General features: G+C 43.1%; 4 protein-coding genes across 5 annotated transcripts in view; 3 read left to right on the top strand and 1 right to left on the bottom strand.

Moving 5' to 3' along the window:
* Nucleotides 1-37,947: 37,947 nt before the first annotated feature.
* On the bottom strand, nt 37,948-69,059 carry sema4ab (sema domain, immunoglobulin domain (Ig), transmembrane domain (TM) and short cytoplasmic domain, (semaphorin) 4Ab; the record flags this gene model as incomplete). Its single annotated transcript, XM_083646099.1, has 16 exons — nt 37,948-38,562; nt 38,747-38,988; nt 42,445-42,524; nt 45,073-45,236; nt 45,811-45,926; nt 48,776-48,965; nt 50,657-50,801; nt 52,082-52,263; nt 53,936-54,063; nt 57,511-57,633; nt 58,142-58,238; nt 60,102-60,200; nt 60,971-61,030; nt 62,706-62,866; nt 68,032-68,139; nt 69,032-69,059. 16 exons carry the CDS (start codon nt 69,057-69,059, stop codon nt 37,948-37,950), a joined length of 2,538 nt encoding a protein of 845 aa, XP_083502225.1.
* Nucleotides 69,060-79,487: 10,428 nt separating this feature from the next.
* On the top strand, nt 79,488-91,536 carry LOC310784715 (uncharacterized protein). Its single transcript, XM_083645745.1, has 5 exons — nt 79,488-79,534; nt 84,473-84,754; nt 86,553-86,713; nt 89,702-90,015; nt 91,094-91,536. Exons 2-5 carry the CDS (start codon nt 84,535-84,537, stop codon nt 91,371-91,373), a joined length of 975 nt encoding a protein of 324 aa, XP_083501871.1. The 5' UTR covers nt 79,488-79,534; nt 84,473-84,534; the 3' UTR covers nt 91,374-91,536.
* A 6,494-nt stretch (nt 91,537-98,030) lies between these two features.
* ssr2 (signal sequence receptor, beta) lies at nt 98,031-107,824 on the top strand. Of its 2 annotated transcripts, none has more exons than XM_083646761.1 (6): nt 98,031-98,107; nt 100,547-100,704; nt 101,391-101,489; nt 103,516-103,624; nt 105,806-105,883; nt 107,259-107,824. In XM_083646761.1, the coding sequence occupies exons 2-6, from the start codon at nt 100,547-100,549 to the stop codon at nt 107,367-107,369; spliced, it is 555 nt and encodes a 184-aa protein (XP_083502887.1). In that variant the 5' UTR covers nt 98,031-98,107; the 3' UTR covers nt 107,370-107,824. The 2 variants fall into 2 exon arrangements, with proteins under 2 accessions (XP_083502887.1, XP_083502886.1); XM_083646760.1 differs by having other exon boundaries at nt 98,038-98,107; nt 100,510-100,704.
* Nucleotides 107,825-112,071: 4,247 nt separating this feature from the next.
* thap7 (THAP domain containing 7) overlaps nt 112,072-117,500 on the top strand; it is a gene marked incomplete at its 5' end in the record, with an annotated part of 22,030 nt that continues 16,601 nt past the window's right edge. The window contains 2 exons of the mRNA XM_083646100.1: nt 112,072-112,095; nt 113,730-113,809. Of these exons, the coding sequence (XP_083502226.1) occupies nt 112,072-112,095; nt 113,730-113,809 (104 nt within the window). The remainder of the gene's footprint in view (nt 112,096-113,729; nt 113,810-117,500) is intronic.

Raw genomic sequence — 117,500 nt, forward strand, 5'->3', positions numbered from 1 at the left:
GGATCAATGTAAGTGGATTGGATTGCAGAGTCCTGAACAGGAAGGACACCTTGTGGCCAGTCTGGGAACTTGAACCCCTGTGTGCCCTCAAGACTGCCTGTTTGGACATACAGTAATTTGCACTTTGAAACTCAGAACTCAGAACACCATTTAAACCATATGATTTAAACAATGTCAGGCGTTCGTCTTATAGTGGCACAGAAGAAAGTTTATTTTAGTTCAGTTGCCACTACAGTTCTGTTCTATTAAACCTGAAGTTAATTTCCCAGAACTTGTATTTTTCACTTTGTTAAACCTCAAATATGCCAAAATAATCTGAAAGTAACTCAAAGTAATCAGAATACATTAGTTACACAATTCTGCATTAGGATACAGATTACAGTTTTAATGAGGTAGAACTGTAATGGAATGCATTTTTAAAGTAACCTACCAAACCAGACACATACTGATAACTTACAGAGTAGCACACTACAGAAAGATATGCATTATTCAGTACAGCTTCCATTATAATTTTTTAACGTTTGCAATAAAATAAATATTGAAATACTACCATTCATCATTACAATAACTATGGAGTGAAACTCTAGCTGTTAAACTTAAAGGAGAATTCCGGTTTCTACAACCTGGACCTTATTTTTAGCTTAGTTTATGTTATCCTATACTCATCCAGAACATAACTTTCTGAAAGGACTCTGTATACAGATATTTATGTGCCGCAAAACGGCCTGGAACAGAGGAAATAGGGCCATGTGTAATGCGTGTATTTACGTCCTGTAAAAGGCGTATTTTCTGGCACGCACCGGCTCATATCCTTATATCATAGAGACAATGAGAAAATAAACACTATTGACCTTGTTGCAGCCAGCATGCTTGTTTACCCGGTCTCTCTGCTATCCTGCTTTCCCTGCTCCTCAGTTTGTAATCCATATAACTTTATTCTAGTTCAAAATAAATACGGGCGGCCATCGAATTAAAATGCATCATCCATATTCTGGAAATCAGATAGATATCAGCAGTGTTTATCAGCCATGCTGGCTTGATCAACTGCTGAGACACATCGGGAGACTTACAGGGTGATTTGGGAGCTCAGAGCAGTCGATCAAGGAAAATGGGAGCTTCTGTGATGGATAGCAGAGAGACAGGGTGAACAAACACACTGGCTGCAGCAAGCTAAATAGTGTTTATTTTCTCACTGTCTCTATGATATAAGGATAGGATCCGGTGCGTGTCAGAAAATATGCTTTTTACAACTAGACACAAATACACTCATTACACATGTTCCAGGCCGTTTTGCGGTGCGTAAATATCCTTATACAGAGTCCTTTCAGAAAGTTATGTTCTGTGTGAGTAGGTGTGTGAGTAGGTTCTGTGTGAGTGGGTGAGTAGGATAACATAAACTAAGTTATGTTCTGGGTGAGTAGGATAACACAAACTAAGTTATGTTCTGTGTGAGTAGGATAACATAAACTAAGTTATGTTCTGTGTGAGTAGGATAACATAAACTAAGTTATGTTGTGGGTGAGTAGGATAACATAAACTAAGTTATGTTGTGGGTGAGTAGGATAACATAAACTAAGTTATGTTCTGGGTGAGTAGGATAACATAAACTAAGTTGAAAATAAAGTTAGTTAGTAAGTTAATAATAAAAATAGAATTCTCCTAGAATGAAAAATGCCCCTTTCACAGCCAATGAAATTATATATACAATCAATGTAATATACAGTTAGTTCGTTAACAGTTGTAAGGTACAGTACACACAATTTGGAAGGTCTACTATCTTATAAAAGTCCATTATATTGTATTTCCATGGCACAAGTTTTTGCCTAAAATTCACCACTCTGACAGCAGATACAGTCCTTTTGTCCGAAGCACGTAAGTTGACGGTCCCTTAGGAAGAGCTTTTGGATCAACCTCAGCTGGGTCACCTGGTATGGGGGGTTGGAGGACATCACCAGAAGACACGTCTAATTTCAGTATGTGGGCTCCCCTTCTATATAGCCGCAACAATAGCATACAAGTAGCCTTCTGTAGGAGCAGTTGTGACCAAGTACATCTGCTTCCTGGTCATGACCAAGAAAACTGTAAAAGATAGAAAAACCCACATGTCAACTCAAAGTAAGTTTTTCACATGAAACAAATATTGACAAATCTAATGGGATGTGAACATGTGTGTGTGTGTGTATGGGGGGGGGGGTCAAGGGAAAAATACACTTCAGCAAGAGAAACTGTCACATGATTTTAGATTCGATTTATTTCGAACATGGTGCTAAAAACAAAGATAAAGAATAAAAGAAATATAGGTAACCCTAACTGATTCAGCTTACTTGCCACTTGCCAGTCATCATTCCTTGCTGTGATATGTTTTGGAGGGTTCAGCACCCATAGAAACCTTTGAGGGTTGAGCGTGTTTTTTGGTACTTAGTTTAGTATACTATATAAATATACTTACACACACACAGTATACTATATAAATATACTTACACACACGCACACACTCCCACTTAGAATACTGTAAAACTTCAAATAAATGCCCGCGCGTTTACCAAAAATAGTTTCCAGTCCCGCAATTTATACGAGACCGGCATCTATTTGGGACTCCGTCTGTGCTCCCTTCGTACAGTCCGTAGCATCAAACAATGCAGTATGCATACTTGAAACATATCGGTTATGTATAAACAAAGCGTAAAACTGACTGACGGGGGAAGAAAATCTCTCGTCTTACCAAACAAGATGACTGACTTCCGCCAAAAACACAGATGTCATTACCGTAAGTGACTGTGAATTCAGTCTGAGCGCAACACAAAAACATACCGTAATGAAAAAGTACCTGGCGTCTATTTGGGACCGGTGTTTATTTGAAGTTTTCTGGAATGTTAGAAGAATAGTACACATGATAACCCACATGCTTTGAATTTAGATGTGGGTTTCATATGTGAACATCTGAAATTTCCCACTGACATTTTCACCTGTGACTTGTTTCTTTGCATTTGAAATGATTACAACTTTTCACAGGTGAAACTAATATTAACATATCTAATGGCAGATGAAAATGGGGGGGGGGTCACCCTTCATCTAGAGAAACTGTCACATATTTTAGAATATGAGAGGCAAATTGTTAACATATGAAAACCAACATGAGTCCAGAAAGCAAGTCACTTTTTTCAGGCATGTCTCAGATAAATAAATAAATAAATAAATAAATAAATAAATAAATAAATAAATAAATAAATAAATAAATAAATGAATGAATAAATAAATAAATAAATAAATAAATAAATAAATAAATAAATAAATAAATACAACTACAAGCACAAAATGTATTAGTATTTAACCTCTCAGCTAATCCTCTGTATCTCTCCTGTGCTCTCTCCATGCCCTGCTGCCAGCTGCACCTGATCACCAGCATGGACTTTCCAGGACTTTACAACCTGCCCATGACCTTCCACCTCCATGCAAATGTTCAGCCCAATCCCACCTGCGGTGTGGGCGTGCATCATTAATCCCACCTGCGGTGTGGGCGTGCATCATTAGGTAATTAGGGGAATCACCTAATTAAAAAATCTGGCTCCGTCAGGTCACGTGCAGGCATGCTCTTCACATTTCCTGCAAGTTTCTGCCCGATCGCACATACAAAATTCTGCTCACTCACACACACACAGACACACACAGACACACTTCTCATTCTTATTATAGCGATTCCTAGTCGCCTCGCCCGCCCTGCAGTTGCCCTTGCTTGGCACCAGGAAGGATGACATCACTGATGACATCATCACTGATGACATCACTGATGACATCACATCATTAGGCCTTGGCCACACTGATCCGTCAGAAAATGGACAGAACGGATAGACGGATAGATTTATGTCCGTTGCATGTACAAGTAACCTACTTGTACAGCAGGTGGCGGTAAGCACCTTGAAGGTGTCAGCGACCCGCCTATAAACCGAGAGAAGAAGAAAGCTGGCGTCAGCTAGCTGTTAGCTCTGTGCGCTACGTTACTTATGTGGCAATAAAATGCCACCGAATGACCAGATTAGATGGTGAAATCAGACGGTGACACTGACTATCACGTTGTACAACAGCGGGATGGTGTACACAGCATTAATTATAGCCTCCTTCACCGCCTCGGCCGCCATCTTTGAAAAGTTGAAACAAATCTCGGAACGCCTCCTCTCGAGACCTCGACTCTGATTGGCTAAACGGACAGTGACTATCCGACCATCCGATACGTCCATCCAGAAAAAGTTCATCCCTCTTCAACTTTCTCTCCATCAAAACGTATGCAAATTTTCTGGATACGTACGCTTCTGAGTGCTCCACGGACAGTCGGACAGCTGGCATTGAAAATGAATGGAAGTGAACAGAGAAATGAACGTACACGGACAGACACCACGGATCAGTGTGGCCAAGGCCTTAGGGGCTCGCACGCATACGCAGCGGCCTCGCCTGCCCTACTTGCATGCACAAGCACAATTGCTCAACTTTGCATCACTGATGACATCACAATTTGCACAAGTTGACATCACTGATGACATCATCACTGACTACATCACTGATGACATCTTCACTGATGACGTCATACTCGGACACTCATAGTAGACAGCCAAGAAGGATGACATCACTGATGACATTGCAAGGTAGGTGACATTGCAGGTAATTAGGGCAATCACCTACGGTGATTAAAAAATCCGGCTCTGTCAGGTCACCCGCATGGGTGCTCTTTATACCCCTGAAAGTTTCGCCCAATCACACTGGCTGGACACAGTTCTGCTCAGTCACACACGCACGCACACGAACAGTCAGACACTTATCATTCTTATTACTAGCGGACCCGTGGGGACCCCCCTGTGAGTTAGGCCCCCCTGGTCTGGAACATGACATCAAGTCATGACAAGTGTCCGTGTGCGTGTGTGCGAGCAGAATTTTGTCCGTGCTGTTTTACGTGTGATCGGGCTGAAAGTTTCAGGGATTGTAAAGAGCACCCGTGCGGGTGACCTGACGGGGCCGGATTTTTTAATTAGGTGATTGCCGTGATTCTGATGATGTCACAATGCCTCTGACATCACTGATGAATGATGTCACATTTTATGACATCACTGATGAAATCATCACTGGGACTTTGTGTGTGCGCATGCGTGCGTGTGTCTGTCTCTTGTGTGTGTGTGTGTGTGTGTGTGTGTGTGTGTGTGTGTGTGAGAGTGAATGTATGACATCACTGATGATGTCATCAGTAGCACAGACAGACAAACAAACAGACAGAGCCAAAGGTCCCTTTTATAAACTCCTCAAAAAAGGTTTGGAAATGTTATTTCGGTCGATTATTTCTCCCCTTTAATAATGCTAATTGGTAATGTATTTTATATTGTTGGAAAGCCTGATTAGTCACCTTTACAACGATCCTTGTAAGGATCGTGCATTCGTGGAATGAGCAACACAGCTAACTGTGTGGGTAGCTCCTCCAAAAAATGTGCCAAAATCCCCTGCAATATTCTTCTGTTGGTATTCACTCTTGTTTTGAGCTTCAAGTGCTGGCAGGTGTGTGCCAGTCACAGGTGTGTGCCAGGCACCTGATTGGCACCTAATTAACAGCAATGGATCCTGCAACTTTGTTGAGTTTGTGTTGCTTCAAGTATCAACATGCCATGTTTGTCCCTTCAGGATAAGGCCCGTGCAGGAGCCAGGAGGAGGTGCCAAGCTGTTGTGGCTGCGTATGGATCTTCCACACGCTACTGAGGTCCCTGACAGTGTCAAATTAACTCATTGAGTGCCAATGACGACAGTTGTCGTCAATTCGAATACTAACGTAGAGTGCCAAAGACGACGATTGTCGTCAATTGCGTTTTTTGACGGTGGGACGTGGATCAATGCCCGATACATCTCCTGTACAAATATTGTAGCTATTGGAGGTCTATAACCTATTTTACCGACCCCAGGGTTCGAGTTATAGTCAGATAGCTATGGGGTCCCCCTAAATCGGTGGCCCCCGGAGGGGGCCGCCGAAAAAAAATTGGGCCGTTTTTTCCTCAAATTGTGGCCGTTTGAAGCCAGATTTAGAGGAATATCTAATTTTAAATTAACATTCGGTTTAGACTGTTGTATGATGTTATTATTCAGTCTTACACTTGCATCTGATAAAATACAACAATTTAATTTTACAAATTAGACAAAATTGCTGAACTTAAATTAACATTTATTTAACTCTGTCTCTGCACTTATAAATCAAAAACTACAAAAATAAATACATAATGCTCATACATACATATACATAATGCAAATACAATTTGCTTTCCGAGCAGTTCTCTGCACTCAGCAAGAAACGCTATCTAAAAACAACAACAAGAAGAAAACAGATGAATGGGGCAGCCATCCCCTAGCTACCGTTGCATAGCAACAACAGACCGGAAGTTACCAGAGTAGGCTAACCTTACGAACAAACCCCTTGTGCACAGGTAATCAAGAACTTGTGAATGAAAAACAAATTGCAACAAACAGCAGCATATTTCAGCAGATACAGTAGCAGCATCTTGTTAGAACAAAAACAACTGTAGGCGTAATACTTACGAAATGAAACATCTCAGTCTTCTCTCCTCTCAGCTGTGTCCATAACGTTAGCTTACCTACTAGCTAGTAGCAACCTAGCTGTAACAGGTCGTTGTCCCTTGTCTGAAGCCGTTCTTTGTTTCTTTCTGAAACCGAAGCTATCCAGGCTTGTACACCCCGTTGGCAGCTTCAGCCTTTTCTTCAGTGGCATGATAACGCTATACTAAAGATTAATAAGATCTTGTTGGCTCAGGCGGCTGTTTACATCACGTGATGGTTGCATGTTGTGGCTTCTTCTCCCTGCAACTCGGTTGTAGTAGTAGAACACGCGCTCATGGGCGGCACATGGTGGCTTGGAGGTGAAATGCAGCCTATTTCACACAACAATTCAAACGGTTGTTTTGGGAAAACTGAAAACATGTTTCTTATTTAGCCTATTTATCTAGTTAACATAAATAATAATAATTATTCCATCGAAAAATGTGTTATTTGGAACACAAAAAAGGAAAAAATAAATAAAAATAAAAAAGTTATATTTGTGGGGGTCCCACAGGTGTTCTGGACTATGGGGTCCCAGACTCTAGCTATGGGGTCCAAGACCCCATAGGTCCCCCCATAACTCGAACCCTGACCGACCCAGTAGGTGGCGACAGTGCTCTCCAGATTACAGAAAGGTCCGGAAAACAGGAGGAAAAAGCCGTGATCAAAGAGAAACCGATGCATGCTGCAGCCAGAGCCATATAGATTGCTCTGTCTGCAGCTGAGGTTGTCTGCGAACCGCAGTCAATCCGCGCACACAACTGAGCTCCTCTGCCTCTGTCTGTCTGTCTGCATAGTTTCTTCACACGATTAGCCGCCAGAAAGGCAGCACCCGACGCCGAAGGGCCAAACCTTTCCCTGCAGTCCGGGTTGGCATTTCCTTGTTGCGCTGGCAGCCGCCCCGCGCACACAAACGGAGCGCTCCGAAAATAGACTGGGTGCGTGAGGCTGTGCAGTGTGGGGAGGAGTTTGCAGCTGAGGGGGGGAGAGGGGGGTGGGGCACGCAGGCACCACACAACGACACCACGTCACTACATCATAAAATATTATCTTCAGACTCAGTGAATGTGCTTGAAATGCTGCATTTCACAAAAGGCGGAATAACTCAGCTTCTAATTTGAAAAGTGTCTTTTTGCTCAAAACAGCCTATCTTCTCTGGCTCATAACTAAAGAACGGAAAATGGGATCAATAAATTTTTTTTTGCAGATGATAGAAGAGAGTCTTATCGTTCTTTGTACGTGTTCGGTGTTTACATAGTAATATCACACAATATTCTGTGGGCCTTGAGAAATCACTGAAAACGCTCTGAAACTCTGGCACTGGGAGCGTCCGTTCTCCAAAAGTGGCTGGCACTCAATGAGTTAATAAAGTGTAAAAATGGCCAATATGTGTTGTTTTTTCCTTATTACTGTGGGAGAGTGCAATCATCCAATCCACCAAGCAATTCAAACAAGAGTGAATACCAACAGAAGAATATTGCAGGGGATTTTGGCACATCTTTTTGGGGGCACTACCCACACGTTTAGCTGTGTTGCTCATTCCACGAATGCATGATCGTTACTTTGTTGTAAAGGTGACTAATCAAGCTTTCCAACAATATAAAATACAATACCAATTGGTATTATTAAAGGGGAGAAATAATCGACCGAAATAACGTTTCCAAACTTTTTTTGAGGAGTTTATATAATACTAGGGATCTCGATTCCTACTGCAGCTCGCCAAGCTGGCCCTGCAGCTCAAATTCGCAGCTCGGGCGCTGCGTGGCCTTGCCCGCAGCTCGGCTGCTGTGTGGCCAATGAGACCAGCATCACTGATGATGTCAGATTTATGACATCACTGATGTATGTCACAGTGGGATTTATGACATCACTGATGATGTCAGTGGGATTTATGACATCACAGTGGGACAATCACAGTGGGACAGAGAAACAGACAGAGCCCAAGCTCCCATTTATATACTGATGATGATGATGATGATGATGATGATGATGATATAGATAGAATGTTAGTGAAACCAACAACACAACTCTTCGGCATATCGATATTAATTGCACTTTATGCACTCTTGAATTGATTTATAATCGTGCAATAAAAATCTTGGACAGAAAGCCAAGCAGGTTTCACCACTGCCGGGTTATCAAGAAACTAGATATCTTGAATTTTGAAAATTTCATCAAATGTGCTAACTTAAAATTGATCCATAAATGTATCAATAATCAGGCGCCACGTGTTCTCGGCGATATGGTGGTACCGCTTGGGGTTTCTGGCACAGCCACTAGGGGTGCTGTGGCAGGGAACTGCAAAGTCCCTTTCCGAAAATCCTCCTTAGGACAAACAGCTTTTTCTGTACAGGGGGTTAAGGACTGGAACTCATTACCTACATATCTTAAACAAGACCACAACTGGGATCATTTTAAACTCAATGTGAAACAGTATTTGAAGAGCCAGCAGTCATGCTCTCACTTGTAACTGATCTGCTGTGCATGTGTGGGGTGGGTGTGTGAGTGTGTGTGCGTGTGTCTTGTTTTAGATGTGTGTGTGTGTGTGTGTGTGTGTGTGTGTGTGTGTGTGTGTGGGTGTGTGTGTGTGTGTGTGTGGGGGGGTGTGTGTGTGTGTGTGTGTGTGTGTGTGTGTGTGTGTGTTTGTGCGTGCGTGCGCCGTGTTTGTGTATGTAGGATAGATGGATGTTGCCAGTGTAATTGACTAATGTATATTTACTACATATCTTGTATACTGTACATAACAGATGTATATTTGTTTTATGTTTTATATTTTGTGTAACCTAACAGCTGTATTCTATAGTCTGTATTCTGTACCCTGTTTTTATATTTGCCTTATAACATCTAGGGACAAAAATTGCAAACTAGCTTAGGCTATAAATGTCAGGATATATAACAAAGACTGTTTCCTGTGAATGCTCTATGTTTATGTATCTGTCCCTATAGAAATAAACTTTTCAATCAATCAATCAATTTCAACCTTTTTAAATAGTTTGTTTTGAAGTATTTTTGGCTACTTGTAAAAGGGGCAGTGGCCTATGAGCCGACTATAAAATGATGTGTTGCCCTTCTGATCTATATGGCTGCCATATCAAACCAGATCACAGATGGCTGCCATATCAAAGGACTGAACTTTGTAACACCATAAGGGACATTTGTTTAGAGAAACTACGGACATCTACAGTATATGGTTCATTAAGAGGTTGAATTGATTTAAGTTAAGTTTCTGTTATCTTTCTTTAATCTTCCAAGGATCTGGATGGGCCCTGTCAGGGATCAGCCGGCATTCCAAGGTGGCTGCTTCTGTACGTACACACACACACACACACACACACACACACACACACACACACACACACACACACACACACACACACACACCTATACACACACACACACACACACACACACACACACGCAGGCGCGCACACACACACACACACACACACACACACACACACACACACACACACACAAACGCATTCAAAGCCCAGCCTACTTTTATTGCTGCCTGTCAAAAGCAAAAGAAAACACCTTGGTTTGATTGTCAGAACTTTTGAGTAAGTCATGATTAAAATGTCCTGTTCTGAAAGTGGGAGAGGCCAGAAGACCTCCCAGAGCAATTAAGTATTCAATACTATTCTCCACATGACTGTTTCACATCTCACTTGGGTTTATCAATGTCAGACTCGCATTTAAATGGTGTATTAATCAAAACCCAACTCAGTCAGAGCAAATTAAAATTCCATTGCCAAAAACGTCATCTTAACATCTCTCCAAGGCTCTAGTGGGCTGGTACTAAGGGGAATACCAAAGAATAAGTACACGTTTCAGAACATCACCCTCTCATCACAGATCAGCACATGGACTTTTGAGGTACACTCTCAAAGCGCAATCATACTGGATCCATACGTCACAAGTACCAATGGCCCTGCAAATTATTGTTGGACATAAGAAATGCACAACATACCCCAGATTGTCAGAATTAAAAAAAATCTTAATCTTTAAAAGGTTAAGGACTATAACAAATGGATTGAGTACCTGTTGCCAAGTTCCTCCCATTTATCCAGATAATCTCAGGGGTTCACTGCATAGAAGCCTGTTCTGTTCTTCTTAGGTGTGTCCCCCTGTTAAAACAGTTGTTACATAATCACATTTAAGTTCATTTGGCCATCCAGAAGCATGATAGACAGATTATTGCCAAAGACCAAAAGGCAACCTTTGAGAGACCATTGGATAATTTGGATTGATTTTCTATAATTTGTGGAGGGGAAAAAGGTTAACACATTCACTGCCAGCAGTTTTTTTTTTTACTGTAGGTAGCTTCTGCCAAGGTTTTTTTTTGAGGATTCTGGCTCATCTTTCAAGAGCCGAGGATTATTTTCTGCTAAGATTTTGTGAACACAAAATATCTCAAAAGAACTAATAGAATGTGTGCTTTCTCTGTCTAAAAGAGTTAGTTTGTAGAGTTAGTAGTTATGTAGTCATTAGCAGTTGAATACAGCATGGTTTCAGCGTCTGAAAATTTAAGCTGAGATAAATGGCTTTTTGTGAAATTCGATAGAACAGTCACTTTAACCATTTATTTTTGGCATCAGTAAGACGTCAGACATCTAAACAATAGTTTTGAACGGTAATTTCCTCCATAGCAGCAGGAAACCCCCCTCTCCTTCAAACTCCTCCCTCCGTGTGTGTTCTCCTCCCTCCGTGGCTGCAGCGGTACAAGCGAGGCTCTGCCTGTCTGTGCTGCCTGGCTGCTGGCGGCCGCTCTTTGGGCGAGTCTGCATGGGGCTCGTTCGTTTCGGTTGTGAGCTCAGCTGGAATGAAGCTGCGTGCGATTGTGGGCTTTCTGCCGGTGTTTCAAAGTGTGTTGCACCCATAATCTATTATGCAAATTTGCAATCCCCCACCGCCAGCTCCCAGCGCGAAAGCGAAAGCGTTTTCGCCAATCCATTTTACAGTATGAGAATGGCTTCCTCGCGCTTTTCCCTGCAGGTTTGGCTCGGCTTTCAATAGTCTGGAGAGCACTGTCGCCACTTAGTGGGTCGGTGGAATGGGTTGTACACGTTCGGTGGCTCCCATATTTATATAGGAGATGTAGGGGGCTTTGATCAACGTCCCACCGTCAAATTTTTTTTTTTTTTTTTTTTTGACGAGATATCTCGTCCACGGCAGTCAACCGCTGGTTTCTGCTTGACGAGATATCTCGTCCACGGCAGTGAACGTGTTAAGCAACTTGCATTTGCTCGTTTTAAACATGCATTTTATGCTTGGCATGCTGAAATACACACTCTTACAGTTGTGTTTGAACCTGTGGTGGTAAAGTCTAGTGATCTACAGATGATGATTATTGGTTGCATGATAACATGTAGCATGTTCCTTCCTACTCAAAGCCCTTTACCTCAATACAAGTTGTTGCTAAAAAGAAGTTGGTGCTGTCTGTATCCACAACAGTTTTTTTCTAACTGAAAGTAAGGATGCGGTAGTGATAGCAGGTCTCCACAGTGGTAAAAATGTGGTTGTTGACTGTTCACAAAGTCCTACTGGTGCAGTTGTGCTAATGTTCTCCTGAAGTAAAATAGCACCTGTGCTTTGATGTGTGATTTAACAAAGTCATATGAACGTAGAGACAAAGTATTAAACGATAGCCTGGGATCCAGCCCCAATAAATCACTGGGTCTGGATGCAAGGCTATTCGCTACTGATTTGGTTTGATTGATTGATTGATTGACTTTATTTGGTGATAAAAACAGGACATAAGACAACATATCACCGAGGATAAAAACACAATAAAGCCCGAAGGCTTATTTCCATTGTGGTCCCCAATGACACATTTTTCAGCCCAACTCATTGGCTGCTGTCGTCAGCCAATCATTGAACTCTTTGACCATCACAGAAGCAAAGCAGGATGACTGACGATTCTGCACAAAAGAACTTACATTGATGAGTGGACGCCTTACGTCCAGACCCATATATATAGAGCGCTGACAAGTGCGATTATTATGGGCTGGATTTACAAGGCTAATTAAACAATGTATCACTCTACAAAAACTTGTGGAGCAAATCCAAGTTTGCCACACTTACAACGACCATTGGGGTTGGGGGTGATTTCTGTGTCACGGGGGGTCTGGGAGAGTAGACTGGCAGAGCCTCCTGTGGAGGTTGTTTCTGCTCAGTATAATATGGAGAGGTAGCAGGATCCCTGTAGTCCTTCTCTGTTCTTCCACAGCACCAGCGAACGACCTGAAATACAAGAACAGTATAGAAAATACAAGGCACAGCATACAACTATATTTTATTATTTTGTTACTTGTGAACAATCTGTAACACCTCTAAGATTTTTTTTTAATTTTATTTCAGTGTTATGTATAGATCCAACTGTCATCACAATGAGCAGTCTGACACATCATATAGAGATGGACGCTGTGGAATAAAAAAAAAAGTGAACAATCATTTTCAGTGAACTTGTTGATAACTCACCATCATGATGAAGATGACTATGAGCAGCAACAAGATGGCGGCAGCTAATACTAAAAGAGCAATGCCCCAACCAGGTACCCAGTCACTGTTGCCACTGCTGCCACCACCGGATGGATCGGTGTGACGGTCTGTTGGTTTTTCAGTTGGATTTCTGCTTGTAGTTTGTTTTGCTGCTGTTGGCTCATGTGTGGGAATTCCTGTTCCATTTGTTGTGTGAATATCACTACCATTATGTCTGTTTGCATTCCCCTTGGTGGTTGAAACCCATGTGGTATCAATAGATGAGGTCTTTGTTGTGCTTGAGGATGAGGAAGACATTGTTTCTACAGAGGCTGTAGTTGTAGGATCATTACTTGTGGTAATAGTAATGCTATCCATTGTGACAGCAGTGGTAGGCATTGTGGTTGTAGTCGTTGTAGGCATTGGGGTTGTAGTAGTTGTAGGCATTGTGGTTGTAGTAGTTGTAGGCATTGGGGTTGTAGTCGTTGTAGGCATTGTGGTTATCGTAGTTGTAGGCATTGTGGTTGTAGTCGTTGTAGGCATTGGGGTTGTAGTCGTTGTAGGCATTGTGGTTGTAGTAGTTGTAGGCATTGTGGTTGTAGTAGTTGTAGGCATTGGGGTTGTAGTAGTTGTAGGCATTGGGGTTGTAGTCGTAGGCATTGGGGTTATAGTAGTTGTAGGCATTGTGGTTATCGTAGTTGTAGGCATTGTGGTTCTAGTAGTTCTAGGCATTGGGGTTGTAGTCGTAGGCATTGTGGTTGTAGTTGTGGGTCTAATGGTTGTTGTAGTTGTGGCTGCTGTGGTAGTGGTGGGTGCTGTTGGTGTTGTAGTTGTATGAGTGGTAGTTGTGGGTGTTGTGGTATTTGCAGTGGTTGTAGTAGCTGGTGTTTTTGTGGTTATAGTAGGTAGCATAGTTGTAGTTGGTTCATGTGTGGGATTTCCTGTTCCATTTGTTGTGTGAATATCACTATCATTTCTGTTTGCACTCCCCTTCGTGGTTGAAACCAATGTGGTATGAATAGATGAGGATGAGGAAGAATTTTTTTCTACTGAGGCTGTACTTGTAGGATCATTACTTGTGGTAATAGTGGTATCTGTTGTGACAGTAGTTGTGGGCATTGTGGCTGTAGTAGTTGTGGGCATTATGAATGTGGTAATTGTGGTATCAGTAGAATAGGTTTTTGTGGCTGTGGTAGTAGGTGGCATAGTTGTGGTTGTAGTAGGTGGCATAGTTGTAGTAGGTGGCATCGTTGTAGTAGGTGGCATACTTGTAGTACGTGGCGTAGGTGGCATAGTTGTAGTTGTGAGCATTGTAGTTGTCGCTGTAGTAGGTGGCATAGTTGTAGTACGTGGCATAGTTGTAGTAGGTGGCATAGTTGTAGTTGTGGGCATTGTAGTTGTGGTTGTAGTAGGTGGAATATTTGTGGTTGTAGTCTGTGGTGTAGTTGTTGTAGGTGGCATAGTTGTAGTAGGTGGCATAGTTGTAGTTGTGGTAGTTGTGAGCATTGTAGTTGTCGCTGTAGTAGGTGGCATAGTTGTAGTACGTGGCATAGTTGTAGTAGGTGGCATAGTTGTAGTGGTGGGCATTGTAGTTGTCGCTGTAGTAGGTGGCATAGTTGTAGTAGGTGGCATAGTTGTGGTTGTAGTAGGTGCCATAGTTGTAGTAGGTGGCATAGTTGTGGTTGTAGTTGGTGGCATAGTTGTAGTAGGTGGTGTAGTTGTAGTCGGTGACATAGTTGTAGTTGTGGTTGTAGTAGGTGGCATAGTTGTGGTTGTAGTCGGTGGTGTAGTTGTAGTCGGTGACATAGTAGTAGTTGTGGTTGTAGTAGGTGGCATAGTTGTGGTTGTAGTCGGTGGTGTAGTTGTAGTAGGTGGCATAGTTGTAGTTGTGGGCATTAAAGTTGTGGTTGTAGTAGGTGGCGTAGTTGTAGTAGTTGTCGGCGTTGTAGTAGGTGGTGTAGTTGTGGGCGTTGTAGTTGTGGTTGTAGTAGGTGGCATTGTAGTGGTGGGTAGAGGCCATGTAACTGGTTCTGGTAGTGAATCTACAGGGAGGGAGAAATAAAATGGAAAAAAGTTAAATGTTGAGTATAAAGGTAGGACAACTGTAACTTAATGGAGAAAAAATGGAATTGTGGGTCCAAAATTAGATCTTACTTTTTGTGAAATCCATGTTAAGTTGAAGAATTTGGGGTGTTTGCTTGTTCACATTTTCAACAAAGATACTTTGGACGACATATCGATTAATTGGGATGTTGTGGAAGACTACAATCGCAGTTGCGATTACCGATCCAGAGCTGTGAAGGAAATAATGTTTTATGAGCAGGTTAAAGCCCTAGTAATACACAACTCTATTTGTTATTTAAGCAATAGTTCATGACAGGCCGTGGTTTATGCTTATTATTCAACACCGCTTCGAAAACACCCTTAGGTGTGGTATAATAAGCATATCACAGCCTGAAGTGAACTATTGCTTTTATAAAATGGTTACCATGTAGGTATGGCAATATGAAAGAAATAAACAACTCCAATTTAAATGGCTGTTATTCATAAATCATACTATTCCATGTAATAAAATAGTCCCTCCTGGCTCCCTGAACCAACGCAGTTGCTGAACGTGCTGACGGACAGCTAACGTTAGCTAGTGGCTAATGCTTGTGCTAACGTTAGGTTAACGTTAGGTCCGAGCATAGACATAAATAATATGGACGTATCCCATTAAATTTCTTCTCCCTGGTGGAGTTCAAACGTTGGCCGTCACCATATTGATTTTTCGTCAGCAGAGTGGGAGAGAGGGAATTGGTTGAGTCCTTCCGCACCTCACGTGAGATGGAGTTTCCCAGAGCCGCAGTTCCGCCTGCTATTGGTCCGTGATTGGTAAGCTGCGCGATCACTGGACAGGCGATCTGTCAATCACCCCCTTTTCTATCATCTATTTTACTCCAAACGGGCGAGTTATAAAATATTTGAGCCCCCCCACAGTTATGAAAAGGTTAAATTAGCTATATAGACCAAAACTGTGTTTCGGTCCAGGCTATAAAGATGTTTAATTACTCTTACAAGTGGGGCATTTTAACAGGAACGACGGGACTTCTGAGTCCTGCCACAAGTGGTCATTCGAGGAATTACAGCTTAAACAAAGACTTCCGTGTCATCAGGGGAAAGGGGGTGGGGTTCTGTCTGGTAGGCACTGCTCAATCCAGTCCATAGAAAACCCACCCCGGAGGTCGAAGACAATGTTTCCATTTCGGTAGGCAGCTAGCGAACGTTAGCTAGCTAGCTCAGCTGTAGCATACTGATGACGTTACTAGCAGGAGATGACAGTAAACACTACCACAAGGCACTCTGGGTATTATGGTGACACGGGTTGCTTAGGAGCATGATATTTGGCGGCAGGCGGCAGGTCATGCTTTTGCCATCCCGGGGGAAAAATATTGCCTACAGTTTGTTCCGGGGATGCAGCTCTAGCTGTGGTATACGCTAAATATACCACAGCTGTGAACCAATCAGATTGCTTGATTTGAGAGAGCCATTTTATAATTATGATTATTGTAACATGGATCATAAATCCTCTGAAGGCATATATCACCGCTCTGTAACTAGGGGTGCAACGGATCACAAAACTCACGGATCGGATCGTGTCACGGTTTTGATGTCACAGATAATTTTTCGGAGCAGCAAATATATATATTTTTTATTAATTAAAAAATTGATGAAGGGTGATCCATATGAAGGGAATGGATGAAGGGTGATCCGTACGGATCACAGATAATCCGTGATCCGTTGCAGCCCTATCTGTCACACACCTTGTGTATTGGATGTAACCCGCCGTCTACCCTTGTCCGTATCATGGAATGCGCATGGACGCAAATGGTCAGGTGGTAGGCAAAGGTCAGGTTACGCCGAGGGGTTGGAGGCTGGTGCTGGAGCTATGGGGAATGTGGGGTATTAGGACAAAGTGTCTCCATGGGGTCTCGGAGTCTCCAAGGGTCTTCCTACCCAGGGTCTTGCTCGGGTCTTGGTTGGAAGCTTACCACCTTACCGACCCTTCTGACCCCTTGGAGTCCCTAACCCTAACTGGCCGAACACACCATACGCCAAAGCCATGCCGAACTGAAGCTTGAAGCAGACATCAAGCTGATCTGACGCCAAAGCGGTCACGCCAGAAACAGTCTCTTTTCCTCAGCGGCCGGCTTGGAGCTGCTGCTCCAGCCCCTCCCACCTCTCACAGGCCCCTCCTACCCCTCACAAATTGCATTGACTGCCTGCCTGGCAGCTCGGGATCAACGCGTGGCACACTTGGAAAATACAACAGAAGCTGAAACTATCGGATCAGCGTGGCTTTGGCGTGGGTCAGCGTGGCGTGCGGCCGGTGTGAACGGACTCGCCTGTTAATAAGGAAGCTGAATTGAAACTGCGTGCCTTTGGCGTGGCTTTGGCATTGCTTTGGCGTATGGTGTGAACGTGCACTAAGCCTTCCCCTTAGAGACCCTAACTCTTCGCCTGGAGACCCTAACTCTTCGCCTGGAGACCCTAACTCTTCGCCTGGAGACCCTAACCCTAAAGCGCCCGGCATGGTTTTGCGCAGCCACGACTTGGAGCCTTGCCGCCGCCGAGCGGCGACAGCGGGACTGTGTATACTCGAACGTACCTCGTCCAAAACACGCCCAAAACGTTATCGTGTTGTTTACCAAGAACTTGCAATGTCGGTGGGGGGACATTTTATTGTCCCTCCATTTCAAAACTCATTCCGGTGAGCCTGCAGAAGGCTTTGCTAGATGAGGGACAAGCACGTTAAATGAGGAAATGCTCATTTCCTCATTCCTCACAACAATGAGTTGACGGCGCTAGATGGCGCAGAGTGACATTTTCGAGGTGCTGCACGCCCCTACGCCGAGCTGCGCCGAAAGGACGCCCAGCTGCGGCGACCCCCTCGGTGCAGTCTGGGCCGCCGATTTCGCTCGAGCATAATTTGCACTTAAGCCTTCCCTTGGAGACCCCAACATTAACCCTTCCCCTGGAGAACCCAACCATAAACTCCCCACCATATCCAAACCCTAACCCCAACCAAGTGGCTACCAGTGCCCAACCCCCCTCCCCCGTGTGCCTAACCCTAAGAGACCCTTCCCCAGTGCCTAAACCCAAGCCCCCTCACCCCGCTGTGCCTCACCCCAACAGGGGTGCAGTACTTCTTGCGTCCCTGGTCATATCATATTTGAGCGCGTTCCATTCAATGCACAAGGTGTGTGACAGGTCAGTGATATATTTCGCCATCGGAATGAAAACTGGTTGAAATTTTCTACTCACCTGAAAGTCATTCTTGCAACACCTCTATAGTGGTTATATGTTGGACATACCCTGATGCCATTTACATTTATGTCAGAGCAATTGTAGACTCTGGTAAGCTGGAAAACAAAAGACAGATCAATAGATAAACGTATGAAACAAAATAGAAGTTATAGTATGCTGAGCCATGTAAGGTGTATCATGTGTTTACTGTTATGAATGTTTACGGTCATTATTGCAGCATCATGTGCCGTATGCTTTGCCAATATTGTATTTACTATGTGCCCACCACGCAGCAGTACAAGGCATATCCCGGATACAAAGTTTACATGACACCATATCCAGATTAGAATATTGTATATCTGGATCAGAATGATCTGCAATAGGCCTACTTGAATATTCTGAATATTAGCAGAATATTAATGTGCATCGAAACACATTCAATGCAATCCGGACAATCCCATATTTCCATCTAAAACATAACTTTACTCATTGTGCTTCTCATAACCACTGATACCATCTTGCCAGGGTAATGATTGATCTGTTGATGATGACTGTGCTCTGACTCAGTGGTGATTGATCTGTTGATGATGACTGTGCTCACCTCAAAGGCTGCACTTCCATATTCACCACTGAGTCAGTGGTGAATATGGAAGTGCAGCCTTTGAGGTGACGGCTTTTCAAAGTGTGGGAGACTGAGCCTCCCCTCATATAGACAAGTCTATAGACATATAGACTGTCTATATGAGGGGAGACTGAGCCTCCCCTCATATAGACAAGTCTATAGACATATAGACTGTCTATATGAGGGGAGACTGAGCCTCCCCTCATATAGACAGCTGCCCCCCTCAATTATTGCCATTATTACTGTTCTTGTTGTACAAGGGCGTAACTTTGGTTTGAGAAGTGGGGGGGACACAATAACCCCAACCTGTAAAGAGGAGACTTGTGGGTACCCATAGAACCCATTCTTATTCAGATATCTTGAGGTGAGAGGTCAAGGGCCCCCTTTGTAAATGGCCATCCCTGTTTTCCCCTCGCCAAAATTTAGCCAAAATTTAGAGCATTATTTAGCCCCTTTCCCGACAAGTTAGCATGCCTAGCTATGCCTTAAAGTCCCTGGAAACCAGAAATATTTCTTTATTATTTAGCATTTTGAGTTCATCACATCACAGTACCCTATGTTAATAAGCCACCAGCCAAATTTGAACGATGATGAACGTCGCAAAGTATATAAATTTAGGTTTGACAGTCTGGCAAAACTCATGAGAAAATCATTATTTTTTAGAGTGTATTTCTCCCGCGGACTGTGTGGGCGTGTCCCATCTGCAGCAGGTTTTCCGAGAGAGAGAGAGCGCGAGACAGAGGGGGGAGGGAAACGGAGAAAGAGATCAAGTTACACAGCACTTGCGAGTGTGTGTGTGTGTGTGTGTGTGTGTGTGTGTGTGTGTGAGAGAGCCACCAGCCTGTGTGTCTCTCGCTCTCTCTCACTAGTCCAGAGAGAGAGAGAGAGAGAGAGAGAGAGAGAGAGAGAGAGAGAGAGAGAGAGAGAGAGAGAGAGAGAGAGAGAGAGAGAGAAGCACATGGCCTGAAACCCGACACCTTGCTAATCTCACAAGCATAGCGCTTGGCAGACGGCACACAGAGTGAGAGGGAGACGGACAGCGAGGGAGCGCTGTCACTGGGGGCAAAGAACGGACTTGCCATAGGTGGGTGCGGATTGCGCGCGTGTACAAAGGTTATATAGAGCTTATGACGTCATAAGCTCCTGCGTTTTAGCACCTCGCACACTGCTGTCTTCAATGAGGAAGTACTTTGTAGAATCTTGTAGAAAAGTGGCGATTTTAAGGCTTTGGGTTGAAAGTAATGTATAATAATTTCGGAGGCACAAAATTACTAACATAAGACCCTAAATAACATAGAACGTTTTTGTGGATTTTGGTTTCCAGGGACTTTAAGTCTTCTAATTTCATATGATACTAGTCTCTTATCTCTCGGTTTAAAAATGAGCTTGCTACAGCCTCTGAAAGATAGTAATGTCGGCCCACGTCCACGATTTTTGCAGTGAAAAAGTGTGTGTGTGGGGGGGGGGAGGGACAAAATCTGAATTTTGAATTGGGACATGACCCCCCCTGTCTCTATGGAAATTTCACCCTTGTTGTTGTATGTTCCACTCAGGCATAAGAACGAGTTCCAAAAATGTAAACATCTTTATCCTATATTCTTTAAGATTTTAAAACACTTCATCCTTTTTTCAAATATCTTCTTTTAAATATTTTAAATCTTTATCCACTCTGAAGGACTTTTAATCTTTTTTTTAACACATCTTTATTATAACTAGCATGATGCCTGTCCTGTGCAGTGTATTGATTGTAAATGTTGCGTTCTCTGCACGTTCAACCCCTATGGACTGTGTGCTGCAGCCAGGCTGGCCACAGTGGCCACTGGCCAGTGCAGACAGACAGTTCTCCAGCCCAGCGGCATAAATATAGTCAAACTTGCCAGAAATAGCTCCCCAACAGATACAAAACATAAGCATATATGTGTTTGATGTACATCACAAAGAACTACCGCGATCGGATTTGTGAAACACGCTTAAAAAAAAATCCAGATTTCCTTCTCCCTGGAGCTGAAGTTCTCTCCCCTGACAGCTTCTCACCCTCGCCTCAACAGGCAGCCAGACTGCGGGAGCTCCGCCCCCGGCTGGCCTCAACAGGCAGCCAGACTGCGGGAGCTCCGCCCCCGGCTGGCCTCAACAGGCAGCCAGACTGCGGGAGCCCCGCCCCCGGCTGGCCTCAACAAGGCAGCCAGACTGCGGGAGCTCCGCCCCCGGCTGGCTTCAACAGGCAGCCAGACTGCGGGAGCTCCGCCCCCGGCTGGCCTCAACAGGCAGCCAGACTGCGGGAGCTCCGCCCCCGGCTGCTTCACAGTGGAGGCTGCGCAGCCATTGTGCACAATGTGCAGCATGGCCAAGTTACGCATTTACTTCTCTGTGATTTTTGCGTGAGGGGGAAGCACGACGTCGCCGCGCGCTGCCTCCCCTCAAGTTGTCTTGCGACCCCAAGGGGAGGTGCACCGCACAGTTTGAAAGCCACTGCTCTAAAGCAACCGGTTTGAATGAAATGCCTACCAGATTTCTAAAAGATGCTGCCGAACAGCACCGTATCTCAGCCATGTTTTTAATCTCTCCACAAGGTCTGACTGGTGTAGTTCCAATAGATTTAAAACCTGTATAAGAAAGGGAGCAAGAAGAGGGAAACTACCCACTTTGAAAAGCACTGTTAGGGAATAGAATAAGGAACAGGGATAGAAGAAGGAATTGGAACTGCCCTGGGCTGCTTCTCATCTTAAAAAAAACTATATTCCATCCTCTTGGCTCTTTCATTGAAATGCAAATGATTGTAATAGTCATAAAGGTTTTAGAAAACTGTACAAGCCTTACTGGAGCCTTGATCTTTCTGCAATCCCCGTGGGTTAATGTGAGAGGTGTCAAGAAAAGATTCTGAGGGAGGGACTGAGAATGGAGCTAAAACTTTAGAGCTAAAACACAGCCTGTGTCATTTTGGGTTTAAACTGCTCCACAGCACCAGATGTACTGGTTCAGTGCTCAGTGGTTGTGAGGGTGTACTGCAGTTTACAAATTTTGAGCATCGGCTCCGGCAGGGCAGGGTTTTTTTCAGTCTTTTTTTCTTATTCCCTATAGTTTGTAAATCTGTGTTGTTTGTGATAAAGTCAAAGACAATTTTCCACACTGTGGACAATAAGGTTTCTAACTATCATCATTATGCTTATTAATCTTACCAAGTTGTCGACTTCTTTATACATGCTGTTATATACTTCAGAGGTGTGGTCATGCAGTGCGGTGGTGAAGGCTCTGTTGGTGATCTCCATGGTCAGATAGTAAGCATGGATGTCTGAAAACATCAGTTCTTCTGAAATCAGAGAGCCAGGGGGGGGGAGCTGTCCAGCCAGAAGACCTGTAGGTTTCAGGTCAACATAATGAGCTATTAGAGAAACAGCCACCACAACAAGACTGATGATGCTTTGACATTATTTTTTAGAAAGCTCTGAGTGCCAGAACCCATGGGTGCCCTCAAGACTGGTTGTTTAGACATAAAGGACCCTGAATGTGGAAACAGACAGGTGACAGAGGATAACCATAAGCTCATTACACAATGAAGATCCCTCTCTGGACCGCTCAAAGTTCTAAACCTTCACTGAAATTAAAACACCACTGAGGATGTGAAAGTCAAGGAAAATCTGTGTTGAGAGTGGCAAGAATGTTTCCAGATACATTATACTTTAACGATGATTGAATGAGGACTCCACCAGGCTATTTACATTTATTAAGTCAGTACAGTATCAACATTGTTGCTATCCTGTTTGTCTGTACTGTGTCTGAACTGTGCAGTAAAGAATTTCCTCTCTGTGGCCAATAATCTATCTATCTATCTATCTATCTATCTATCTATCTATCTATCTATCTATCTATCTATCTATCTATCATCAATATATGTATCGGTAGTTGGGTAGTTGTGGCTCTTTTGAGTACTACTTAAAATAAATATATAAATAAACATCTAAACAAATAAAGGGAGGAAAATGCCCTTTTTTTTTAGATGATGGCTCTTGTAAAGATTCCCCCCCAATGTGGCTCCTGAGCAGGGCAAGGTAGTGGAGCACTTATCTACAGTATCAATCAATCAATCTATCATAGTAGTCTTAAACCAAACATGACCACTTTGAATGACTCACCAATCATATATATATATATATATATATAAATAAATAAATAAAGATGCATAATATATATTATGTTATGCATAATATATTATGCACATATACACACACACACACACACACACACACACACACACACACACACACACACACACACACACATATATATATATATATATATATATATATATATATATATATATATATATATATATATATATATACAGTATATATATCTCCAGGTATGAAACTCCATTTGATGAGTTATAAATGTTTATAATCTATTTTAATATAAATATTTATATGGGTATTTGATTATTTCCAACCAGTCATTAATATATTTCTTACCTGAAATACCAAACATCACTAAGCACAGTGTGTTGGTCCCCAGCCATCTCAGTGGTTGCGCCATCTTGATTTTAAGCCAGTGAAATTTACTCCGTTAGTTAAAATAATAATAAATCAGCACTTTGATATTGCTCTCCTGGTCTCTGTTATATCCTTCTTAGTTTACATGAAAGGTGTTGTAGTCTTCATCTCAATATCTTTATTTATTCAGCTTAAGTGTGGGCAGGGATCAGAGGCTGGCCCAGAAATGAATCACGCCTCTTCAACATTCCCTTCTTATTCATATATTATAAAGGTAGCCTGATTCTTCATCTACACACCCTCTACTCACTATTGACTTTGGTTAGTGATGCAAGCTTAATTTAGTTCATGTAAATGGCCTCATGCTGAATAAACTTTGTTTTACGATTATTATCTAATCTGAAGTTTACGTGCAAAAATTAGCTGCGTGCGAGCCCCATTGTCAGGCTTAGCAACAGTGTTGAGGAAAGTTAGTTTTGAAACTAATTGGTTGAAATGCCTTGCCCTAAATATTAACTTATTAGCAAATTATTCTTTATTAAAAGTAACTAAATACTTTCAAGTTACCCACTTAAAAACAGGCCTTTAAGATGTGTATTCTGGTGATGGCCTCACTCTTATTGTATAGAAAGCATCACTGATGATTACACAATCTCCTGTTATCTAAATAAAACATTAATTTAACCTCTGAAAAGCAACGTAGCTTTCATTTATTTGGGTACCACTGATTTACGGTGCGGTACATCCATAGTGTAGCCTCAAATTAACTGGTGTCAAAATCAACAGCAGATAAGTGCTCTCAATATTGTTGTTTCTTGTTTATTAGTTGCTACACATGGTAGCAGCTACTCTTCCTGAGGCCTGTACTACGAAGCTAGTTTAATGCCTTATCCGAGTAAGTTTGAGTTTAAACCTGGTTTAGCCGTACTACAAAGCAAGTTAACTTTCAATCACCATGGCAACTGACGCTGCAAAGCTAACCTGGTCGCGACCAGGTTAGCTTCAGAGGATAAGATCAAAATCCATGAGAGACCCATATAATCGGCTCTCTGGAGTCACTCACCATTCATAAGATCGCCATATGAAAAATAGATTGCAGTCAACTGAGAATAGAACAAGCAAAACATTCGTGGCTCTGTAGGCTACATAATTAAATTAAGCCTACTTACCACTTTATGTCTTAACAGCTCAACGATGCGTGGAGAAATATGATCACTATTAATCACTGCGGCGCATATCATGAACGGACCCTCAAATGGAGTGAGGGTGATATTCTCCTACATGCCAGAAAAGCCTATACATATAATATAGATATGGGATAAATATGGGATAGCCCCAATACTAAATATGCAGGCTATTCTTGCATCTTTCAGCTGGAACTGTGTCCTGTAGGCTGTATGCCAATATATGAGCAAAAATAGGCTAGTTTTTATCAATGATAACTATGCCCGCATCGTCTCAATTCAGTTCAGCAGTTTTCTCTTTTATAGTAGGCTATTAGGCTTTATACTAGGCTATTTTATATATGAATTATTCGATCAGTGCAACCACACACATGAGTGATAGAGATCATTATTCATTGGGCATGCGTTTCTAAATCTATGGTCTAAATAGGCTTACAGATTGTGGAAATGTATAGACTGAGATTACACATTTACATTTGTTGCTGCTGTCAATGCAGCTGTATCAGACAGAAATCGCTGATCAAAGTAAATCAAATGACTGATGTGAATACAAGCTGCTGCTTTAGACAGCCCTTCAGCAGACTATCCAACGCGGATTTTCATTCTGACATTAAATCGCGGATACATTAAATATCCGCTAAAACTCTGATCATGCACTGCGCTTTCATTGAACGAGGAAATGGGTGTGGGCGTGGATCAACTCAGCTGTTAATGTGATTGGCTAGCGCACCTCTTTCGCGTGGACGCGCGCCTGTGCACGAGCGAAAAACGTGCGCGTGCACAGGCAGATCCCAGCTTCAGTTATCGAGTAAAAAACCAGCGTCGTAGTATCCTTAAACTAGATAGCTTTGATCCTGTTCAGTCAAACCAGATCAAAGGGACTTATCGCGGATCTGTTAAACTAGCTTCGTAGTACAGGCCCCTGGAGTCCACAAAACATTGACAAGTCTTCAAATCTTCCAAATGATAGTGAAAGATAATAGTGTTCTTATGACCTACTTTTCTTTGATCATCTGTAAACTATGCACACAAGGTACGGAAATCCCTTAATTACTTGTCTCTCTGAATCAACCCATGAATAAATCCCTTATAAACCCATGATACTCAATTTTTGGTTTAGAACTATTGTTTTTTTTTTATTCTGAATTAATGTGTATGCAATGGATAAATTAATGACATTTCAGGTATAAAATCCATGGGTTTGGTTTTGTAAGTGTTGAAAATCCCAAGCTGGTTTCTCGGACTCAGTTTACCATAATGCTTCACTCCCTCACCTGTTCCTCTTGCACCTGACCCAGCTGCCCACAATCACTCATAATGACCTAATGACCTGCACCCTCCTAAAAGCCCAGTCAGTACACACTGTGTTAAGAGCTGCCTGCATTGTAATCTGTGTGCGTTAAGTCAAGTAGTGCTTTAACCTTTGCTGTAGTCATTTACCTATTTGTTTGTATTTGAGTCCATATTTATTTTCCTGTTTAAATGGTTGATGTTTAGTTGGCAGCTAAAGCTAAACTGCTAGCAGTTATTTGTTGTGGGCAGCATAATTTTGAGTATTTCCTTCTGTTTGTTTCAGAAACACACACACACACACACACACACACACACACACACACACACACACACACACTAGGGGTGTCACGATACACTCAGTTCACGATACGATACGTATCACGATACTGGGTTCACGATAACGATACGATACGATACGATTTTAACAATATTTTTTTAAACTTGAATAATGACAATATATGACTGGAAAAGTAGTATTTTATTTGAAATGCACAAATACAAAACATGCTGTTGTGGGAAATTGTTATTACAATAACAACTAGAAAAAACATGAGATTGGAGATAAGGCTTATCTTGAAATAGAATGAGTTACACCGTCACTTAGATTTACTTTGAACTAAAAGGTTTCTCAGCAGTATAAATTCTCATTATGCATCTTCAGTTTTTCTTCAAACTCAAACAACAAGACTTTTCTTAGTCTATTTTTTATGCATCTTCAGTTTTTCCTGTCAAGTAAACAGTTTTGCCAGAAACTCAATTGAATGGTTTCTCTCCTGTATAACTTCTCATGTGTCTCTTCAGAGACTTGTTCAACTGAACTACTTTCCACACATTGAACTTCAACAAACAAAGACGTTTCTTTGTCTATTTTTGAAAAAAAAAAAAAAAAAAAAAAAAGTTTTTTTTTTTTTTTTTTTTTTTTTTCACGATATGAGATTTCATCTCAACGATACATATCGTGACGTTTTACTATCGCGAAATTTCGTGGGACGATATATTGTGACACCCCTAACACACACACACCCTCTTTTGGATTTCCCCTAACATGTTGGCTTTGCCCATGTCCATCCATCCATCTGTCTCTCATCATTGTAAACCATCCAACATTCTGCTTGCTTAAATATGGTTAAACGGCCCTTGGATCCTCATTGTGTCAAAAGCTGCACACCAGTCAGAGGCTCTGATCCACACATTTTCCATAAACACTGAAACAGTCAATTATTCCAATCAAGTCTTTTACAGTAAGGGAGCCTAATACTACTACCACTATTACTGCTGCTGATATTACTACTGTGAACTTCTAGGGCCTACTATACTGTTTTGATTGGTAGTGAAGACATGAAATGAAACCTTTAAAAAAGTGATAAAAACACAGGAATAAAAGGTACAGATTGCTAATTTGTGCAATTGAGTTTGCAGAATCCAAGTTACCAACATCTTGTTTCACAATCTTTGAAAAACACACTTGGTATTTTTATTTACACAAGGTCCACTTTTTAAATGTTTTAAATGAAAAGTTCTGATTCACTGCATGGCCCAGGGTGAAGCGAGGCTGGACTCAGGTGTTTAACCCTTTGTGTCAATGACAGGATCTTTAAAATGGGAAAGTGCAGAAGCCATATTGTTTCTACCTGTACATAACGATCTGGGGCCAGATGAATATCTTAGAAGCTGATAAGATCTTTGGAAAGAACATTGATGTTCTTCTTGAACCCACATGGATTTTGTGTGGTGTGAGGGGAGGGGGTGCACTACCCAAAAGCTCAAAAAGCACACTGATTTTATTTTTTATTTTTGGGGGGGTCATGAAAATAACAATTTGAACCTTTTTAATCTTACATGTTTAACCGCTGAAACCTCGAGCAGTTGGATCAATGTATGTGGACCGGAGCTTAAGAATCCTGAACAGGAAGGACACCTTGTGGCCAGTCTGGGTACTTGAACCTCTGGGTGCCCTCAAGACTGGTTGTTTGGACATAATTTGCTCCAGATGTGGTTCCTGACCTTTTGCAGGATGGAGCACTTGTCAAGAGAAAGATTTTGGCCAATCTCACCAACCCCATTCCTGATGTGTTTTGGGCGTGCGGCGGTAACAAATTGCTCCTGACTGAAGCAACTGTGTTCCATTTTGTTAACTAAAGAAAATACGTAATAAAAATAATGCAAACTCAAAAGGCCGTTGAAATCATAGAGATCTAAACAATGTCAGGTGTTCATCTTTGTGGTTAGGGACATAAAACCACTCAAAGATCCTTCTATTTTGGGAGGAATAAGATGACTGTCACATAAAGGTGACTAGTTGACTTTTCTGTAACTGGCTAAATATTTGGAATGTGAATAAAACCCAACATGTGATCTTGTGCAACATGCTTAATGTTAAGCTTTAAGCCTCTTCCTCAATCACTTATCTGATTTTAATTCCATCAATGTAAAGTGCAGACAATGTTAAATGCACAATAAATGCGCTGTCCACCTTAAGCTTGACAAAAGTTCCTACAAGTAGTGGTTGCTCAAACAATAATGAGAAAAATGTATTTTCAACCGGTCAACTACAGAGCAAGATTGTATAAAAAAGGCATTCAAAAGTAAAATAAAAGTGTTTGGAAATCTCACATCGTCAGGAAAAAAATCAGGTCATCCTCTCACAAAGAGCAGCTTTTTCCACAGCTTTGTTTCAACTCTTTCTGAAGTGTCAGCAGCCACCAGTTATTTTATTTTGACAGTTGTCTTCAGTTTCCTATTGTGTAACTGGGAAATGCAGTTTTGGCAAGTTCACAGCTTTAAGAGAATCCAGATTGTGGGATTTCTGTTAAGTCATAAAAATCTACAATGTGTAACATTATAAGGCTATTTCAGTAAAAGAAGACCCCTTGCTGCCATTCAAAACCCTGAGACAATGTCCTAAAGGATGCAACAGTACAGATTTATTCATATTACAGATTTCATCAGTACAGATTATTCCATATGTTACTCATATCATCAACCTGTCCATTGAGCTTGGCACTGGGTACCAAAATAATGGAAACATGCCACTATTCAAGAAGGGCAGTAAGGTGGAGCATGGTAACTATAAACCAGTTTCCATTCTAAGTGTGATATATCAAAAGTCAAAAATACTCCATAAGCAAATTAATACCTAAAATATATTCATGAGGTAAACCTCCTTTTTGCCTTCCAATCTGGTTTTACAAAATCACATTCTACTGATACATGCCTGCTCTACCTTACTGATTTTATTAGAAAGGCAGTAGAAGCAGGGAAAATGGTGTGGTATGGTGCTTTTGGACCTTCAAAAAGCGTTTGATACAGTTGACCATACAATTTTGCTGTCTAAACTAAAGGCCATGAGTTTTAATAGCCTGAGTCTAGATTGGATGAGATCCTATCTCACTAATCGGGATCAGTTTGTTGATGTAAATGGGACTCTTATCAGATCCCTTGGAGGTACATTGTGGAGTGCCCAGGGGAGTGTCCTGGGGCCTCTTTTATTTATTTTGTATGTCAGCGATATGAGTGATGCTTGTTCCTGCCAGTTATTTTTAGATGCAGATGATTCTGCCCTGCTTGTTTCTCACCTGGATAAGACAGTTGTTGAAAACACTGAGCTCAGAACTTAGCGGACAACAAACTGTCCTTCCACCCTTCCACCTAACCCTAACCCTAACACCCTTACACCTAACCCTAACCCTAACACCCTTACACCTAACCCTAACCCAAAACACAAACTATTTACTCTTTAACGTCAGAGCACATGGGTCTGTTACACTGCAGCAGTAGCATGGAATAGCCTACCAGCATCACTTCACTACACTGCAGCAGTAGCATGGAATAGCCTACCAGCATCACTTCACTACACTGCAGCAGTAGCATGGAATAGCCTACCAGCATCACTTCACTACACTGCAGCAGTAGCATGGAATAGCCTACCAGCATCACTTCACTACACTGCAGCAGTAGCATGGAATAGCCTACCAGCATCACTTCCATCACCTCAAAAAGTCTGTTTAATTTAGGTGCACTCAATAAGTGGCTCATGGCCAACCTGGTAAGATAGTCCTTCCAGTGGAGGGTCTGTTGTTTTCTACGTATTCATTATGCATATTTGATATTCTTTTGATATTGGAGTTGTTGCTATTGTAGCTGTTGTTGCCTTGTCTGTCTTGTTGCCACCAAGAGGACCGCAGTGGAAATAAGTCTATGACTTTTCTGTGTTTTTATCCTGGTTAGTTATGGAATGCCATACTGTGGTTCTTTCCTGTCTGTGGGAAGGGGGGACTATTTGTATGTTTCTTCTTGCAAATAAACCAAACCAAATAATTTGCAGCACATTTAAAAGAGTCAACAAAATAAATGATAACCTGCAATAACAGCGGTTAATCTTGTGGTGTTGACAGATTATAGTGGAACCCAGAGAGCATTCTTGGATTTTGAATGATAGAAATTGAGCAACATGTTACAATAATATTTAATCCCTTCTAGATCATGTAGGAATGTAAACATAATAAAGCAGCATTACATAGTAGTGATTTCATTAAACACCCTGCCTTAAAGAACTGCTAATCCTAAATCCTACCCTGAAAAAAGAATAGAATTTTGAACACCTTTCAAACTTTTTGGCATTAAAATGTTCACATTTAATGGGCCTCACTCTAGAAATATTGGTATCTGCCTTCAAATGCTGTTAATGAAATTTATTTATTTATTTGGCATATTTCCAAATGGCCACTGTGGCCATTGACGTTTCAATCTGCTGGCTCACTGCACGCGATACCCGCCAAACGGAATCCCTGCTGCCATCGCAGTGCAGCTGTACTACAGAAAAAGGGCCAAACAAATTGAGTAACTGTATGCTTCACAACACTATCCTATAAAATTATTGAATGAACCGAATAGGCTTGGGCGGTATTAAGGTATTACCGGGGTATTTAGATATACTGGCGGTATGATTTTAAATACATCAAAAATGCCCATAACAGTGTCCATTCTGTTTAATTGTAATTCTCCATTGAGAACATTAGGTGAACATTGTTCATGTAAATTAAGTTTTCTGAAACATAGAAGTAGAATAGAATAATAATTAATATTCACCTTATGTTCATACGGTGGGCGGTGGGCCAAATTCTTCCGGGTTGTGTTAACACTTCCGGTGGTCACGGCACGAAATACAAAAGGTCAGAAGAAGAAAGTTGCTTTTAGAGCAGGAATGCGTTGAACATCGCCCGCAGCTGCGGTCTGAGTGATACAAATCAAGTCGAAGAGGAAAAAGATGAGATCAACAAAAAGAAAACAAGGAAATGGGCAGTTAACAGCAACACACTGAGAGACGTCCTTGTGCAAAACATACCTGGACTCCAACATAGAAAGCTTCAGATGGCGCGAGCCACTTACGTCTATAAGACCCGCAGACGTTAACGTAGTTCCCTTGAATGCGAGAATTAACGAGCCAGTTACATGGCGTTGCATTCTTAGACATTGCCGTTTGCTTTTATTTGGTATGTTACATACAACTGGCTAAATTATTAGTTAATTCAGAGTTAGATGATATTGGAGCTTCCGGCCTTTTTCTTTTTTTATGGACATGAATTTACACAACAGGAACTTAGCCAACAGAAGAATTATTTTGAGGTAGAAAAGAAACAGTTAACACTCCCCCTCCCCTACGAAACTGATACCATCGTATACCGTATACCTGTCTAATGTCAGGAAGGTATAAAGGTATGAAAAAATAGATACCGCCCAAGCCTAGAACCCAATATGGAGGATCAAACTAAAGCCTTCTCTATCTCAAATGTTGTCTAGTAAGAGACATTTTGTCTTGAAAAAATTATATATACAGCACATACTGTACATTCGGAACAATCTATCCCAAATGTTAGTCTAGTAAGAGACATTTTCTCTTGAAAATCTATATACAGCACATACATTCAGAACAATGTAGCCCATGTGTTTCAGCTTATGGGAATAGAGTACCGCAGGGATGATGTATTTTTGTAGTCGGAACGCAGAGATCCCGGACTTCCTGGTTCTTCACTGTTTCTGCCTATGGGATTTTTGAATGGGTTTTTGCCGCGATGCTTCAAATAAGGTCTGTAGGCAACGCAAACTTATTCAAACGTGAACCAGAGTTCAGCCGGATAATCTTCACACATGAGGACCACTTTCATGAGTTTTGAAGCGTAAATGCGAGCCCTAGAAGTCAAAAACTCATGCTAAGCTATTCCAGAACTACACACAGTGTCGCATAGGCTTCCACGTCACGTCACCACAGCAAAATTCAACCTGTAGTGTTGTTGATGTGTGCGCTGCTATGCACTGATTACCCCGGGCTGAACCAGGTGAGGGAAAGAGAATTTCTGTGTTCATCCTTCATTAAGGTGACCAGATTTCTGAAATGAAAATCGGGGACATTTTCTGGTCCACTAGGGGGGCCCAGGGGGGGCTGTGCCCCCCCGACTTTTAGAAAATTGTGTACATTTTACAGTAAAATGCATAAATCTGGTGCAATTTGAGAGCAAAAGTAAGAGGCTAGATCTATGAAGAACTTTGTGATTTTGAAACAATTGAAAAAGAAGCAGTTTACAATGTAGTTATCTGGCACATTTTACCACAAATTAGACAGCCTAGGTAATTCATGGGAAATAGGCTACTGGTGTATTGTGTAGAGTGGCAGGAACATAGAGAGGGACAACTTCTCTCTTTGACCTCACCAACTGGTGGATAATTTATTTCCACAAAACAAAAACATTACAGTAGTGATTTATTACCTCAGTAAACACTTTCCTTGAGTTTAGGGTGTCGCTCACCAGTTTCAAGTAGCCTATTCAATGGCCACATGACCATATTAACTGCTAATTTAATATGAAATGCTGACAAAATAATTAAAAAAATCATGTTAATACTAAAAGGCAATTTTAATGATTAAAATTGTAATCTAGAGATAAATATGACCTATTGTGTTAATTTAAACCAGGGGTTATCAAAGTTTTGATGGCTGAAGGCCAATTTAGGGAACAGTAGGCTAAATGACTAGATAACAATGATCCATCGCCAATCATGTTAAAAATTGACATTTTTTTCAATGGAGTTTGGTGTACATAAAAACGTTACTGACTTCTCTGCAAAAACGTTTTGAGTTAGTTACTGCACTTACTTACCAGATAGTTTTACTGTACTTTTAACTATTAAAAACAACTGGGATGGATAACCCGCTGAATGGGGTCCGGTAAACAAGGACGGTAGCAAAAGCAGCAAGCAGACGCCGCCTCTCGTTCGCCACCTCTGGGGCTTCAGTTGCGGGCGGCTGGGTCCTGGGAAAACCATGGCACGGGCAGAGGCGCGTGATTTCTAACCCCACATAGGATAAGCAATAACCACGCCCTGTGGCGCCGGGATTGGCCAGGAGCAACACTGGAGAGCACGCAGCCCAGCGATTTCATGAACCAACTGAATAGCTCTTGAGAACGGACAGCGATTTCGAGAGCGGACATTGAAATTAATTATGGTCACCTTAGCCATAGTAATAATAATAATAAGCATAATAATTGTAATCTAGGGAGAACATCTACTCTGTGATCTACTCTGTCACACACAGGCAGCACTTTGCACAACGTGCGCACGACAGGCTTTTGTGGTGCCGCAAATGCTCTGTTATCAAGTTTCTTGCCAGTATTATTATTTGACTTTGTGGCCAAAATCGGGGACATTTTCGGGGACAGCTCCAGCCGGGGACAGAGCACCGAAATCGGGGACTGTCCCTGAAAATCGGGGACGTCTGGTCACCCTATCCTTCATCCAAGTGATGACGTTATTGACGTATAATATCCCTGTCGACTCAACAGTGTAGTCTAATTTAGCCGTTTGCTAGCTAGCCGCCCTTTTAACTCATTGAGTGCCAGCCACTTTTGGAGAACGGACGCTCCCAGTGCCAGAGTTTCAGAGCGTTTTCAGTGATTTCTCGAGGCCCACAGAATATTGTGTGATATTACTCTGTAAACACTGAACACACACAAAGAACGATGAGACTCTATTCTATCATCTGCAAAAAAAAGTTTATTGATCCCATTTTCCGTTCTTTAGTTATGAGCCGGAGAAGATAGCTTGATTCATCGAAAAACAGTAATTTTTTCCTAGAAGCTGAGATAATTGGCCTTTTGTGAAATTAAACATTTCAAGCACATCACTGACTCTGAAGCTAATCTTTTCTAATGTAGTCACACCTCAAAAATAATTTCCTTCAATAAAACAGTTTAGGCCAGGGAATTTTGTTTGTCAGAATAATAGTTTTAGCTGCAACCATATATATATGGTTATTTTAGCTGGCCCCTGCGTGCGTTGCTGGTTGCAGCTTCTTGCTGCTGGTGGGCATCGGATATTCTGGCTTGCGTTTGCCAACCCTGTCCTGCTGCCTGGGTCTGTCTGGGTGTTGTGTGGCTGTGTGCTGCTCTCCCCCCCCCCCCCCCCGCCCCGCCTCGCCTCGCCTCGCCTCGCCTCAACTGCACACTCCTCCCTGTATGGGAGGTGGCTCTCTGCTGAGTTTGCTCTGACTGCACTGTGAAGGGTGCGCGGCGACATCCAGCTTTTTCCGCGTGTGTTTGTCACCGGCTACTACTGTATGCTTCCAGTTGAGAATAATAACGATGATCATGCGAATGGGCTGTCGCAGCAGTGGAGGACCTCAATTGTGGGAGCAGATTGGCTGCTGCCTGTTGCAGGCACATCTAACGTTAAAACGCTTCATGCATATCGATGCATACGGATGCAATGCGATTTCCGTTTCCTCAATGACTTATTCTCTGTTTTTCTCTGCCTTTCTGTTAACCTGGAGAGCACTGTCGCCACCTAAGGGTTCTGTAAAATAGGTTATAGACCTCCAATAGCTATAATATTTGTACAGGAGAGGCAGAAGGCTTTGATCCACGTCCCACCGTCAAAAAACGCAATTGACGACAACCGTCGTCATTGGCACTCTACGTCAGTATTTGAATTGACGACAGCTGTCGTCATTGGCATTCAATGAGTTAACGGCACGTAAAAGCTTAAAAACTCCTAAAAGTGGTCCTCATGTGTGAAGATTATCCTGCTGAATACTGGTTCACTTTTGAATAAGCTTGCGTTAACCACAGACCTCATTTGAAGCATCGCGCCAAAAACCTTTACCCATTCAAAAATCCCATAGGCAGAAACAGTGAAGAACCCGGAAGTGTTAGCATCCATGTTTTCCGGACTCATTCCTGCAGCTCTCTATAACAGAGACTAGTACCATCTCCAAAGCAGCGTCTCTTCATCTCATGACCACAGTTTGTCTCTCCTCATTATATCACCAGTCAAAGTCCACAGAGCGAGTCTCTGGTCCCTTTAGGGTGGCTGAGTCCAAGCCCCCCATGGTTCAACACATTTTGGAGAGGGAGAGGTTGTATTTATAGGGGTGCACCGATCACGTTTTTTGCCGCCGATCGCCTATGAGAAATATCTGTCCGACCGATCACCGATTGATCACCGATCTTTTTTTAGCAGCTATAGTAGTCTATTATAGAACAGTTTCCATTTTACATATAGGCCTACATTTCATGCATCAAATTGAAAGTGTAGCACATTTTCTTTTTTTTTCTACATCAATATTTTATATTGTGTAGGCTAAAGGAAACCGCCAACATGATTTTTTGTGTGAGATAATTGGAGCACAAGACTTCGGGATTTCCATGTTACCAGTTCAATGCAGTTCAGTTGACTCAACAAAAATACCCCTTTCCGGGATTTCCCTGTTATCCAAGAAAAATAAGACCCAAGGGCACTATTTGATGCTATAGGTTTGTAGGATATGTATCGTGTTACCTGGCAACCCAACCCAGCCAGAGGCAGTGACGAGTGACACACTGCGCTGAGTGCGCTCCTCACTCAAGCAGCTCTTGGTGAGGCGCTCTGCCATATGTATCATATGTATCATATGTATCATATGTATACAGTCAAAGGGCTCCGCTCACTTTGCCACTGGAAATGGATTAAACGGGTCCCAAGAAGGAGAGATGAGCTACCAAATGTCAGTCCACTTGGTGCGAGACCATCCCGTTTCTAACCACTACCCACATCAGCAAATACCATGCGTTTTACAAGCTATGTCGGGACGACTTTAGCGTAGAACACGGTGGGGAAGATGATGGTAGCAAACGAACATGCTAACGTTAAACATGCCAAACACAAACGAGCCTTGAGATGAATGAGGAGTTGATAATGTCGGTGATGAGTGGGGAGATGGCTGGTGATGAGTGGGGAGATGGCTGGTGATGAGTGGGGAGATGGCTGGGAGACAGTCCTTGATGAGTTTGGATGGGATCCAGAGTGCAGGTGGAGCAGCTCCATAGGGGACACGGGGGAGAACTGAGCCAGGGGCTGAGTAGTGAGAGGGGGTGGGGAGCTGGACAGGGAGGGGGTGGTGGAGGGGGAGGGGAGCAGGTGGGGAGCTGGACAGGGAGGGGGTGGTGAAGGGGGAGGGGAGGCAGGTGGGGAGCTGGACAGGGAGGGGGTGGTGGAGGGGGAGGGGAGGCAGGTGGGGAGCTGGACAGGGAGGGGGTGGTGGAGGGGGAGGGGAGGCTGGTGGGGAGCTGGACAGGGAGGGGGTGGTGGGCAGGTGGCTGTAGATGGTGTTGATCTTTGCTCGAAAAAATAAGAAAAGCGTTACACTTGTTGACTGTGTTTTCACTGGGTTTGAGAAGTTTGTTTACAGTGGAGATTCTGGAGAAAAGAGCCTTGAGGTTGGTGGAGCCGGAGTGTATGAGGTGGGAGTTAGGGTTAGGGTTATGAGGTGGGAGTAGTAGGTGGTAGTGATGCGCAGGTCAGGGTTTTTTAAGGCCCGCACCAACCCAACCCGTCATTGGAGCCAGCCCGCCCCGCCCGGCCCGTTAAAATATCTGAAAATGCCAACCCAACGCACCCAGCAGCCCGCAACGGCCAATTTAATGTACCGGTAATATGTCTCCGGACTCAGGAGGAGCGCAGCAGAGCTCTCCAAGGTGTGCAAAGTAACTCTGTCTCTCTCCCCCCCTCTCTCTTTCTCTCTCTCTCACACACAGACACTCACATGCGTGCGCGACAACAGTTGTACTGCTCTGGATGAGTTGCGCGGCTACAAACTCAGCTGTTATCGGTCTTTCTTCAAGTAATCCAAGGTATTCAAATGGAGGTAGCAGGTAGAGGCTACAGAAACAGTTCTTATTCTTCCCCATTTCTTTTAATTACCTCATGCGCTCTCAATTGGTCACGTTGCAGTAAAGTTGACAAATAGATCACAGTCGAGTCCACAACAGAAAATCTGCGGTGGCATTAGATGGACACTTCAAATAATAATTACAGCGAATAATCCTTCCAAAATGTTTGTTTTGAGAGCACATAGGCTACCTCATTGAAGCGTTTCTTTACTCCATGTAGGCTATAGAGAGTGCAGCAGGTGCAGACGGCTTCAGAGTCTGTCTGATTGTGTGTAGGCCTACGTGTGTGATCTGATTGTGTGTAGGCCTACGTGTGTGTGAGAGAGTTCACCTGCTAATAAAGGGTCACTCTGGGTGTTTCACTGCTCTAACTTATTTCATAATGTTGCTTTGTCACGTTCTGAGCCTGCCCCGCCCGCACCCACCATATTTTCATAATTTGCCAACCCAGACCACCTGCGGGGCGGGCCAGGCCGGGGGACCCGGCGGGTTCTGGGTGACCCGCGCATCACTAGTAGGTGGACCTGACAAAACCGTATAGTTACGGCTATGTTATTTGCTGGAAAATTACAATTACAATTTGGTGAGGTAATGGGGTAGGCTAGCTATTCTGCAGACTACCAGTCATTGTGCTAAGCTAACTAGCAGGAGGGGTGCATTGCTACTTTCTACTGCACGCACAGAGAAGACAAGGGCGTCTATCTTCTCACCTTACTATCGGGAATATGGCAAATAGGCGAATCTCCCAAAATGTTGGTGTGTTCCTTTCATGTGTGTTGGGTTGTTTAGGTATTAGATAGATAGATACAGTAGATAGATTAGATAGGGGTGTTGGGCAAATGTCCATTGGAGCCCTTGGGTGACCCATTGCATACCACCCCATTGGCTTGGCTGCTGTGTGTGGCTTGCCCGTTGCGCTTGCTGTTGCTGCGTAGCGATTGGCCGCCCCGGAGGGCCTCTCGCTCCGTAGGGGGCCCCCTATCCGAGTCCCTGGTGGGAGTGCAGGGCTGGGGCGCCGTCGGGCTCCGGCAGCGCTGCCTGATGGCATACATCAGTATGGTGATGAGCAGGCTGAGGCAGAGAGCCAGCAGAACCGAAACCACCACCAACTCCTTCAGGTAGCATGGGCCCCCAAGGGCACCCTGCTGAGGGCCCCGGGGGGCCAACGGGAGGGGGCCCCCACCCCCAGGCTGCACCTCTGGCTGCCCCCATGTCTCTGCCCACACACTGGAGGTCCTGCCCGCTGGCCTGGTGGGGGGCTCACCTCGCAAGGTGCGAGGCTCACCGCTGGCTAATGTTGACTCCACCTCTCGTCTGGTTTCTGTGCCCACAGAGGTAGGCAGTCCAGGCCTTGGCGATACCCGCGAGGTGGGAGGCTGAGGCCGGGTGGAGGCGGCTTGGGTTGGGCGCATGGGGCTGCTCTTCTGTTTGACCTGTGTTGTGAGATTTTCTATTTAACTCAAATCAAACTATTAGCAAAAGTTGAAATATGATTTATTGCAGAAAACATCCAGGGGAAAAAAGCCCTGCTCGAGGCTCGACTATGTCTATATGAATAGCTTACAGTAAGACAGGAAGTCATGCCTTGGAGGACTAAAGAATATTATTTTACCACACCTGGTACACGGCCAAGGTCTCCTGGTAGCCGTTTTCGGTGGCCAGGCAGAGGTAGTGGCCCAGGGTAGCCGGGGTGGCCACGAAGCGCAGGCTGCCGTCTTCCAGCTGGAGGTAGAGCTCTGAGGAGAGGCGGCTGTTGGGACGCTCCCAGAGGCGGCGGGCCAGTCGCGACGCAGCCGGACACGACAGCCAAACCACCTCATTCAGAGACACTGACACCAGCTCACCTGCAGGACACAAGGCTGACATACAGATTACAGCTCACAAAACCCTCTATACAGACTACAGCTCACAAAACCCTCTATACAGACTACAGCTCACAAAACCCTCTATACAGACTACAGCTCACAAAACCCTCTATACAGACTACAGCTCACAAAACCCTCTATACAGATTACAGCTCACAAAACCCTCTATACAGATTACAGCTCACAAAACCCTCTATACAGACTACAGCTCACAAAACTCTCTATACAGATTACAGCTCACAAAACCCTCTATACAGATTACAGCTCACAAAACCCTCTATACAGACTACATCTCACAAAACCCTCTATACAGACTACAGCTCACAAAACCCTCTATACAGACTACAGCTCACAAAACCCTCTATACAGATTACAGCTCACAAAACCCTCTATACAGATTACAGCTCACAAAACCCTCTATACAGACTACAGCTCACAAAACCCTCTATACAGACTACAGCTCACAAAACCCTCTATACAGACTACAGCTCACAAAACCCTCTATACAGATTACAGCTCACAAAACCCTCTATACAGACTACAGCTCACAAAACCCTCTACACAGATTACAGCTCACAAAACCCTCTATACAGATTACAGCTCACAAAACCCTCTATACAGACTACAGCTCACAAAACCCTCTATACAGACTACAGCTCACAAAACCCTCTTTACAGACTACAGCTCACAAAACCCTCTATACAGACTACAGCTCACAAAACCCTCTATACAGACTACAGCTCACAAAACCCTCTATACAGACTACAGCTCACAAAACCCTCTATACAGATTACAGCTCACAAAACCCTCTATACAGATTACAGCTCACAAAACCCTCTTTACAGACTACAGCTCACAAAACTCTCTATACAGACTACAGCTCACAAAACCCTCTATACAGACTACAGCTCACAAAACCCTCTATACAGACTACAGCTCACAAAACCCTCTATACAGATTACAGCTCACAAAACCCTCTTTACAGACTACAGCTCACAAAACCCTCTATACAGACTACAGCTCACAAAACCCTCTATACAGACTACAGCTCACAAAACCCTCTATACAGACTACAGCTCACAAAACCCTCTATACAGACTACAGCTCACAAAACCCTCTATACAGATTACAGCTCACAAAACCCTCTATACAGATTACAGCTCACAAAACCCTCTATACAGATTACAGCTCACAAAACCCTCTATACAGACTAGAGGTCTTCACGGGTCCAAAATCACGGACCCGGACCCTAATGGACCCGGGACATTTGTGCCCGGACCCGGAGTGGAGCCGTCTATTATTAGAAATCTGAGACCCGGCCCCGTTCAGAACCGATAAATGTCGGACCCGTGTGGACCCGTATATTATTAGAAATCTGAGACGCATGCAGATGCATGACTGAAAAGTCCCCTGGCTAACGTTAAATGCGAAGGGACACGCCGCCAACATCTTCACTGTGCGTGGCGTGCATTAGAAAGTGCGTTTCACAGTGATACATGGGGGCTGCTAGTACTGTTAACGCTAGTTAGATAGTACAGTAGTGGCAGTCTCTAATATGCTACCGCCGTTCATTCCCCCAAAAACACACACAACAGCGCTAGAAACAATCACATACATGTTGTGACTTGTGTACTCACCATGCGATCATCAAATAATAATCCAAAGTACGCGAAACTGTCATTTTCAAAGTAAATCCATAGCGAGAGGAACCAGCAAGAGTGGTTCCAAGAGGGTTACCTCTCTGCAACGAAAATCACTTCCTTGTTTGCCTGAGACGCATGTGTACCCATGCGCTCACAATACATGCGCTTTATGTAAACGAGGAAGTAATGTAATTTTCGTTGCAGATGGGAACGCTCTTTGCTACTTATTTTCTCTATGGATTTACTTGCAGTTTGTGACAACAAGCCTCACGTGCGCTGTTTTGATGCGTTTCTCTCAGATCAGCGCTGATCACGGGTCTTCTCGGATCCACTCTTATTACACATAACGATAAATAGACCCGGACCCGTGGGGACCTTAATTGACCATAAGAAATATGGACCCGGACCCGTACGGGTCTCGGAACGGGTCCCGGGTCCTAGGGTCCGAGTAGACCCGTGAAGACCTCTAATACAGACTACAGCTCACAAAACCCTCTTTACAGACTACAGCTCACAAAACCCTCTTTACAGACTACAGCTCACAAAACCCTCTATACAGACTACAGCTCACAAAACCCTCTTTACAGACTACAGCTCACAAAACCCTCTTTACAGACTACAGCTCACAAAACCTTCAAAACTATACTTGGACAGAAAGTAGTATTTGGGGTGAATATACCTTCAAAACTATAATACTTGGTCTCCGGCTCTACAGTTCCTATGGCTCTACCGAGCCATCCAATGCATGGTTAGCTCAGTTGGTAGAGAACCGGACTTACACCCTATTGGCATGCGCACATGTCTCTCCCTCTCCCCAGTTTCTCTCTCGTGTGTGTGTGTGTGTCACTGATGACATCATCAGTGATGTCACAATGATGTTACAGTGCCTATGTATGACATCACTGATGACATTATCACTGATGACATCATCACTGATAGCCTCAGAGGGCAATCAGTCTTAGGCCAATTAATCTGCCCTAATTAAAAAATCTGGCTCCGTCAGGTCACCCGCACAGGTGCTCTTTACACCCCCTGAGTTTCAGCCCATTCGCATGTAAAATGGCACAGCTGTGGCCACAGAGAAACAGACAGAGTCCACATTGATATATAGATAGATGTGGAGAGTTTCAGTGCTTTATTAGTCTGCTCTGTCATTGGTGCATCCATTTCCACTATCGCTGTGTTTTCAAAGTACGTGTTGCTACATGAAACAACAACAAGCTGCGAGCTAACAACCTAACAACAACCTAACCCTAACCCTACAACCTACACACTGAACATGACAAGACAAGTTTTAACAACCTGCGAGCTAACAACCTACACACTGAACATGACAAGACAAGTTTTAACAACCTGCGAGCTAACAACCTACACACTGAACATGACAAGACAAGTTTTACATGCGCAACATAGTCTTGAATGTTTTATGTGGTGTTTTCTTTTGCAGGGATTTAGACATTTGGTTCCACCAAAACAAGATCCTCCCTGACGCTATTTTTCAAGGACACCGTCACATTTTGCTTAGAAAACGGCAAGATAAACTATAGCATATGATGCAAAGTATTTAGAACACGTTCCTTAATTTGAGTAATCTAATGGAATATGTCACAGATTACATTTTAGGGTATGTATTCAGTAATATGTAGTGCAATACATTTGAAAAGTAACCCTCCCCAACACTGAGTGTGCATGACAGACACCTTTTTGTGCACCGTTGATACAGTGACAAATGCTATGATGTGCACATTCCAGATGAAGGTGACATGTACAAAGTGCATTATGAAGCATTATGAAGCATGGTACTGACCTGTGGGCAATCTGGCCCTGGGGCTTAGTGGAGCAGTGTTGCAGGCCTCTAAAACATTTCCTCTGTCCACATCCTGGCCTCTGTGGAGGAAGGGGGGGGGGGGGGGGGGGGGGGGTGGTAAGTACCGTCAGTATACTGAACACAGATATAAAGTTGGGAAAAGTACACACATTCTTTACTCAAAGGGATAGTTGTGTTTTTTTATGTGGGATTGTATCTGGTAGTTGTATGGTGTACTTGCCATACTTATACTTACACTAAGACAAATTCCTAATATGTAATATTGCATATTGTGGCAATAAAAGTTATTCTTTTTTCACAATTTGTTTTAATTGGTCAATTACCGTAAATTCCGCACTATAAGCCGCACCGGAGTATAAGCCGCACCTGCAAAATTGCCTGTTTGTTACATATATAAGCCGCACCGGACTATAAGCCGCGGGTGTTTTAATGGTATTTTTTTTTTTTTTTTTTTGTGTTTTAATGTTTAATTACCATATGTAAGGGTTCATGCACAGAGGGGATTGTCGGGAAAGAGATGGCTGTTTGAGGAAGCTCCCATTTATTAACATTTCAACAAAACAACATAACACAACACCACCTGTGTTTTTTTTTACAGTGCACACAGTGTCCGCGGTGTGGTGAAAAGAGGGCAAGAGAGGAAATTAAAACAGAAGTGGATTTATAGTTAGAAAGAGTGCTAAAAAAGAGAGATTTTTTTTTTTTTTTTTTTGGAAAAAATCCATAGATAAGCCGCACCGGACTATAAGCCGCAGGGGCCAAAAAAGGCCAAAAAACGGGGAAAAAGTTATAGTCCGGAATTTACGGTACATGCCGAATAACAATAAACGGTAGAAAATTATTTTTCCTTTTGTTTTTTGTTAAATCTTTGAAGTACCTTCAGATCTCATCCTATGTTTATTACTTTTCAGAATTTCAACTTTTATAATTTTCTAGTAATTATATTTTAAATACAATGGCCCATCTATAAAAAAATCACTTCCAAGGGAGAACTCAAATACAAAATTATAGCTGCTGCGCAGCAATGGGTCAAGGCTGGGCACTGACAGAGATGCTCACGTCATTTTTTGCAAGTCCAAGTCAAGTCTCAAGTCTTTTAGCTATAGTCCAAATCAAGTCTCAAGTCTTTAGTCACAAGTCCAAGTCAAGTCTCAAGTATTTTAGCTATAGTCCAAATCAAGTCTCGTCTTTAACACATTGAGTGCCAGCCATTTTTTCAATCCTGTAGGTAAGTTGTGCCAGGTTTTTTTTTTAGGATTCTGGCTCATTTTACAAGAGCCGAGGATTATTTTCTGTTAAGAATTCGTGAACACCAATCATCTAAAAATAACTAATAGAATGTGTGCTTTCTCTGTCTAAAAGAGTTAGTTTGCAGAGTTAGTAGTTATGTAGATATTAGCCGTTGAGTACAGCATGGTTTCAGAGATTTTCAGAGAGTTTGGAGATAAATGGATTTTTAGAACCACCTCACGTGCCTGTGATTATGGGTGCCCTTGTCTCCCACTCTGTGCGCTCTCTCTCTCTCTCTCTCTCTCTCTCTCTCTCTCTCCTCTCTCTCTCTCTCTCTCTCTCTCTCTCTCTCTCTCTCTCTCTCTCTCTCTCTCTCTCTCTCTCTCTCTCTCTGGTCTGAGGTCTCACTGTCTCTTGGGTTTGATAGCCCCGATGAAGCCCCGTGCGACTCTAGGCTTTATGCTGCTCACCCAGTCCATTTCTGGAACCCCCCACCGCAGCAGCGCGAAGCGTCCCCGCCTACAGTATGAGAATGAGGCTCGTTCGTTTCTGACTGTAAAATCGCCAAGCCATTTCCGCGGGAGGCGGCTGCTTTTGGTCCACGGGTCCCGTGGCTGTGGCTTTCTCTCTGTCTCTGTCTGGAGAGAACTGTCGCCACTTAGTGGTCGGTAAAATAGATTATACACATTCTCTTCCTCCGATAGTGATATAGAAGACGTAAAAGGGGTTGATTGATGTCCCACCGTCAAAAAAAAAAAATGTTTATGTAAGACGAGATAGCTCGTCTATGGCACTTAACCGTTGGATTATGTAAGACGAGATATCTCGGCTATGGCACTCAACGTGTTAAGACTTTAGTCACAAGTCCAAGTCAAGTCTCAAGTCTTTTAGCTAGAGTCCAAATCAAGTCTCATGTCTTTAGTCACAAGTCCAAGTCAAGTCTCAAGTCTCTTATGGATGAGCGTTCTACAGGACTACAGGAGAGAGATAGAGGACAGGAGATACGTCCACCCTGAGATAGAGGACAAGAGATACGTCCGCCCAGCCTGCAGGACTACAGGAGAGAGATAGAGGACAAGAGATACATCCGCCCAGCCTGCAGGACTACAGGAGAGAGATAGAGGACAAGAGATACATCCGCCCAGCCTGCAGGACTACAGGAGAGAGATAGAGGACAGTGGGGTGTTGAGGGTTTCAAGTTACTGACCAAACGCTCTATTTGAGTGATTGCTGTCAGAACATAGAGCCATTTAACACTTATTTGAACACAAAAAACATGGCTGAATGCAGCTTTAAGTACAGTAACAGTAATTATTTATAGTTCATTCTGTATGCTGCTGGGTAAATGAGAGTAAGATGACATGCTATGAGTCTCACAGGCCGTCCTGGAGGTTGGCGGCTGGCACACAGGCCTTGCCAGCGGGGTCCCAGCCACAGAAGGGGTCCCGGGCCAAAACGCACTGGGCACAGCTCCAGTAGAAAGAGCAGTTGGCTGTGGCAACCCTCACCACACCCTCCGACGTGCCCACAAACACCATGCCCTGTAGGGGGAGCAAGCCAACACCATGTCAACATCACTGCAAGGTGGCATTCATTAAAAAGATGCATTGACAACAGAGTACTGCAGGAATGAGTCCAGAAGACCTGGATATTATCATATATATCATATATATATATATGATATATATATATATATATATATATACGGTATATATATATATATATATATATATATCATATATATATAGGGTTAGGGTTACCCTAACCCTAGTGCTTGCTTTTTGTGAATGTTAAAAAAAATTGAAGGTGTGTGTGTGTGTGTGTGTGTGTGTGTGTGTGTGTGTGTGTGTGTGTGTGTGTGTGTGTGTGTGTGTTGGACAGTGGAAAACGAAAGCTCTACCATAGGTTGGCCCAGGTTGAAAATAACCAGACTTCTCTTAAAAATCTTTAGAAAATATTTTGTCTTTCATTATTTAAACCACTTCCACTGGTAATGTTGGCTTAGGTCTACAATATTTACGGGCCCAATGAAGGCAAGTCAGACTGTGATTTTAGGGTGTAGCACAAAAGTATGTCATGTGTCAAACATTTAAAATAGAGTTATTGAGAGCATACCTTGGATATGGAAATCTGCAGGTTCTTAACAGGCTGAGGTTGTTCAAAGACCTGCACCTCCTCGATGATGTGCGCCCCGTTCTCCAGCAGCACCACTTTGTGGAGGTATCCTGATTCTGAAAGCAAGAAAACAAAAAGCGTGTTTGCAATGTCGAGAGAAAAGTGACAGAATCCTGTCCAAACAGACATCGATTTAGTCAAAAGTTGTGTTCAAACAATGTGTCCAACCTAAACTCACCCCGATCCCTTTTCTTTTCGTTTGTGTAGTCTGACCCTGTCCCCCTCTCTGCTGTGTGTTGGGTAGGGGTGTCACGATACACTCAGTTCACGATATGATACGATACACGATATTGGGTTCACGATAACGATACGATACTTTAACAATATTTTTTTGCGATCGATTTGTAAGTTGAGGGGGCATCCTCCACACTAATTTGAGTAATTTTTTTTTATATGTGCATTGCTTTGCTGCTTGTTTTTTCGATTATTTTTTGTAAAGCACCTTGAATTGCCTTTGTGTATGAAAGGTGCTATATAAATAAAATTTGACTTGACTTGACTTAATTTCACCATTTTCATCCTCCGTGTCTGTAACGTCCCTCGTCTGTTCAAACAAAGCAATGAAAAGGAGAGCGAGCATGCAATCAGATGCAGATCAGTGCCACCACGTTCAGCTTCTTTTTCTTGCGATAAGAGATTTCATCTCAAGATGAAACGATACAACGATACATATTGTATCGTTGTATTGTATCGTCGATACATATTGTCACATTTTGATATCGCGATATATTGTGGGACGTTTGTGACATCCCTAGTGTTGGGTCATCAAGACAAAGTGAACTTGAGCAGTGTGGCTCGCATCGGCTATCATGCTAGATTTAATCTGTCCACAAGAGGGAGCCATAGGCTAGAGTATGGGCAACATTCACATCTTTAGCAGTAGTGTGTGTGTGTGTGTGTGTGTGTGTGTGTGTGTGTTGTAGAGATTTGTGATGTTGGGATTACTATAGCAGGCCCTTGGTACTGCTTTTACATGCTAACTCGTTAAAACGCGTGTGTGTGTGTGTGTGTGTGTGTGTGTGTGTGTGTGTGTGTGTGTGTGTGTGTGTGTGTGTGTGTGTTTGTGTGTGTGGACACTACAGGGCTTGCAGGTGACATAACATAACCTCTGGCAGCCATGTTGGAGGTCCTCAGCTGTTTGTGGTTCTAAATGGACAGCTTGGCTGGTGTGTGTGTGTGTGTGTGTGTGTGTGTGTGTGTGTGTGTGTGTGTGTGTGTGTGCGTGCGTGCGCGTGCGTGCATGTGCATGTGTGTCTCAACACAATTCAACAGACTGTGTTTTTGCCTGAGAGCATGTGAGCAGAATCTTTTTGAAACGGTGCAGACACACTTCTCTCTCTTTTACAACAACAATCTGAGCCTGTGTCTCTAACCCTAACCTGCTTATGTAGGGTTAGGGTTAACCTGCTCAGACTCTTCTCCTGAAGCCTCTGTAGGCTTATGTAGGGTTAGGGTTAACCTGCTCAGACTCTTCTGCTGAAGCCTCTGTATGCTTATGTAGGGTTAGGGTTAACCTGCTCAGACTCTTCTCCTGAAGCCTCTGTAGGCTTATGTAGGGTTAGGGTTAACCTGCTCAGACTCTTCTCCTGAAGCCTCTGTAGGCTTATGTAGGGTTAGGGTTAACCTGCTCAGACTCTTCTCCTGAAGCCTGCTTATGTAGGGTTAGGGTTAACCTGCTCAGACTCTTCTCCTGAAGCCTCTGTAGGCTTATGTAGGGTTAGGGTTAACCATAGGTCCTATGTTCTCCTGAAGCCTCTGTAGGCTTATGTAGGGTTAGGGTTAACCTGCTCAGACTCTTCTCCTGAAGTCTCTGTAGGCCTACAGAGTAGCCTACTGTCTATATTGTCAGTTGGACTCTGTGATCATGATAGTCTACTTCCACAGTTGTTGTTATTACTTTATTGTCATTATTAACACTGTTCTTCTCCATTTCATTGTTTCTTGCTTGTGTTTTAGGTTTGTCCCATTGAGATCAAAGATCTCTTTTACAAAGGAGATCTGGCCAAGAACAGCAGCAACACAAAGTGTCAACATAAATCAGATAAACACATACATTTGAATGCCATTAAAATGATCAGATAAAACATTTGCACACAGACAGTCTGTTTTCAATAGATTTCACCATAGCTTTAAAAGCGTTCAGCGTTACTAAGCTGTGAAGTTTCAGATCAGACTGTAGATTGTTCGATGCAGTGGGTGCAGAAAAGCTCAAAGTGTTCTTCTCTAGTTCAGTTCAGGCTTTGGGAACAGAAAATCGCAGTGTCATGAGAACAGAGATTGTAATTCCCACATTTCATGCTTAAAAGAGACGACAAGTAGGTAGGAATTTTGCCTATGGCTTTGTAAGTTAAAACATACCAATGACTAAGGCGGTGTGTACATTTAAATATAATAAAATGGTAAATGGACTGCATTTATATAGCGCTATTATCTAAAGTGTGGAAACACACGCTTAACCCAAGTTTGGCTATGTTAAGCAGTTAATTTCGAATATCTATTACTATGGTAATGACGGAGCAGGGGTAATCTGCTGTGTATGGGGCTGTTCACACATAACGTTTGCATTTTTGCATAGAGAAAGCGCTACCTGCAGCACTTTTTGTGAGGAGAGGGACCATTAGGTGACGTTAGCTACAGCTGTCCTACCTCAGATCTCTGGTGGTTGGATGGCTGCGTAACCACTAGCCAGCCACAGTGCTGCTCGCCTGCTATAGGCTAGCGCGATGCAAACTGTGGAATGGAATTTCTGGAACGGAGGCCTCATGTTACTTGGGCTCATTGTTCAGCGCGAGCCATGTAAATTGGATCGGCACTCACGGCATGTGGATTGGCAAAATCTGATCCGTGAATTACGTCAGTATCGGCACTCGATACCGATATTGGATCGGATGGGTACCATCCCTACCTGTGAGCAGGAACAGCACGGTGTAGTCTCTGTTGTTAGCGGCTCGGATGCGCTGAGCGGTCAGACGGCTGTAAGACTGGTCTGGAGACACCAGCGTTAGGCTTCTGCCCACCGTCCGCACGTTGTCGTCTGCCAAGAAGCTCTCTTTCACAAAGCGGAGAGCGTTGTCCGAGGCATTGTGGAGGCCACACTGGACAGAGATGGGAAAATTACACACATTCTTTACTTCAAGTGATACTCTCAAAGATTTCCATTTCATTCTCTCTGGTGACACCTACGGTGATCAGCGGTAATTGCAGGTGAGATCCAAATGGTGTTGCATAATATGACATTAGTCAGTTTGTTCGACCATAGTAACCACCCGCAATGCTGGCAGAGACCAGAATTCTTAGGGCCCGAGTGGTGCGAAGGCCCTATTGTTTTTATACGGATTATTATTATTATTACTATTACTATTATTATTATTATTCTACCCAAACACATTTTTGAGGGCCTTAACGTGCTCGGAAAGTTGCGAAACTTTGCACATGCCTCAGAAGCTGTGAAAATTTAACGTAGGACCTTCTTGCTGTGCAAGGTGAGAATGCTACCACTGTGGCCCCCCTTTTTTAAGGTTTAGGTTTAGGCAACTAAAACAATTTGGTTGAAGATAGCGTAAGGTTTTGGTCATGTGTCAATAAGAATAAATAAAAACGTCAAACTAGTCGTGTCTCCTACATGTAATAATACACATCTGTCAGTCTTCATGCCAGTTGGAGGAAGTCATTAGCATTTTCAGACATCATGCTCATTTCAGAAACAGACCAACTCAGAGGTCCACTCTCCAACCTATAATTATATTATAATATATAATATAATATATATATAGCACTATAATCACTCTCATTTAGACATGCAGAAATATCTGCCTGACTGCCCGTCCCTGAATTGCAATTTTGATTCCCCCATGCAAAAGGTTTCATTTCAGGTACAATCTCCTGCTGTGAAACCAGTTGGTAATGGGGCATGCAACCAAACCCAACACTGCGCTCTTCCTCAGCTGGACTCCCACCTCCCGCCTCAGTACCATGGGTGCATGCTAGGGCCTTCAGCTGCACCGCACCCAGACTCTGGAACTCCCTGCCCCCACACATCTGACAGTCTGACACCATAATCACAATCATCTCACACCTCAAAACCCACCTGTTCAAACTGGCCTACTCACTTTAATCATAATATATACAGCACTCAATCTATGTTGTATGCCTGCCTTGTATCTCCTGTCTTTTATCTACGCTCGTCTTATTTGATCTATGCTGGTGTTTGCCATGCTTGTTGTTTTTATCTGAGGATGATATTTTAGGATGTTATGTCTCTCGTATGCACTGTACGGCAAACAAAATGTATTATTATTATTATTATTATTATTTATTATTATTGTTGCGAAGGCTTAATTACAGGCTGGCTTCTCTTATTTATAATCGCAAAGTGTGCACCTGTCAGAATGCACTTCTGAGTTCCCCCAAGACTTGATGGAAATAATAATTCTTGACACAGTGGATCAATTTACTGCTCTTTATTGCAGTATGAATTTGTTTGTTTGTGGTACGTGTATGTGTTTGTGTGGTTATTTCTCTGGACCCCCGAACAGACAAAACGGCAAGACTGCACCATGCCCCGATCACACTTCTATCATGCATCCTCCGATTGGCTATCACGAAACTGGCAATCAACTGTTCCGCTGAGTCCGCGGCAGTGCCCCCAAGTGGTTGAGGCCCCAAACTACATCCACCATAATCTTCATAACAATTATTATTATTATTAACTTTGCCTCGCTTTTCGAAGGACCCAAATGAGCAAAAGAAGCCCACATTTTCAAATGAGTTCGGGCAGACCATTTACCTCTCCTGGATTGGCCACCTTCTCTTGAACCCGAGTGCTCCAGCGTAACGTGTCCCGGTTCAGGACCTTGTAGTTTCCGGAGAAAACGGATTTGATGTTGCTCAGGTGGAACGAACAAACGGCTGAACGGCCGGAGTTCACCGACCTGGTGGAAAACAAACAACAAAGATATTAAAGGCCATAGAGCCCTGGTCCAGGTTAGGCGTCCAGGTTAGGCGTATGAACAAAGAGATTTCATCTGCCATTCTTTTTTCCATAGACATTTAGTAAAATGCTTAAAAAAATGTACTTGGTCAAACCAAGTGATTCAGCTATATTTACAATCAGGAGAGACCATAGAACATTTCACTAAGACCAAAACTTAAAAACAAAATATTTATTTTTTTATCCGCATTTTTTTTAAAGTTTTGGTCCAAGTGAAATGTTCTATAGTCTCTCCTAATTCTAAATATAACATAAAGTCAACATCATGTTTAGAATGAATATTTTCGTTATGCATCTTAAATTATTTAAATTAATGTTTAAATGCACAAAATAGACTAATCATTTTAAAAAGTGTCCTCTCACTTTCACAAGCCTATTTTAGCTGCACTGTGAAGGCAGTAACTCTATTGTCTGTCTGTAACTCAAGTGAGCTCCTATCACCTAGCTACCTAACTAGATACTCGATTAATTAGGTATCTAATTTTAATATAGGTGACTTAAAAATAACTCGTTTCATACATCCTCATGATTGAAGGTAGCATTGCACGCGACAGGTCGCACTGGTGCTGTTTCCATTGAATAGACAGATTTTTTCTGACCAAGCTTGATCAAATTGAATCCCACCCAAAGCATTTGGCAATAAATTAGTATAAAATGGCATGGCTGATGGCTGTTTTCTCTAACGTTAGTTATATTAGCAACCTAACTAGCGGCTGCTGTCCAGAACACCGTCAGGTAAGATGCTTCCTACTAATGTTCAAAAGTGACTTTCCTGACACTGTACAAACATCTGACTGCACTAAAGGTTGACGTTATTGACTATTCTAGAATAAAAACGAAAAAAATGTGACAGATGTTTGTTATTTAGCCAATGTTTCACTTTTTTCTGATGCGGTCTGCTTTGTGGGCGTCGCCATTTGGGGCTCGCTCGGGCTCGCTTCGTTCTTCTTCATTGATTGGAAGGGTCGCAAGGTATATCATGGGATATCCTAACAAAACAAAGGTACCATGGTATGGTTCCTCGAAAATTGGCCAAAAACAGGTACCTAGAAAGGTTGCAAATTCAGTAAACTTATGTATCAAACTAGTTTCAGACAGTCTAATTACAACTTCCTACCTAGAAATGCCACCGATATAGCTTGTTCACTTGAGAATCAGACACAACCTACAACTATCAATAGATAGTCATAAACGACTTTAGTGCCCTTTTAAGGTACTGACCACTGAGAGGTGAAGATGCCATAAAAGAGGGTGTCATGGGCAGGGGCTCCCTCTGGTGGTGGGAGGGTGACAATGTCCTGGAGGACGTTATATGGCAGCTCATTGTCAGCCTGGCACAACAGCTGAGCTTTGGCAAACGTGGTCCACCGCCGCTGCAGCGTCCGCTGGCCTCCAACATCACTCTGAGAAAATAAGACAAACAAGCCAAGTCAACAACACAACACTTCAAATGGCCAGTAGGGCTTGGTTAAAAAAAGATGATATATCGATATTGAATCGATATTCATTTGAAGGAACTGATATTGATTCATGAATCCCAATATTGATCTTTTATGTGCAACAATAACTGTAGAGCAAGGAATGCTGGAGGAAGTAAAGAAGAGGAAGCTGAGAAAACATGACCACTGGAAAAGACGAGGCGACAGCCTAGTGCTGGCAACACTAGAGGGAGAGGTGTGCGCGAAAGGACGACGGGGGAGAAGGAAGACAGAAGACAACATCAGAGACTGGAGAGGAGATCTGGAATCTGCAAGAAAGGCTGCCATCGAAAGGAATGCCCACGGCCCATCACAGGGCTAAGGCAAACTGAGCTGAGCTGATGTGCAACAATCTCTGACACTGGGGACAACTGTCGCCAAAAGACTCATTCTGAAGGAATGGAAGTCGTCCTCTTCACCTTCTTTTCAGATGTGGCTGATGGACATGATCTCTGTTGTGCAGATGGAGAGACTCAGGTCCCTGAGAACCAACTCGCTTGGAAGGTTCTCGGCTATCTGGGACCCTCGACTTCAACGAGGTTAAGAATGACCAGTGACTGAGGTTAGGGGAGACGGATGGCTCGCCCAGCTGGTATCTCATGGACCATCTTGCGTGGGATCTCATGCATATTGTCTTTTACAAACACATAAGCACCTCATGCGGCCGATAGCACCACATTGCAATAGGTTGAGGTGATGTCTCATCATAGACGCTGGGTTAGCTGGCTCAGCCTGGCTGGGGGCGTGGTCAGGGTGGGGTAAATCTCCTGTTCTATCCATTCAGCAAAGTTAGAATTTAGCTGCTAGCCCAGCCCAGGCAGACACGATCAGGGATTTAACCCCCGCAGTAAACGCACATCTGAACAGACGTCTTGTGTTCTGCTCTAGAATCCCCAAACCTGTAGTGTAGAGCCGCAGCACCTTCCTTTGGTCAGTCAGCCCATTGAGATATATGGGCGGTTTTACCCCACTCGCACGCCAGCCGTATAACATTTTGTGGGCGTTCCCACACATGCCAACTGTCTCTATGTCAAATGTTGATTTATGTCCCCCCCCTTTTCTTTCTTTTCCTATGTCTGAGCCTGTTTGTCTTGTTCGTATATTGTTCTATAAAAATTGAAAATAAAAAATATATATATTGATCTTTAAATATAATGCCTTTTCCTGTGGATGCTTAAAGTTTTAACCCTGTTAGACTTGCATGGTTTGGTTCTTAGCGCAAAGAGATCTTGTAAACATTAATATTTTTAATAATGCACCAGGTTAGAGGGTTCATTGTACAATTTAAAGCAATAGATCTTTGATAATCTCTTTCATATCCAAGCAAAATTGGTATTATAACTGAAATATCGATATCGAATCGGAAATTGAATTGGGACCTTGTGGACCTCGGAATTGTATCGAATCAGGAAATCAGTGGCAATACCCAGCCCTAATTGCCAGTTTCACGTAGCCCATACAGGCATTTTGCTAGCCAAAGGCTGATCAAAACCTATAGCTCATACAGTAATTTTGCTAGGCCAGGGCTGATCAAGAGAGATACCGCTGTATAAAACAAAAACATATAAAACCTATAAAGTTATACATTCACTCTTACCGTGCAGATCTGAGCAATGCGAGACACAATAAATTTGTCAATGAAGTCATATTCTCTGCCCACTTCGCTGAAGAAGAAATAGATTTTCTCGTCATTGGGGATGAAACTGGAGCTGATGAAAGTCGGATCTAAAGAAGAAAGATGTGTCAAAGATTTGATTTGATGAGAATACGACCAAATGATTTTGAAATAATGCAACAGTATAATTAAAGCTGTAATATGCAACTTCCAATTACAATGACAAGAAATAGAGTACCGCAGGAATGAGTCCTAAGCCCTGGATGTTAGCACTTCCGGTTCCCTCATCTCAAAGTCAATGGGATTTTTGTTTGGGGATTTTAGTTTAAATGTTCAGCAAAATAATTTTCAGAAATCGAGACTACTTTTATGATTTTTGAAGTGTAAATGTGATTTTTTTAAATTGCTGTTACAGTAATGGGGGGTAAAGTCCTTATTTGTGGGGGGCTTTCGGGTCTGGTTGAAGAGGCGGATGGCAGTTGGGTATCAGGATCATGATGTGTTCAAATGTAATCTTTTAAAAACTAGTTTTTGGCAAGAAACTTGAATAAAGTTGTTTGAACGGGAAATGTGTTGTTTACACAGCAATATAAAATAGATATTAGAGATTGTAGTACTCATACCAGTAGTCAGTATCGAGAAGTAGGCTACCGTGATAATAATAATAATTGATGGGATTTATATAGCGCCTTTCTAGACACTGAAAGCGCTTCACATATCAGGGGAGGGAGGGGGAGGGAACTCAACTCATCCACCAGCGATGTGTAGCAGCACCCACCTGGGTGATGCACGGCAGCCAGTTTGTGCCAGAACGCTCGCCACACATCAGCACACAAGTGCTCTAGAAACAGCTTTGTTTATTCAGAGGAACAAGTCATGGTGACATTACACGTCAATTGTATTGATTCCTGTTGTTGGATGTGTCTCTGTCCTGTAGGAAGGATGTGAGGGTAAAGTACCTGGCAGGTCCCTCTGGGCCTCCATGTTGACTTATTTTTTATCTTTTTGTTGCCTTTTCTAATGTGGTGATTGTAACTATGAGCACTTGGCACTTTTATGTCTGTTTATTGTCTGTCTACTGTCTTATGTCTTTTAAAATGTGTGACTCTCCCTGCAACCAAATCAACCTACGGGTACAAATAAAGTAAGCTTGACCTTTTTCCATCGATAAAACAATAAAAATAATATATATATTTTTCCGACGTGTGGGGGCCATCTTGTTTCAATAGTTAGTCGGTTACGTTACTTCCGGTAATGTGTGTGTGGTTGTGGGGGAAAACGGGAGGATTTCCCCCACGCTGACCCTATGACGTCGACACAGCACCAGTGGCTCCTGCATTACATTACTGGCTTTCCTTGGTAAGCTAAGCAGGATACTCCTTGGATGGGAGACTGGTGCTGGAAGTGGTGTTGGAGGACCATATATGAGGAACCAAGATTGTCTCTATTTCAGTTAATGCAAAATAAGAAACCGGAACTATTTTGGTCAGGAGATGATGCGAAGTTGGAATGGTTGTTCAGAGATGAAGTCTTCAGTTTGGCCAGGTTTATTGGGAAGGCTTGGAAACTCAGAATGGAGAAGCTGTTCATCTGAATATATAACTCTGTCTTGTTTATGTTTGAGCGTTTTGTAGCTTGTTTGTTGATTTGTTTGTATTGTTGAACTTGAATGATTTTGTCTTGTAAGCCCAGACGGGCTGGGCACCTTGAATATGGTGCATGACACAGAAATAAAAATCTATCTATCTATCTATCTACCAGTAGGAGGTGCTCTTCCCCTCTGGTCCCAATGGTCTGATGAATAATCTGATCTGATGAATAATCTCTGTGAGTGAGCACCATCCTTCGGATGAGACGTTAAACCGAGGTCCTGACTCTCTGTGGTCATTAAAGATCCTATCGGTGTACCCCCGGTGTACCCCCGGTGCCCTGAGGGGTGTAACCCCGGTGCCCTGGGTGCCGTGAGGGGTGTAACCTCGGTGCCCTGGCTAAATTCCCACACAGGCCTTCCTTCAATCATGGCCACCTAATCATCCCTCATGACTTAATTGGCACATTCAGTCCTCAACTCTCCACCGTGATGCTGATGTGTGGTGAGCGTTCTGGTGCAAACTGGCTGCCGTGCATCGTGGGTGCTGCTACACATCGGTGGTGGATGAGTTGAGTTCCCTCCCCCTCCCTCCCCTGATATGTGAAGCGCTTTGAGTGTCTAGAAAGGCACTATATAAATCCAATCAATGAATGAATGAATGACATTGCCTGAATGTATACTTGAAGAACTCGCCCAGCCACGCCCCTTGTGATCATTTTAACACATTCAGTGCCAGCGACGCCATATGGCGTCATTAGAAATTTACCGTACAGTGCCAGCGACGCCAAATGGCGTCATAACTCGATTTTTTTTTTTTGACGGGGGGGTGTCGATCTATGCCTCTTACATCGCCTCTTACAATATTCAGAGGTATTGAATGTGTCTAACCTATTTTACAGAACCCTTAGGTGGCGACAGCGCTCTCCAGATGAGAGAACGTGGAGTGAAACACACAGAAGAAGTCATTGGGGGGAAGGAAATCGCATCGCATCCGTCCGTATGCAGCGGCTTCATTGAAGCAACGTTTAGCTGTGCCCCTGCAGCAGCCAATCTGCTATCACAATTGAGCACCTCGATGTCCGCTGCAACAGCCTCCGTGTCCGCTGCAACACATGATCAGCCGTGGATTTGTTATTATTCTCAACTCGAAGCATGGGAGCTGGTACACGCGGCTGTAAAAAAGCAGGATCTAGCAGACTTTTTCAGTGCTGAGCACAGGCAGAGAAAACGAGAAAACAGCAGAGCAGAGAGACACTCCCACAACGGGGGGGGGGGGGGGGGGAGGAGGAGGGGGGGAGGTGGGCACGCAGAGCCAAGTACACAACACAGACCCAGACAGCAGGACAGGGTTGGCAAACGCAAGCCAGAATATCCGATGCCCACCAGCAGCAAAAGATCAGCAAGAAGCTGCAACCAGCAGCGCATGCAGGCGCCAGCGCTGCTGGTTTCAGCTAAAAATATTATTCTTCCAAACAAAATTCCCTTGCCTTCACTGTTTTATTGAAGGAAATTATTTTTGAGGTGTGACTACATCAGAAAATTAGCTTCAGAGTCAGTGATGTGCTTGAAATGTTTAATTTCACAAAAGGCTCATTATCTCAGCTCGTAGAAAAAAAGCTCTTTTTTTCGTTCAATCAAGCTATCTTCTCCGGCTCATAACTAAAGAACGGAAAATGGGATCAATAAACTTTTTTTTGCAGGTGATAGAAGAGAGTCTCATCGTTATTTGTGCGTGTTCAGTGTTTACATAGTAATTATTAAAGAAATTATATGACTGTTTTAAAATGCATTGCGGCCTATGTGGCACAGCAAGCAACCTTTTGCCCAAGGGCCGTGGCACTGAAAGTGTTAATGCTCACGCTATTATTAGGAGCGATATTATCCCCGATTTTCTTGGACCGTGTCAACAGATTTTCATGCAGATGGAACATCTGTCTTGAGAGATGAGTTGAGACATGATGCTCACCCTCAAGCCACCCTAAGGTGTCATCCAGCTTCAGGTCAACATGGGAGCCCTCACTGAGGTGACGCGAAATCACCGGCCGGTTCCCCCGGTAGTCTGCTACTGTCCCCGTATACAGCTCTCCATCTGAAAACACACATACACACACACATGTAGTCTCCTACTGTCCCTGTATACAACTCTGCATCTGAAAACACACACACACACACACATGTAGTCTACTACTGTCCCTGTATACAACTCTGCATCTGAAAACACACACACACACACACACACACACACACACACATGTAGTCTGCTACTGTCCCCGTATACAGCTCTGCATCTGAAAACACACACACACACACACACACACACATGTAGTCTGCTACTGTCCCCGTATACAGCTCTGCATCTGAAAACACACACACACACACACACACACACACACACACACACACACATGTAGTCTGCTACTGTCCCCGTATACAGCTCTGCATCTGAAAACACACGCACGCACGTGCGCACACACACACACACACACACACACACGTGGTGTGATTGGTTGTGGTTTGAGTGGCTGTGGTGTGATTGGCTGTGGTTTGAGTGCTGTGGTTTGATTGGATGTGCTGTGATTGGCTAGGCCTGGCCTTACCCACAGTGATGGCGGTGTTGCGTTGGTAAGGGTCATACGGGCAGCGACCTCTTCCTTCCTCTGGCTTCAGGCTCGTCATCATCAACGTCTCTGAGTTCTGGAGGGACAAGAGAAGAACCAAACTGATGTCCAACTGAAGACTGAAAGACAAACCTCAGCTCGGCATACCAGGACTGTGGAAAGTTTTGTGAATGAGGCCATTTGAAATGCAGAATTCTATCTCAAAAGGTATCAACTGCTGCAGTATTCAACTTGTATTTAGAGTAGATATATTGGGAGGCTTCTACTGAAGCAGTGGAGCTGTTGGACCTCTGACTGATAATACAGCTCAACAGTCATGTGACATCGTGATAATACAGCTCAACAGTCATGTGACATCTCAACAGTCATGTGACATCGTGATGTAGCTATCAATATTCCTCCAAATGTACATGTGATGCAGTGAAATATGAATAGTTAGAAGGCTTTTATTCTGAAATGCTACATCAGATTGTTATGAAATTTTCTGGGTGACCCCCCGGGGTGGAGTACTATGAGTCTGAAGTGGAATGGTTCAATAATAACAGGTAGTTTTCTATCAATATTCCTCCAAATGTACATGTGATGCAGTGAAATATGAATAGTTAGAAGGCTTTTATTCTGAAATGCTACATCAGATTGTTATGAAATTTTCTGGGTGACCCCCCGGGGTGGAGTACTATGAGTCTGAAGTGGAATGGTTCAATAATAACAGGTAGTTTTCTATCAATATTCCTCCAAATGTACATGTGATGCAGTGAAATATGAATAGTTAGAAGGCTTTTATTCTGAAATGCTACATCAGATTGTTATGAAATTTTCTGGGTGACCCCCCGGGGTGGAGTACTATGAGTCTGAAGTGGAATGGTTCAATAATAACAGGTAGTTTTCTATCAATATTCCTCCAAATGTACATGTGATGCAGTGAAATATGAATAGTTAGAAGGCTTTTATTCTGAAATGCTACTTCAGTTTGCTCTGAAAGTTTCTGGGTGAACCCCCGGGGTGAGGTACTATGAGTCTGAAGTGGAATTCTCCAATAATAACAGGTAGTTTTCTATCAATATTCCTCCAAATGTACATGTAATGCAGTGAAAAATCAATATTTAGAAGGCTTTTATTGTGAAATGCTACATCAGATTGTTATGAAATTGTCTGGATGACACCCTGGGGTTGAGTACTATCAGTCTGAAGTATAATTATTTTTTAATAACAGGCAGTTTCCTTGAACTATCCATTTGAATGTTCAGAAAACAGTGAAAAGTAGGCTTTTACTTTGAAATTGTACATCAACTCTCATAGCGTGCAATTGTAATTATAATATGTAAAAATTAGAACATTTAATTAGTATAGATTTGTTCTGGGAGTGCGCTTTTATTTTGAAATCAGTTTGCGCATGCTTTTACCGTAATGCCTAGTATATACACGCACCACAAAACAAGTGTGGGCTAGAGTGTGGGCTAGAATGACTGAGCTTTCCGAGGTGTGGGCTGGCTTGACTGCAGTTCCTCATGACTTCTTCTCTCTTTTCTCCTGGCCTTTGTCTAATCGGGAGGGCACTGTCGCCACCTAAGGGTTCTGTAAAATAGGTTAGACACATTCAATAGCTCCCATATTGTAAGAGGCGATGTAAGAGGCTTAGATCGACACCCCCCCGTCAAAATATGAATTTGGAGTTATTGACGCCATTTGGCGTCGCTGGCAGTCTACGGTAAATTTCTCTTGACGCCATATGGCGTCGCTGGCACTCAATGTGTTAATTAAGATGCTGGCTACAGATGTGATATGCTAACATTAGCTAGCTTGGTTAGCTAACGTTAGCGAAACCAAAACTGCTTCAGTGATGTTGAAACAGGGGCTTTGGCTAATGCGTTTGTATCTGAAGTGAAGAAAGTCTTACGATGTTTAAATGCGTTTGTATTTGAAGTGAAGAAGCTCTTACGATGTAGGCGCAGCGTGGGCTGAAGGCAAACGTTCCACAGGCGTAGATGTGGGTGGCATTCAGGAACTGCAGAACACGGATGAAATTAGGACAGTCCGTCTAGAAAGAGAGGCAGAAAACCAAATTTAAATGACATACTGTAGGCTAGCTATTTCAACGAAACGGCAAATACACTCCGATATAGCCTAAAAAGTAGTGTCTAACGAGTGCAAAATTGTTGGATCCAGAACAGATGTTTAAAGGGACAGCTCACCATAAAATACAAAATACACATTTTTCCACAATCCTGTAGTGCTATTTATCCATCTAGATCATTTTGTGTTAGTTGCCTGAGTTTTAGAGATAGCCTATCGGCCACAGAGATTTGTGTCTTCTCTCCAATGCAATGGAACTGGATGGTACTCAGCTTGAGGTGCTCAAAGCGCCAAAAATACATTTGAAAATCTCAACAACAATGTCTCTTTCCAGAAATCCTGACCCGATTACTCAAGATACCGTAATCAAAATACCAGTTTCATGGAGGAACTATTTTCTTTTGCTCCAACTAAACCTGCTAGCTGCTAGCTACTGTAGGTAGTTCCTACATGAAACTTCAGCTAGCAGCAGCTAGAAAAACATCATTTCACTTTCTGGTGCAGCATGAGGTCACCATGAAAGATTTCCAGGAAGTAAAATAATGGGTTGATTTGGGGTTAATTTAGGCATCTAGCTGATACACGTGGTTATGAAAGGAAATGTAAATGGTAGCTTGATGTAACTTACTGATAGCATTCTCTTTTTTGATACCCTGATTTGAAGGGGGTGGGGGGTGGCTTTTTGTGTTAATCAAATTGTAGAGTTGCACAAATTATGAGTTGATGAACACTTACCGCTTTCTTGCCTTTCATGGAACATTGTTCTAGGTCTTTCTCTGAAGGGGACCAGTCCAGCTGAGAGGAGAGGAGATGAGGAGAGAGAAAGGGAGAGGAAGGGGAGGAGAGAGGAGGATAGGAGTGGAGGAGAGAGGGGAGGAGGAGGGTTCATGTCAGACCAGGGAGACACTGGCAAATACAACCATCATGTCATGTCTTCATAGAGTTGTTCCCATACCGATAGTGGTATTGGAAATGCCTCCGATACTGGGTAAAATGCTGGATTTGGTATCAGAGAATATATACATCCAAATCCAAAGAAAACACATCTTATCGACTAGGGCTGGCACGGATCAGAAAACCCACGGATCGGATCGCGTGACGGATTTTGAGCCACGGATCACAGATTTTTCGGATCAGCAAAAATATATATTAGATTTTTTCTCTCAAAATTAGAATTTCAATTTGATTTTTTTAATACTATTATACTTCTCTAACCATTTGTTGCCCTGCACAGCTCAAAAAATATTTTTTTCTCATAAGTGACACAATGTATGCTTTTACTCTGAAGGCAGAACAACCCAACTTCCTGTTTTAGGTGGCACTGCTATGCCTAACTTCGTGGCTGTTGCTTGCTAACAACCTGCAGTCACTTGACACGGGTACAGACCAGACCAGGTGAGTCTGGAAATATAACGTTGATGCTACGTTAAGCTACTCAGTGGCCCCACGTGTTGTTTTGTTGTTATGTGTCCTAAGGCAACATTTCACCGTCCCGTGATAATGTGTTCGTGAAAAGTGTGTGCGCGCGCGTGTGTGTGTGTGTGTGTGTTGTGGCTCTCGTTATATTGTGCAGCCCGCAACACGCTGATCGCATTCCTGTGCTTTTTCAGAGGTGTTGAAATAAGTTTGTTGTCACGCTGTCTTTAGTAGCCACTAGCCACAGCCTTCAGAGATACTTTACAGCGGCGACAAGGGATGAGGAAGCTCACTTGTGCTTGCCATGATTATGCCTGTCTGTGTCTGGCTGCGCTGCAGGCGTTCTCATACACTAATGTTAAACGTTAAATGAAACGAAGGGGGGGGGGGGTCCGCGGACCATTGACGTTCTGAACCGTGTTCCGAACCGTGGGGGCTGATCCGTACGGGTCACGGATTATCCGTAATCCGTGCCAGCCCTATTATCGACATTCCATAGACATTTTGAAAAATCCTATAACGAGTTTTAAGGCAGGATCTTTCGAAACGTCTAAGGAGAAAATGAATGGGGAATTATCTTCCGGGGTTGGAGACGGGATGAATGGATCGGTTGGAGGGATGCCATGTTGGAAATAAGTGTCCGCACTTTTACACGTACATCCCTTGGATTTTGCTGTCTTTTATATCCAAATAAAATCAATCAATCAATCAAACTTAGGAATTTAACTTGTAATTAGTAATAACAAAATAACTGTTGAATCTTTTCACATCTTTTCATGTCATGTCTTTATTTTTTGCACCAAAACGATACCCATCCCTAGTCATTTTATATACTTGGTGACTTCACATCTATTTCATATTTGGCTAGGTGGTTAATAACACATGTATCTGTGGTGTGATTTTATGCTTGGTTTCCAGGGCCTTCAAGTTTTGGTCCAAGTGAAATGTTCTATGGTGTCTCCTGATTCTAAATACAGTATTGCTTGGTTTGACAAAGTAAAACTATTTGTATAAGCATTTTACATCCTTGTCCAATAATTGTGATCTTTCTCACCTTGCTCGTCATTAGCATCGCCCCCTGCTGGCTGATATCCAGAGCTAGCACAGCATCCCGGGCTCCTACATACAGCGTGTGTCCGTCCTCAGCCAGTAGCAAGGTGGAGGTGTTTCCCACGTCAGGACTCCTGAAGACGGTCAGACGTCTCCCAGGACTGCCTACAGCACAAAACACTGCTGTTAACCTTTTACTTTCAGGTTTCATACAGTGCTCAAGTCACACCCACTTCCGCATTCAGCATACGCACACAGGGATTTCATCCTCCATTCATTTTGTTTTACTTGATCAAACCAAGCGATTCAGTTATATTTAGAATCAGGAGAGACCATAGAACATTTCAATCTGACACAAACAGAAAATAGCAGGATCATTTAAAAAAAAATTGTCAGAGTGAAATGTTATACAGCAGTCTCACCTGATTCTAAATGCAGTGGAATCCGCTTATAGTGATCATGTTAAAGTGATCAACCGCTTATATTGATCAAAAAGCTTGGTCCAGAATCATTCCTAAACACATGCTGTTTCAATAATTCACTTATAGTCAGGGCGTATAAAATTTGGTGCGGGATCTAAGGAATTGCCCATATTTTTGGGAATTCACGCATATTTTGAATTTATAATGTGGGACTAATCGCGCATGCGTTTGCGGCGGCCGATGTCCATGTTAGCTGATGGTGCGGAACGTTGCTTATTGCATTCAAACGACTGGCTGGACGTGTTACACGGCGGACCAGAGTCCACTTGCGCTGTCCTCTCTCAACAACGCTACTAAAAGCCTCTGCTGATTTGCAATACATGTCCCACAAGGCTTTCCCAGAGGAGAGGAAAAGTCTGAGCTGGCATTACATTAAACCAAACCTGGCAAGGATGAGTAGAATGGTTTTATTTTGGGAAAAATCTGACCGGAAGTCGTGTTGTTGTTCTCGCTAGCAGAAGCAGCTAACGTTAGGTAGTGAAGATAATGGCTGTGCCCGTCTATCAGACAGATTTGTTATTCCCAAGCGTCAGGACACGCTACAAAACATTGTCCACGATCGTCTAAAGTGTGAGAGTATTTTAGACCGAGGCCCAACTATATGCTTCTCTGTAACTTTAAACTCTGCAAATTGGAAATGACGTAACCCTAACGTTATGTACACTCGGACCACGTCCTGATGGGCAGCAGACAGCACCAAGTCATTCTGTCATCTTCTTGGCCACGCATATTAGGATTATCAACACGTGGAACGTGTTTGTTAGTCGTAACATTAGTCACTTAAATTAATGTAAGTTAAATCATTTCAATTACTTTCCTTGACCCACACTAATGAAAAAAACATTTATTTGCCAGTGATTATCTTAACTGCATATTACTCCAGTTTAAACATTCATCTGTCAGCAATCAATTTTTTTTAGGCTCAGTATATTTAAAAAATAATCATTAGATTAATCGACTAATCGGAAAAAAGAGTCGTTAGATCCATCGAGAAGAAAATAGTAGTTTAGGATAGCCTATCCACTATCCATGACTTTGCATCCCTGAATAAGTCTAAATTACTATGCATTTTGTCATTGTGTTTTATCTGCAGACTAAGCAGCCATGGACCTTATTCACAGCGCAGCCATCTTGGGATGACGTCACCCGCTGGTTGGGAATGCAAGGAGACTCTCATCCAAACCCCTGTCTGAACATGGGAGCAGTAGACCAAAAGTTTGAGTTCTGTCACACCAATTTCGTTTGATCACATCGATAAATGGGCAGATGAATGTGTACAGGATTTTTACAGCAACTGGATCGAGTCTTATATCCACGATATTCAAGGAAGCACAGACGATGGTCTAATTTGTTAACTTACAATACACCCTCGCACCACTGAGCACCGAACTGATACATCTAGCTCTGTGGAGCAGTTGAACCTGAAATGACACAGCCGAAGAAGGCTGTGTTTGAGCTTAAACTAAGGCACTGGCATGTGAGTACATGTGACACTAGCGTTAGCACCTTCGCTAGCTAGGTCCAGTGCTAGCATTAGCACCTTTGCTAGCTAGGTCCAGCGCTAGTGTTAGCACGTTTGCTAGCTAGGTCCAGCGCTAGCGAAGGTGCTAACACTAGCGTCAAAGTTAGCGCTACTAAAGTTGTCAGAGGTGTCACCTCCGACACAATATTGTTATCCAAGATGTTGCCATGCCAAATGCCAATGTATTCACATTGTGAATACATGTGAAACTACACAATATTTGGGAATACCATAGCCTAAATTTAAGCTCAAACAGCCTTCTTCGGCTGTGTCATTTTGGGTTCAACTGTTGAATAAGGTCCATAGGCTTTCGGTTCTATCAAATCCTTTATTTTTTGTATTGAGTGATAGACTTTACCAAAACACTCATTATATCATATTATATCAGAATTGTTGTTTGTTTTGTGTTCAAAATAGTGATGTTTTATTTAACCTTTATTAAACCAGATAAAAACAATTGAGATAAGAAATATTTTACAATTGTGACAAGACTACCATCAACACTGTGACATCAGAAATGGTATGAAACAAAATATGTGACATAAATGCTAAAATCATAAAACATGGCCTACTGCAAACTCAGATTTGGTTAGTCAGAGCGATGGAATATTAAATCATCCACCTCTGTTCACTACATCTGCCTTTCTTACCGCAGGTGTGCATAAACTACATGTTAAGAACTTCTTTTTTAATACAAAAAATTGAAAATATTATCGGTTATCGTATCGGTTATCGGACAGGAGAAGCAGATATTTACCGGCTATTGTATCGGCTGAAAGAAATCCCCCCCTAAAGTCTATCGATACAGTCTTATACAAGGTCACTGTGACCTCACGACCGTCTGTTCCATCAAGGCACAAGGGGCTGTAGCTAGGGATAGGAAGGTCGTAAAGAGTCGGGGTTCGAGGGGTGGATAGGGGCAGTGGCTGGAGAGATGTGGGTGGTTTAGAGGGGTGGATAGGGGCAGTGGCTGGAGAGATGTGGGTGGTTTAGAGGGGTGGATAGGGGCAGTGGCTGGAGAGATGTGGGTGGTTTAGAGGGGTGGATAGGGGCAGTGGCTGGAGAGATGTGGGTGGTTTAGAGGTAGAGGGGTGGATATGGGCAGTGGCTGGAGAGATGTGGGTGGTTTAGAGGGGTGGATAGGGGCAGTGGCTGGATAGATGTGGGTGGTTTAGTGGTAGAGGGGTGGATATGGGCAGTGGCTGGAGAGATGTGGGTGGTTTAGTGGTATGAGGGGTGGATAGGGGCAGTGGCTGGAGAGATGTGGGTGGTTTAGTGGTAGAGGGGTGGATAGGGGCAGTGGCTGGAGAGATGTGGGTGGTTTAGAGGGGTGGATATGGGCAGTGGCTGGAGAGATGTAGGTGGTTTAGTGGTATGAGGGGTGGATAGGGGCAGTGGCTGGAGAGATGTGGGTGGTTTAGTGGTATGAGGGGTGGATAGGGGCAGTGGCTGGAGAGATGTGGGTGGTTTAGAGGAGTGGATAGGGGCAGTGGCTGGAGAGATGTGGGTGGTTTAGTGGTATGAGGGGTGGATAGGGGCAGTGGCTGGAGAGATGTGGGTGGTTTAGTGGTAGAGGGGTGGATAGGGGCAGTGGCTGGAGAGATGTGGGTGGTTTAGAGGGGTGGATAGTGGCAGTGGCTGGAGAGATGTGGGTGGTTTAGTGGTATGAGGGGTGGATAGGGGCAGTGGCTGGAGAGATGTGGGTGGTTTAGTGGTATGAGGGGTGGATAGGGGCAGTGGCTGGAGAGATGTGGGTGGTTTAGTGGTATGAGGGGTGGATAGAGGCAGTGGCTGGAGAGATGTGGGTGGTTTAGAGGAGTGGATAGGGGCAGTGGCTGGAGAGATGTGGGTGGTTTAGTGGTATGAGGGGTGGATAGGGGCAGTGGCTGGAGAGATGTGGGTGGTTTAGTGGTAGAGGGGTGGATAGGGGCAGTGGCTGGAGAGATGTGGGTGGTTTAGAGGGGTGGATAGGGGCAGTGGCTGGAGAGATGTGGGTGGTTTAGTGGTATGAGGGGTGGATAGGGGCAGTGGCTGGAGAGATGTGGGTGGTTAGTGGTATGAGGGGTGGATAGGGGCAGTGGCTGGAGAGATGTGGGTGGTTTAGTGGTAGCACCATTTTCCATGTTGAAAACCATTAGCCGTGTTGTTGAGGTACCCCAAAAACATTGCCTAAAGTGCCATAAGGCTGAATGGCCACACCACTGCGCCGTGGGCTTCAAGGTATTTGTGCTTGTATGAGTCTGGACAGACATGGATGTAGACCATACATGGGCAAACTACGGCCCGCGGGCCGGATGCGGCCCGCGGGCGCCACCTGTGTGGCCCGCGATGGAATTGCAAAAAAAAAAAAAAAAAAAAATTTTTTTTTTTTTTTTTTTTTTTACACAGTGCACCTGAACGCAACATGCAAGATACCGGCTGAATAAGTGTCCAAATGTTCATGTCATTCTGGCCAATACTCCACTTCTGTTATAGCATTTCAGTCTGGAATATGGAATATCTTTCAATAATCTTTATGACTAAAAGGCTACATTGAATTAGAAATTTAAATAATTAACTCATTGGTTTTGGATTTATTTAGCTTCAAGACTGCATTTTTGTTCGTGTGACCCGCAACACAGGCTTTGATCATCCCGGGACACTTACTGATACTTATGCTTAAATTAACCCACTCATATTCTGATTTATTTCAAGAAAAACATTTTGGCTAGTGGAAATTCTAATTGCCTGGTAACTTTAAAATGTAGCAGCCATATTGGCAGGTGGTCAAAAAAGTTAATTTCAAGCCCTGAGAGCAGGTGGTGACAGGAGTGAATGAGAAAAGGATGAAATATTGGTGGTTAAGACTGAATAATGACATCACAACTGTTAATTTAAAATTAGTTATTCCTCTAAACGTGGCTTCAAATGCACCAAACTTTTCACGCTGGCGCCGTTCGGCCCTCAGCAAAACCTGGTAGCGAGGACATTTTTTGTGGCCCTCTCTATCATCAAAGTTACCCATCCATGGGTTACGGCATGACAATATTTGTTCGGCCCCGGCAACAATCTGGGTTTCTCATGTGGCCCCCCATGAAAAATAATTGCCCACCCCTGATGTAGACTGTATAAGTCTGGACAGACATGGATGTAGACTGTATGAGTCTGGACAGACATGGATGTAGACTGTATGAGTCTGTACAGACATGGATGTAGACTGAGTCGGGACAGACTTGGATGTAGACTGCTGACTTGTTGTAACGTAACTTGTTGACAGAGGCAGACAACTGCCAGGCGGTCATCAAGTTTACCAACAGGGTCATCTATCAAAAACTGTTTTCACTCACCCATAGAGAAGGAGAGTCGGGGAGTCAGTCCCATCACACAGGGGCTCAGTAAAGCCAGGAAGGCTGTGAAGGCCAGCAGGGGGCGCTGCTCCATCACAGCAGGGATGACTGGATGAAGGAGGTGGGAGTGATGAATGGTTGAGTGTCTGTGGTGTCAGAGACTCATTTGGAGGGGCGGGTCCCACAGCTGAAGCCATCTCCTCTGGTCTCTAGAGCCATCCATTGTTGTATCTGAGAGACAGACAGGCAGGCAGGCAATATTTCGATTAAGGTGTTTCCATGAGCTTCTGTAGAATATTCTATTCAGATTCCCGTTTAAATGATACAGACTAGAGCAGGGGTTCCCAAACTGTGGTCCGTGGGGCCCTAACCTGAAGCTGCCAGATGGACGGTTTAGCTTCACATTACGTTTCACTAAACCAGTCCATCTGGGAATGCAGTAATCCAACCCGCTGACGGAGGCGGGCACTTTTTCCAAGCTACTTGGCAGGTGATTGGATGACCCATCTGTCTATCACCGCTGGTGCGTGTTAACTTCAACCAATCAGATCGCCATGCCTCTGACGTAACGTTTGCGACCAGAGGGGGTATGAGCCTGTTGAAATGTTTGTTGCTAATTAGCGGCTAACAGCAGCCAGGAGTGTTTGGCTACGCGCAGCGAATTGACGAGTGGCCGTCCCTTGTGCTATTAATAGTTAATTGATGAAAATGGAGCGCAGTGCCACGTGTGTTTATTTACTATGCTGCCTCGCTATCTCCATATAAGAACGTAAAGCACAGCTTTGTGTGTGTGTTTTGTGGAAGCTAATGTAGGCTAACATGTGCTCCGGCTAGAGTGATGTGGGCTGGGGCCAGAGTTATGATTATTGCACGGGAATTTCCACAAACTAACGCATGAGCGATTAATAATTGGATTGGATTAATAAATGTTTTGATAATTTGGAAATGCTGTCCAGTTGAGAAATAACTGAAGTTATTGCTGCATCTACGATAGCCTCGCCAGCTTTAGCTTCCACGGCGGCAGCCATGTTGACGAGTGAAAATAACTACAAAGACCATGTACCCACTACTTGCCCAGACACTTCTCAGTAGTGTCACACAGAAAGCCCGCCTAAGGCTGCCGCTGATTCGACGAGCCGGCCATGGTTCGGGTTTCTAAGCCAATCATCTTAACTGCCTGTGCATATCAAGATGGATTACGTCGAGAGAATCTCTTTTGATCTCGCGAGGTTATCCATCTTGCAAGCAAGGTTATCCGCCTGGTGGTCCGCCAGAGATTAAAAAAATTAAAAAATTATATATATATATATATATATATATTTATAAAATGGGTACCTCAAATCAAGCAATCTGATTGGTTCACAGCCATTGTATAATTCCAGTAACCGAGTTCAATAACCCATGGCCATGGGTTATTGGTTACCATGGCAACTCTCTTACTAAATGGCAGCGCTGCGCTCGAGCCAAACAGCTTTCTCCTGATCTGCTGTATGGAGGGTCACTAGTCCTTCAAGTCTTTGTACAATGAGTCATATGGACGCATGATGGCGCAACTCTCTTACTAAAAGTACGTTACTTGGTGTCCGCGGAGACCTTTTTGACCGTCATCGTCGTAACTGCGGTCAACTGAGCCGTGTCCGTCGTAACACCGCCAGTTCGCTGTCTTTGAAAGCACGACGTTAGATTATAACTAACTAGTTGTGTGGCTTCGCCTTCCAAAATGTTGCCGTTAGTTTTTTAGAAGTTAATACATAGAATTGGGAACGTTACATTCAATTTCATTCAGACTGTCTTTCTGGCTCAATCGCCGCCATTGGTGCAACCGGCCCCTGGTCGGGCTTTGCTCTCAGCAAGCGCCAGGATTGGCCAATGTCGACTTCAGTCTCCAGAACGATCCAATCAAATCACCCGCACGTCTATCTTCTTGCTAGAGGTCCCGCCTTACAGTAGTGTTCCAACTGACTCTTAAAGAAAAACCATGCCAGTCGGACTTATAGTATTATTATTATTATATTATTATACTTGGAAACCGTTTTATAAAAGCAATATAGCACTCGAGCAGCGTGTGTTGTGAAATATATCACACTGATAAGCTGTTAACCCACTCGGCCTGCGGCCTCGTGGGATAACAGCTTATCAGTGTGATATATTCATCACAACACACTTGCTCTCATGCTATATTGCTTAAATATATACCAGTTTTTACATTATATACATTAACCCTGAGGAGTAGCCGGATTGGGCCGATTTTCGGAAATATCGCAATAGGCTATTTGGGAAATATCAACATTTTTAACATTACTGTCAGAGGCTGCAGCAGACTCAGTTTTAAAGCCAGAGTGAAGTTTCTGGTATCTGGTATGAAACTAAAAGACCTAAGGAATCGATTTGTAGCAACCATAGGTAGCTAAATAATACATTTTGAACCAGCAAGTAGCCTAATATTATTTAGCTTTTCTGCTGCTATGGTTAAATCAGCCAATTGTTTATTGGGGGGGGATGGGGGTATACACAGTGGAAGTGGTCCCTGGGAAACATGACGTAGGCCTACGTGACGTTTCCAGCCCCGGAAGACCATAAAATATTTCAGTTGGAGCAAAAACAAGAAATAAAAACGTGGACAAAAATCTAAAATGACTACTTTTTTTGTTTTGTTTTTGCTCCAACTGAAATGTTTTATGGTCACTCACAATTCAGTAGGTCATGGTTTGGCTTGGTTCCAGCTGCTTATAGAAGGATTTTTCTAAATGTCTATGGAGAAAATGAATGGGGAACTGGAAACATCACGGAAAGTCACGTGACTGTTGAGCTCTATTGAGAGCAGAGTAAGGCATTTGAAGGTGGGTCTTACCCACGGAATAATATACTATAAATATAAATATACTATATATATATATATATATATATATATATATATATATATATATATACTAAATATAATATAATAGTATTTGGCTTGAACAATTATTTTAAACTAGTCAGCGATACTCATGGGTACTCTACAAGAGCTAGCGAGACAACTTGTGTTACCTGTAGCTTTAGGACAGCATCAGGGGAAAACACCTTTCTGTAGCTACTCATCAGCAGCTAGCCTCAACGCAAGACTCATCAGTCATTCTTCCCTCAGAGTCTTGGATGCGTGGCCCCTACAGCCACTGCAACGTCGGCTAAATGGCTGCATACGATATACACGTTATCAATCACAATAAAACTGTACCCACCTCCGAGACAATGTTGTTATCCAAGATGTGCGTGCCCTGGCACTCCCAAATAGTGCGTAGTTTCCAATACCGAGCCCTTTTTCACATGCCAGTGCCGAAGTTTTTAGGTGCTCCACAGCGCCGGATGTATGGGTTCGGTGGTCAGTGGTTGGGAGGGTGTAGTGCAGCTTACAATTTTGAGCATCGTCTCCGCCATGTGAAAAAGTGCTCGGTATTGGAAAGTACGCACTATTTGGGAGTGCCAGGGCACCCACCCCATAGATAACAACATTGTCTCGGAGGTAGGTACAGTTTTATTGTGATTGATAACATGTATATCGTGTGCAGCCACGTTGCAGTGGATTTAGGGGCCGCGCATCCGAGACTCGGAAGGAAGAATGACTGATGAGTCTTGCGTTGAGGCTACTCAGCAGTAGGGGTGGGAATCTCTAGGCACCTCATGATTTGATTCGATTCATAGGGCTACGATTCGATTATAAAACGATTATCAATGCGATGCATCTTTTTTTTTCAATACATGCTTTCTTTTGACTCACTGTGTGACTACTTTTAAAATAAAGTCCATTTTGAATTGCATTGTAATGATCCATAATTAAAATAAACAGATGCATTTACTTCCATTATCTTTTATTAACAAAGCAAATGGAATTGATGTGTTAACTGGAAGGTTACATTTACCAACATATTCCCCAGCATTGCAAAGAACCAACAGGAAAATAAACACAAGTGTCCCAGTTGTGTCTGTAGCAGCATCCTTGTAGTAAATGAACGTCACTTCAGCATATTCTGAATCACTTCTTCTACATGTTGTAACCATTGTAACAGCTCCGCCACATTTACACCAGCTGCCACTCATCACTCTTGTTTGGAGTCCATGAGACGCTAGCTGCCACTGCCAGTGTTCAGTGATGAAGTGCACAGTTTGTCCACACATCACAAGTTAGAGCTATCCTACCCACTTTCTTCAGTGAGATAACTTCGGCTTTGGTCTCATTGTACAGTCTGGGGATCAGGGCCGTAGTATTCTATAGGAAACTGTGGACGATTCCAAGGGCCCTTGACTGACAGGGGCCCTATTTCTTTTTATTTTTTTTACAGTGCACCTGAATGCAACATACAAGATACCCGCTGAATAAGTGTCCAAATGTTAATAGGTCCATGGTCACGACCAATGAAGCGCTGTCAGCGTTGCTAGGTTCAACCAGAGCCGTATAATAGAAGAGTTCCGACATCTCCATTCACTCCAATGGACCAGTTTTTTTCCAGGAAGTAGAAAGTGGAACTCTTGAGTAAAAAAAGCAGCACTGTCGAGTTGCATCAAAATAGACAGTGTTGTACTTTGAAAGGGTTTTTCATCCCTTGAAATGAATCAAATTGTACATTATCGGCTTTATTTTCGCATGCAAAAGTAGCGCGAGACCCATTCCTGGCTGTTCATTGGCTAATGAGTCTCGCATTTTGGTCCTCCGCTGACGCCACTCTCTTACTAGAGGACACTAGGTTCAACTAAACTCTGAAGACAGCACATTGAGTAGGCTATTTACATTGTACCTATAGACGGTTTTAACTTGACAACAAAAACATTCTAAATTGAACCCCCGCTCACTTCCTGTTGCAGTGTTTGCTATGGACATAAAAGAAAAAAACATTCAAGTGCAGGACTGACCATTCTGTGAAAACCGTCTATACAGCTGAGCGTCGAAAACAAAAGTAACGATGTCCAAGTGAATATTTCTGCAGTTTGCCGAATGCTGAGAAAAAGGAAGTGCTGTGGGGTTGCGCTCTGGTGAAAACCGTCTATACAAATGTAGCATGTCATTTGTTTTTGTTGTGTTCAGACGATTTCAGTTGAAATCTAAAATGTTTTTGCACTAATGATTTAAACTTTCATAGCAGGTTTGTTCTGTTCAAAAGAATAGCATATGTAGCGTTGCTGTTTGCACTATTAAAAGAAAAATGTATAAGTAGGCCTACATGCCAATGTGAAGTAGCTAGGCTATTTAGACCTATATCAAAATACTGATTGCACTAGCCTACTGTTTGCTTTTTAATACAGCTGTTTTATTAAGAATGAAAAATACAATTATTGGATGATAATAGTTATAGGCTATGCATAAAAGTGTTTGCTTGTGTGAATAATAATAATGTGTAAATGGTTGAAGCTGAAGCAATTGCAGTTATGTGATTGTTATATTTAAGTCCACTACGTACAACCCCTAGAGCCACTAGGAGAGTCACGTGAGTGACGTTGACTGTTGAATAAACTAGTAGCTACCGTGCAACTGAGAAGTTTCCGTCTGATTAATGTAACTTATAGTAGCCTATAACTAGTTGTATAAGTTGATGCAGCACACTTGGGAAGACACAACAGCACACACACAGCCATGCTGCTGTAGTGTGTGGTTGAAACACACTACATCCATGTTATTGTGTGGCTGCTTCACATGGGTCTCCACTACACTACTAGTGTAGTAGTGTAGTGTAGTGTCACTACACTACAGCCACATCATAGCTGTGTGTCTCTGATGAGGTGTTGCAGATAACGAAGCAGAGTGCAGAGAAACAGACGGAGATCTTACTGCGTGTCCAGACAGTTTCCTCAGCAGCCAAGTCTCCGTTGTTCTTCTGTCCCTCCCGTGCAGGTAACTATTATCAACTGTAATGTAATCTGATCATGTAATCTAATCACATCGAATCGAATGTAATCTGTCCGCGCCTGGTTCAAACAGGACGCTATCTGAAAGAGCCTACAGTATGCTACAGCAGCGCTGTTAACACAGCCCGTATCTGAGCGTTTTCACTGGGTTCTCTCTGAAGCTCACACATTCCTCACCCATCTGGTAACCTCGCGTCACCAGGCTCTTTCTCGTGCCTGGCCTCCGTTCACAATTGATTTTGTCACCCTGCCTGTTCCGGCCTAGAGCCCGCCCTAGACCGGAAGTAACAGCGGATATAGCGGCAAACAACAAAACAAAAGATGGACGTACCGAACGAACTTTTTGAAGAAGTTCTTGTAGAAACATTGCGGATTCACAATCTCACATATTTTAAGCCAATACAGAAGCTTTGCATCAGACAATTAATTGAGGAAAGAGACGTCAAGCTAACGGCAACAAATACGTTTTTTTGGCGCACGTCCTTCCGGTGTTCATGCCCCATGACAAAAAGCGGGGTGAAAGGTGCCCATTTGGAGGTCCAGCAGGCTGCAGGCGCCATCTACTGGACATTCAACTGTTTTACAGCAAAGTGCCTAAGTCACGCCCTTTTCCGGTGACCCGCCCCTCTCTGCCTCTGATTGGCCTAGCGTCAAATGTTCATCTAATCACATTCGCTTAGCTATCCTGCATCTCTTTCTACAGTCTGTGGTGAGACAGACAGCAGTTTTGCTTGCTAAGTTGCTAGCCTGAATGAAAGACGCCATGTGTGTTTATATTTTTAATATAGTCTGCCCCTGTGGTTTATAACGCTGCTGCTACTCTTGGCAGTACACATACATGTATGTAGCCTACAGGGAAATCTAAAAAAGAAAGATAAAAGACTCATGAGAATGATCAAGGGTGATATAAAAACAGGGCCAATGCATTACATTGAACTTTAATTCAGCTCATTGTAACACAAGAGTGACATGTATTTGAATTGAAATATAAATCAGAAGAAACAAGGTGATGACATTAAAGAAAAAATACAAATTCAAGTAGGCTATTGATCTCACACATAACCTTTTGATTCTATGCTGCCATCTGCCATCTCATGCTTGTTGATTTAATGATTGTTTTGCACCTGCTGCTCACTTTATGAACAAATAATGCTTAGTGACTGAATGAAATATATTAGGCTCGTTTGAGATTACTTCTGACTCGACTGGGAAGCAGGCGAGAGCAGCAGAGTGCAGTCAGCCAATCAGAGGCAGAGAGGGTCGGGTCATGCCTTCGCCTAGCCTTCGCCATCATGGGAAAAAGAATATTGCTTCCGGTATCGGCATGAGACCTAAGGGATTTCATTCCACATTCTTTTTTCCATAGACATTTCGTAAAATGCTTATAAAAATAGCTTTACTTTGTCAAACCAAGCGATTCAGCTACATTTAGAATCACACGAGACCATAGAACTTCACTCTGACAAAAACAACAACAAAAACGTATTATTATTTCTATTGTTGTTATTATTACTAGTGGATAAAAGCGCTATATAAATACAGGCCATTTACCATTTAGTGCAGTGCCCATTCCCCCCCATGTACCACCCCCCCCCACACACACACACACTGCACTCCGTCAGGTTGCCCCTAAGCGCACTCCCCAAGTTTGAAGTCGATCCGACAAACAGTTCTCGAGGTCCGCGAGGGACAGACAGTCCTGAAATTATTGTATATACTAGTGCAGTGCCCGTTCCCCCCATTCACCACCCCGTGGGCACTCCCCCACACACACTGCATTCAGTCAGGTCCCCCTAAGCGCGCTCCTCAAGTTTGAAGTCGATTCGATCTCGGTTTTCGAGATACGCGAAGGACAGATATACAGAAGTCGATCGGACGGACAGTCCTGGAGATACGTGAAAGCTGTGATCTTATTGGTTGAATTGCACAAAGTTTACCACTGCAATTTCTCGGGTTCCCAGCAACGCACCTGTCAAGTTTGAAGTCGATCGGACAATGGTTCCCGAGATAAACCGCTTTTTGTGTTGCCAGTAAGTGTCTCTATGACTATGCGTCAGTACAAATTGCATGAAATGCGGCACCGCACTCCAGCAAGCGCACGCAAGTTTGAAGTCAAATTCGGCACTGCACTGTCGAGATCCCATCAGCGCACTCCTCAAATCGGATGAACGGTTCTTGAGATAAACTGAATTTTTTTGTTGGGACAATGACCGTGTGCAAACTAAGCGAAGTAGTGCAAAAGCATTTGAACTAAAGCGTTAAACTATTGTGGTTCTCTCATATCTTTGCAAGTTTGGCAGGTCTGCATGTGCCCCATTTTAACATTGAGCACCTGCCCCTCTAAAGGTCTCTGCACGGCCCTGGTAAAAATGTTTCTCACAACACTTACAGTAACTATACCATAGCACCCGCAAAAGAGCCTAAAACACTAAAAAACCTTAACCACATATACGTCAAAACACACAATTCTGTCAATCACTAAAGTACTGTCATCAAATGGATAGCACCCTTTGCTTTTGTAAACACTGACCCAAGACATGCTATTTTGCATTCAATTTGGACAGACGGTGATTTTACAGTTAAATTAAATTATCAGAATCTTTACTGCAGTAATTTTATATATTTTTATGTTAGAAAATTCAAATACAGTAAATAAAAAATGTTGTATGCGAAAGTAAGTGCACTCTCGAGAAATTATTTTTAAACTATTTTATTTGGTCTTAAAAATGAAATGTAAATAGGAAAATAAATAATAAATAAATAAATCTGCACGTTTCTTTCTTTGATAGTGTGTAACCTATACAGCCTACCTATTTTGATGTTTTCCGTGATCCTGGTCTCGGTATGTTGGTGAAGAATCCTCAGAAGTAACAAATCACTTTCTATTAGCAGCCACAGTCTTGTCATGGAGATCCATCCGTAGGACCTGGACCTTCTCCACCCTGTCTCAGCTGCTCAACAGACCTCTCCAAACACAAACCACTTCTTGTTCCAGAAGTTCTCGAGCCCGTATAGAGGATTTTGCTTGTTTAGACGGTCCATTCTTGGCTCTGCTTAAAGAAGCCTAAAGCCTATTCTCCACCCAGCATCATGTTGTTGCTCAAAGTGGGACTCCCCTGCCTTTCTACACCAAATGATGGATTATAACTTGACACTTATTCTATGACCGAATAACTGATTCCAAATGTGCAGTGTCAAATGAGACTTTAGCAGTAGAACGTCATGACAGAGCAGGGAAAGGACTGGCAAGAGAAGGTAAGATGCTAATAAGGGGAAAGAAGATTTGAGAGGCTTAGCAGCGACCTGGAAACAGCCGGGCTGGACATCAGGCTTGGAAAGTAATGGATTACATGTAACGCAATTATGTAATGAGATTACAAAAAAAATAACTGTAATACCTTACAGTTACAGGAAAAAGGTGCAATCAAGATTACAGTTACATTTAGTTAAAAAAAATGATTACCAGCAGGATTAGAATTTGATAGAGCAGAGCAGTCAGTCAGGAAAATGTCTATCATAATGAAGATATTCATGGTAATCAAACGGCAACATGTCCAATCAACACAAGGCTACTGCAGGTGGCACTAGAGAGTGAAAAGAAAGGATGTGCAGCAAATGAATGATAGAGACAGTCCGCATGTCTGGGAACTGGCGCGCCAGTGGGGTAAAACCGCCGATATATCTCATGGGCTGACTCACCAAAAGACGGTGCTGCGGCTCTAAACTACAGGTTTGGGGGTTCTAGAGCAGAACACAAGACGTCTGCTCAGATGTGCGGTTACTGCGGTGGTTAAATCCCCGATCGTGTCTGCCTGGGCTGGGCTATCAGCTAAAATCTAACTTTGCTGAATGGATAGAACGGGGGTTTTTACCCCACCCTACCCCGCCCCCAGCCAGGCTGAGCCAGCTAACCAGCGTCTATTGTGGGCGTTCCTAGAGCCTGTATGGGCGTTCCCAGACATGCCTCTATAGGTAGGCCTAAGTATGTAGGCTAATCTTTCTCTGATATACAGCATTATATTTTCATCTGTGCTGATTTTTAAAATGGCAAGGTAGCTTAGGCCTATATTGTTTTGCAGCTAAACTTAAACTCCACTGAAAAACAATGTAGATTTATTTTGCAAATGTATAACATATTTTCAAGTTAAAGACGGCCATATCTTAACTCTTGTAAGGTGGAGTGTTTCCGACTTGTAACGGGTCCAGTGAAGAAAGGAGCGGTTTAGAGTCTGTTGTCATCTAAACATGGCCTTAGAGCCCCAGTATGTAGGCTATTAGTGTTCTGAGAGAGTGATTTGTCATTACTTATTTGAAAAGGGGTGGGATTCCTCAAATCATAATTTACTCATTTCGAAACTAGCTGTTCCCTTTATGGTCAGATGAATAATAAAAATGAACTTAAGTTTGACGAGAATCACAGAGTTACCTGTAAACAGAGTCCAGACCTATTTATTTACAGTCTATGGTCCAGACGCACGCATCATTTCGTCTTCTACATAAATCCTGCAATGCATTTTACACACCCCGAACGCATGACAGCAAAGATAGTCAGAAAGATGGCAGATAGATGTGACACATTGCTCAATCGGTGGAACATCAGAACCTCAATTTATGTTCCCCAGCGGAATCAAGTAGCCCTGACTGCAGTACGCAGATCGGGGAGTGGCTCAACCTCAACGTTTGACTCATTTGCATCGACGTTTGCATCGGATAAGGTCTTCACTTCACGTGAAGACTCTGGTAGGAGCCGGCTTTTAGACCTAGACGTGAAAATGGCACAGTGTAAAATGGGAAATGCGTGACGTTCGCCGCGCTGTTGAGGCTACATTCATATAAGCATTAGACAATCGAATAGCCATCATCTGAGTAATCTGCAGGAAAGATCAACTGATGTTTAATTAATGAAATATTGTGTTGCTTGTGTTTGTTGTTGCTTGCGTTTGTTGAGTAAAACAGAAGATCAGGATATGAAATAACAATTAAATGGTAAATAACAGTAAGCTATAGGCCTATATAAAAAAATCTGATCATTTGTTTTGGGCCGGTCTAGGCCAACATTTGTTGTTGAGATGAAAAATTATTTAATTTTGTCTTGTGGATTTTAATTGCTGTGCCTTTTGTCTATTCTTTTCCCCTCTGATATATAGAGACACCTTTCTATTATCAAAGATGGTGAGGTCACTGAAATTACTAAATGCAGGGACAGTGAACTTGTCCACTGTCTCTGCATTTAGTAATTTCAGTGACCTCACCATCTACACTGCCGAAGATCTGATAGAAGAAGAAAGAGCTGAGTTTTACTTTGAGTGGGCGGAGTCAAACGCGTTTGACTCCGCCCACGTTGAGCCACTCCCCGATCTGCGTACTGCAGTCAGGGGCTTCTCAGCGGAATCACCAAATGATGCCAGTGCGCATGCGTCTGGACTGGAGATTAAACCATTTCTGCATACTTCGGTACAGTAGGTGGCGGTATGCACCTTCAACGTCAAAGATTGCAATCCGCCATTAAGCAAGAAGAAGAAGAAGAAGAAGAAGAAGAAGAAGAAGAAGAAGAAGAAGAATGCGAGACATGCGCAGAAGAAAGACATCCAATAAAGATCGACGCGCTTCTCCGTGGATTCAAGAGGTACCGTGAATCTTCATCTATGTAACGATACGAATTAATAACACTATCATGTCAGTGGCTGTCAAGGCAGTAAAGCTGACTGTAGCGAAAGGCTTGTTCCCCTGTATGTATGTAGCCTATGTATGTATGATTGTAGCACAGTTGCCTTCATTGAGTAGGCTAAGCTAACTGTTAAGCCTATGACTATTTACGAATTTGCACAAACAAAAGAGGCGCCCACACCTCTGAGCTCTTCCCTTTGCCAGGTCGCCATTGTAAATAAGAATTTGTTCTTAATGGCTTGCCAGGTTAAATAAAATAAAATTACCGTTAAGAAGGATTTTTTAAAGATAATTGTTTGGCCAGTTTGCCTTTATTTGATACGTAGGGACACTCACGCGTCACGGGAGCAAGGGGGCAGCACGAGACCCGGAACTGGGGTCTCGCCATTCAAAACAATTGCCGCGGATGTGAATTTTGTAAATAAACAATACGTGATTTGAGCTTCGGTTTTTAGCCCGAATATTAGAAAAGACCCATCTGATTCATAACAGACCTAAAGTCATGTTATAGTAGTCGGCCGCACTTCGTGATAAGCAAGACAACAGTCAAACGGACAAGTTTTTGGATTGGATTTGGCGTCAGTGGGCGTAACCCATAAGAGAGCGATCCCCGATCCCCCAGTAAAAACCTATAGACCAAATCACCGTGACGTCACCATGTAAACAAATTTACTTCCGGGTACCACTTGGGGAAGGCGGCAGGTTTAAATGTGCGTGTTGTCAAATAAATGCTGTCAAACCCTCTCGTTGTTTTCGGCCGACTACTTTCAATTTAAATGGTTAAACGGTTGGTAAACATGCTTGTCCAACGTATCTAGCCTTTCTTCTGTGTTTGTTTTATGTAGTGTTAGCTAGCTAATAACGTTTGTTTGTCTGTCAAACTCACTGTTTTTTTGCAGACTCGTTAACGTTACAGACAGAGCTACCGACGCCACGTTAATTTAATTTAGCATCAAGTCTACTCTGGTCTGGTCCAACAGGTAAATTAGCTAGTCTGGTCTCCACTAACGTTAGTGAAAGTGTTGTTATGAATGATATTAAACAACAACACAACACGGACGAACCATTTTTGTCTTCTTTGTCTGTTTTTGTCTTCAACACGTCAGTTTGTGCTGTTCACCGCCATTATAATGTGTGGACACAGGGGTACCCGGAAGTAAATGTAAACATCCCGCTGATTTGGTCTATAGGCTCGTTTGCACACTCATCGTGCATTCCTTTATAACTGGGGACTGGTAATCTTACGACTTCAAAGGTCATGAGGTGGGCGGTGACGTCATCAGAGCTGGTATTTCCCATTCCAAACTCGTAGGAGCCTCAGCAGCCCCAACCTAAAAGATTCCAAGATAGCTGCGCTGCGCAACAACAGTAGTTATAATCGTAGTAATGTTGTTTAGCACTTCTGTTTTGTTTGTGTCTCATTAAATCAGCTGTACACACAGCACTGCCTAACTTCTATCTGTGTGGACATGAGGCACTGCTGCTTTTCTTCTTCTACAATTTTGTCTAACAACGGTTTGTAAACAAATTAAAACATGCATTAGCGCCACCCACACTCACTGCTCAAATGACCCAGCCCTTCAGATTACTTATTTTAATTTTAATGTAGGCATTACAGGTGGTATTTATGTAAAATGTAGAGTGACAGCTTGGAATAGATATAAATTAAAGTTTCTACACCTCACTGTGGGTTTGTGATGCACCTGTGTTGAACCAATGGGTGCTCAGCTTGATGCGTCGGGCGCAGTTGGTGGGGAGCAAATGCGGCTCCTCTGCAGCGCCGGAGCGCCATCGCCCCGCTCCCACCGTGTACGTTCTCCGGGCGGAAGTGTAGCTGGATGATTTACTTAAGATATTCCAATTAGATATGTTCAGTTTATTTTGGTATTTGAAAGGTTTTGTTTAATGTGGAACATTTAATCAAGAAAATAAACTAATATTCAAAAGAATAATGCAAAATGTAAAACTATAGCCTACTAAACAGCTGGTTACAGAGGGACCTCACAGTGTTTGGGAGAATTTTACTCTATGGAAATTCTTAACAGAGTAGATTTACTTATCTGGCATACTATTTTTTTTAAGAGGCACTTTTTTATTTTGCAAGCTGCAGATGGATGTATCTCGTAAAAACAGCGGAAGTAACTCCAGAGTGTCCCTACATTATAGGAAAGCAGGGAGAGAGAGCATGAACATGCAGAGCAGGGAGAGAGGGCATGAACATGCAGAGCAGGGAGAGAGAGCATGAACATGCAGAGCAGGGAGAGAGAGCATGAACATGCAGAGCAGGGAGAGAGAGCATGAACATGCAGAGCAGGGAGAGAGGGCATGAACATGCAGAGCAGGGAGAGAGAGCATGAACATGCAGAGCAGGGAGAGAGGGCATGAACATGCAGAGCAGGGAGAGAGAGCATGAACATGCAGAGCAGGGAGAGAGGGCATGAACATGCAGAGCAGGGAGAGAGGGCATGAACATGCAGAGCAGGGAGAGAGGGCATGAACATGCAGAGCAGGGAGAGAGGGCATGAACATGCAGAGCAGGGAGAGAGGGCATGAACATGCAGAGCAGGGAGAGAGGGCATGAACATGCAGAGCAGGGAGAGAGGGCATGAACATGCAGAGCAGGGAGAGAGCATGAACATGCAGAGCAGGGAGAGAGAGCATGAACATGCAGAGCAGTGAGAGAGGGCATGAACATGCAGAGCAGGGAGAGAGGGCATGAACATGCAGAGCAGGGAGAGAGAGCATGAACATGCAGAGCAGGGAGAGGGCATGAACATGCAGAGCAGGGAGAGAGGGCATGAACATGCAGAGCAGGGTGAGAGGGCATGAACATGCAGAGCAGGGAGAGAGGCCATGAACATGCAGAGCAGGGAGAGAGGGCATGAACATGCAGAGCAGGGAGAGAGGGCATGAACATGCAGAGCAGGGAGAGAGGGCATGAACATGCAGAGCAGGGAGAGAGAGCATGAACATGCAGAGCAGGGAGAGAGAGCATGAACATGCAGAGCAGGGAGAGAGGGCATGAACATGCAGAGCAGGGAGAGAGGGCATGAACATGCAGAGCAGGGAGAGAGGGCATGAACATGCAGAGCAGGGAGAGAGGGCATGAACATGCAGAGCAGGGAGAGAGGGCATGAACATGCAGAGCAGGGAGAGAGGGCATGAACATGCAGAGCAGGGAGAGAGAGCATGAACATGCAGAGCAGGGAGAGAGGGCATGAACATGCAGAGCAGGGAGAGAGGGCATGAACATGCAGAGCAGGGAGAGAGGGCATGAACATGCAGAGCAGGGAGAGAGAGCATGAACATGCAGAGCAGGGAGAGAGGGCATGAACATGCAGAGCAGGGAGAGAGGGCATGAACATGCAGAAAATGGCCTTGGGTCACAAGGATTTTTTTTAAAGATGATCCTGAAGAAATTAGAAGTAGAAGTTCTAGATACCTCACTCTATATCTCACCAAAAGCAAACGTAAAGAAACCAGTGTTTAAATTATTTGTAACGTTATCCTTGTAATGAGTTTCTGAGACAAGATTCAACATGTTAAGATAATGAGCTGCAGATGTCTTAGGTTGGCAGTACAGTACAGTAGTTACAGTTACAGTAGTAAGCATTTTGAACTAAAAAAACAACAGCATTATGCTGTCAGCCTATCATACAAAGTCTTGAAAGTTTGGAAAAGGCACATTTTCAAGGTTAGGAATATGCTTGAATTTGAATATACTCCTTGAAAAGTGCTTAATTTTCAACATAATCTGGTGTTTAATCTACACAATCACTCGTCAACCAAAAATCTTTTAATACCTGAAATGAAAGATGCCGTAGTCATATTTATTGTCTCCTGGTGGAGTGGACCAGAGCTAGATTGACTGACACAAGACGTGGAGTGGACCAGAGCTAGATTGACTGACACAAGACGTGGAGTTGGACCAGAGCTAGATTGACTGACACAAGACGTGGAGTGGACCAGAGCTAGATTGACTGACATAGGCCCCCAACATAGACATAGGCACCCCGAAGGTAGGGGTGGGAATCACAAGTTTGATCACCATGCGATCCGATCTCAATTTATTTGACAATGATGCGATTTTTGCCGATATCACAAAGTCTGATGCAATTCTATTCTATTCAGGGGGCTGCGATCGATATTAGACAATATGCCCACAATCAGTTAAACAATCAGTTTAAAAAAGCAACTAAGATGTCATTTGACCATTTTATTGTTGAGCTCTTTACATTTAAATGAAAAATAATCAATTTTGAATAAGAATCAAAATATTCTTGAACTAACATATTTTAATTAAAAAAAAATCCTTCTCAAACCTACTAATGCTACATGTTACTTATTCCTTCTCAAACTACTTCCTACATGGTGCTAGTCTATCAAAATATCTTAGCTGTCATTGATTGTGTTGCATAGTTTTCTGTACTGTTGACAAGTCGCTTTGGATAAAAGCGTCTGCTAAGTAATGTAATGTAAAATAGACCTCCATGGTAAAGTACCACACTTTTTGATATATAACTTTAAAGGGCCCATATTTTGCTAATATAATGTATTATTATTTTATTGTTGGCCTCCAGTAGAGTAAAACACCTACTGTACAGTAGGTGTACAGTACAGTAGGTGTACAGTACACCTACTGTACTGTACAGTACACCTAGTGACATCATCCAGCAGCACCCTAGTTGGCGAAAAGCTGAAATGTTCATCTTTCTCTCAAATCGATGTACATTTCAGACTTGAAAGCAGTGTCCTTTCTTGTCTGAGGTGAAATGCAAATGAACTAGAATCACATGATCAAACATTTCATGTCCTCTTTAACCGATAACAAAATAAAGGTTAACAAAAGCTGTTAACACAATAAAAGTTTAAGGGTTAGGGTTCTTTTCTCCCGCAGGTGAGCTCAGGTCCAGGTAAACCCAGGTCCAGGTGAAGTGAAGTCCAGGTCTTCAGGTGAAGATGTCTTGTCGTCTGGAGGTTCTTCGGGACCTGATCACAGCCAGGCTGACCCGGGCAGCAGAGGAGATCTTCCAGGTGTTTGGGAGGAGCATGGCAGAGCTGGAGGAGGAGATGTCTCTCAGAGAGGAGCAGCTGGCTCGCTCCAGGCTGGAGATCAGTCGCCAGAGGAGGCTGCTGGAGCTCTCTGTGAAGCCCAGCATACAGCTGGAGCCACACACAGGTCACTTAACTTGTCATGTCAAACTTAGAAAATTAATGGAAATTTAAAATACAATTTCCAGGCCTTGTAAAAGTTATGGAAAAAAAATTAATCTCCCAAAGTTTTAAATATTTTCATGTCGTTCATTTGCGCTGAGTTTAAAATAATTCACACGCTTCAAAAATAAATAATGTAACGTTACATGTATGTAACAGTAGTGCTGCACGATTAATCGAATCGAAATGTCAGCACGTGCGATTACATAACTGCAAAATGGTGCTATTATAATAAAAAAAAACGTGTGTGTGTGTGTGTGAGCGAGAGGCAGAGCGTGAGAGATGACCAATCAGTTAGTGTTCAGACTGGTCACGTGACTACCCGGCAGCTCCCAGTCTAGTCTCTCCTCTCCTCAGACTCAAATATGATGTTGAATCGCTGCGCTCTGCATACTACATATAACTTTTCCCCCAGACACAGTTGACTGTATGGGAATCTTTTGGCTAAAAACACAGATGACCAGGTAAGGTTCCCACAGGTCCTTGAAATCCTTGAAAGTTTGTCAATTTGGGGAAAAAAGGCCTAAAAGTTTGTGAAAATAGACATGGGTCCTTTAAAATGCTTAAAATCCGCTGTCTGCATATGTTTCCCACCGTCTTCGTGCTGATCAAATACCGTAAATGAGGAGTTACTTTAGCTCTTCAACTTGTAAATAATTCACTCTATTGCTCAACTTACACAATGCAGTGTATTTTTTGCTGTGCTGTGAGAGCACATAGTCTGCCATCACCAACAGCACAGTTGAGAAGTGTTCACACATTCATTTACTAGCTGAAGCTCACAGACAATTAAAAATACTTTTTTTCAATATTTTATTTTCAACTTTTCAGAACAATGCACAGACAAGACAAACGAACACGCTCAGACACAAGAAAAGAAAACATACATATTTATTGACATTCAATATAACGTGATTACCAGCCATATAAGTCTTGTTTTGGTTGGGCTGTTCCTCCTGCATGCAGAAAACCAACAAAGAGGAGAGGGTTTGAAGAAAAGTTAGCGAGAGCCTAGACAACGCAGATTTAGTTACCCTTCCAGCATACTGTAAGTCTATTAGTCTAACGTTATGCCTTTTGTCATTGTTTTATCTGCAGACTAAGCTGCCGTAGGTTTTCGCTTCTTCAAAGCCTTTTTATATATTTTTTGTATTGAGTGATGCACTTTACTAAAACACTCAGAAGTTTTCTTTGTTTTGTGTTCACAATAGTGATGTCAGTTAGATTTGGTTAGGTCAGAGCTATGGAATATTAAATCATCCATCTTTGCTCACTACAGCTTAGCCTTTCTTATTCCCCCCCCCTCCTCAGTGATGCAAACTAGTCCCCTTTAGGTGACCATCACCTTTTTGATCCAAAAATAGGACACTTAAGTGAATGGTTAAATTAAAAATGTCAAATTATTATTATTTATCAGCCATGAGAAGCATTTGGATATCGTATCGGCTGAAAAAGTCCATATCGTGCGGCGGCTGTAGCTTAGGATTTAGAGCGGGTCGTCCACTAATCGCTTTGGATAAAAGAGGTCGGTGGTTCGATTCCCGCCTCCTCCAGTCTGCATGTCGAAGTGTCCTTGGGCAAGATACTGAACCCCAAATTGCTCCCGATGTGGTAGCCTGCCGCCATCGGTGTGTGAATGGGTGAATGTACCTACTGATTGTAAAGCGCTTTGGATAAAAGCGCTACATAAATGCAGGCCATTTCCCTACTTGATGATATTGTTGATTTGAAAACAAATGTTGAGGTGTGTTCCCTGTGTACAGCGCTGCCTGAGCGGGAGGCCTGGAGTCCCGGAGTGGATCTGGATCTTGACGACCCGGAGGCAGAGCCTCACGTCAAACAGGAAGAGGAGGAGCTATGGGCCGAGGAGGAGCCACACCCCGAGGACGATGACATCATCAACTTCTCCTTCTTCCAGAACAAGGTTATCACAGTTCAGCATTTTACACCTGTTTTAATTAGGGGCTGGAAACCCTATTGTATTTGCTATGTTTATTATTTGTTTGTTTATTTATTTATTTAATTATTATTATTATTATTTATTCTTCTTTTCCTTCCGTAAACCCATGTATATCTCAGAAACCCTTAAGGCCCACAGTAACCAAATTTTGCACCTAGGCTAGAAAACTCACCCACTACTCAGAAACAAAAGATTACACCAATCTACCAAAGTTTGGCGATATAATCCCTGAAATTTGGCCCAATGACAGATATTCAAGCCCCTTCGGGGGTAGTCTCGCTGGCCAGCCTTTTTTATTTAAAGCTAAAACATCAACAAAAAATATTGAAACAGAGTATTTCGTTTAGTAAAAATCAATTTAGCAAATGATTACATCTTCCTTTTTTCAATAGATTTTGACTGTTTTTGACATTGTTTCAGAAGGTTATTAAAATCGCTGAGAATTTGCAGACTTAATTTGGTTGGGGATCTTGTTCCACTCCTCTCCCCCTGTGTAGAGGAATGTACTTCTCCCCACCTTGCTTTTTACATTAGGTAGTTTCAAGTCCGCTACACCAGCTCTCGTGTTCCGGCCGTGAGCGTCACGAACAAACTGAAAATACTTAGTAAAGTCATTTGGACAAAGGTCATGCAATATTATATAGACCACACGATGAGTTTCAACTGTATAACTCTACTTTCCAATTCAACTCTTTAAGATGAATTGGGCTAATATGCGTTCTTGGACTGAGGTTGAGAATAAGCCTCATTCGTTTGTTTTGGGCTTTTTGAAACCTGTCCTTTTGATCTTTTAGTTAAACCACTGTACCAGGATATACAGGTGTTCTCATAATGACATTGAATTAAAGACGTAGCTAAAAGCCTCGTGGTCTTCTTGTCAAGGAATTTAGATATTCTTGTCAAATATTTTGTCTTTGAGTGGATTTTCCCAATGACAGAGAGGTGCCACAGCCTCACTCGACGACATACACTGGTCCAATTGACATCCCAGATACGTTACACATTTTTCCTGTAGCGTAGGAGCATTACATTCCACCGAAAAACCGGGTTGGTCCCTTAATTTATACGTTGTTCCAAAAACAATACATAAGTTCAGTGATGATGTCATCAGTGATGATGTCATCAGTGATGTCATCCTTCCTGGGTGAGGCTATTGCAGGCCAAGCGTATGTGACGCGCAGTGGGCGAGCCTAGGAATCGAGCGCGCTATGCCGCTTTATGATCGGGCTGAAACTTTCAGTGGGTGTAAAGAGCGTGACCTGACAGAGCCGGATTTTCTAATTAGGTGATTGCCCTAATTACCTAACGATGTGCATAGTTCACATACGTATGAATATAGTAGCCTATCAAATACACAGGTAGGCTATTTTCCTCGTATGAATATGAAAACATTAACTCACCAATATCTGCCCCAACAAACCGCACCTGTTTATTCCACTTTCTCTCTCATGTCTGCCTGCGTACTGTTTCTTCAAATCCATACATATTGTGGATGGCCAGTGCCACAACAAGATAGAAATGCGTTTGCAACACTATGATTTCACTAGTCTTTGTTACTGCACAGAGGTGTGCATTGTAACCCGACGTGCAAATGAACTGATCCAGCGTAGGGCGGGTCTGTAACCCGACGTGCAAATGAACTAATCCAGTGTAGGGCGGGTCTGTAACCCGACGTGCAAATGAACTAATCCAGCGTAGGGCGGGTCTGTAACCCGACGTGCAAATGAACTGATCCAGCGTAGGGCGGGTCTGTAACCCGACGTGCAAATGAACTAATCCAGCGTAGGGCGGGTCTGTAACCCGACGTGCAAATGAACTGATCCAGCGTAGGGCGGGTCTGTAACCCGACGTGCAAATGAACTAATCCAGTGTAGGGCGGGTCTGTAACCCGACGTGCAAATGAACTAATCCAGCGTAGGGCGGGTCTGTAACCCGACGTGCAAATGAACTGATCCAGCGTAGGGCGGGTCTGTAACCCGACGTGCAAATGAACTAATCCAGTGTAGGGCGGGTCTGTAACCCGACGTGCAAATGAACTAATCCAGCGTAGGGCGGGTCTGTAACCCGACGTGCAAATGAACTGATCCAGCGTAGGGCGGGTCTGTAACCCGACGTGCAAATTAACTAATCCAGCGTAGGGCGGGTCTGTAACCCGACGTGTAAATGAACTGATCCAGCGTGGGGCGGGTCTGTAACTCGACGTGTAAATGAACTAATCCAGCGTAGGGCGGGTCTGTAACCCGACGTGTAAATGAACTGATCCAGCGTAGGGCGGGTCTGTAACCCGACGTGTAAATGAACTGATCCAGCGTAGGGCGGGTCTGTAACCCGACGTGCAAATTAACTAATCCAGCGTAGGGCGGGCTCTTTTTAATGCGTGCTGGAAAAAAGAATGCGTGCAGAATTTTGGCCAGCCACGGACGGCTATGCTGAAACTTTCAGGGGGTGTAAAGAGCCCCCGTGCAGGTGACCTGACGGAGCCGTATTTCTTAATTAGGTGATTGCCCTAATTACGTCATCAGTGATGATGTCATCCTTCCTGGCTGAGGCTGTAAGTTCAGTGATGATGTCATCAGTGATGATGTCATCAGTGATGTCATCCTTTCTGGGTGAGGCTATTGCAGGCCAAGTAGCGGCCTCGCTGCGTATGTGACACGCAGTGGGTGAGCTGCAGGGCAGGCGAGGCCGCGACTAATCGAGAGCGCGAGATTGCTAGTTCCTATTCACCTTATGTTCCAACACGGGTCAGCCAGTGACTTCCTGTTGTGTTGACACTTCCTGTGACAGTACAGTACTAGTGAGCAGGTAAAACAGACGGTGTTCTGAACAGGAAGTCATAACACAACTGGGTCAAGTGGGCGGGGCTACATAAGGTGAATAATAAGAATATGGAGAGTACACCACCTACTACCACCTCGTTAGTTCTCATTAATGATACGAACCTTCTTGCAGACACTGAGCGAGAGCAGCGAGCAGAATAAAGAGCAGGTTCCATCTTCGCCGCCGGACTTCCAGAGCCGGAAGCGGCGGGAGGCGCGTCCCGGCCCCTCAGCCCAGCCGCTTGGGCCGGACGCCTGCCTCCAAACCCAGCCCGAGCCTGTGCTCTGCGAGGAGGTGAGCTCCTACATCTGTGGTGTCTGTGGGAAGGCCTTTGCTCAGCGCGGACACTGGGCCAGACATGTCCGCCTGCACCGGCTGGGCCGGGGCGCTGGAGATGCCACCGGCACCGGCTCGTGTGCAGGTGACGGCACGAGCCTGGGCGACAGGTTGGTTTTTAATCTTTGCATTTCATTTATTTATTTTCATTTTTCATTTATGTATTTGTTCCGATCATGATAATGCTTGACACAAATAAATTTTCAATTTTCAATTTTCAATTTACACATTCCACAATTTACATATTTCATGGGTGGAAAGGAGCAGTATTTTTGTATTTTGTAAAATTGGTACTTCCAATAAAGTGCATTCAGTTCTAAAAGGTGAGGTTGTACCTCACTTTTTCAGAAGGGTGGGGCGGGGGGGGAAGCAAAAGTAATCAGATTCAGAATCACTTTTATTGCCACAGTAACTAAATAGATGACATACAAGGAATCTTACTTAGTGTAAGTATGCAGCGTAGCGCTCACATGGTTGTTGAGCCAGCTGTGCTCAGGAGATTTGGGGGGAGAGGGTTGAGTCGTTAGAATTGGGGTCTTTCGAGCCTTGTTGATGAGGCAGTTGAGAAGAAACTGTGCTTGTGATGAGAGATAATATAGTAATGCAACGAGTAATGTAACAAATTACTTTTGATACTAAGTAATAAGTAAATTAATTGTATTAATCTTTATGCCTCCGCCGTGACGGCCCGGCGCTGCTGAATCTTGGCCCTCGCTGCTTCAAAATAATATGAAATGTCATGAAGTCACTATTACACGACTCTGAGAGCTTTTATTTTGAAACAGCGGCAGAGAGCCACCCCATGGGGGATGTGTGTGGTGGGGGGAGCGGTGTGAACAGGGGGGATAGGATGGTTGTAGATAATCAGGGTTTGAGTGGTGGGTAGGGGGAGCGGTGGGATGTGGGTGGTTTTGGGGTAGGACCATTTTCCATGTTGAAAACGATTAGCCGTGTTGTTGAGGTACCCCAAAAACATTGCCTAAAGTGCCATAAGGCTGAATTGCGCCGTGGGGTTCAAGGTATGAGTTTGACAGACATGGAACTTGACTTGTTGGCAGAGGCATAGAACCGCGATGCAGTTATTTCTAGTTAAAGGATAATCAGTCACTTGCTTATATCTTTTCTGTTTGTGTTTTTACCTTTTAATTTTTGTTGTTATCCTAATCATTCTGATTGTGATCCTGACAGTTCAGGCGACAGGTCGTCGGGTGACAAGTCCTACCGCTGTGAGATCTGTGGGAAGAGGCTGACGCGACTCGACGGCTTCCAGAAGCACATGAGAGTTCACACAGGCGAGAAGCCCTACAGCTGCTCTACGTGCGGCAAGCGCTTCAGTGACAACTCCAACTACAAGAGACACATCCGCACGCACGCTGCCACCACCAGGGCGCGCCGCGGTGCCAGGAAGGGCTCCAATGCTGCTTCAGACCATGGAAACACTGATCCACCAGAGAACGGAGAGAATTAATAACCGATAGATCTCTGTCCATTGGGTTGTTTTGGAACCTCACTATTGGAATGCTTTTTTTTTACGCCTCTGATTTGCGGTGGCTAATCCATCTGTATAGTATATAGTATATATACCCTATATATACTACACTATACTATAATCCATCTGTATAGTATATAGTATATATACCCTATATATACTATATACTATACTATAATCCATCTGTATAGTATATAGTATATATACCCTATATATACTATACTATAATCCATCTGTATAGTATATAGTATATATACCCTATATATACTATACTACACTATAATCCATCTGTATAGTATATAGTATATATACCCTATATATACTACACTATACTATAATCCATCTGTATAGTATATAGTATATATACCCTATATATACTACACTATAATCCATCTGTCCAGAAAAGGTTGAACTTTCTGTCTGACAAAACGGACATAAATGTGATGGAGATAGAGGTGTCATCAGTGTAGCATGGACAGCTCAGCTCTCATTGAAAATGAATTGAAATGAACGGAGTCAGACAAACACGACGGATCATTGTGGCCGCTGCAATGTAAGGGCCTATTCACACTATTAGATGAATGATAACTATAAAGATAACTGTAACTATCAATCGTTTAGCCATTGCGTTTCCTGGAAGATTTCAATGTGTCAGACAAATTGGATAAATTATATTCTATATTACCATATCTACATTTCTACATCTATATTATGTGTTTATTGGGCTTAAAAACAATAGTATTTGTTCAGCGTCATCATGGTCTTCTAAATTCGTGGCAGTCCAGGTTACAGCAACACTAATAGGAAGCTAGATTCAGATTCAGACAACTTTATTTATCCCAGAAGGGCAATTCAGTTTCACAGCCTACCCAACACCTTCAAAAGCTCACAGTGAGCTACAAACTTCAGACATGACAGGACATAAACAAACAAATCATGTCAGAGGTAACAGATCAGACTCATATAAACATGAACAAGAAATAAAAAGTATACATATATTTCTATATCTAAAGACATGAGAACATGTATAAGAAATAAAAGATATATATCTATATATGTATGAACAAGCCTAACCTGTTCGTCACAGACAGGATACGTACAGCCTGTTGTGCGCTCATACTGTATGAGTGAAGGCATTCATATAAAATGACTACTGTCTGTGTTTAACAGCCTGACAGCTGAAGGGAAGAAAGACTTGGAGTACCGGTTAGTTCTCCTAGGGGGCGCATAGTAGCGCCGGCCTGAGGGCATCAGAGCAAATGGAGCAGGCGTTAGCGTTTCTGTTGCGTTAGGATCTATTACAAAATAGCAATGGTGGCCTGCATTATACACGGCTGTAGTAATGACAGTAATAAAGGCCCGGGGTTAGTTTGTATGTGTCTCTGCAGACGTAATACACACACAGGTAACATTAAGGATGGTTTCCAACTGAAATTCCACTTAGGTGTTCCAGTGCATCTGTGTTGTGACTGACAGCTGCAACGCTATGTCAACAATGTGCCAACGTGACCGTAATGACGCTGATTGAAGGACACGTGGAAATTTTATTTGAGCCTATTTTAATACAATTCAAATTGCTTAGAGGGGATTATTTTCACCAGACTTTGTGACTGAACAGATTTAAATTTGTCAGGCTTTAACTGATTTTACCAGTAGAAGACCGGCAATTACCGGATAACGGAAATCCTGCAGTCGTTATAAGTAGAATGGTTCTCACACTTGAACTATCTCACTACTGTAATAAGGCGAAGGTTGTGCTAAGCGCATGCCAGTTGAGTGGGTGAGCGAGGGACGCTAGAAAGTATTCTAGTAACTAAAAAACATCCAAAGCGATAACTAAAACTATATTCTTGGTTCCATCTCTGAGTTTTTTTTTTAAATAGTTATGGTTTTCTTTATAGTTATCGTCTGAATGGGCTGTTACATCGCTGCAGTGCCAATGTTTGTTGCTCAAATGTGAAAGCCGCCGTGCCTTAGCGCCATCGCTCGTCAAATTCTGCTTTTTCTTGATTTTGTTTTTGTACTTGATCCAATTCCTTGTGCTGCGCCGGTCGTTGCTCCACCCCCTCTGGGGAGAGTTGTAGACTAGTACATGCTTCCTCCGATACACGTCAAGTCGCCGGCCACTTCTTTTCACCTGGCGGCGAGCGACCAGCACTTTGGTGTCGTCACTGGATAATGATAAAGACAGTCTGAGTTGACTGAGGCTAGTAAACTGATAATGATAAAGACAGTCTGAGTTGACTGAGGCTAGTAAAGTGAAAAAGCTGTACACAGAGCGACACCTTCCTCGCTGCTAAATGTCACTTCTCATCTTGGAGTGTTTTTCATCTTTGAAAGGCGGTGCTCTCACATGCGCACTGTCGCTGGCCGAGCTGCTGCGGTTTACATCACAGACCTCCATAGCTCACTAGCCATTAGTCATCACTACCATTAGATCACCATATGATTCCCGAGCGCGGCACTGCTGCCGCTCACCGCTCCCCCAGGGGATGGGTCAAATGCGGAGAACAAATTTCGCACACTCAGGTGTGTGACAATCAGTGGGACTTTACCTTTACCACCGAATGTGTATCTCCAATTGGAAAGACAAATGTAATCTCACACTTGAATAGCATTAAGTTTGATGCGCGCCAGACTCATTAGCCAGCTACAGATGGGGAACTGGGGAAAGTGAAAAAGCAGTGCTTTTTCCCCGAATATTTTATTTTCGATTTTTTATAGAACACAAACAAAACAAAACAGACAAACAGGCTCAGACACAAGAAAAGAAAACATACAAACATATCAACATTCAATATTACAAAGTGGTGCTACCAGCCACCTAAGGTGCGCTTAATGTAAGCGATGTACTTGGGATCTCAGTGAGTTGGTTCTCAGGAACCTGGGTCTCTCCATCCGTATAACAGATCATGTCCGTCAACCACAATTGCAGAGATGGTGAAGAGGGGGACTTCCATTCCTTGGCAACAGTTGTCCCTAGTGTCAGATATTGTTGCACAGCTGAGCTGTAGTGAAGTTCAGAGAGGACTCCGAGCAGCCGAAGATGGCAAGTTCTGCCTCCGGGCTAGTCTCTTAGAACAGACGAGTTGGCTTCCGCAATTTTCAAATGCTTCCGCCATACCATCTGTACTTCGTCGGGGAGAATCATGCACCAACCGGAATGGGAAGTAGAAAGGCGGGTTTTCCGCTCATCATTCCAATCAGAATCGCAACAAGGCGGGTCTTCCGCTCATTAGTCCAATCAGAATCCAATATGCCGCATTTTTCGTGGACACGTGTCGTGATTGGTCGGATTCTGTCGAACTTCTTTCCTGTCTGAAGGTTTTTTTTCCCAACATCCCTTTGCATGTTCTGGGGTTGTAACGTACAGACTGTATATAGCTGCATTCGCCGGATGTAGATGAGACAGTCTGTTTTAAGAGACTACCTCCGGGCTGGCTGAAGGGTTATTTTGTAGACCTTAGAGCAGAGGTTCTCAAATGTTTTCCAGCCAAGGACCCCTTAAAAGATAGAAAATATACCGGGGACCGCCTCATTCTGATTTGTGATTTTGGGCTAAGCTTAATTGTTTCCACGGTAACGTGCTTGAGTTTTAAATTGATACGTTTGTTAGATTAGAATGTAATCCATGAACCATTTTAGATTGAAAGCATAACCTATTTCTGTTGAACTATGAAGCTTTTGCACACAAAAAACAACAGTTTTTATTTTTATTTTCCTGAAAACTTTTCGTGGACCCCCTGGCAAAGTGCCACGGACCCCTGGGGGTCCCCGGACCCCCATTTGAGAACCACTGCCTTAGAGCTAGAGCAGTTTTTTTTTTTTTTTTTTTTTTTTATTAAAAAACAAAATGCTACATGTTACTTATTCCTTCTCAAACTACTTCCTACATGGTGCTAGTCTATCAAAATATCTTGGCTGTCATTGATTGTGTTGACAAAATGATATTGTAAGTCGCTTTGGACAAAACAAAAGCGTCTGCTAAATGACGTAATGTAAATGTAATGTAATAAAAAAATATATATGTATATTTTTTGCAAAATCTTCATAGTTCAACGAAAATAGTTTATGCTTTAAATCTAAAATGGTTCATGGATTACATTCTATTAACAAACCTATCAAATTAAAAGTCAAGCACGTTACCGTGGAAACAATTAAGCTTAGCCCAAAATCACAAATCAGAATGAGGGGGTCCCCGGTGTATTTTCTATCTTGTAAGGGGTCCTTGGCTGAAAAACATTTGAGAACCACTGCCTTAGAGGACCAGTCAAATATTTTGGCCCAGAATCCCGCCAGTGAAGGGCAGAACCAAGAAGGCATGCAACAGAGTGCCCTCTGCTCTGATACCTCACACCTGTCACAGTGGAGAGACAGAGGGGAAAATCCTGTGCAACTTATGCTTGGAATAGTGAAGATGATGGGTGACTTTAAATTGGATCAGCTGGTGTCTACTATCAACTGACCAGAGTTGTTGAAAAAGCAGTGCTTGCCCCTCCCTCATTGCCACGACTGAGGTGCCCTTGAGCAAGGCCCTTAACCCCAACCGCTCCAGTGGAGGTGCTGCTCACTGGCCTGCAGATCAGACTGGTTGGACTGGTCAGCTTCCAGATGTGAATGTGAACAGTGTGCGTTCCTGCTCTCAACGACCCACACATAAAACGCATCACTTCCTGTGCTGCAGAGGAACTGGTCCCCAGCCGTTCAGAACATATAAAGTTACAGCCTAGACACACTGGAAACGGAAGCGTAGGCTGTTTCATTTCGGCGTCCTTGTTAACAGATTAGACTGATCACACCGGCTGCGTTGCGTCCTACAGCGAGAGTTTCGGCGTCTAGTCTATTTTTTACGCAAGTCGCGTGTAGCCAGGCAGGAAGTCGGTACAAGTTGTGTCGCTTCCATTTCCAGTGTGTCCTCGCCGTTTGGGTTGAATCACTTCCTGTATGAACTGTGAGGCGTCAGGCTGAGTGACAAAACAGACATTTTGAAAAGATACAGATTATCCCTTTAAATGACATTTAGTTTTGAATTTAAATGTTTCTGTGGCTCAGAATAAGAGTTATGTTCTTCATGTTTTGCAAATAAAGGTAGTTTAGTGGAAAAGGTGTTTGTTGACTGAATAAAATCACAATAGTTTTACAAACTTGACTGTTTTGACCTGCATCTCCATCACCGCAGAGAAGCAGCAATTAGCTGAGTTTAGCGTTTAGCTTAGCTATCTGTCCATGACTTGTCTTCATATGGTATTTCTCCTCTCTTTTGAAGAAAGCTGGTTTGTTTGACAGTAACATTTCACGTGAAAGTAAGTACAGTAAAACACACTTTTAATTAAAAAAAATCCATCTAAAAAGAGTGAATCTTATACCGGTGCGACCTATACACAAGTATAATAATGCAGAGGTTAGAATTTTCCACATACCCTTCTATCAGTGTCATCAGAGTGCTGCTGGAGTATTACATTGACATAACGCTGTAGTAAGCCCACTTAAGGTTTTCTGTCTCTACCGGCACATTCTTTGTTTTTCTTTAGACGTTTCTGTTTTTAAATATGTGCAAAATAATAAAATTAAAACTGAACTAAAGCTGATTTAGACTCCCCATAGTAATCAGCTCTGATAATTCCAGGTCCTTATGTACATTATTCCAGGAGGAAGGGCCATCTTATTTCAAGGCCTTTTTGCCTAATTCTGTAACTCTGGGGACCAACATCTGTAATTCATATTCGAAGGTGTTAACATGTTAACAACCTTACTGAGTTTGTTCTTGTGATATATTGTTCGTCTTCAATAATCAAACTGAACGTTCTCAGAACACGTCTTTACTTTTCAACACTTATAGAGCAGGACTGGCAATACAGTTTGGAATGCTAGGCTAGCAGGAACATCCGGTTTACAGAATCACAACTGCATTTATGTTTATCACCGCAAGGCGGCATCAAAACCACTCTTACATTTCTTGTTAACTACAGACTGAAAAATTGCATGCCATGGTGAACAAAAACAAATGGTGAGAATACTCTCCGCAAATTGTGATAGGCTACTGATAATCTATAGCAGCTGTTGATTGATCAGAATTTACTTTATTGGTCATCTACTGGGTCTGCTGCATCCTTCAATGCAGAAACAAATGGCTGGTTCAGTTTGTAGAGTTACAATCATGTAATGTAGAGTCAGTCTATACTTAAGGCAGCGTCACAGCTGCCTGTCTGCCTCTGTCAGAATGTTCAAGTTAACATAACATTACATTGCGTCATTTGGCAGACGCTTTTATCCAAAGCAACTTCCAATAACACATTTTGTCAGCCATAGAGCAATCAGCTATGCAACGCAGTCTATCATGACAGCTACAACTTCTGAAGAAATAGTGGTAAAGTTTAGTTTTTTGAACATCAAGGTTAAGTTTAACTGTTTCTTCTTTGTCAAATGTTTATTTAAAACATAGGTTGCCCTTCAACTGCAAAAATGGCATCATGCTAAAGTAAATGTAGCCTTGTGGTTTTATTTTCTCAAATCTAGAACAATCAACGCTGGTGCTGCTGACCATCGACATATAATAAAGATCTCAGTGGTGCTGACGCGAGGTCCACTGGTCTCTCAACACGTCATCAAACATCGTCAGCTGAAAGCTACTGAGCATGCGCGACTTGGCTCTTAACACCCAACAGAAGAAGACTTCAGCTCTTTACAGACTTGACAAGGACTCGAGAGGAACGGTACAGTCTTGCTTTTCACTTTTTAACATTAGCCTACTTTATCTTATTTGGTATTTTAAGATCAAATAAATCGGCAATATGAACAGACGTGTCATCTTACCTTGTTTGATGTAACGCTAAAAATCTATGCGATGTATGTCTGCCACGGCTCCTGAAGTACACGTAAGCGTATTGTTACGTTATGCTCGGCTAGCAGCTAGCCTGGTTAGCAGCATCTTGTTTAGAAGCATCTTGTTTGGATTTATTTTTATTTTTTTTAGAAACTAAACAAAGCAACGGCATTGGTTTTTGCACGTCCATTAACGTAAACAACATTCATGGGCTGGTGTTGCTTTCCTAACGTTAGCTAGCCGCTAATTTAAGATAAGGTAGAGGTTAGTTTGGACACGTATCATATCATCATATCAGCGCTGATGAAGGCGACTTGCTGTTGGGTTGTTTGTACTCAGACCCAGACCGATTAAAACTTTTAAAACTTGGAAAAGGACATTGAGAGTGCTTGTTGGCTGACCCTGCACCTATTCAGTTTTGTATTGAGTTGTGCTCGCTCGAATGCGTTTGCATTTGGTTAGTTTAGATTGTACAGGTAGGCTATCCATTTTTGCTGTTCATGTATTCAACGTCATTTGTCACAATTACGTTAACCTTGCTGCGGTTTCTTCTTAAAAAAAATGCTAGCAAGCTAGAGCTGAGCTAACGTTAGCTAGCCTGAGCAGCACGGGTCTGAAGGAAACATGAGAAGTTGCTTACAGTAGTGAGCACAAACCGGGATTTGAACGTCGATTTCTAGTTGAAAAGTGGGTGATATCGGGCCTGAACGTCTCAAGACCTAATTTCCCCCTTTTCAACCAGCTATCCAAACACTATTATCCAAACACAATTTGGATAATCATATTGATAATTCGTTAGTTGTAGCTTGAAAGAGCGACAATATTGATACTGTGTGAATTGTCATTTCTCAAATTCATTGTGTAACTGAGTTGAAATCAGTGTGACAGTAGCCTAATGTTGAAATGTGCTCTACACACAAATAGTGTAATCCGCTTATAGTGATCATTTTGGGCCTTGTCCGACTCCCACCTGAGAACAATGGAGTAAATGTTTAAAACTACAGTCATTTTATTATTATTTTTACTTTTGTGAAAAGAGTCCCGCACACTGCCAACTTGCAATAAAGATGATTTCTTGTGATATTTCGGTCACCGACCTTTTTCAAACAAATGGTTTACAGACATGGTGAAGCCCACTTAAGTAAGGAGTGTCTGTCCTGTCACAACTCCCCACGTGAAGACGGGTATACAGCTCTGTAAGAAGACAATTTCTAAAAGGCATAACCACTAAATTATGCATAGAAAATAATCAATAATTAGAAAGTCTATATTTATCAAACATTTAGAAATACATATTTGAATGGATAAGGTGAAGCTCATTATAGGCAATAGATAAGGTGAAGCTCATTATAGGGACAAATATCCAGATGTTGAATAGCAATAAGATCAGTTAACTCAGACCTAGCCCCATAACGTGACACTGCTACTATACTCTGTATATTATAATAATATACTCATACAGCAGTCAGGGTCACACAGCCTTCTTATAGGCAATAAAGGGGAAACACTCTCCTACCTGTCTCCGGCGTCCAATTGCAGATCCGAAGATATGATAGTCCTCCTACGGAAGCCAGTAATTTACCCGGTGCTGTTAAAATGATACTGCTGCGTGAAACAACCATTTAAAAGCAGTCTGCTTTTAAACGCTTTTAAATTTGCTCCTAAACCATGCCAATGGATTCGTAAACCATCCATGTGCACAGATTTGCAATACTGTATATACCAGTGATACTCAGCCCGAGGCTCTAGAGACGCATGCAGCTCCTTTATGGGTAGTTATAGCTCTGATGTTAACAGTATATATTATACTGTATACTGTTAACATCAAATATGGACCTTTACTGAGCCAGTGCCATTACACACTGGCAATAGGGGGCAGCTGTAGCTCAGGAGGTAGAGTGGGTCGTCCACTAATCGCTTTGGATAAAAGAGGTCGATGGTTCGATTCCCAGCTCCTCCAGTCTGCATGTCGAAGTGTCCTTGGGCAAGATACTTAACCCCAAATTGCTCCTGATGGTGTGCCAGTACCCTGCGTGGTAACCTGCCGCCATCGGTGTGTGACTGGGTGAATGTACCTACTGACTGTAAAGCGCTATGGATGAAAGCGCTATATAAATGCAGGCCATTTACCATTTACACACTAGTGTTGTGCTGATTGCCATCGGACGCTAGATTCTCCCTAGACAATGTCTACCCCCCTGCAGTGTTTGCATCCCTGATTAAGTAGCCGAATGTCCCTCACAATTTAGTGGGATGTTTTTGCTTGTTTTAATTCTTTTGAATGGAATGCAGGTTTTGAATGGAGCCTTACAGTCTGATGTGTTGCCAGATGAGGGCGCTGTTCGTGTTTGCTGTGCTGGCTGTGCTGGGGCTGGGCTCCGGAGAGGAGGGAGCCCGTCTGCTAGCCTCCAAGTCCCTGCTCAACCGCTACGCTGTGGAGGGCCGAGACCTCACCCTGCAGTACAACGTCTACAATGTGGGCACCAGGTGAGAGATCAGTTAAGACCTCATCCTGCAATATGTCTACAACATGGACACCAGGTGAGAGATCAGTTAAGACCTCATCCTGCAATACAACGTCCACAACATGGACACCAGGTGAGAGATAAGTTAAAGGAACAGCTCACCCTAAAATCCAAAATACATATATTCTCTCTCACCTGTAGTGCTATTAGAAAAATAAACTATGTCAGCCGCCCTCGAGCAACATCTGTTCAGTTCACACTAACGCATCATTCTGGACGTGAAGTGCTGGAATAAAGTGCAGAGCTCTCAGTGCAGGAACACATGAAGAAGAAGACAAGGTCAAGGCTGCCCATCTGCATCATTACTGACATTGTAATGATACAAAGCCTCCCTCGAGACGTGTTGACAACATTCAAGCCTCACGCGTTCATTGTCTGTGAGCTTCTGTAAAGCTGGTATTTCTCATTAGAAACATTCTCAGTGTTGTCACAGTAATTAACCTTGATCCGTGTCCCAAACTATGATGTGTTCTGGGTCCTTGAATTTGAGGGAATTGGGCCTGGAAAGTCCTTGAAAAGTCCTTCAATTTAATGTTTAAGAAAGTGTGGGAAGCCTGTCTAGTTTTCTTCTTGTATCTTTGCTCTACAGTGCTGCCCTGGAGGTGGAGCTGTCAGATGATTCTTTCTTCTTGTATCTTTGCTCTACAGTGCTGCCTTGGAGGTGGAGCTGTCAGATGATTCCTTCCCCCCAGAAGATTTCGGGATTGTTTCAGGAATGTTGAATGTCAAATGGGACAGGATCGCACCGTATCCTTCAACCTGAATGCCCAACCTGGGCCATTATAAGTGCTACATTATCCAGGCTCTTCTAAGTTGTACATTATAAGTGCTACATTATCCAGGCTCTTCTAAGTTGTACATTATAAGTGCTACATTATCCATCCAGGCTCTTCTAAGTTGTACATTATAATTGCTATATTATCCAGGCTCTTCTAAGTTGTACATTATAAGTGCTACATTATCCAGGCTCTTCTAAGTTGTACATTATAAGTGCTACATTATCCATCCAGGCTCTTCTAAGTTGTACATTATAATTGCTATATTATCCAGGCTCTTCTAAGTTGTACATTATAAGTGCTACATTATCCAGGCTCTTCTAAGTTGTACATTATAATTGCTACATTATCCAGGCTCTTCTAAGTTGTACATTATAAGTGCTACATTATCCAGGCTCTTCTAAGTTGTACATTATAAGTGCTACATTATCCAGGCTCTTCTAAGTTTTACATTATAAGTGCTACATTATCCATCCAGGCTCTTCTAAGTTGTACATTATAATTGCTACATTATCCAGGCTCTTCTAAGTTGTACATTATAATTGCTACATTATCCAGGCTCTTCTAAGTTGTACATTATAATTGCTATATTATCCAGGCTCTTCTAAGTTGTACATTATAAGTGCTACATTATCCAGGCTCTTCTAAGTTGTACATTATAAGTGCTACATTATCCAGGCTCTCCTAAGTTGTACATTATAAGTGCTACATTATCCAGGCTCTTCTAAGTTGTACATTATAATTGCTATATTAATTATATTATCCAGGCTCTTCTAAGTTGTACATTATAAGTGCTACATTATCCAGGCTTTTCTAAGTTGTATGTTATAAGTGCTACATTATCCAGGCTCTTCTAAGTTGTACATTATAAGTGCTACATTATCCAGGCTCTTCTAAGTTGTACATTATAATTGCTACATTATCCAGGCTCTTCTAAGTTGTACATTACAAGTGCTACATTATCAGGCTCTTCTAAGTTGTACATTATAAGTGCTACATTATCCAGGCTCTTCTAAGTTGTACATTATAAGTGCTACATTATCCAGGCTCTTCTAAGTTGTACAAAAGCAATTTTGAATTCAAATATTGCGAGAGCAAGGCGGGCGCAGATTTGGAGCGAGGCGCCGCAGTTCCTCCCCACCAACTGTGCCCGACTGCACAGCTCAGAGGATGACGAGAAACGCATCGAGCTGAGATCTGCCTGGTTCAACACAGGTGCATCACAAACCCACAGTGACGTGTAGAAACTTCAATTTAATATTCCAAGCTGTCACTCCATATGTTTACATAAATACCACATGTAATGCTAATCTGAAGGGCTGGGTCGTTTGAGCAGTGAGTGTGGGTTAACCGCTGTTAACATGCTAACGTTAGCTGTGTAAATTAGTGGTTATAGTTATGTTCTGTTTGAAATTGTCAGCAGAAGTCTGATGATTGAAACAAGGAAGGCAGTTTAGAATTATTACTTTGTATTCAGTCAACTTCTCTGCAAAGATGCTCATGCTTTAATAATAAAACAAAAGGTTTAACGTAAGACCTGAAGCTGATACATAGATCTTTAGGAGAAACACTAAGAAGGATTGATAGACAAGATTAATTGGTCATGTATGGTGGCCAATTCATCTTGTTTATTAAATTTGCAGAAAGGTAATGGTAGGCCTGAATATCACTGACAGGCTTTTATCTGTCACTTGAACAGGAGATTAAACCAAAAATAGTAAATGTCCCAATCATTCATATTCACTCATTGGAATTACAAACTAATGGCCTCTCTCGGTCTGTCTTTCTCGCTCGCTCTCTCTCTCTCTCGACTGTTTTTATTTTTTAAGTGCCCTAAACTGAAGACCCCCTTATTATTTTCCACACCGTGGAAATCATAGGGCCCCTACCCTTGACAGTAGAGCTGAAATCATCACCACATCATCGTTTTTTATATTTGTCTTATCCCTGTTTTTCAAACTGTGGTCTACCTTAACCCTTAACCCTCTCACTCTCAGTGCCAGCAATGTCTCTCATACTGTGGTACTGCGGCCCCTGAAGGCCGGTTACTTTAACTTCACCTCTGCATCTGTCAGCTACCTGGCCCAAGAGGGAGGGCAGGTTGTGGTAAGAGAGACGTTAATTTGCCTTGATCTAGAGCTGCTAGCAGCAGCAATATCACAATCAGATACATCCATTTAGCGATGCTATCATTTAGCGATGCTATCATTTAGCTATGCTATCAGCAGTGTCAAATTAAACTGAGATTTATTAAATAATCTGACAATGGGGATCATAGAGTACCGCAGGGATGATGTATTCTTTTAGCCTTAACCAGAAATCGCCACCATTTTGGTTCATCAGGGAAAAAGTCTGTGGTTTTAGAATGGGGATTTCACTTAAATGCATAACATAAGGTCTGTGGTTAAAAGTTTATGGGAATGCGAATTTGGGTTTAGCAGGATACTCTTCACGAACGTTAAAACACTTTTATGCCTTTTGAAGCGTTTTCTAAAAAATGTGTTTAAAAAAACGCATTTACGTTCGAAAAGTCATAAAAGTTATTCACATGTGTGAACAGTATCCTGCTGAACCCGAATTTGCATTCCCATAAACTTTTGTTAACCACAGACCTTATTTTATGCATTTAAGTGAAATCCCTATTCTAAAACCCCATAGACTTTTCCTCTTACGAACCCAGAAGTATAATTCTGGACTCATTCCTGCGGTGCTCTATTGTATGTTTTATGGCTCGTCCACTATCCCTGTCTAATGTCTAATCCAGTTCAGCCTTGAGCACCATTTAATTTAATTGGCCACTGCACTAATGAGCCACGAGTTTGGGTTCCCTAAATGCGGAAGTGATTCTGGACCTGTTAGTGGCGGGGAAGTGGGGTGCTGTCGGGGCTGCACACCCCCTTGGTGGTGGCTGCAGTCCCTGCATCTTTTTTGATGCAGCCCTGCCAGCCCCTGCCTCTTTCACTTGTTAATAACTTTAAAAAATAAAATGTTGAATTAAAAACAAAGTATAAACTGTTTTATAAATATGGGTAGAATGTGTTAAAAGAGACCGTTTGAAAAAATATATATGTTGAGGAGCGCTTTTATTGTGAAACTCCTCGCGGAAAGGATCTTCCAAATCCGCGTCACATCTGTGAAGTAGCAGCAAACAGCTAAATGTATCTGATTTCCCCCCCCAGCAGTAATGTCAACATTTCTAAGAAATGTGAAGTGAATGCTAATGTTACTGAGGACTGAGGCTAATGTTAGTTAGCAGCATTACTGAGGACATGCCAGGCTCTGATGAAAACATGCACTGTGCCACACAGAAGGAAAAAAGTAAGTGAATGGCTCGGTAATATTGGGCAATTAAATTGTGAGCATGTGGGTATTTGCTGTAGCCTAGGTGTAGATGTCAGATCAGGTCACATGTTTTTTTAAGCCACTGTGTGTAAAGCATCATTGTTGTTGCAATGATGCTGACGGAGATTTCTTTAGAGCCATAGTGCTGTAATATTCAGGGCCGCCGCTTGCTACACGCGCACACCGCGTTGAGCGCAGGGCACCAAGTGTCGCTTAGGGCAGTGGTTCCCAACCTTTTTTGTCTTATGTACCCCTTGAGCTGTTTTGCCAGGCCAATAGTACGCCCTCACTCATGCCTGTTGATGATGCTCCTAAATTTGTTCTATAACTTTTAGTGTAATATGCAGACGTACAAGTAAATCCATACAAAATTTATTTTTCACTGAACTGCTGGTTTGTGGGTTTGGCCTCCCTTTTCCTTTTGTAACCAGACTCCCTCCCCTAAACCTGAATCTGGAGCAACAGCAACTGGATGTTTTTTAGCCATTTATCAGTAAAGTAACAGGCGTTGGCGTGTTCCACCCCCAAATCCAAATCGATTGTGTTCTGGAGCAAAGCGAGTGGGTTTCACAACGAAACAATCTCGAGCCACTTACGTTATCTTTAGAGCACAATATTCCTGGAATGCAAGTTTAACTAAATAGTTACATGTCCTCTGCATTCTACATCAAATGAAGACATTACCGTTTGTTTTATTTTGTATGTTACATACTTATTGGCCAAGTTATGTTAGTTTATGAGCTAGGAATTCTGCCAGGGTAAAGAAGGGAGTATAGGCGGCCATCTTGCCTGCAGAGTTTTCAAATCAAGTAGAATACCGTTTTGCTAGAAATCTGGGGGGTCAGTCCCCCTTTAAAGTACAAATCCACACACACGAACTCAAGTGCTTGGAGTTGAGTACTTGTACTTAGTTACTTTATGCCTCTGGTCTTCTCCTTCCTTTAGGTTGGCTACACCAGTGCCCCAGGCCAGGGAGGCATCCTGGCTCAGAGGGAGTTCGACCGACGCTTTTCTCCTCATTATGTAAGCAGCTCATTCAAAATTCCTCACACGTTCACATTCACACATCACATTCACACGTTCATAACATTCACACGTTCATCACATTCACACGTTCATCACATTCACACGTTCATCACATTCACTCATCACATTCACACGTTCATCACATTCACACGTTCATCACATTCACACGTTCATCACATTCACACGTTCATCACATTCACACATCACATTCACACGTTCATCACATTCACACGTTCATCACATTCACACATCACATTCACACGTTCATCACATTCACACGTTCATCACATTCACACATCACATTCACACGTTCATCACATTCACACGTTCATCACATTCACACATCACATTCACACATCACATTCACACGTTCATCACATTCACACGTTCATCACATTCACATTCACACGTTCATCACATTCACATTCACACGTTCATCACATTCACACGTTCATCACATTCACACATCACATTCACACGTTCATCACATTCACACATCACATTCACACGTTCATCACATTCACTCATCACATTCACACGTTCATCACATTCACACGTTCATCACATTCACACGTTCATCACATTCACACGTCACATTCACACATCACATTCACACATCACATTCACACGTTCATCACATTCACACGTTCATCACATTCACATTCACACGTTCATCACATTCACATTCACACGTTCATCACATTCACACGTTCATCACATTCACACATCACATTCACACGTTCATCACATTCACACATCACATTCACACGTTCATCACATTCACTCATCACATTCACACGTTCATCACATTCACACGTTCATCACATTCACACGTTCATCACATTCACACGTCACATTCACACATCACATTCACACATCACATTCACACGTTCATCACATTCACATTCACACGTTCATCACATTCACACGTCACATTCACACGTCACATTCACACGTTCATCACATTCACACGTTCATCACATTCACACGTCACATTCACACGTTCATCACATTCACACGTTCATCACATTCACACGTTCATCACATTCACACATCACATTCACATGTTCATCACATTCACACATCACATTCACACATCACATTCACATGTTCATCACATTCACACATCACATAGACCAATTTGGAGTGGACGTGACAAATTTGCGTTCCCATAAACTTTTGTTAACCACCACAGACCTTATTTTATGCATTTAAGTGAAATCCCCATTCTAAAACCTCGTGGACTTTTTCCCTGACAAACCAAAATGGTGGCAATTTCTGGTTAAGCCTACAAAAATGCGTCATCCCTGCGGTACTCTAGCCCCTTTCATCCTGTGACCTCACTGTGACCTCTCTGTGACCCCTCCTCTAGCTGGACTGGGCAGCGTTCGGCGTGATGACCCTGCCCTCTATCGGCATCCCGCTGCTCCTCTGGTACTCCAGCAAGAGGAAGTACGACTCACCAAAGACCAAGAAGAACTGAAGACCGCTTTAAGATGGAACAGAATGTCTTAATAACCCATATTGGGGTGAAAGATCAAATGAAACTCACACAGTGATAAGGAACTTGGTTTATTTGAAAAATGCAAGTCATTATTGGCATTTTGGATCAGCATTAGAATGATGTGAAAAGTTTTTTGGTGGTTAGTTCCTACGGTGGTGTCGTGAATTCACAAATACACACAAATGCATCAGGTATCAATGGGTTAAGATAAACCTATTTATTCTATGGCTAGTGGACTTTTTAGCAGCATTGGTCATCCCATCATATTTACACATAATAGATACTGGCTTCATGTGAGATGATCACCACCAGAGTAAGTGATTTTTTTTAATTAATTAGATTGAGATCCTAAAGTTACCGTAATTACTTATAAAACCGCATTCTCTGTCCAGCTAGAGTGCAACTAAAACAATTAAAAACGTTTTTTTTTACAACGATGTCTTTTATTGTCAGGAATGCAAACTAGTCACCTTTAGGTGACCGTCACCTTTTTCATCCCAAAATAAGACACTTAAGTGAAGGATTTCTGAGTGGTTTTATGTCTGCGCTGGTATCTGTCACCTTTTTCACTCTCCATGAGTTTGCATCCCTGATTGTCAAAACTTTTTTTATGTTACGAGAGCCACTTTCATGACATGAACTCGTGAGGGTTGCTTGCCCTGAGCCTGACCCGGGCGCTGCGTAAAGTGTACCCTTTCAGACATGAGGCATGTTGCTTTCATACATGTGGAGCACCTCCAGGTGTAAAGTAGAGAGGGGGTGGGGGGGATTTGGGCATGACCACACAATGGGGAGTTGTGAAAACTGACCACACAGCTGTACTTCACTGTCTGAGCATAGCCTTAAGTGAATCGCATTGACATTCAACAAACTATCATGACATGCAGAGTCTGAAAACAAGTTGCTAAAAATACATAATGTGCGATAACTACCTAACGTTCACAGCATATAATCGTTTGCGCATAATGTTAGTAATTAATTAAACGACCCTACAACTCACGCCCAGATGCATCGATTTCCTCGAGTCTCAAGCACTACAAAGAAAACAGGTCTTTGCTATGTTCAGTCCTAAAATGCATCATCCTACTAGAATTATACAGAATACAGGAAGCTAGACGTTTTTACCTTCAAAAAATCAAATAAAAATCAATATTACTTGGCAACAAAAAATCAGAATGGTTGACTCACTACGGGTTAAAATTTACTTTTGGAAGGGAGCAGATATTCTTCCAGTTTATCTCTGTTCTGTATCTTTCGGATCACACACACAAAAACATTACACATGCATTTACTTTATTTAATTGCCATTATTGCGAAGGTTGTACCTGCAAGTTTCCGTTTTATACTGACTGACTTGACGCTACTTGGAATTTGCGGTTCTGCACATGAATCTTCACAAACGCTGTGTAAACGTTAAATCAAAGGCATGAATGCAACCAGATCCAGATACCCTACCTAGCGATGTCCAATACTGAGAAGCAGGATGACTGACCCTCGCATCCAAAAATACTCTTATTTTAAATGTGTGCTGTGCGTAGCTATGCAGAAATGAAATAAGATCAAAGCCATGAGCATTTCAATCCAGCAACATGTAGCCTGTTGGCTGACGAACACGGAGCAGGTTCGAGCTTCATTTGGAAAAACAAACTGCATGATGTTTTTTTTTCGCTCGCTCATTCACATCGACTATAATAATAATCTGTCACGCTGGCTTCCTGTCTCTCTCCCTCTCCTCATCCCACTCACTGAGCTGGCTACTTCACGGAGCTCTGGAGGAGAGGGGGAACAATCCGCCCCTGATACTAGGGTAGGAGCTTTTCTTAGAGCCGGAGAGTAGGAGGGTCGCGCATAGCTCACCAAAATGTGTTCATACATACATCGCCACCCAGATCCCCTCGAGAGAACTCCTGACTTCCAAGGCATGTCTGAAAGCGGCTAAGGTTTGACATTACCAGTGTCAGTAGTTTGAGTTTACGAAATCAAAATGTGACAGCAGTGGCAAACTCTTTGTTAGAGATTGCCCACATTGCCAAATTTATATGTATATATATTTCTTACATTTTAAAAATTCAAAATGGATGTTTAAACCAGAAGTGGCCATATTTCAACTCCCAGTAGACTAAATTTTATTAATTTGGAGTTTAAAACATTGAATATTTCAAACATTGAATATTTCCTTGCCCCGTGAATATGACCTCAGCAGCTTCCAACATGACAAGGTGGTTCCAGACACAAGTCCAACCTTCCTCAAAAGCTCCAGTCTGTCCAACGATGGAAAGGTGACTAAACCAGCAGGTGGTCATCAACCAGTAGATTGGGATCTACCGGTAGGGTTAGGGTTAGGTTACCCTAACCCTAACCCACAACAGACTCGTCCGCCTCATATAAAGCTTAATAACAACTGATTCACTTGGACTCGTCTATTCATAGTATTCCCATGATGTCACATGCATTTCCCACCAATATGGCACTTTACACTACACACAGCTCATTGGCTGTGTGTGTAATTAGATTGTAATCACCTGTTAATTGATTACAATCAGACCAAGATGTCTGTGTGGTGATGTCACAGAATACTATCAATAAACCACTGGTCTACTTGTTGCTGTGAGTTTTGTATTGTTGTGCTAACATTCTGGTATGATAAACATGGACCTGGAACCATTCTGCCTATGTTTGAATCTGGTTTTCTATTTGGACACTTATGAGCACTCAGTGCAGACTCAGAGTAGTTAACTGTTTCTTTAATGATTAATACATGTCAGTTCGTGAATATATTAGTTAATCATTAGATAGTTGCTGATTAGTCGGTCAATTCCTAAATAGAGTGGTTAATGATTAGTAAATGTGAAAATAATATTAATAATTGAAAACAAAATATGAAAAAAATATATATATACCCCCCCCCCCCCCCCCCCCCCCACAATAGCATGACAGTGACAATGACAATGACAGTAGCTAATTGTCAAGTTAACGTAAAAGTTGACGAGCTATATCCGCTGTTACTTCCTGTCTAGGGCGGGCTCTAGGCCGGAACCAGGCAGGGTGACACAATCAATTGTGAACGGAGGCCAGCTGGCTCTTTCTTGCCGAGAAGAGCCTGGTGACGCGAGGTTACTATTTCCTCCATCGTCGTCACGTCCAGTCCACGTGGGTTTTGCCACGGTCACGCCCATTTACGGTGGCCCATTTGGACTGTAGCTGCTGTAGCTCCCTGCTCCCTCGACGTCATCAAGCTTCCAGCGACGGAATCTACGGCTCTACTGCGAGACTAGCTCAGAGGTAAACAGCCTGTTTCAACCTCAACCCAACGTGTCATCACGTCAGTCAGCTGACTGCGGTGTGGAGGATTTGAACCATTACTGAGGTAAACAGAAACACATTGGAATCTGACTTAACGAGAGCTCATCCATTTTACGTTGATCTGACCGTGTATTCCATTGCACTCGGAATTTCGGAAAAAATGACCTCCGACAGGAAAAAGTGCAATGGAATGGTGAATGGTCGGTCATTCAAGACGGAATTCCAAGTCGGATACTCAGGCAAGGTCCACCAAACCCGAGTTTGCCGAGATAAACACGCTGACGTCACAATCAACATGGCGGCGCACAAAGAGACGTTACTTTCTCACCAATTTTTCACTTTAAGTGGTGTTTGTGTTATCAAACAACTTTTAGTTGCAATTTCGATTCCCATACAGTTGATTTGTGCTTGACATGCGGTAGCCTACTAGCTGTCCATGTTTTTCCGCGCAGATGCATGCACTGGAATGCATTTGGAACATGCAACATGGAAATACTGTGTGCGTCAGAACTTTTTTTTAACAAATTACCAACGGAACGTACAACATAAACCAGTAAAAATATAGCCTAAAGTAAACATAAATGAACCCTAAAACAAAATAGCTAGGTTTTTTTTCTATTAATTCAAAGGCATAAATAATGTTCAGCAATTTTTCTGCTGCTTTCTTTTTCATACATTTGAGTGATTTGTGGTACAGTGATAGCTCTCCCATAGAGACAGTCCGCATGTCTGGGAACGCCCATACAGGCTCTAGGAACGCCCACAATAGACGCTGGTTTAGCTTACGGCCCGGCCACATCTACCCATCGTTTGACGCGGGCTGACGCTGCTGCCCATCCACTTTGTATTGGAACATGCTGCTCGACGCCTCGCGAAGCATGCTGGGAGACCAGACGATGCGTAGCAGGCTTGTGAAGCGACAGTGGGCAACAGAGGGGGCGGGGTGGAATTTGACAAAGTACAAAGCTAACCAATTGAGCTCGTCCTAGGACCTATCCTACCCTTCCTGTCCTCTTCCACTTCCTCTCTACCACCAATTTTCAAAGAAGCAAAGTAAATCTAGCAGCAGCTAGCTTGGGAGCTAGCTTGGGAGCTAGCTGCTGCTTCCGGATTTCCACGCCCACCAAGCGTCAAGCGTCCATACAGCCAAGCGTCAGCCCGCGTCAAACGACGCGTAGATGTGGCTGCACCGTTAGTCTGGGCACCTTCCACCCCGCTTTTTGTCATGGGGGCGTAAACCCGGGAACCAGAATTAACACCGGATGGCAATGCGCCTAACAACGTATTTGTTGCTGTTAGCTTGACGCGGTGATGTTACCTAAACTAGAGCCTGATCAAAACAAAGCTAGCGTTACATAAAACAAAACGTTCATGCAATATGGCTCGACACACCGTCGGCCAGGTTTGGAATACTAAGCTTTTCCCAAAACCAGTTGGTAGACATGCGAGAACGTCTCTTCCCTCGATTAATTGTCTGATGCAAAGCTTCTGTATTGGCTTAAAAGATGTGAGATTGTGAATCCGCAATGTTTCTAAAAGAACTTCTTCAAAAACTTCGTTCGGTACGTCCATCTTTTGTTTTGTTGTTTGCCGTTCTGATACTTGGGTCAAATTGTCAAGTTAACGTGAAAGTTGACGAGCTAGAAACGCTGCCATCCGGTCTAGGGCGGGCTCTAGGTCGGAACCAGTAGGGTGACAAAATCAATTGTGGGCGGGAGCCAGGCTCTTTCTCGCCGAGAAGAGCCTGGTGACGCGAGGTCAGTTTAGCTGGCTCAGCCTGGCTGGGGGCGGGGTCAGGGTGGGGTAAAAACCCCCGTTCTATCCATTCAGTAAAGTTAGAATTTAGCTGATAGCCCAGCCCAGGCAGACACGATCGAGGATTTAACCACCGCAGTAAACGCACATCTGAGCAGACGTCTTGTGTTCTGCTCTAGAACCCCCAAACATGTAGTTTAGAGCCGCAGCACCGTCTTTTGGTGAGTCAGCCCATGAGATATATCGGCCGTTTTACCCCACTCGCACGCCAGCCGTTTTAACATTTTGTGGGCGTTCCCAGACATGCGCACTGTCTCTATAAAGACTAACAACAGGGGGGTGTATTAATACATTAACATTTATTAAGGCCACGCATATTAATTAATCACTCCCGCATTAAATAATTGAAGATAACTCACGGCCAGATGCATTTCCTCAAGTCCCAATTGTGCTGCAAAAAACAGGTCTTTTTATGGGGCTTTCACTGGGTTTTTATTCTGTAATAATGGACCAATCTGGAGCAGTTTATCACCATTTGTGACTTCTGTCACTGTACCGTGTGGAAAATTCATTCAAAGTTTAATCCTACAAAGCTAAATCAACCTGTTAGAAATAGACAGAACAGGAAGCTAGGCGTTTTTACCTTCAAAATAAAAGCAGTAATTTATAACTGGGCAAATAAAAATCAGGGCTGTTGACTCACTACATGTTAAAATTGACTTTTAGTTGTCTGTTCTATGTCTTCTGTGTTCGGATCACACACAAAAAACATTGCAACATGCATCAGTAAGGCTATTAGTTTATTTAATTACCATTATTGTGAAGGTTCTAACCAGAAGTTTCAATGTTATTCTGGCTCACTTGGCAATGCTCTGAGTTTTTTGCGGCTTCACTGAGTCTGCACGCAAATCATTATCACAAACGCTGTGTATAAATGCAAAATCAAAGGTGAGAACGCAATTTTGCCGTTTTATGCAGAGACTATTGTCATCTAAACATGCCTTAGAGCCCCAGTATGTATAGTGTTCAACTTCTGACCATCATTCCAGCATTATGGTATCTCAGTTCTGTGAGTGCAGTAGTACTCAGGAGAGAGATCCAGTCTTTCTCTGAGAAGACTAAAATATTTTATTTTACTAGGATTTTAGTGTTCTCAGCAGTTTTTGCATTTTTGCATAGTGTTCTAATTGTTGTTAATTACAAGATTGTGTGATGTATCCATCAAACTCCTGAGCATTAAGCAGCATGAGGCACTTGTATCTCTACTCTGTTTCTTTTCAGATGCCAAGACACTGTTCAGCTGGTGGCTGCAAATCTCGTGACAATCGTGAAACTCGTCAGGCTGGGATCACCTTCCACAAGTCAGACATGTTCACACTACATTGTCACTTATATAAGCAGGCTCTATATGCACCTAGGTTTTAACTCATTCTCCGCCATTGGCGTAATTGTGCATCATTTAAGAGACAACGTTTTACAGGCATTGACGCAAATAAGCGTCAATCCGTCTTTTCACTGCCATGCGAATGCGATAGATGGGGTTTTGCCCCACAAAACCAGCAAGCGTTTTCAGCATCGATCTCCCTTCATGGAGGTAGCTCATAAAACAATCCTCAAAGCAGTGCAACGGCATGTTTACCCCCGGGCACGGTGCCTTGTGACACGGGCTCGTGACAGACTGACAGTCACTCAGTGCTGGATGATTTCTTTCACTAGAAGCTGATAAACACACAGCAAACATTTCTCCTGTCACTTAGATTAGTAATCCGCTTTGTGAACCCTCACATAGTGTCAATTTCAGCCGTCAGATATGCCCCCAGACCTCCACACCGAGTACCAGGAAGCACCAGACCTCCACACACCGAGTACCAGGAAGCACCAGACCTCCACACACAGAGTACCAGGAAGCACCAGGCCTCCACACACAGAGTACCAGGAAGCACCAGACCTCCACACACAGAGTACCAGGAAGCACCAGGCCTCCACACACAGAGTACCAGGAAGCACCAGGCCTCCACACATAGAGTACCAGGAAGCACCAGACCTCCATACACAAGCCACTTCTTAACATGCAGTGGAATCCGTATTTCGGAAAAGACTAAAGACACACCTTTTCAGGCTCCATCTGGGCCCTTCTTGATCTAACTTCGTTCTCTCTCTTTCTTAAAATAAATAAATAAATAAATAAATAAAAATAACCAACCTTGTACCACTAACCTAAACTTGTACCACTGTTCCTTCAGAAGTTGTAGTTGTCATAGACTGTGCTCCATAGTTGATTGCTCTATTGCTGACAAAAAATGTGTTATTGTAAGTCGCTTTGGATAAAAGCGTCTGCCAAATGACGTAATGTAATGTAATGTAATGTTATAACCCGCTCCTAGCCGGTTGGCCTGCATGTTAAACAACAATTAGCCGGCCTACGCGCACTCCCGCGAGTCTGTATCATATTCATCTCGGTCCCCGGTTTAACATCCGCATAATAGGAAAAGCGGTTGCTATTAAACACTGGCAGCTCATAATCCCGATCATGTCTGAGTGGGCGGGTGGTGGCACTTCACGTTCACTAGTTTATTAATTAATGAATCGTTCGGGCAATCGCTTATATCAACGAATTAAACGAGCAAACTCACGGTTTCCTCAAGTGCTGCAAACGGCTTTGAATTGTTTGGTAGAGCTAGGGATCCCAACGCGCTTCGGCTATGCAGGCAGGTCCGTGCATCACACCGAGGAGAGGAGACAGCTTACTGCTGCGCTGCTGATCCATGTCAGAAAGTGAGACATGCCTAGCCTAACTTTTGTGGGGAGAAATACATTGAAAACTAGTTAGATATGACTTGAATGCCACTTGTAAAATAAATCACCCACAGTGATTGACGACGGTCCGACCACTATTTTGACTGGGCGGCTTTATGTAACAAGCGCTCATTTTTGGCATACTGCCACCCCTCGTGGTCGGAATGGACCCTCGAGTTAAAACGGCATGTTTTTGAATGGAGTTTGGTTAAAGATTCGCTAAAGCTGTTTTCGACGACTCACACGACAACTATTTGCCTTGTAGGGAATAACGTGTATGCTCCCGCACCCCCTCCCCCCGCCCACTGGCAGAGAGAATACTGACCTTTTCCAGCTGTTTCTAAACAAAGACCCCTTATGTTTAAAAAGGTAAAACCGGAAAATATCCTGCTAGCCGCTAGCCAGACATGATCCAGACTTCATGTTTAAAAGCCACTACAGAGTACCAGGAAGCACCAGACCTCCACACACCGAGTACCAGGAAGCACCAGACCTCCACACACCGAGTACCAGGAAGCACCAGACCTCCACACACCGAGTACCAGGAAGCACCAGACCTCCACACACCGAGTACCAGGAAGCACCAGACCTCCACACACCGAGTACCAGGAAGCACCAGACCTCCACACACCGAGTACCAGGAAGCACCAGACCTCCACACACCAAGTACCAGGAAGCACCAGACCTCCACACACAGAGTACCAGGAAGCACCAGACCTCCACACACAGAGTACCAGGAAGCACCAGACCTCCACACACAGAGTACCAGGAAGCACCAGACCTCCACACACAGAGGCCCAATTCCAATCCGCCCCCTAAAGACTCAAGCCCTGAACCCTCAGTCCCTCTAATGGCCGCCATCTGAAAGTGGTTGAGTCATCAAGTGTGGAAGGGATCCACATTGGATAAATAGGAGGATTGGGACAGCAGAGCCCTTTGCACTTGACAAGATGATGTTGACTCTGGCAGGTTTTGGGCTCGCTATTATATTGTTTATTGTCAAGACGCTTTGAGGGATAGACTCCCTGATGAGTCTGTTCTCATCCAGGCTCTGGCTCTACAGAGTGGTGGTCATTTAAAAATAAATGTAGCCTACTGCAAAATCTGCAATCTGCAACATGTGTAATTATAATTAAAATAAGCATAATAATGACATGTCACCCAACATTATACACACAATGTCAATACTGTACAATACAGATTCGGTAAAACTATTTCTCATTCATCAAAAAAGTTGTGGATTGCAATTGCAATTGCAATTGTAACTACTTGCATTCCTCTGATATAATATTTTTGTCTAATCTGACATCCCTATTACGTAATGTAATGTTTCATTGTCAATTAAGGCATTCCAGCGCACTCGCAAACACCGCGTTCGTTTCGCGCGTGTGTTCTGTTATTTTTTTGACAGATATTTGCAGCCTTCCCCGTTTTATACGTCACAACGCTATGCATTGTGGGCAATTCCCTTTCCGTAAGTGGCCATAGCTGCTCCCTTACGGTAAGGGGCCAGAAAGGGCTCACTCTGAGCCCTCATTCACTTTGCGATTTCACCGTGGGACATCCCTAAGCCCTCACTCCCTTCACGTGAACGCGCCTCTAAGGGCTTGAGTCAGTAAGGGGGCGAATTGGAATTGGGCCAGAGTACCAGGAAGCACCAGACCTCCACACAACGAGTACCAGGAAGCAGCAGACCTCCAGACACCGAGTAGCTACCAGGAAGCACCAGACCCACAGAAAACATGAGAGCATAACCCGCCCTGTTCGCTCTCCGTGCGGGGTGAATTTCTCACTCGCTTCGCTGCAGAAACAGGCATGTATCTCAGCTTACTGGTCAGAGACGGGTGTTTTTGGTGAAAACGTCCTACATTCAAGTGTCGATAACTAAAGAACGGAAGAAGGCAGAAACAAACTATTTTTTTCCATGGAAGTGGAGACTTTGTTCTGTCTTTTGGGATATTCGGTGTTTACAGCTTATTTTTACAGTCTATGGTTTACAGTCATAGAAGAAAATATTCTGTGGGTCGTGGAAAATCATTGAAAATTTTAAAATGCTCAGAAACCCTGGAGGTGGATGGCGAATTTTACTTTGAAACTCTGCCGGGGAATGAGTTAAAGACTCACGTTCGAGCTGTCATGCCACCTCTGTGGTATTCGACTTTTACAGGGTAGCAATGTCATGAATACCAGCATTTTCATTTGGATACTAGTGATTCCCACACAATTTTAATATTTGGACATTTTGCTCCATAGTTG

The sequence above is a fragment of the Poromitra crassiceps genome, assembly GCF_964638095.1.
Source record: "Poromitra crassiceps genome assembly, chromosome: 11".
NCBI lineage: Eukaryota > Metazoa > Chordata > Actinopteri > Beryciformes > Melamphaidae > Poromitra > Poromitra crassiceps.

Excerpts from the sequence above, each read along its gene's own strand:
- ssr2 (XM_083646760.1), top strand. The coding sequence starts at position 100,517 with ATGGAGCCTTACAGTCTGATGTGTTGCCAGATGAGGGCGCTGTTCGTG. Across the intron at positions 100,705-101,390 it reads GTCTACAATGTGGGCACCAG|TGCTGCCTTGGAGGTGGAGC; the intron begins GTGAGAGATCAG and ends TTTGCTCTACAG. Across the intron at positions 105,884-107,258 it reads GACGCTTTTCTCCTCATTAT|CTGGACTGGGCAGCGTTCGG; the intron begins GTAAGCAGCTCA and ends CCCCTCCTCTAG.
- LOC310784715 (XM_083645745.1), top strand. The coding sequence starts at position 84,535 with ATGTCTTGTCGTCTGGAGGTTCTTCGGGACCTGATCACAGCCAGGCTG. Across the intron at positions 84,755-86,552 it reads ACAGCTGGAGCCACACACAG|CGCTGCCTGAGCGGGAGGCC; the intron begins GTCACTTAACTT and ends CCCTGTGTACAG. Across the intron at positions 90,016-91,093 it reads GGCACGAGCCTGGGCGACAG|TTCAGGCGACAGGTCGTCGG; the intron begins GTTGGTTTTTAA and ends TGATCCTGACAG.